Source organism: Pristiophorus japonicus, chromosome 8 (assembly GCF_044704955.1).
Source record: "Pristiophorus japonicus isolate sPriJap1 chromosome 8, sPriJap1.hap1, whole genome shotgun sequence".
NCBI lineage: Eukaryota > Metazoa > Chordata > Chondrichthyes > Pristiophoridae > Pristiophorus > Pristiophorus japonicus.
The window spans coordinates 22,403,957-22,548,135 of NC_091984.1; the positions used below are offsets into that span (position 1 = coordinate 22,403,957).

General features: G+C 45.5%; 1 protein-coding gene across 5 annotated transcripts; it reads right to left on the reverse strand.

The window, feature by feature from the left end:
• Positions 1–4,951: 4,951 nt before the first annotated feature.
• Positions 4,952–102,809, reverse strand: LOC139268430 (kynurenine--oxoglutarate transaminase 3-like). Of its 5 annotated transcripts, none has more exons than XM_070886558.1 (15): positions 102,689–102,809; positions 83,630–83,702; positions 81,441–81,529; positions 79,348–79,406; positions 74,525–74,675; positions 66,416–66,565; positions 61,356–61,442; positions 50,356–50,487; positions 47,648–47,768; positions 45,538–45,614; positions 39,742–39,831; positions 30,637–30,823; positions 29,508–29,581; positions 8,403–8,489; positions 4,952–8,241 (listed from the first exon to the last, which is right to left on the reverse strand). In XM_070886558.1, the coding sequence occupies exons 3-15, from the start codon at positions 81,525–81,527 to the stop codon at positions 8,191–8,193; spliced, it is 1,353 nt and encodes a 450-aa protein (XP_070742659.1). In that variant the 5' UTR covers positions 81,528–81,529; positions 83,630–83,702; positions 102,689–102,809; the 3' UTR covers positions 4,952–8,190. The 5 variants fall into 5 exon arrangements, with proteins under 5 accessions (XP_070742659.1, XP_070742658.1, XP_070742657.1 ...); XM_070886557.1 differs by lacking the exon at positions 83,630–83,702 and adding an exon at positions 95,385–95,535; XM_070886556.1 differs by lacking the exon at positions 83,630–83,702.
• Between the last annotated feature and the right edge of the window lie 41,370 nt (positions 102,810–144,179).

Consider the following 144,179-nt stretch of genomic DNA (forward strand, 5'->3'; position numbering starts at 1 on the left):
ACGCTTAAAAAAAAATCTTGCCCCAACGCTTTTCACCCTTGAAAAAAATAAAATTAGAAGCACAAGATAGAAATGGCAGCTTCAACGCAGGTGGGAGCTTTGCCTGGGACTTGTTCTGTGGGTGTGAGAGGAGCTATATACAATTACCCAGCTGATATGACTCTTAACCTTTTGACTGGTATCATCCTTACCGAGTGTTCCTTCATCTGTTCGGTTAATGGTTAAAAATTGCAAGCCCTGCACAACAGCACCATCTGCAGCCTGAACAGATAACCACTGAGGTATCATTCACTTCCGTTCCCTTCCCTCTGTTGTACAACAACAACAACGTGCTAACTTGCCTTTATGTAGCACCTTTAACGTAGTAAAATGTCCTAAGGCACAGCACAGGAGCATTATCAAACAACATTTGAGCCACATAAGGAGATATTAGTACAGGTGACTAAAAGCCTGTTCAAAGGAGGTAGGTTTTAAGGAACACCTTAATGGAGGAGAGGTACCAGGCAGATGGGGTTTAGGGAGGGAATTCCAGAGCTTAGAGCCAAGGCATGGCCACCAATGAATGATGAAAATCAGGGATGGGCAAGAGGCCACAATTGGAGGAGAGCACATATCTCGGAGGGTTGTAGGGCTGGAGGAGGTTAGAGATAGATACGGGTGAGGCTGTGGCGGGATTTGAAAACAAGGATGATTTTAGTTATGGATCATTGTGCTACACTAACTAAAATTAAGTTTCTGTAAAAATTGAACTATACAGAAAGAGGTCAGATTCCCATAGCAGTTCCAATCTATGTGCCTGCAAAACAAGGACACTAGGTGATGTAGCGAACGCCAGCAAGATTGTAACAAGGACAATGCTGACAGAAAAGGTAAAATTCTGATACATAGAGAGTGAACTGTCACCTATAAGTTGTGCATACGGGAGCAAAGGTTGCACTGATATGGCAAACTGCTGAAGAATAATAAGGGACTGCTGACAAGCCAAGAGAACTTAAGGATGGTTCAAAAAGAAGATAAGGCAGAATAACTGGATGTCAGATGTCTGACCTTATAGCCCAAGTGTACAGACCTCCAAACAATAGTAGTGATGTTGGGGAGGACATCAAACAGGAAATTAGGGGTGCATGCAATAAAGGTGCAGCAGTTATAATGGGTGACTTTAATATGCACATAGATTGGGCTAGCCAAACTGGAAGCAATACGGTGGAGGAGGATTTCCTAGAGTGCATATGGGATGGTTTTCTAGACCAATATGTCGAGGAACCAACTAGGGGGGAGGCCATCTTAGACTGGGTGTTGTGTAATGAGAGAGGATTAATTAGCAATCTCATTGTGCGAGGCCCCTTGGGGAAGAGTGGCCATAATATGGTGGAATTCTGCATTAGGATGGAGAATGAAACAGTTAATTCAGAGACCATGGTCCAGAACTTAAAGAAGGGTAACTTTGAAGGTATGAGGCATGAATTGGCTAGGATAGATTGGCGAATGATACTTAAGGGGTTGATTGTGGATGGGCAATGGCAGACATTTAGAGACCGCATGGATGAATTACAACAATTGTACATTCCTGTCTGGCGTAAAAATAAAAAAGGGAAGGTGGCTCAACCGTGGCTATCTAGGGAAATCAGGGATAGTATTAAAACCAAGGAAGTGGCATACAAATTGGCCAGAAATAGCAGCGAACCCAGGAACTGGGAGAAATTTAGAACTCAGCAGAGGAGGACAAAGGGTTTGATTAGGGCAGGGAAAATGGAGTACGAGAAGAAGCTTGCAGGGAACATTAAGGCGGATTGCAAAAGTTTCTATAGGTATGTAAAGAGAAAAAGGTTAGTAAAGACAAACGTAGGTCCCCTGCAGTCAGAATCAGGGGAAGTCATAATGGGGAACAAAGAAATGGCAGACCAATTGAACAAGTAATTTGGTTCAGTATTCACTAAGGAGGACACAAACAACCTTCCAGATATAAAAGGGGTCAGAGGGTCTAGTAAGGAGGAGGAACTGAGGGAAATCTTTATTAGTCGGGAAATTGTGTTGGGGAAATTGATGGAATTGAAGGCCGATAAATCCCCAGGGCCTGATGGACTGCATCCCAGAGTACTTAAGGAGGTGGCCTTGGAAATAGCGGATGCATTGACAGTCATTTTCCAACATTCCATTGACTCTGGATCAGTTCCTATCGAGTGGAGGGTAGCCAATGTAACCCCACTTTTTAAAAAAGGAGGGAGAGAGAAAACAGGGAATTATAGACCGGTCAGCCTGACCTCAGTAGTGGGTAAAATGATGGAATCAATTATTAAGGATGTCATAGCAGCACATTTGGAAAATGGTGACATGATAGGTCCAAGTCAGCATGGATTTGTGAAAGGGAAATCATGCTTGACAAATCTTCTGGAATTTTTTGAGGATGTTTCCAGTAAAGTGGACAAAGGAGAACCAGTTGATGTGGTATATTTGGACTTTCAGAAGGCTTTCGACAAGGTCCCACACAAGAGATTAATGTGCAAAGTTAAAGCAGATGGGATTGGGGGTAGTGTGCTAACGTGGATTGAGAACTGGTTGTCAGACAGGAAGCAAAGAGTAGGAGTAAATGGGTACTTTTCAGAATGGCAGGCAGTGACTAGTGGGGTACCGCAAGGTTCTGTGCTGGGGCCCCAGCTGTTTACATTGTACATTAATGATTTAGACGAGGGGATTAAATGTAGTATCTCCAAATTTGCGGATGACACTAAGTTGGGTGGCAGTGTGAGCTGCGAGGAGGATGCTATGAGGCTGCAGAGTGACTTGGATAGGTTAGGTGAGTGGGCAAATGAATGGCAGATGAAGTATAATGTGGATAAATGTGAGGTTATCCACTTTGGTGGTAAAAACAGAGAGACAGACTATTATCTGAATGGTGACAGATTAGGAAAAGGGAAGGTGCACCAAGACCTGGGTGTCATGGTACATTAGTCATTGAAGGTTGGCATGCAGGCGGTTAAGAAAGCAAATGGCATGTTGGCCTTCATAGCGAGGGGATTTGAGTACAGGGGCAGGGAGGTGTTGCTACAGTTGTACAGGGCCTTGGTGAGGCCACATCTGGAGTATTGTGTACAGTTTTGGTCTCCTAACTTGAGGAAGGACATTCTTGCTATTGAGGGAGTGCAGCGAAGATTCATCAGACTGATTCCCGGGATGGTGGGATTGACCTATCAAGAAAGACTGGATCAACTGGGCTTGTATTCACTGGAGTTCAGAAGAATGAGAGGGGACCTCATAGAAACGTTTAAAATTCTGACGGGTTTAGACAGGTTAGATGCAGGAAGAATGTTCCCAATGTTGGGGAAGTCCAGAACCAAGGGTCACAGTCTAAGGATAAGGGGTAAGCCATTTAGGACTGAGATGAGGAGAAACTTCTTCACCCAGAGAGTGGTGAACCTGTGGAATTCTCTACCACAGAAAGAAGTTGAGGCCAATTCACTAAATATATTCAAAAGGGAGTTAGATGAAGTCCTTACTATTCGGGGGATCAAGGGGTATGGCGAGAAAGCAGGAAGGGGGTACTGAAGTTTCATGTTCAGCCATGAACTCATTGAATGGCGGTGCAGGCTAGAAGGGCTGAATGGCCTGCTCCTGCACCTATTTTCTATGTTTCTATGTTTCTAAGTGCGATAAATAATCTGTGGGAAGTCTGTCCAAGCAAGTGGATTATAAAAAGCCTGAAGAGGATCGGTGCAATGGCTGCTATCAGACAAGAGATGCCAGTAGTACTGGAACAGAGCCCTCACCTCAGGCCTACGGACCCAGATCGCTTGGGATGACAGAGTGTCAAAGGTCACATAGGGATGTGTTATCAACGACAAATTGTCGAAACAATAAATAAACTAAGTAAAGAATTTCAAGAAAAAAAATCTGTCTCCTGACTCCCTCTGCTCCCTAGTCGAATAAAATTAGTGATCGCCAATATGAGTAATAGCTGCAGCTGCTTCTGTACAACAAAATATTGGGCGAAAGAGAAACCTAATACCTCCCCAAATTTTATGGGTATGTAAAAAAGTAATCGGAAACTATGGAACCTTGGATTTACAGCTGGTGTGTGGTGTAACGGGTGCAAGCTATGATTAAGACCAAAGTAACTAAAGGGTTAAAAAGTTCTAATGCCAGGCATAGCGGTTTGGTGGTGCGAAGTTTGAAAATGTTCCTAATGTATCAAGATTTCGGCATGTTAGACATAGCAAACAATGAAGCACAGTCTCCTGTTAATGAAGTCACTGCAAATCGATCACTTTGCATAGGTTTTCTAAGTATTATGAAAAGCACCAAATAATTGTTTGTCCACACCTCAGAAAGGAACCACAAACAGGGACACCAAGTCAACGATGGATACAACTGCAGTAGAAACATAGAAATTTACAGCGCAGAAGGAGGCCATTTTGGCCCATCGTGTCCGCGCCGGCCAACACAGAGCCGCACGGCCCTTGGTCAGCAGCCCTAAAGGTCACAATGAAGGAAAGGCAAAGAGCACCCAGCCCAACCAGTCCGCCCCACACAACTATAACACCCCTTATACTAAAAACATCTACACTCCACCCCAACCGGAGCTATGTGATCTCCTGGGAGAGGCAAAAACCAGATAAAAAACCCAGGGTCGAACTTGTTTCGGTTTCTCTCTCCATAGATGCTGCCTGACATGCTGAGTATTTTCCAACATTTCTAAACTTCTCAGATTTCCATCATTCGCAGTATTTTCCTTTTGCTCTCAATCATCCAGCGGAAAACTCGGGTCCGGGGGCCTGGGTGTGCTCCCCCCATCTTATGTGTTGTGGGAGCCCATAAAACTCTCTCAACGTAGAGAACTAACAACCCTATAAGAAGGAATGTTCATGTTGTGGCCCGTCAGACTGTTCATCAGTCTGCAAATCCTTCCATTAATTCACAAGGATAGTGTGCGAAGATACAAAAAACTTGTAATACGGTGATGTGAATGTTCTGTTTAATGTTACTAAGGCACAACATACAAGTCATGTGACAAGAACAGTACATCATATATGCACAACATTATCTTTGGTCCCCGCCACAAACTGCATTCCCTAACCACTGACTCCATCCCTCTCCCTAGCATCAATCTGAGGGTGATCATCATAGGCAGTTCCTCGGAATCGAGGAAGACTTGCTTCCACTCCTGAAGTAAGTTCTTTGGTGGCTGAACAGTCCAATACGAGAGCCACAGACTCTGTCACAGGTGGGACAGATAGTCGTTTAGGGAAGGGGTGGGTGGGACTGGTTTGCCGCACGCTCTTTCCGCTGTCTGCGCTTGATTTGCGGATGACACTAAGTTGGGTGGCAGTGTGAGCTGCGAGGAGGATGCTCAGCGCCCTCTCGAATGCACTTCCTCTACTTAGGGCGGTCTTGGGCCAGGGACTCCCAGGTGTCAGTGGGAATATTGCACTTTATCAGGGAGGCTTTGAGGATGTCCTTGTAGCGTTTCCGCTGCCCACCTTTGGCTCGTTTGCCATGAAGGAGCTCCGAGCACTTGCTTTGGAGTCTCGTGTCTGACATGCGGACTATGTGGCCTGCCCAGCGGAGCTGATCGAGTGTGGTCAGTGCTTCAATGCTGGGGATGTTAGCCTGAGTGAGGACACTGATGTTGGTACGCCTGTCCTCCCAGGGGATTTGTAGGATCTTGCGGAGACGTCGTTGGTGATATTTCTCCGGCAACTTGAGGCATCTACTGTACGTGGTCCATGTCTCTGAGCCATACAAGAGGGCAGGTATTACTACAGCCCTGTAGACCATTTGCTTGGTGGCAGTTTGGAGGGCCTGGTCTTCAAACACTCTTTTCCTCAGGCGACCGAAGTCTGCACTGGAGGTGGTGCTGGATCTCGTCGTCTGCTCTTGTTGATAGGAGGCTCCCGAGATATGGGAAGTGGTCCACGGTGTCCAGGGCCGCGCTGTGGATCTTGATGACTGGAGGGCAGTGCTGTGCGGTGAGGACAGGCTGGTGGAGAACCTTTGTCTTATGGATGAACAAGACTGTTTGTAACCTAGGCATCATATTTCACCCTGAAGTGAGTTTCCAGCCACATATCCGTGGCATAACTAAAACTGCCTTTTTCCACCTCTAACATTGCCCGCCTCCACCGCTGCCTCAGCTCTTCTGCTGCTGAAACCCTCATCCATGCCTTTGTTACCTCTAGACTTGACTACTCCAACTCACTCCTGGTCGGCCTTCCACATTCCACACCATGTAAACTTGCAGTCATCCAAAACTCAGCAGCCCGTATACTAACCCGCACCAAGTCAAGATCACCCATTACCCCTGTGTTTTCTGACCTACATTGGCTCCCAGTTAAACAACCTCGATTTCAAAATTCTCATCCTTGTTTTCAAATGACTCCATGGCCTTGCTCCTCCCTATGTCTGTAATCGTTTTCAGCCTCACAGTTCCACAAGATATCTGCGCTCCTCAAATTCTGGCCTCTTGAAGATCCCTCATTATAACTCCTCAACCATGGTGGACGTGCCTTCAGCTGCCTAAGCTCTGGAACTCCCTCCCTGAACCTCTACGCCTCTCTACCTCTCTTTCCTCCTTTAAGACGCTCGTTAAAACCTACATTTTAAACAAGTTTTTGATTATCTGCCTTAATTTCTTCTGTGGCTCGGTGTCAAATGTATCTGTTTGTCTGTAACACTGTTGTGAAGCGCCTTGGGATGTTTTACTATGTTAAAGGCACTATATAAATACAAGTTATTGTTATTACAATACTCCATTTACTACTGAATGCACAGGATTATAATGTATGCCCAACTTGTACACAACAACAATACCTTGCGTTTATACAGTGCCTTTAACATAGGAAATCGCCTCAAGGTGCGTCATAGTACAAAAACAACTGGATGCTGAGGAGTGACCAAGAAAGATGGTCAAAGGGGTTTTCTTTTAAATTAAAAAGAGGATCTTAAAGGAGAAGCACGTGGAGAGGATGAGGATTTTAGGGAAGAAATTCCAGAGCAAGGAGACTAGGTGGACGAAGGCACGGCTGCCAGTGGTGGGGAAAAGGGGTTGAAAATGCGCAAAAGGGCCATGTCAAAGGAATGGAGAGTTCAGGGTGGGGGATGGTTGCAAGGCTGCGGAGGGATTTAAACAGAAGGGTGATCATTTTAAAGCTGAGGTACCGGGGCACAGGGAGTCAAGGTAGATCAGTGAGGATGGGGTTGGCAGCCGAGCAGGACATGGTGTTGCATAGGATACAGGCAACAGAGTTTTGGATGAACTAAAGTCGACAGAGGGTGGAGGAGGAGAGCAATGTAGTAATCGTGCCAACAACGTAATCAATCATAGTATGATCAAACAGAAACAGAAATTCACAGTAGACTTATGTCTATATTTAAAAGTACTGTACATCACAGATAACTGGATACAATGACCAAGGAACAAAAGTTATTTGTCAAAGCCCACCTTTCTCGTTCCCCATGTAGTGCACGTTACATATATTTTGAATACATTAGTCATTAGAACCCTACAAGCTGAGGTTTGCTTTTATTAAAAAGAAATATGCCAAAAGTTAACTTTTATAAATAAATATTTATAAAATAGCATTTAGAATCTTGAATTCTGGAGAACCATCGATTCTCACTGGTAACCAAAAATGGCACTATCTTGCCAAAAATGTTTGTAGCTGATGTGCCGTGAATACTTTCATCTTCGGCTCTACTGCTTCACTGAACTTTAAGGGAACGAGCTCCATGTGGATAAAAACAAACGCTATAGGGTAGATTTTCCAAGTCCTGGTCTGTGGCGAGTGGTACTGTCTCTGTTTGGACAGAAAGGTAAGATTTTGACAAAGCGTGTGAAGTACCTCACCCTGGGTTAGAATTCGGGAAATCTACTTAGATGTCAGCGCTTTCTACTATATAGAGGGAACTGGGATGATTACCAGTTATGTACTGTATGGATTTTAGTGCTGATACGTGTCATTATACTGAGGAACCACATCAATCTCAACCACTATCAGATGTAGTTTCAAAGCCTAAATGATATTTAGCAGGCTGCCAGTTCTTGACATTTTTGACCTATTCAATTCAGTGCTTTTAGGAAATAAAGAGATGAAGACTACTTGTTTTACTCAAAAAGAAATTTGAGGCCAATACAGGTTAATGCACACAATTCTGCTCATTAGTGACAGTAACTGGACTTCAGTGAAGCAATGACTTTCATTTCCAGTTCCTGAGAATCGTCTCTGCTGAATCCAATGTACTATCTTGCTGTTTTAAAAAAAAAAAGAGAAAAAAAAACACAATTTATACAACATTCTAATTAGAGATGTGCAGATACATGCTTTTAGTTTTGTGCTTTGTGAATTCTCAGCAGCAGGGTTGGTAAACAGACCCTACCACTACTTCAGCGTTTAAACCAGTAGACTGACCTTGATAAAGCAGAAGCGAATGTACTTCTCAAACTGGCTCTTGGCCTGGTCACTGACAAATGAGGTCACAGGTATAGCTGCCAGTCGCTGAAAGAAAATAAAGATTCTGAGATGTAAACTCTAGTCTAGTGTATCGGGACGAGCACAAGTCAAAGCTTAGTTTCAGGTGCAATTCCATGCATCTGTATTGTACACGATCACTACAGGTGATCAGCCAAAAAGCAACCTATTTCAAAGTAAGGGAAAAAAAATGTATAACATATTAAAAATCTTAAGTCTGTGTGTATTTCCTATCAACTTTTTTTTTCCATTATAAATTTCGATGTCCATATTACACAGAATCTACAACATAGAAACAGGCCCTTTGACCCAGCCGGTCTATGCCAGTAACACAAAAGCAAAATACTGCGGATGCTGGAATCAAAAATAAAAACAGAAAATGCTGGAAATCTCAGCGGGTCAGGCAGCATCTGTGGAGAGAATTACCTCCACAGATGCTGCCTGACCCGCTGAGATTTCCAGCATTTTCTTTTTTTGTGGTCTATACCAGTGTTTATACTCCACATGAGCCTGCCTGCATTCTAATGACCTTTTCCCACCCTTCCCCCATGATCTCCCTATTCCCTTCTCCTTTGTGCATGCATATTTATACAGAGTGACTATGTAAACTTGTCACACTGTAATTACAGCCTCCCACCAGTGGTGGTGCTGTAATGTCTCAGTTTTGCATCTCCCAGTTCCTCAGTCTGTGCTGCAGAGAAACTCTTGCATCCCAACCAACTCTGCAATATTTTTATTTAAACACAGGCGATTATCTTCCTGATTTAAGCAAAGTTGAACAAACTGCTTCAGTCTATAGCAAGGCAATTGCTTTGCAATAAGCAGCTTTTATGTGGATTCTTTTCTTGGGATGGTTAATAAATATGAGGCATTACTTTATAATACACAGTGTATAGTCACTGAACTCCAATGCTCAGTAATGTGTCTGGTATTTGACCCAGCTTTCTAATGCACCTGAGATCCTTCAGTCTACAAGGCCATGGACATCAGTCTTCAAACTTTTTCTCTGTATTCCTGGTCTACCTAGTTTCTTTCCTTCTTTTTCCAAGTACAAAACATCCTGAAGGTATAACTCAGTGTGTAACACAAGATGGGGACATGATTTCGCTCAGCCCAAAACCTAAAGCAGCCAAGATCGGCTCTAGAAAATACCATACACTCAGAAGATCTTGAGAGACAAACTGCATGTCCAATCTTGGGGTTTACGAGGCAAAGAGAGAGTAAAAGAGAAGATAAAAGGGAATGAGGAAAGGGGAAATAAATAACAAGGAAAAATTAGACAGATGGGTGGGGGGTGGGGAGAGAAGTGAGACAAAGAAAGAGGCAGAGTAAATACAGGATGGGAAAATGAAACTGGAAGAGAAGAGAATGAGAAAGAGATATTAAAGTGAGAAAGAAATCCAGATTTCAATTAAATAGTTGGAAACAAGAATATAATGTTGCATTTCAACATCTCTTGCCGAAACGAGTAACGGTGAGATACTGGTATCCAATATTTAATTATTGTGGCTGCTTGTCAGTACAAATTTGTTTCGTTGGCTGCTGCAATTCAAAAAGTGGGGCCATCCCTGATTTATGCGATCACATTCACACAAATATAGTGATTAAAAAACAGTTTTAAGTAAAAAGGCTGCATATAATGGCATCACAAGTACCGGCCACAAGGGCTGGAGATAATTGGTTAATTACCGCGCCAACCGCGCATAGGTATGCATGCACAGGGACATTGCCACGGAGTAGCTCAAAGAACAACAACAACTTCGGTAGCAGAATGGGGCTTCGAGCATGAGCAAGAGCTGTCCACAAAATCATTCATTCACTCAAGAGTTGTAAGGGAGACACCTATAACACATTTAATTAAGCGTCTGTAGCATACAATGCAAAACAGTTATCTGCACATGTGCCCGATACCGCCTGCTTCTCCAGGCCGCACATGGGAAATAAAAAACCAAAAAACCTGCTTGGGCCTCTTCTGGCCACGGCTCCTCTTCGCGCTAGTTTGGCCAAACGAGAACGCCACAATGGTGTCCCCGCAGAGGCCTCTGGTTAAAATAGCAGCTGGACCCCGATGACGCCATGGGAGCCCGATCTGCATATTCAGAGGAGGATCCCCGCTGGTTTTTGGCGAGTGTCTTTCCCACCTGCTCAGCAGAGTCCGAACCTGTGGGAGGGGAGTGGGACTTGAGCGGGTAAGCTCCACGGGTAATTTTAAGGGTCCACCTGGCCCGGTTTCTGCTGAGCAAGCAGGGTTAATATCGCCCCGAGAATGTTGTAAATAAAGCTCGTGTTGTGGACAGCCTGGTTTTGAGTTGTTGCTATGTTTGAACTTAGGAAGGAGTCTCCGCTGCAGAGTGTGATGCTCAGTTGGACGGGTGGTGGGGGAGGGAGGTCACTTGGCACTGTGCAGACATAGTTTGTGGATGCCCACAAACTTTGAAGGTTGCTTGGCATACTCTCAAACGACTGCATGAAATGTTTGCTAAGCTGCTATCAAACTACATGCCGGTGTGGTCTGAATTCCTCGGCTTAGCAGCTGAAAGAGCCCTTGAACGGACTCTGCAACCCGCAGGCTGCATTTCCAGCAATGCGACCTCCACCTGCTACTCCTCATTTGTTCTCACTGGTGCAGGGGGCTCGAGGGCTCCATTCTGTATTCCCAAAAGGTGAAGTGCCTGTGCTGTTGCTTGCCACATAGGAGTGAGTGGTACAGACTACAGTGAGGTGCTCAGCAGAGGATTGCGCCATCTCTCCTGTTTGGCACCGAGAGAATCACAGAACACACTTTAGAAACTCGAAAGACGTCCTTGAAACGTACCTTAAATAGTAAGATATTCTAGTGTGCTATGTGCGACGGGGTGAGTGAGGATAGAGAGATAATGAAGAACAAAGGACAGTGCTAGCTGTAAGCTCGGGGGAAGACGTCTGGCCTTTTCAGAGTTCCCTCTCCTTTCAAGGAGGCAAATATCTTAGATTAGTTAATCCCCACGCACAGTCTGCATGTACTGCCACCTGTTATGTGCTGCCTTCTCCTGCAAGTAGAAAAAAGGACAAATGCTGGATTGAGATGTGTGCGAAGTACCCAGCCCAACAGTAGCCTCGAGTCCCTGAATGTGAAGCAAGCAGGTTGGCAGTGCACCTGGTATTTGAAAGTTGCTGCATTTAAAGGACTGCGATATGTGTGCGCACTAGGTCCATGCAGCAGAGCTGGTCTCCAGTCGTCTTGGGTAATCCTTGCCACTGGACCAAAACCTAGCTCTGTCAAGCCCGTGTGGTGGCTGCAACGGCCACCACACGTTAAAAAAATCCATGCATAGGCATCTTCCACCCTTCAAGATGTAGTTCGGGACCTGGAATATTGAAACACCTGAGAACTCATCCCTTTTTGGCGTGGAAACAAGTCATCCTCATTTCGAGGGACTGTCTATGATGATGATGATGATTTAAAGGACCACAAACCAAGCCTGCTGGTAAAGCAGTGGTGTAATGTGCCCTGCAAAAAAATGGCCGCACCTTATGCCTTTGGTAAATAGGTGTACAGTTGCCAGAACACTGTGCATTCACCCTCTGATTCTCCACAAAGCTTGCACAGTGTTACCTTAGGTGTCTTGCTTAGAACTGCAAATTTGTCCCACACCTGCTCCGAGGATTGGTGCACAGGTTAGAAGGGATTCGCTCTTTCAGCCAGCTCCATACAGATGTTCTGATACATCACCTCTGCTCCAAAAAAGGGACAACCCTCACTACAGGACTTCTGAAGCTGCATTCTGAAACGGAGGGGTTTTACATCACTGTCCTGCTCCCAGTCATTTCTCTTCCGCAGTAGCAAGGTAGTTTTAAGGGTGACCAGCAACCTTTGCAGTGCGGCTGGTGCCAAATAAACAGCCCCTTGACCCCAGAGCACTATCAGCATGTTAGTAATTGTGCACTGGGAGCTGACCTCTCACTATAATGAAAGTCAACCCACAGCACTATAGGCATAGCACTCAAAGAGCAGTGATCCTCCCATCACTGCTGGGATTACATTATCAGCCGCTGATTCCAAAAACAAAAGAACTGCATTTGAAAATGTGTCTATAGCACTACAGCATAATGAACGTGTGGTAAGAAGACGTAAAAGATCAATTATTAGGTTGACAAATGGAAAACTGGGACCCTATATCTGTAACCTTCTCCAGCACTACAACACTCCCAAGATCTCTGCGCTCCTCTAATTCTGGAATCTTGAGCATCCCCCATTTCCTTCACTCCACCATCGGTAGCCGAGCCTTCAGCTGCCTGAGCCCCAAGCTCTGGAATTCCCTCCTTAAACCTCTCCCCATTTCTACCTCTCTCTCCTCCTTTAAAACATTCCTTAAAACTTACCTCTTTGACCAAGCTTCTGGTCACCTGCACTAATATCTCTTTATGTGGCTCGGTGTCAAATTTTGTTTGATAACGCTCCTATAAAGTGGCTTGGGCCATTTTACTATGTTAAAGGCGCTATTTAAATGCAAGTTGTAGTTGTTAGACACTGGTTCGAAGCTGACAGGGTGAAAATCTCCTCTATATGTTGGCTGTAAGGGTCCAGCTCCTCAATCCAGTTACTTATGCACAAAACTGGTGCTCTAAATTCACACTAAATTGGCAATCTCGTTCAGAGAGACCAGATAGATGGTATGGGAATTAGTAAAATGTCACATTATGCAATAGGTAGTCTTCTTTGGAGATTGGGACTAAGATATATTGTAAAAGGAGCTTTACCCTGCATCTGACGGTGATGTATTATCAGCCAGTGGCTCAGTGGCACTCTTGCCTCTGACTTAGAAGGTTGTGGGTTCATCCCACTCCAGAGACTTGAACACAAAAATCTAGGCCGACACTCCAGTGCAGTACTGGTGGAATGCTACACTGTCAAAGGTGCCATATTTCGGATGAGCCACTAAACCAAATCTGCTCGCTCAGGTGGATGTTAACGATCCCATGGCAATATTTCGAAGATAATGTGATCATGCCCCATAACCCTGCAAATGTTTCATTTTCAAGTTTCCTACATTACAACAGTGACTACACTTCCAAAAAGTACTTCATTGACTAACGCGGTTTGGGACATCTGGTGGTTGTGAAAGGTGCTATATAAATGCAAGTCTTTCTTTCTGTATCAGAGTGCCTGATGGAAATACACTCGATCTCTCGCATTCCTCAGCTCAAGGGACAATATCTGTGTTAAAAAATTTTTTTTGGCAAGATACTGATTCACTGTAGTTTCAGAAAATGTTATTTTAAGATGCAAATTTTGAAGAGGATACAGATGGACCTTCTCATACATGGAGTGGTTGCGCTTGTGAATAATGTTACACTTGAGTGAAAGTGTGAATTATGATTTGCTGCGTGTGAATAAACAAAGCGAAAGATGTGTTAAACACTTCTGGATGCAGATGTTGCCCTTTAACATAAAAGAACAAAAAAACCCACAAGTTACAACACAGCTACAACTTGCAATTATGTAGCGCCTTTAACATCGAAATAAATTTCCAACGTGCTTCTCAAAAAAAATGGGAGCCGAGCCAGAGAAGGAGCAACGAAGAGCTTGGTCAAAGTGCTGGGTTTTAAAGAGAGTCTGAAAAGGGGGGAGTGTGAGGTGGAGAGGAGAGGTTCAGGGAATTCCACATCATGGGTCCAAGGCGACCAAAGGTCCGGCCGTCAATGGTGGGGCGAGGGTATGGGAGGGAAGGCCAAAGGTAGAGGAATGGAGAATGTGGCGGATGAGGTGGTGGCAGGTCTAGGGGTGGTTACAGAGTCAAGGAAGAGGTGAGGCCACGAAGGGATTTAAACGCAAGCATTCGAATGTTTAATTTAAGGCATTGGGAGGACCAGGAGCCAATGTCGGTCAGTGTGGACAAAGGCGATGGGGGAGTGAGACCTGTAGTGGGATAGAAAATGTGTAGCAGGATGTTTTGGAGCACAAATATATTGCTATGGAAATAAATTTGGAGGGAGAAATCGCTCCTCGAACCGATCTAACTCTCATTAGATTTGAACTTGGATGGTTCAGCCTGTAACTGTTAACATATTTTTTTAAAGTCTCAAGTTAGACCAGGGTAAGCTTTAAAAAAGATTGAACAGCGACTCATTAGACAAGGAATGAGTACTCTCTGCCCGCAGTTCCAATATTTGATGACAGTTAATGTATGAATCCTTTATTAGATAAATAATGCCCATTTAAAACTGAGGCTTAGTAAATATAAATTATACCTGTGGGTGAGCTCAACCAACTCTGAACCAATCTTTTGATTCTTTACAATCATCATCACAGGCAGTCCGTCGAAATGGAGGAAGACTTGCTTCCACTCTAAAAGTGAGTTCCCAGGTGACTGTACAGTCCAATATGGGCATTACAGTCTCTGTCACAGGTAGGGCAGACAGTGGTTAAAGGAAAGGGTGGGTGGGGAGTCTGGTTTGCCGCACGCTCCTTCCACTGCCTGCGCTTGATTTCTGCACGCTCTCGGCGACGAGACTCGAGGTGCTCAGCGCCCTCCCGGATGCTCTTCCTCCACTTGGGGCGGTCTTGGGCCAGGGATTCCCAGGTGGGGATGTTGATCAATTGTTAGATCAAGTGAGGAGGTTACACTTTATCAATGAGGCTTTGAGGATGAAGCATTTCCTCTGCACACCTGGGGCTCGTTTGCCGTGTCGGAGTTCTGAGTAGAGCATTTGCTTAGGGTGTCTTGTGTTGGGCATGTGGACAATGTGGCCCATCTTCTTTACCAGTGCCATTGCCTTGCACCACATCATCCCTTTTGTCACTGAATCACTTGTGCCCTCCACCCGAACACAGACCTTCCCTTCCAGTCTGTCTTCCACCCCTCCACACAGCCCTCCCACTCCCTCTCCTAGCTCTCTATGTTGTGTATAGAAGAACTCCACGAGGCTGAGTACTGTGAGCTAAACTTAGTGTGACCTTAGTCTTCTTTATTCCAACTCCAGAGTGCCTTAACAACATGGCAGCCAACCTTTTATACTGGCCCTGCACGTGTGTTTAGGTGACCATTAGGACTCCAACAGTCATGCCCTCTGGTGGCAAGTATTACATAGTTACATGCATAACATCACTCCCACCAAAAGTCTTCGGTACAAGTTGTTTACAAGTTGAAGCGATCCGGAGCCCTTCGCTCCCTGGTTGATCGTCTAAGTTCAAACCCTGGCGTGTGTGAGTTGGTTGGACCATAGCTGCACTGCACCGCGGCTGGTCTGACCGGACTGTCAGGAACGGTGGGTTCATCCTCGTGATTGACAGCAGGGTCGATTGCTAGTTGTGTGTGTGTTGGTGGATCGTCGATGATGATGTCCCCTTCAAGTCATTCCTGGTTGTCAGTAAATTGCAATTTGGTCTGATCTAAATACTTTCTGCACGTTTGGTCATTTAACAGTTTGATTATAAACACCCTATTCCCTTCCTTGGCCAAAACAGTGCCAGCAACCCACTTGGGACCACGACGTAATTCAGGACAAATACAGGGTCATTAACATCAATGTCACGTGAAACAGCCACGCGATCATGGTACATGTTCTGCCGGTGTCGCCGGGTTTCCATGTGATCATTAAGATCCGGGTGGACTAAGGAGAGCCTGGTTTTGAGGGCTCTCTTCATTAACAATTCTGCCGGGGGAACCCCGGTGAGCATGTGGGGTCGCGACCGGTAACTGAGCAGAATGCGAGACAAGTGGGTCTGCAGGGAGCCATCCGTCACACATTTCATGCTCTGCTTGATTGTTTGAACTGCCCGCTCCGTTTGACCGTTAGAAGCGGGCTTAAACAGAATAGACATGACATGCTTCAAGCCATTGCGGGTCATAAACGTGTTAAATTCCGAGCTGGTGAAATACGGTCCATTGTCGCTGACAAGGACGTCGGGCAAGCCATGGGTGGTGATCATAGCCCGGAGGCTTTCAATAGCGGCTGTGGACATGCTGGATGACATGATTACACATTCAATCCATTTGGAGTAAGTGTCCACTACTACTAAAAACATCTTTCCAAGAAAGGGGCCAGAAAAATCTATGCGGCTCCTGGACCAGGTTTGGAGGGCCATGACCACAGACTCAGTGGAGCCTCCCTTGGTGCATTGCTCAGTTGCGAGCAAGTGTTGCACTGATGCACGCACGACTCCAAGTCCAAGTCAATGCTGGGCCACCAAACATGCGACCTGGCAATTGCCTTCATCATGACAATGCCTTCGTGGGTACTGTGTAGGTCACGTATAAACATTTTCCTGCCTTTTTTTGGCAGGTCCTGATCTGGCGAGCCGTGACGGGTGATCCCTCGCTCTCAAAAGCATCAGTGGCCAGTAGCAAGTCTGTGGCTGCGCCATTTCAACCCCGGTGGTGGGTATTGGTAGTCGGCTGAGAGCATCGGCACAGTTTTCAATGGATAACATAAGCGGATAATGTTAGTGCCCATTTTTGAATGCGGGACGAAGCATTGGTGTTTATACCTTTGCTCTCTGAAAACAGCGAAATGAGTGGCTTGTGGTCAGTTTCAAGCTCAAACCGAAGTTCAAATAGGTATTGGTACATTTTCTTAACCCCATATACACATGCTAACGCCTCTTTCTCGACCATACTATAAGCTTCTCAGCCTTAGACAGACTTCTAGACACGTATGCAACCGGTTGGAGGTTGCCCAATACATTGGCTTGCTGTAACACACAGCCGACCCCGTACGATGAGGCATCACAAGCTAGCACTAAATGTTTACATGGGTCATAGTGTACAAGTAACTTATTTCAACATAGCAGGTTCCTGGCCTTCTCAAAGGCTGTGTCTTGAGATTTGCCCCAAACCCAGTCGTCACCCTTACATAGCAACATGTGCAAAGGCTTAACCTGGGTAGAAAGTTACCAAAATAGTTGAGGAGTCCCAGGAACGAACGCAGCTCCGTCACATTCTGTGGTCTGGGTGCATTCTTGATGGCCTCTGTCTTTGAGTCCGTGGGCCTGATGCCGTCTGCTGCAATTTTTCTACCCAAAAATTCGACTTCTGGTGCCAGGAAAACACACTTGGAATGTTTCAGCCTGAGTCCCACTCTGTCTAGGCGGCTTAGAATCTCTTTCAGGCTATGTAGATGTTCGATGGTGTCACGACAGGTGATCAGGATGTCGTCTTGAAACACAACGGTGCGTGGAACAGATCTCAGCAAACTCTTCATGTTTCTCTGGAAAATGGCTGCAGCCGAGCGAATCCCGAAAGGGCACCTGTGGTATATAAACAGTCCTTTGTGTGTGTTGATGCACTTTTCGAAGATTCAGCCAGCTCCTGTGTCATGTAGGCGGAGGTTAGGTCCAACTTGGTGAACGACTTGCGAACAGGTCATCTGCCTTGGGCAGCGGGTACTGGTCCTGTAGTGAGACTCGGTTAATCCTTGTAGCCTCCGCAGATTCTGACCGCGCCATCGCTTTTCAACACCAGAACAATGAACTGGCCCACTCGTTGAACTCGACTGGCGATATGATTCCTTCGCATTGGAGTCTGTCCAGTCGATCTCGACTTTCTCCCTCACCATGTACGGAACCGCCCGAGCCTTGTGATGGACGGGCCGTGCATCGGGGCCTAGATGGATCTGTACCTTGGCGCCTGCGAAGTTACTGATGCCTGGTTTGAATAGCGAGGGAAACTTGCTCAGCACTTGAGCACACGAGGCGTCATCCACTGAAGATAGTGCTTTGATGTCATTCCAATTCCTTCTAATCTTTTCCAGTCAGCTTCTGCTGAACAGCGTTGGGCCATTACCTGGAACAATCCACAATGATAGCTCCATCATACGATACCTTCACTGCCGCACTTCCAATGACTGGTATGAGCTCTTTGGTGTAGGTACGCAGCATTTCATTAATCGGGCTCAGTTTGGGCCTTTGTGCTTTATTGCCCCACAGTTTCTCGAAAGCCTTCTGGCTCATTATTGACTGACTCACACCTGTGTCCAACTCCATGGATACCCGAACTCCATTTAATTTGACTTTCAGCATTAAAGGAGGGCTCTTGATGGAGAAGGTATATACCCCATACACTTCTTCCTCGGGTTGAGTTACCTGTGCTGTGTGATCCGCGACAGATTGATCATCCTGTGCCACGTGGTATGTCGCAGCGCGTTTGCATTCACTGGAGGTGCCCCAGCGTTGCACAGTCTTTGCACACATAGTGCTTGAATCGAGATTGATGGGCCCGATGATTAGCCCCACAGTGCCAACATAGTGCTAATGGATTTACATTCACCCCCTGATGGTGGACTCTGAGTCATCACAGGTCTTGCAGCCACAGGCGTATAGGCCCTGCCATATGCAGTTCGGCCAGCTAGCGACATAATTTTATACACGGTACTTGCCGCTGAGCTTCGATGTTGAGAAGATATCTGTTTGGTGTTATCATCCGTGGCCATGCATGTCTGGGCGATCGTGATGGCCCTGCTCAGGTCTAGGGTTTCAACAGCCAGCAGCTTTCGACGAATGACCTCGTGGCTGATGCCCAGCACGAAAAAGTCCTGCAGCGAATGCCCAAACGCAGCTCCAAATCGCAAGGTCCCGCGAGGCATCTCAGATCACCGACATAATCCGCCACGTCCTGGAGCGATGGTGCCTGTAAAAACGTTTTCTGGCCATGAGGATACTCTCCTTCGGCTTGAGGTGGTCCCGAACCAGCGTGCACAACTCTGTATATTCCTTCTCTATTGGTTTTGTCGGTGCAAGCAGATTCTTGATGAGGCCGTATATTTTAGGCCCACAGATGGTGAGGAGAACCGCCCTGAGCTTGGCCACATTAATGACTCCTTCCTGCTCGTTGGCCATGAAGTACTGGCTGAGAGGCTCGACGAAGGCTTCCCAATCATCGAATCTCTCTAATATTCCAACGGCAGCCATGGTTGCGTGAAGGTTCGTATTCTGTTACTCATCGCCAGTTGTTGTGTACAGAAGAACTCCACGAGGCTGAGTACTGTGAGCTAAACTTAGTGTGACCTTAGTCTTCTTTATTACAACTCCAGAGTGCCTAAACAATATGGCAGCCAACCTTTTATACTGGCCCTGCACGTGTGTGCAGGTGACTATTAGGACTCCAACAGTCGCGCCCTCTGGTGGCAAGTATTACAAAGTTACATTCATAACACTCTACTTGCTCAAAAGCTGTTCATCTCCAACATCTTCCATTTGATGAAAGATCATCGATCTGAAACATTAACTCTGTTTCTCCCTCCACAGAGGCCGCCTGACCCGCTGAGTGTTTCCAGTATTTTCTGTTTTTATTTCAGATTTCCAGTACCCGCAGTATTTTTCTTTTCTTTGCTCCTTGCTCAGCTGAGTAATGTTATTACAAACCACATGCAGTCAACCCAATATTTGGAAAGCTGGGCAGCAGCTGCTTGCTTGATCTGCAGGTTCTGGCTGACAGAAACTTGCAGCAGTACACGAATGTGATCGAAAAAATTCATCCGCTTCTTTAAGTATGTACAAAATGTGAAAAAGCGGAAATGCTGTATTTATGGATTAGCAAGGGAGGCAGAAGTTGCAACAGAGGCTTCCTGCAAAATTACACTGTCATCTCCTGAAAAGAAGATGTTCTTCTCAGAAACCTCGGGTCCAGTATGCGGTTTCTGTCATCAGCCCCAAATACCTTGCTGAACGCAGATAGAAGTGAACTATATCAGTAAACCATCTTCCAATATAACCACAATGGGCCAGAATTTGCGGCAGGTAATGATGAACAGTGTTCGCTGTTATTAGCCCTTTGAAACTGACCGCAGCTTCAGGATTCAGCATATGTGCATCCTAACACGGAAATCCTGAAGTTGCGGTCTGTCATTCACCACTCCGACAACCCCCGCTATAACCAGCAATTAGTGTAATGAGATAAATCAAGAAACTGATGAAAACTTGGGATTTACCTTGTTATCATCATCATCATCATCATCACAGGCAATCCCATGGAATTGGGAAAGACTTGCTTCCACTCTTAGAATTAGTCCTTAGGTGGAACAGTCCAATACAAGAGCAATAGTCCCTGCCACAGTTGGGACAGACAGTCATTGAGAGGAAGAGAGGGTGGGACAGGTTTGCCACGCGTTCCTTCCGCTGCCTGCGCTTGTTTTCTGCATGCTCTCGGCAAGGAGACTCGAGGCGCTCAGCGCCCTCCCGGATGCACTTCCTCCATTCAGGCGGTCTTTGGCCAGGGACTCTCAGCTGTTGGTGGGGATGCCGCACTTTATCAGGGAGGCTTTGAGGGTGTCCCTGTAACGTTTCTGCTGCCCACCTTTGGCTCGTTTGCCATGAAGGAGTTCCGTGTAGAGCGCTTGCTTTGGGAGTCTCGTGTCTGGCATGCAGACAATGTGGCCTGCCCAGCGGAGCTGATCAAGTGTAGTCAGTGCTTCAATGCTGGGGATGTTGGACTGGTCGAGGACGCTAATGTTGGTGCGTCTGTCCTCCCAGGGGATTTGTAGGATCTTGCGACGGCATCGTTGGTGGTATTTCTCCAGCGACTTGAGGTGTCTACTGTACATCGTCCGTGCCTCTGAGCCATACAGGAGGGCGGATATTACTACAGCCCTGCAGACCATGAGCTTGGTGGTAGATTTGAGGGCCTGGGGATTTACCATGTTAATATCGCTGTTAAATACCCCATTAAATTTTAAGCCTAGTTGGATTAGGCGTAACTGGGGTTTTAACAGTGTATTGACTGCTAAACAAATGATATGGCCCTGAAAAACTAATTTTAATTTTGTGGAGTGCCAAATTTATCCATTAGAATAAAAATTAAAATTTTTAAGAAACTTTAAAAATGATTTTAAAATTTTTAAAAACAGTTTCATAACTTTATTTCAGATTTACCTCTTTCCCCGTGTGAGAGCCCCAATCTCTATTTTGCTCTCTCTAACATTTTTAAAAGGTTAGACCAAAAGGAGCTTCTTCACTTCCTGGTTCCCGGTCTGTGAGAATTTTGCATTGTGATTGGCCGCTTAGACAGCTTGTTGACATCACAACAGCTAGCGTTTGGGATTCCCCATAAACTTACACCGTTTGCAACTGAATGATAGAAAAAACAAACTTCTCGCCGCAGAGAGCATGAGTAACATTGTGGGAAGCTTGCTTCAGGTCCAGCCTTTGATCCGCTAAACCATCTTCCAATATAACCACAATGGGCCAGAATTTGCGACGGGTAATAACGAACAGCATTTGCTGTTGTTACCCCTTTGAAACTGACCGCAGCTTCCGGATTTAACTAAGGCGCATCCCAACATGGAACTCCTGAAGTTGTGAACGCCTTTGCTCCACCGCTAACTGCAAATTGCAGACCAATAAGTTTATCGGTTTGTTTGCCCTTTGTACGTGTCATGTATGTACTTTTGGGATCACTAGCCACTAGATGGCATCACTGTTGGAGCCCAAGTATAAAAGGCCAGCCATTTTGTATATTAGTCACTTTGGGCCTTAATAAAGCAGAGCCAAGGTCATACTCTTGGAGTTAAACAGTATTCAGTCAAACAGTTATTGCATACACAACATTTGGCGACGAGGCAACAAGAACCTTTGCATTCAAAAATTAGCACAATTGGATTGTTGGAGTGATTTGTGGAAGAAGATTGGGAAGACTTTGTGAGCCGTTTGAGCCAGTTCTTCGTGGCCAACAAAATGGAGGAGATCAGCAACGCAGATCGGCGCCGGGCAGTGTTCCATACAGTTTGCGGTCCAAAAATTTATGGTCTGATAAAGAATCTACTCCTGCCTGTGAGTCCAACAGAGAAGACCCGTGATATCTAGTGGACCGTGTAAGTTCGGGGCTGTGTTAGCAGGAATGCTGCGGGATTTCTTTGTAATCGGCATCAACCACAAGGTGATCCTGCGTAAACTATTGGCGGTGGAGATGCTGGACTTGAACAGGGCCATCACGATCGCTCAGTCATGCACGACAACGGATAGAAGTCTAAACATAAAAATATAGAAAATAGGTGTAGGAGTAGGCCATTCGGCCCTTCGAGCCTGCCCCACCATTCAATAAGATCATGGCTGATCATTGACCTCAGTACCCCTCTCCTGCTTTCTCTCCATACCCCTTGATCACTTTAGCCATAAGGGCCATATCTAACTCCCTCTTGAATATATCCAATGAACTGGCATCGACAACTCTCTGCGGTAGGGAATTCCACAGGCTAACAACTCTGAGTGAAAAAGCTTCTCCTCATCTCAGTCCTAAATGGCTTACCCCTTATCCTTAGACTGTATCCCCTGGTTCTGGACTTCCCCAACATCAGGAACATTCTTCCTGCATCTAACCTGTCCAGTCCCATCAGAATTTTATATGTTTCTATGAGATCCCCTCTCATCATTCTAAACTTCAGTGAATAAAGGCCCAGTCGATCCACTCTCTCCTCATATGTCAGTCCTGCCATTCTGGGAATCAGTCTGGTGAACCTTCGCTGCACTCTCTCAATAGCAAGTACGTCCTTCCTCAGATTATCGAAACTCGGCAAGTACTGTAAATATGATTGATTTGGTGTTTTGCAGAGCGGCACATGGCAGGGCCTACCTGACTGCGTACGCGAAACCTGTGGCTGCCCAAAGTCTGCCAGCGGGAATGCATTCGATTTCTCCGTGTTGGCGTTGTGGGGGAAATCACCTGCACCAGCAGTGTCGATTTAAGCAATATAGTTGCAAAGACTGTCTGAGAGTGGGGCATCTCCAGCACAAGTGTCCACTGATAAGCAAGCGTGCTGCAACACACCATGTGGTGGATGATGGTCAGACTAGCGCAGATCCGGATACGCAATCCGAGATACCAGAGGAGGAAGTGTATGGACTGTACTCGTTCCTAACTAAGAGCAAACCGATAAAGATCATCGTGAAATTTAATGGAGTGCTGGTATCGATGGAACTGGATACGGGGGCGAGTCAATTGATAGAGCCAGAGGGCATTTGACAAGCTGTGGGCTACTAAGGCTGTGAGGCCCAGGCTGAGTCCAGTCAATGCTAAGTTGCGCACGTACACCAAAGAACAGTGATTGGCAGTGCCACAATTAAAGTGTCGTATGACGGTACGGTTCACGAGTTACCGCTATGGATTGTCCCAGGCAATGGCCCAACGCTGTTCGGCAGGAACTGGCTTGAAAAAGTCAGATGCGATTGGAACAACATCAAGGCATTGTCGTCAGAGAAATATACATGTGCCCAAGTACTGAGCAAGTTCCCCTCACTGTTCGAACCAGGCATCGACAACTTCACGGGAGCCAAGGTACAGATCCACGTAGACTCGGATGCAAGACCCGTCCATCATAAAGCTTGGGCAGTTCCGTATATGATGAGGGAGAAGGTCAAAATCGAACTGGACAGACTCCAGTGTAAAGGGATCATATCACCAGTTGAATTTAATGAATGGGCCAGCCCCATTGTTCCTGTGCTGAAAAGTGATGGCATAGTCAGAATCTATGGAGACTACAAGGCTACGATCAACGGGGTTTCGAAACAGGATCAGTACCTGTTACCGAAGGCTGATGACTTGTTTGCAATGCTAGCCGAGGGGAAGTTGTTCACCAAACTACCACCTAGAAGGACAAGGGCAGCAGGAGCATGGAAACACCACCACCTGCAAATTCTTGTCCAAGTTACATAACATCCGACTTGGAAATATAGCACTGTCCCTTCATCGCCGCTGGGTTAAAATCCCGGAACTCCCTCCCTAACAGCACTGTGGGCGTACCTTCACCACACGGACTGTAGCGGTTCAGGAAGATGGCTCAACACCACCTTCTCAAGAGCAATTAGCGATGGGCAATAAATGCTGGCATTGCCAGTGACACCCACATCCCAGGAACGAATGAAAACAAAATGATCTACCTGTTCATGACTCAGGCAGTGAATGAGAAGCAATAATCAGGTCAAAAATGTTCATCTCATTCCTATGGCTTGAATTTCCAAAGCTGAAGCTGATCAGAAGAATTTATATAGCATCTTTATGCCCTTAGGATATTCCAAAGTGTTTCATGGTCATTTAAGTACAGTTGAAATGGAGTCACTCATGACAGCTGTCATGTATGTACGTTCTGTTTGTAGCCACCAGATGGCGTCATTGTTGGAGGCCACTAAGCAGCACGCACATGGTGATGCTCAGGTATAAAAGGCCAACCATTTTGAGAGTCAGGCACTTTGAGCCTAAATAAAGCAGAGCGATGGTTGTACCTTGCTTAGTTAAACAGTACTCAGTTTGAATCTTTATTGCATACATAACATTTAGCGACGAAAATACAAGAACCTTTGTTTGCAAAATGAGCACGATTGGATTTTTAGAGCGATTTATGGAGGGAGAAGATTGGGCAGACTTTGTGAGCCGTTTGAACCAGTACTTCGTGGCCTATAAAATGAAGGGGGTCGACGATGCAGATTGGCACCAGGCCGTGTTCCTCACTGTGTACGGTTCAAAGATCTACGGTCTGATAAAGAATCTACTCTGCCTAGTGATCCAACAGAGAAAATGTAAGAGGAGTTGTGTACATTGGTACGGGAGCACCTCATCATCTTGAGATACAGGTTTTATACACACGTTCGATCGGAGGGCCAGAGCGCGGCGGAATTCGTTGTCGACCTGAGACGTCTAGCGGGACCGTGCAAGTTCGGGACGGTGTTGGCAGACATGCTGCGGGACTTCTTTGTTATCGGTATCAACCACGAGGTGATCCTGCGCAAACTTCTGGCGGTGGGGGAGTTGGAATAAAAAAGGGCCATCCAGATCGCTCAATCATGTATGACGACAGACAGGAGTCTAAAGCAAATAGCGGTGAAGAACCGAACCCTGGCAAGTAATGTAAATGCGATTGATTCGGCACATGGCAGGGCCTATCCGGCTGCGTTCGTGATATCTGTGACTGCCCAAAGTTCGCCAGCGGGAATGTATCCGACTTCTCCGTGTGGCGTTGTGGGGGAAATCATCAGCACCAGCAGTGCTGATTTAAGCAATATAGTTGCAAAGGCTGTCTGAGAGTGGGGCATCTCCAGCGCAAGTGTCCGCAGATGAGCAAACGAGCTGCAACACACCACGTAGAGGATGAGAGTCAGACTAGCGTGGATCCGGGTACACAATCCGAGATGCCAGAGGAGGAAGTGTATGGACTGTACTCTTTCATAACCAAGAGTAAACCAATTTTGATTAATGTGAAGTTTAACGGGATACCGATATCGATGGAACTGGACACGGGGGCGAGTCAATCGATCATGAGCGAGAGGGCATTTAATAAGCTGTGGGATACTAAGACTGTGAGGCCCAGGCTGAGCCCTGTTAACGCCAAGCTGTGCACACACACTAAAGAACTGATAAAGGTGATTGGCAGTGTACAAATGAATGTGTCATATAACGGTGCGGTTCACGAGTTACTGCTGTGGATTGTTCCAGGCAATGACCCACGCTGCTCGGCAGGAGCTGGTTGGAGAAAATCAGATGTGGCTGGAACAACATAAAGGTGTTGTCATCAGAGGAAGATACATGTGCCCAAGTATTGAGCAAGTTTCCCTCGCTGTTCGAACCGGGCATCGGCAACTTCACGGGAGCCAAGATGCAGATCCACGTGGACTCAGATGCAACACCCATCCATCATAAAGCTCGGGCAGTGCCGTAGATGAAGGAGAAGGTCGAAATTGAACTGTACAGACTCCAGCTTGATGGTATCATATCACCGGTCAAATTTAATGTATGGGCCAGCCCCATTGTTCCTCTGCTGAAAAGTGATGGCAGTCAGAATCTGTGGAGACTACAAGGCTACGATCAACAGGGTTTCGAAACAAGATCAGTACCCGTTACCGAAGGCTGATTACTTGTTTGTGATGCTAACCGGAGGGAAGTCGTTCACAAAACTGGACTTGACGTCGGCCTATATGACACAGGAGTTGGTCGAGACGTCGAAGAGACTTACGTGCATTAACATGCACAAAGGACTGTTTATTTACCACAGGTGCCCTTTCGAAATTCGCTCGGCTGCAGCAATATTCCAGAGGAATATGGAAAGTCTACTGAAGTCCGTTCCCAGAACCCTCGTGTTCCAAAATGACATCCTGATCACTGGTCATGACCTCAAGGAACATCTGAACAACCTGGAAGAGATTCTACTGCGTTTGGATAGAGTGGGACACAGACTTAAACGCTCAAAGTGCGTCTTCATGGCACCGGAGGTCGAATTCCTCGGGAGGAAAATCGCCGCTGATGGCATCAAACCTACTGGCGTGAAAACCAAGGCCATCAAGTCGCAGAATGTGACGGAGCTGCGTTCGTTCCTGGGTCTACTCAACTACTTTGGAAACTTCCTACCTAAATTGAGCACCTTACTAGAACCACTGCACATGCTATTGAGAAAAGACGATAACTGGGTGTGAGGCGCATCGCAAGACAGCTTTCGAGAAAGCCACCAATCTGCTTTGCTCGAACAAGCTGCCGGTACATTATGACCCATGTAAATGTTTAGTTTTGGGCTGTGACGCATCGTCATATGGAATTGGTTGCGTACTCCAACAAGCCAATGAGTTGAGGAAATTTCAACCTGTCGTGTATGCACCCAAAATTTGTCTAAAGCAGAATGAGCCGACAGTATGGTAGAAAAAGAAGCTTTAGCGTGTGTGTACAGTGTTAAAAAGATGCGTCAATACCAGTTCGGTCTGAGAGATGGATCACAAGCCCTTCATTTCATTGTTTTCCGAGAGCAAAGGTATCAATACCAACGCTTCATCCCGCTTTCAAAGGTGGGCGCTGACATTATCTGCCTATGATTATGTCATTCGCCACAGACCTGGCACAGAGAATTGTGCCGGTGCTTTGAGCCGATTGCCGTTGCCCACACCAGAGGTGGAAACATCACAACCAGCGGATCTAATGTTAATCATGGATGCTTTTGACAGTGAAGGAACCCTTGTCACGGCTCAACAAGTTAAGACCTGGACCAGCCAGGACCTGATCTTATCAGTGGTAAAGGGTTGCATCCTCAAAGGAGATTGTCTGCCATACCTAAGCAAATGTGCGAGGAGGCCAAACTGTACATTCATCGCAAGGACGAACTGTTTATTCAAGCAGATTGCATATTGTGGGGCAATTGCGTTGTAATGCCCAAGAAAGGGAGAGAGTAGGTCGTGCGTGAGTTACACAGCACACATCCTGGTATAGTGATGATGAAGGCCATTGCCAGGTCCCATGTATGGTGGCCAGGAATTGATTCTGAGCTAGAAGCATGCGTGCAACAGTGCAACACTTGCATGCAGCTCAGCAAAGCACGAGTGGAATCACCGCTGAGTCTGTGGTCATGGCCATCCCAACCTTGGTCCAGGATCCATGTAAATTTTGCATGTCCCCTCCTGGGCAAGATGTTTTTAATGGTGGTGGACGCTTATTTGAAGTGGATAGAATGTATAATCATGTCATCCAGCACGTCCACGGCAACCATAGAGAATCTCAATGTCATGTTCGCGACACATGGTCTGCCTGACATAGTGGTGAGCGACAGGTCAGGAGTTTGTGAAACTTAATGGCATAAAACATGTAAGGTCAGCACCGTTCAAGCCTGCGTCCAACAGGCAAGCTGAACGTGCAGTACAAATTATCAAGCAAAGCATGAGGAGAGTAACCCAAGGGTCACTGCAGACCCGCTTGTCCTGCATACTGCTGAGTTACAGGGCAGGACCCCACACACTCACAGGGGTCTGTTGAACTCATGATGAAGACCAAGCTATCGCTGGTACACCCGGATTTAACTAATCATGTTGAATACAGAAGACAAAGTCAACAAGGGTACCACGATCGCACAACTGTGTCACGTGAGATTTCTGTTAATGATCCTGTATATGTGTTGAACTATGGTCAGGGTTATAAATGGATCGCTGGTACGGTCATGGCCAAGGAGGGCAACAGAGTATTAGTTATTAAGCTCAAGAATGGGCAAACTTGCAGGAAACACATGGATCAGACAAAGCTGAGGTACACAGACGAGCCAGAACAGTCAGACGAAGAAACCATCGATGACCAACCAACCTACCAGCAGTCTTCAGAGCACTCAAGGGTCATCAGTGAACCCGGAATTTCCATCACGGATCCATTCAATAAAAATGGACTTGTAATTCCTGATATGGCCACTGCCACCCCCAACAAGTCAGTCAATCTTTCCAATTCTTTGTCAAATCACAAACGCCAGAGGTCACCTTGCACACATCAAGGATCACTCTGCGCCAATGCTCTTAGCCAAAAGGCCGAGAGCCACTGCACCGTTCCTGGAAGTACTGCAATACCAGGTTCGTGCCATGGAGGTGGATGGGTCAGGCCTCCTACACACCTCCGTGGAGGTGGATGGGTCAATCCACCCCACCCACCTCAGTCATCCAGCCATCAGCCACAACAGACCCCACACACTCACCCAAGGCTGGAATCGAACTGAGACAGTCAACCCGGGAGCGCAAAGTACCTGACCGTCTCAACCTGTGAAAGACTGGGATAAGATCTCGGAGGGGGGTATTGTTATGTATGTACATTCTGTTCATAGCCACCAGATGGTGTCATTGTTGGAGGCCACTGAGCAGCACGCACATGGTGCTGCTCAGGTATAAAAGGCCAGCCATTTTGAGAGTCAGGCACTTTGGGCCTAAATAAAGCAGTTTGAATCTTTATTGCATACATAACAACAGCCAACTTGTGCACTGCAAGATTTCACAAACAGCATTGACAAAATGACCAAATAATCTATTTTAGTGGTGCTGAGGGAGAAACATTGGCCAGGACAAAGGAGAATACCTCTGTTCTTCCTTTGAATAATACAGTGGGCTCTTTTACATTCATCTGAGAGGGCTGATAGGGGCTAGCTTTAATATCTTATCACAAAAGATGGCACCTCCAACAGTTGAGTGCTCCCTCAGTAAAGCACACTGGAGTGTCAGTCTGGATTTTGTGCTCAAGTCTCTGGAGTTGGGTTTGAACTCACAACCTTCTGACTCAGAACCATGGTCCACATTGACAACAATCAAGATTAAATAGTTTTAATAGCATGATATAAAATAAATTAAGTTATCTGTACCTTGCTTTTAATCATCCATTTCACAAATTTGTTATCATAAGGCTCATCCCCTTCCACCTTAGAGAGATCCACATCTAGAGGGAATGTTATGCAGAGGATTAGATGAAATCGTTCATTGCATTATCTAGATTAGCTAACTTAAGGATCGGGTATGAAACCCAAGACTTTTTTGATCTTTCTGACTCAGGACAATGCACCCATCGACTGAACAATCCAGGGCCTCCCAACAGCTTGCACTCTTTAAATACAAAGATTGACTCTGTACCAAAAATAAACCTTTTCCTTCCTTCCTTTACTCTCCACCGCTGAAGGTGGCCACTTAAACTGTAACACAGGCTCCACATGCCTTAAGGGCTCGCCCTTCTGCTTGTTCCGCAAGTGTGAAAGTTGGCAACAAGGTAGGTTATTCAACCACGCGGGGCATCACCACCGAGCCGGATACTGTCATCCATGAGCCCATCTTGCAGCGCGGTAAAGTGACAAGCAGCAGGGGCAGGAACCATGACCTTTGCCCCTTGCTTAAGAGATGAAAGGGTCATCCAACCACTGCCCCCAGGCAGAATCTGCCAAGCCTGCCCGCCCCAGGGATCCGACAATGATCTTACCGGTGTGTACGGGCGAGCGCACCGTGTGTGATGCTTGACTGGAACACTAGTAGTCTGGCTGTTTGTGTTCGACTGTCTCACAGCACTTGGCAACAGGCCCAGCAGAAAGATGTGGGTATTTCTTCACCACGCTCACGACCAATTTTGATCGGCCCAATGGTGAAGTGAAGCAGCTGGCATCTGCCTGCTGACAAACTGTCAGCAGCACGCACCCTTGGACCACTTTCAAATCAGAACTGTGGGCCCATTTATCCAGCTCCGAGTCTTCAGTTTGTTGAGTCTGAAGTCAGATTTGAATATACGGTGGGACTAATCCAATTTTCCATTCCTAACAAAACTCCTCTGTTACTTTCATGCATCATTCAAGAAAGGGAAGGAAAGGTTTCCAACCCAGCGACGTGTCCCTGCTAGCAGCAGCACCAAGGACCCGAGCAGAGCTCCACAATGATGCCGGGTGAATAGATGTCCCGCGCTTATCGCCGCTACGAGTGGGGGAGGGGAGGGAGAGGAGGAAAACCACTTACTGAGAACAGAAATATTGACAATCATGAAGTATCCGCCTTCAGGGATGACGGGCCGCATTCCGGCAGCGAGCAGAAACTTGGCCATGCGATTCCGCTTGTCTTCCAGCTCGCGTGGCAGCGACGAGAAGTAGCAGTCCTCTTCCATCAGGCGGCCATGCTCCTTGCGAATACCTCGGGCAACAGCTTCCTGTGCAGAAGAGGAGGATGGACATGTTCAGTTGGCGTCCTACGCAGCTTTCCAACTAGGCCCAGGTTTACAGATATTAGCTCAAAGACATAAGGTGCAAAAAGTACATTGAATTTACAGCACAGAAACAGGCCATCAGCCCAAATGCTCCACACGAGCCTCCTCCCACCCCTCTTTATCTCACCCTATCCTAGCAACATAACCTTCTATTCCTTTCTCCTTTATGTGTTTATCTCGCTTCCCCTTAAATGCATCTATATTATTCGCTTCAACCACTCCTTGCGATAGCGAGTTCCACATTCTCACCACTCTTTGGATAAAGAGGTTTCCTCTGAATTCCCTATTTATTAATGACTATCTTGTATTTATATCAAAAATGTTTAAGCCGATTGCACATCGAGACAAACAACATAAAGTGGGCAAAAATTATTTTAATGTTTTGCCGTAGGACTACGACAGACCGTTCCAGTGGGCCAACGGTTCACTGGACTGCTGCATTATGTCCCAGGTTAAAACATGGCCTGCGCCAAATTAGCTAACCCCATCCAAAGAGGCAGCAGTAGCACAACAGCCTGGGAGCCATAGTTTCCCTTTCCCCATCACTCGCCAACACCCTCCCATCGTGTGTGGCAAGGACAGGAGCAAACCGATGGTCAAACGGTCTGCCCTCGGTTCCACCTCTCACTGGGACTAGGCAGCAGAGGGCTGCCGACACAGGTGGAACCGATCCCCAGCCTAAGCCAACTTCGTCAAGGAAGGAGGGTTGAAAGAGATGGACGCAAAACTGAACAGACTGTAAAGATCATCAGAATTAGGAGCAGGAGTGGGCCATTCGGCCCCTCGAGCCTGCTCTGCCATTCACTGAGATCATGGCTGATCTTCTACCTCAACTCCACTTTCCTGCACCATCACCATATCCCTCGATTCCCTTAATATCCAAAAATCTACCGATATCTGTCTTGAATATTCGCAAAGACTGAGCCTCCACAGCCCTCTAGGGTAGAGAATTCCAGAGATTCACCACCCTCTGAGTGAAGACGTTTCTCCTCATCTCAATCCCCCCATCCCAGGAATCAGTCTGGTGAATCTTTGTTGCACTCTCTTTATGGCAAGTATATCCTTCCTTAGGTAAGGAGACCAAAACTGTACACAATACTCCAGGTGCGGTCTCACCAGGGCCCTATATAATTGCAGTAAGACGTCTTTACTCTTATACTCAAATCTTCTTGTAATAACATGCCTTTTGCTTTCTTAATTGCTTGCTGTACCTGCATGTTAACTTTCAGTGATATGTGTACAGGATACGCAGGTCCCACTGAACACCAACATTTCCCAATCTCTCACCATTTAAAAAATACTCTGCTTTTCTAATCTTCCGACCAAAGTGGATAACTTCATATTCTTGCCCACTCACTTAGCCTGTCTATATCCCCTTGAAGCCTCTTTGCATCATCCTCACAACTTACATTCCCACCTAGCTTTGTATCATCAGCAAACTTGGATATATTACGTTTGGTCCCCTCATCCAAATCATTGATATAGATTGTGAATAGTTAGGGCCCAAGCACTGATCCTTGTGGCACCCACTAGTTACAGCCTGCCAATAACCCGTTTATTCCTACTCTGTTTTCTGTCCGTTAACCAATCTTCAATCCATGCTAGTATATTACCCCCAATCCCATGTTGGGGGGGTAATAACCTCTTGTGTGGCACCTTATTGAATGCCTTCTGAAAATCCAAATGCACCACATCCACTGGTTCCCCCTTATATATTCTGCTAGTTACAACTTCAAAAAACTCTAACTGATTTGTCAAACATGATTTCCCTTTCATAAATCCGTGTTGATTCTGCCCAATCCTATTATTATTTTCTACGTGCCCTGTTACCACGTCCTTAAGAATAGATTCTAGCATTTTCCCTACTACTGATGTCAGGCTAGCTGGTCTGTAGTTCCCCGTTTTCTCTCTCCCTCCTTTCTCAAATAGTGGGGTTACATTTGCTACCTCCCAATCTGCAGGAACCGTTCTAGAATCTATGGAATTTTGAAAGGTGCCAACAATGCATCCACTATCTCTATAACTACCTCTTTCAAAACCCGAGGATGTAAATATTCTCTATTTACACCAACTTTTATTCAACTAATTGTGTTACATTGCTGTCAGTTCATTCACAATCCATAGAATCCACCACTGATTAACTTTAAGACTGCATTTGTGTTGTGCATGACAACCAAAGCAAGATCCTCCGATAAAGAATCTCCCTTGGTGTCAGTGACAGTTAGACCCAGAATGTGATGGCCCCGATTTTGTGTAGCGGGCGGGCGGGAGTTAGCAGCTTACCCGCTGTGGTGTATGCAGCACACAAATCACTGACTCCACACGGTCTGGTGTAAATCTAACTGCTGTGACCTTCGTCCTTTATTGTTCAGCTCCAGAGTGCCTCCCAGGTGTGGTGGTCAGCCTTATATAGTCCTTGTTGCAGGTACTACCAGGGTTTCCTACCACAGCGCCCTCTGTGGTGTGGCATGGTGCTTACATTACATTTAAGGTACTGGGACGATACACCCATCATTACATAACACCCGCTGTTGTAGAAAATCAGCCTGGGCCTCACTCAAGGCCTGCTGGCCGACTGCCGCCCATTGTGGGCAGGAACCAGAGGAGAATTCCCCGGCTCGGAGACCAGCCGGCACAAGGCAGGTAGCAGGATCAGGTTCAAATTTAAATTTAAATTCAAAGAAAAGGTATACACTGATGCAGCTTTGCACAGGGTGATCTCAGTGTAGCACAGGATGTTTGAATTCCTGCTGATTTCTAAAACTGGAAGTTGGACCAATCAGAGATACTTCTGGTGCACAGCAATCGATTAATGTGCACTAGAAGCAGCTCTGATTGTTCTAGAAATCAGCGGGCGTATTCAGGCGCATACAATTTTAAACAGTTTTAATTAAGGCACTATACTACAATTTAAAAGAGTGAGAGTTTCAGTTATGAGAACAAGAGCTTTTGCTGGAGAGAGAACAACAGCAACACAGCTGGGAAGAAGAGCGACACAAACTGCAGGGGGAGAAGCAACAATGTGAGCTCGATGCCGCAAAGAAGGACAAATGTTGCCAGTCTGAGGCTGAGGAGAAAGAGAATTAACTTCAACTGGTAGAGAAATTAATCAATAGCAAGTCCAGAAGGTGAGGTAATGGGGCACTTGGCCCATAATTTTGTTAAATTGAATTGATTCCAAATTTTAAAGGAGCAGATTCTATTGATGGTTCTATTTGGAGTTTTGAATTGCTGGCTTGTGAAAATAAATGGGACAAAAATAAGTGGGCAAGTTCATAATTACTGGGTGATAAAGATATTCAGGGTGGTTTCTTGTGTCACTGCAGCAGGCAGTATGAACTATTGTTGTAAAGCATACACTCTTAATGCGTATTACTTAACAACTGAAACTTACAGGCAAAAATTTAAGTATTTAAGGATGAATCAATTTAGTATGTAGAGAGAATTGATTATTGAAATAGAATACAATCGGAAGCGTTGGCTAGAGCGCAAAAATGTAACAGGATTGCAGAAGTCTTTGTCATAGAATCATAGCTCATGTGTATTGCACACAGGAAGTCAAGACCAGTGTAGTCTTTGGGTGAAGTGGAATTAGAGGGCAATAGAAATTGGACCAGATTGCGTTGACAAAATGCAGACTCCATTTTAGAGTCATACATTCTGTCTTTATTCTCAACACAACTAGCAAGAAGGGGAGGTGCAATGAGACCTGGGTGTCATGGTACATCAGTCATTGAAGGTTGGCATGCAGGTGCAGCAGGCGGTTAAGAAAGCAAATGGCATGCTGGCCTTCATATTGAGGGGATTTGAGTACAGGGGCAGGGAGGTGTTACTACAGTTGTACAGGGCCTTGGTGAGGCCACACCTGGAGAATTGTGTACAGTTTTGGTCTCCTAACTTGAGGAAGGACATTCTTGCTATTGAGGGAGTGCAGCGAAGGTTCACCAGACTGATTCCCGGGATGGCGGGACTGACATATCAAGAAAGACTAGATCAACTGGGCTTGTATTCACTAGAGTTCAGAAGAATGAGAAGGGATCTCATAGAAACGTTTAAAATTCTGACGGGTTTAGACAGGTTAGATGCAGGAAGAATGTTCCCGATGTTGGGGAAGTCCAGAACCAGGGGTCACAGTCTAAGGATAAGGGGTAAGCCATTTAGGACCGAGATGAGGAGAAACTTCTTCACCCAGAGAGTGGTGAACCTGTGGAATTCTCTACCACAGAAAGTTGTTGAGGCCAATTCACTAAATATATTCAAAAAGGGAGTTAGATGTAGTCCTTACTACTCGGGGGATCAAGGGGTATGGCGAGAAAGCAGGAATGGGGTACTGAAGTTGCATGTTCAGCCATGAACTCAGGCTCGAAGGGCCGAATGGCCTACTCCTGCACCTATTTTCTATGTTTCTATGTTCCGGAGCAGGGGAGGCCCGAAGATCAGTCCCGCTCCTCCTGGCCCCACAAAAAGGAAAGAAACACACATTTTCCGGGCTCATCTGGGGCCGATCCCCCTCTGTCCCAGGTTGGTCTGCTGGGAAAGCTGCAGCCACTCTCAGAATCGCAGTTGGGTCCCAATGATGTCCTCGGGATCCGAGGTGTATCTGCAAAGATGGACCCCGACAACTCAAAAATCACTGGTGGCTCCAGGGCGGGTAAGTAACTCATCGCACTTCACCAGGGATGAAAATCATCCCGGACTTCTTCTATACAGGTTGAGAAGGGTTACAGCACTTTTGAAACGAGTAAGGATAATGAATGTTGTTTTAACTTTCTCCACCCCTCCTCCCCCACTCTAGCCACAGAAGCTGGGCGGGTGCAGGGGTTTGGGGAGGGTAAGATACAACTGTTCTTTCATTGATCCCCGGAGAGCATCTCAGTGGGGAGCGGAGGTGGGCTCTGCTCAGGGGCACTTCTCCTCAGTGTCAGCTGTGGCTCAGTGGGTAGCACTCACGCAGCTGAGCCAGCAGGTTGTGGGTTCAAGTCCCACTTCAGAGCACAAAAATCTAGGCCGACGCACAAATGGAACACAGAGGGACCACGGAGGTGTCGTGGTTCAGATGGGACGTTAAACCGAGGCAGCTTGGTTTGCTCTCTCAAGTGGACGTAAATGATTCCACGGCACTATATCGAAGAGCAGGGGAGTTTTCCCCAGTGTCCTGGCCAATATTTATCCCTCAATCAACATCACTAAAACAGATTATCTGGTCATTACCACATTGCTGTTTGTGGGAGCTTGCTGTGCGCAAAGGGTGGCTGCTGCGTTTCCCTCATTACAACAGTGACTACACTCCAAAAGTACTTCATTTGCTGTAAAATGATTTGGGATGTCTGGTGCTGTATAAATGCAAGTCTTTCTTTCCCATTGAGGTTTCAATCCCTCAAAAAGGGGGGGGGGGGGGGGGGAAGAGACCTGGGACCCAGCCAGTCCTGCTCCATGGGGATGGGGGAATGGCCAGAGGCAACATTACTGATGCAGAAAACTTTAAGTGACGTTTCCCAGTGTCTACATGCTCCATCAGGTGCTTCTGAATACTCGCTTCACTCAGGTAGAAATGCCAGTGTTATCGATGGCCTTCTGGAGATGATGCCGGCTACTGCAGGGTCAGGGCGGGGGAGGGACTGAGGACACAGTGGTGGGCAGGATAATGGAACTTGTTGCGTTGGGGATGGGGGAGGAGTTGCAGGGAATCTGGAGTCAAGTTCGTAGGTGGTGAGTAACTGTCAAGATGCAGGGATAAGAATGACTTAAGAAAATGTTTTGAACCACTATAACGCTTTAAACAATTAGTTCATGGAAACTGGCCTCAAAGTAGAATTCCAGGCCCCAGCACAGAGGAAGAGATCACAGGTTGTGCCACGGCACCACTCAGTGGTCAACAACTGCAATTGCAGCCAGGCTAAAAGCAGTAGATTTTTTGTCATTTCACCATATATACTCACTTTAGAAATTAAATGTCAAGAGTTGGGGAGTCATGTGATCTTGGTTCACAAATAGAAGATTTAATTGCGTTGGTGATCTTCATTACAGCCCCACCTACTGCCGTAACAGGCACTGCAGGGAAATGCTGGTGTTTTTATAATAAATCTTGCCACAGAACCTGACACAGGTGTTTTCAATGCATTTTGTAAGGGAATGTTGCACCTCACTGAGCATTTTAATGTATGGTAGATAGATAACTCAGGCAGTGCTGTGAACTAAGGACTATTTTACAGTGTTTGCAACACAAGACTCCCAAAGCAAGTGCTCTACTCGGAACTCCTACACGACAGGCGGTCCCCCAGGTGGGCAGAGGAAACGTTTCAATGACACCGTCAAAGCCTCCTTGATTAAGTGCAACATCCCCACCGACACCTGGGAATTCCTGGGCAAAGACCGAAGTGGAAGAAGAGCATCCGGGAGGGCGCTGAGCACGTCGCTGAGAGCATGCAGAAACCAAACGCAGGCAGCAGAAGGAGCGTGCGGCAAACCAGACTCCCCACCCACCCTGTCCTTCAACCACTGTCTGTCCCACCTGTGACAGAGACTGTAATTCCCATGTTGGGCTGTACAGCCACCTGACAACTCACTTTGAGAGTGGAAGCACGTCTTCCTCGATTTCGAGGGACTGCCTATGATGATGATTTTACAGTGTCCTGGCCAACACTTACCAACACTAAAAAAAAAACCTCCAGAGTATCTGGTCATCTGTCCCTTTGCTGTTTGTGCGACCATTTGCATTTTCTGCTGCGTTTCCCTACGAGACAACAGTAATGACACTTCAAAAGGTATTTCATTGGCTGTGAAGCGCTTTGGATCATTGCGAGGTAGTGAAAAGAGGTATAAAAGAAAATTCTTATTTTCACTCTTCTTCATGTCCAGTTCATGCTTTCAGCACCAACCCCAGCTCTCCGCCCACCCCCCATTCCGGAATAGTTGATATTTGTACGCTCACCTCTCCCCTCACTGCTATCTTTCAATATACAACCCCCACCCCTGCATGGTTCATGTTCGTGATGTTCACCTCTCCCCCTTTCCTCAGCTGATTTTGTTAACTTCACTCCCCTCTCTTCATACTGGCAGTAATCATCCCCACGCTCCCCCCCCCCGCCCCTGCACCCCCTCAGCGCCATCTTCTCCTCCAACCCTGACGTCCCGCTGCTCGCAGGGATGAAATGCTGATCTGGTTGGAGATTTTTTTGCAACTAGTCGTTCCAAAAAGAATCACGAGGAGCCCAAGGCATCGTTTCATCCCTCTGTTCGGTAGGTGGCAGGAATGGGAGACCAGGCCTATGTTTCCTAGAGTTTAGAAGAATGAGAGGTGATCTCATTGAAACATATCAAATTCTTACAGGGCTTGACAGAGTAGATGCAGGGAGGATGGTTACTCTGGCTGGGGAGTCTAGAACCAGGGGGTCACAGTCTCAGAATAAGGGGTCGGCCATTTAGGACTGAGATGAGGAGAAATTTCTTCACTCAGAGGGTGGTGAATCTTTGGAATTCTCTACCCCAGAGGGCTGTGGAGGCTCAGTCGTTGAGCATATTTAAGGCAGAGATCGCTAGATTTTTGGATATTAAGGGAATCAAGGGATATGGGGATGGTGCAGGAAAGTGGAGTTGAGGTAGAAGATCAGCCGTGATCTTACTGAATGGCGGAGCAGGCTCGAGGGGCCGAATGGCCTACTCCTGCTCCTAATTCTTATGTTGTCACGTTCTTAATGGGACTGGCACGGAGGGAACAGAACAGGAAGCTCTTTTTTTTTTTAAACATAGTGCACGCAAGCATATGTCTGGTTGTGCCTGTTGTACACTCAGGAAGGGCACAGATCGGTTTAGACAAGAAGGTCATAGAAACATAGAAACATAGAAAATAGGTGCAGGAGTAGGCCATTCGGCCCTTCTAGCCTGCACCGCCATTCAATGAGTTCATGGCTGAACATTCAACTTCAGTACCCCATTCCTGCTTTCTCGCCATACCCCTTGATCCCCCTAGCAGTAAGGACCTCATCTAACTCCTTTTTGAATATATTTAGTGAATTGGCCTCAACAACTTTCTGTGGTAGAGAATTCCACAGGTCTCCATGTAGATAGCTACCGATTGCTGCTCAGTTCTGCAATCATACAATCAGAATGATCACTTTTGTTAAAAAAAAGAGAAGTGTGGATAATTGAGGATCCCGCAGTACACTCACGCCATGTTTGTTCGCCTGTACAAGCTGGGCTCGAACCCATCTGAACTAAGAGATGAGACCTGCCCAACTTCTGCTGGCTCCGAGTGCCCTTTGTGAAATGATTCTGGGCAGAGACTTAACCCAACCCAGATCCTAGATAGAAAGGGAAGCAGTTTTACTCACAGAACCTACAAGGACAACTAGTGAGGGAGGAAGGAAAATCCACATTTCAACCAAGAGCGTCCTTCACTGCAATATCGGTTTTTGGAGGCCCTTCGCTTGAATACAATTCACAAAAAATGTAATTAAAAAAATCTGTGATTGCCTTTTGAAAGCTGCAAATGTCAGCGAATTAACAGCAACAGAGCATGATCAAAATAAGGAACTTAAAATACTGGGGTCAGCTGCATCTGGAGTCAGTTCAAAATGTCAAGTGCCGATATTGCTGCATTGGTACAAACTTAATTCAAAAAAACATTTAATTCATGAATTATCATCTTCTAAATAGCAACAAGCTGTGCAGCCCAACAACACTGGGCAGTGAAAAAGCAGGAGATTGCTTCACAATCGGGGCTCCTGTCCATGATTCCCCCAAAGCGAAAGCTCTTCAACTCAGCAAGACTGTCATAGGGAGGAGGCTCGAGTGGGGCATAAACACAGGCATGGACTGGTTGGGCCGAATGGCCTGTGCCGTATATCTGATGTAATTCCTACCTGAACAGGAGTGCAGCAAGTATAAATGGTGTTCTGTTGAACAGTCTGAAGATGTTTTATCAGGTGCTCTGGACCAATAGACCAACCAAGCTGCCAGAGAGAAAAAAAGGCACGCTATAAATGACTATTCGATTGCATTCTGTACAAACTGAATATCTTTTTAGTGACTGTCTACATACACCTGCTGAAAGCATTTCAGAAAGAGTTTTTACATGGAACGTTACATAATGAGCCACTTGTTATGTCTTGAATAAAGAATCTCACCAGATACTGTGAGCTCAAAGAAAGGTGTTACCGTAATCCTTTATTACAGGTCTCCAGAGAGCCTCTTCAGCCTGTGAGGCCTCCTTATGTACAGGTGCGTCTAAGGGATTGTGGGATCCCTTGGAACTCCAGGGGATGAGCCCTCTGGTGGTTAAACAAGGTATTTACAGGTTTCCATATATAACAACACCCCCCCCCCCCCCCCCCCCCCCCCAAATCAATAGTGTAACTATTTACAATGTGAGTCGATCTGGGGCCTTCCTTTTCCGTCTCGTTGAAAATGCTGGTTTTGGTGATTTGTTTGTTGGGCCCTCGCTGGGCTGCTATGCAGCTGGCCTTGCTGGGCTGCTGGGCGTGGTGAGTCCTGCTGGGCTGCTGCAGGTGATGGGTTCTGCTTCGTGGTCAACCGCTGGGTCAGTTGCCACTTGTGCGTGTGTTGGGGGGTCGAAAAAGGTAGGGTCTAACGTGGGTTGTTCTGGATAGTCCATGAATCTGAGTTTGGTTTTGTCCAAGTGTTTCCTGCAGGTGAGACCATTGGCAAATTTGACAAGAAAAACCCTACTCCCCTCTTTGGCCAAAGCAGTGCCAGGAAGCCACTTGGGACCTTGTCCATAGTTCAACACAAATACAGGATCATTTATCTCGATTTCGCTTGACACATTTGCCCGATCATGATATGTATTCTGTTGAAGCCGCCTGCTCTCTACCTGTTCGTGTAGATCAGGGTGGACTAACGAGGGCCCCAGCTGTTTACATTGTACATTAATGATTTAGACGAGGGGATTAAATGTAGTATCTCCAAATTTGCGGATGACACTAAGTTGGATGGCAGTGTGAGCTGCGAGGAGGATGCTATGAGGCTGCAGAGTGACTTGGATAGGTTAGGTGAGTGGGCAAATGCATGGCAGATGAAGTATAATGTGGATAAATGTGAGGTTATCCACTTTGGTGGTAAAAACAGAGAGACAGACTATTATCTGAATGGTGACAGATTAGGAAAAGGGAAGGTGCAACGAGACCTGGGTGTCATGGAACATCAGTCATTGAAGGTTGGCATGCAGGTACAGCAGGCGGTTAAGAAAGCAAATGGCATGTTGGCCTTCATAGTGAGGGGATTTGAGTACAGGGGCAGGGAGGTGTTGCTACAGTTGTACAGGGCCTTGGTGAGGCCACACCTGGAGTATTGTGTACAGTTTTGGTCTCCTAACTTGAGGAAGGACATTCTTGCTATTGAGGGAGTGCAGCGAAGATTCACCAGACTGATTCCCGGGATGGTGGGACTGACCTATCAAGAAAGACTGGATCAACTGGGCTTGTATTCACTGGAGTTCAGAAGAATGAGAGGGGACCTCATAGAAACGTTTAAAATTCTGACGGGTTCAGACAGGTTAGATGCAGGAAGAATGTTCCCAATGTTGGGGAAGTCCAGAACCAGGGGTCACAGTCGAAGGATAAGGGGTAAGACATTTAGGACCGAGATGAGGAGAAACTTCTTCACCCAGAGAGTGGTGAACCTGTGGAATTCTCTACCACAGAAAGTAGTTGAGGCCAATTCACTAAATATATTCAAAAGGGAGTTAGATGAAGTCCTTACTACTCGGAGGATCAAGGGGTATGGCGAGAAAGCAGGAAGGGGGTACTGAAGTTGCATGTTCAGCCATGAACTCATTGAATGGCGGTGCAGGCTAGAAGGGCTGAATGGCCTACTCCTGCACCTATTTTCTATGTTTCTATGTTTCTATGTTAATTGCCCTTTTCATGAACAGTTCAGCAGGTGGAACCCCTGTGAGCGAGTGGGGTCTTGTGCGGTAACTAAGCAGGACTCGGGATAGGTGAGTCTGCAGTGAGCCTTCAGTTACCCTCTTCAAGTTCTGCTTGATTGTTTTCACTGCTCGCTCTGCCTGACCATTGGACGCTGGTTTAAACAGGGCAGATTTGACATGTTTGATCCCATTGCAGGTCATGAACTCTTTGAACTCAGCACTGGTGAAACACGGCCCATTGTCACTCACAAGGACGTCAGACAGGCCGTGTGTGGCAAACATGGCCTGCAGGCTTTCAATGGTGGCAGCAGACGTGCTTGCCGACATTATCACACATTCAATCCATTTGGAGTATGCATTTACAACCACTAGGAAAATTTTTCCCAAAAATGGGCCTGCATAGTCGACATAGACTTTGGACCACGGTTTGGAGGACCAGGACCACAAACTTAGTGGTGCCTCCCTGGGTACATTGCTTAACTGTGAGCATGTGTTACATTTGTGCATGCAGGACTCTAAGTCTGCATCGATACCAGGCCACCACACGTGGGATCTGGCTATCGCTTTCACCAATACAATGCCTGGGTGGGTACTGTGGAGATCACTAATGAAAGTGTCCCTACCCTTTTTTGGTACCACTACCCGATTACCCCATAGGAGGCAGTCTGCCTGTATAGACATTTCATCTTTGCGCCGCTGGTACAGCTTTATTTCTTCCTGCATCTCTAATGTGACACTAGACCAACTTCTGTGAAGCACGCAGTTTTTTTTACTAAGGACAGTAAGGGGTTCTGGCTCGTCCAGGTTCTAATCTGTCGGGCGGTAACAGATGATTGCTCACTCTCGAATGCTTCCATTACCATAACTAAATCTGTGAGCTGTGCCATCTCCACCCCTGTGGTGGGCAATGGCAGCCTACTGAGAGCATCGGCACAGTTTTCTGTGCCTGGCCTGTGGCGGATGGCGTAGTTGTATGCGGACAACGTGAGCGCCCATCTCTGGATGCGGGCCGATGCATTGGTATTTATCCCCTTACTTTCAGAAAAGAGGGATATCAGCGGCTTATGGTCGGTTTCCAGTTCAAATTTGAGCCCAAACAGATATTGATGCATTTTCTTTACCCCACAAACACACGCTGACGCTTCTTTCTCAATCATGCTGTAGGCCCTCTCAGCCTTAGACAGACTTCTGGATGCTTAAGCAACCGGTTGCAATTTTCCAGATTCATTAGCTTGTTGCAATACTCACCGACACCGTATGATGATGCATCATATGCTAGTACCAAATGCTTACATGGATCATACAACACACGCAATTTGTTTGAGCATAACAGCTTCCTAGCTTTTTCAAAGGCATTTTTTTGGCTTTTACCCCATACCCATTCATCTCCTTACGCAGTAAAGAGTGCAGTGGTTTTAACAGTGTGCTGAGACCCGGTAAGAAGTTACCAAAGTAGTTCAGGAGTCCTAGAAACGACCGTAGCTCCATCACGTACTGTGGCCTCGGTGTGTTCTTGAATGCCTCTGTCTTCGAATTGGTGGGCCTGATGTCGTCCACTGCGATTCTTCTCCCCAGAAACTCCACTTCAGGTGCCAGGAAAACGCACTTCGAGCGTTCTAACCTGAGCCCCAAATGATTAAGCCGACTAAGAACCTCCTCCAGGTTCTGCAGGTGCTCGACGGTGTCCCGAACTGTAACCAAGATGTCGTCCTGGAAGACCACGGTGCGCAGGACAGACTTCAGCAAGCTTTCCATGTTCCTCTGGAATATCGCCGCGGCTGATCGAATCCCAAGCGGGCATCCGTTATAAATGAAGAGACCTTTGTGCATGTTGATGCAGGTGAGGCCCTTTGATGATTCCTCCAGCTCCTGCGTCATGTAGGCAGAGGTCAAGTCCAGCTTCGTGAACGTTTTTCCTCCTGCCAGCATCGCAAATAGGTCGTCTGCCTTTGGTAGCAGGTATTGATCCTGTAGGAAGAAACAATTGATAGTTACTTTGGAATCACCACAGATTCTGACGGTACCGTCTTCCTTGAGGACTGGAACAATTGGACTCTCGTTGAATTCGATCGGCGAAATGATGCCCTCTCGTTACAGCTGGTCCAGCTCGATCTCCATCCTCTCTCATGTACGGTGATGAATGGGTCGCGCCCTTGGAATCAAGTGGATCTGCACTTTTGCTCCTTGGAACTTCCCGATGCCCGGTTCAAACAGCGAGGGGAACTTGTTTATGACCTGGGCACATGAAGTGTCGTCGACGGATGAGAGTGCTCAGACGTCATCCCAGTTCCAGCGTATCTTTCCCAGCCAGTTCCTGCCGAACAGTATGGGGCCATTGCTCGGTACCATCCAGAGTGGTAAATTGTGCACCGCTCTATCGTAGGAGGCCTTTACAGTAGCACTGCCGATTACAGGAATCAGTTCTTTGTGCAAGTTCTTAGTTTAGTACGAATGGGAGTCAGGACTGGTCTTGAGGCCTTGCTGCACCACAATTTATCGAAAGTCTTTTTGTTCATTATGGGCTGGCTCGCGCCCGTGTCCAGCTCCATTGACACCGAGAGTCCATTTAATTCAACTTTCAGCATTATCGGGGTAAATGCGTGCACCCCATAAATCTCTTCCTCCTCAGTCTGAGGCTTTGGTTCGTCGTGATCCACCGTGGATCTGTCCTCCTCTGCAACATTGTGGTTTGCAGGATTAGCAGGGTTTGCAGCTCACCTGCACATACGTTGGAGGTGTCCCCTTGTTCCACAGCCCTTGCAAACGTATCCTTTGAAGCGGCATGAATGGAAACGATGATCACCCCCACAGCGCCAACAAGGTGTTAATGGCCTTGAATTCACCACCCTTGATGGTGGACTCTGAGACATCTGCGAATGTGCAGTTGCAGGCAAGTGAGTCCTACCTTGTACATTATGATTCGAAACCAACATTACTTTGTTCACAGTACTTGCAGCAGCACTCGTGTGCTGAGAAATTTGTTTGGTATTGTCACTGGTGGCGATGAATGACTGGGCTATCGCTATGGCTTTACACAAGGTTGGTGTCTCTACAGTCAAAAGTTTTCGAAATATTACTTCATAACCAATGCCAAGTACAAAGAAGTCCCTGAGCATGTGCTCCAAGTGTCCTTCAAATTCGTAATGTCCAGCAAGGAGTCTTAGCTTGGCGACGTGGCTCACCAATTCCTGACCTTCAGACCTCTTGTACATGTAGAACCTGTACCTCGCCATCAGAATGCTTTCCTTCGGGATTAGATGCTCCCAGACCAGTGTGCACAAATCATCATTCGACTTCTCTGTGGGTTTTGCTGGAGCGAGCAGATTTTTCATGAGGCCATACGTTAGTGCCCCGCAAACAGTGAGGAGGATCACCCTTCGTTTGGCAGTGTTCGCTTCTCCTTCCAGCTCGTTGGCCACGAAGTATTGGTCGAGTCACTCCACAAAGGTTTCCCAATCATCTCCCTGTGAAAATTTCTCCAGGATGCCCACTGTTCTCTGCATCGTTGCGGTGGGGTTCGTCATCTGTATCTCGTCGCCAGTTGTTGTGTCTTGAATAAAGAATCTGATCAGATACTGTGAGCTCAAAATAAGGTGTGACCGTAGTCCTTTATTACAGGTCTCCAGCCTGTGAGGCCTCCTTATGTACAGGTGCTCCCAAGGGATTGTGGGATCCCTTGGGACTCCAGGAGGTGAGCCCTCTGATGGTTAAACAAGGTATTTACAGGTTTACATATTACACCACTCAAATAAATTCTTGAAACACTCACCTTCCAGCCAGTCACACTAAAGGTTTTGCCTGCACTTCCTATGGTAATAGTCCTCTCCCACATTCCCGGCAAAGTAGCTATGGAGGTAAAGGCAAGACAATATCGGAGATGAAAGCAATTGGCCACACAACACTATTTATGTTAAAGAGCGAAGCAACACAAGGGAGAACGCAGCAACATAGTGGAAACACATGGGACTCGATACCACGCAGGTTAAGGCAGAGTATGGTTGAACGACAGGAATTGGCTGGTGTTCCTGCTCCTGCTAGCCAGTCACCTGCGTTTGAATGTTGGCCAAGGATCAGGCTTGGTGCAATAGCCCCCCAACAGATTTTCAACCCCTAGCTCACCCGCAAATCAGGTGGCCAGGATCCTGCCGACCTCCCACCCAGGAAAATAGGCCAGGGTCATGGTGGTGGGCGGAAGGCCTGCCCCTACATTGTAAGGACTGGAAGAGGGAAATCCAGGCCTTGCTCTCTGGCCTCAGTCGTGATACCCCAGCAATGTAACCCAGCAAGGAATCAAAAGCTTCTAGAAGACAGCTGGAAGGGAAGAACAAAGGAGGAGGCCCACTCAAGGAAATGGTTTAAACCCTTTATTGTTGCATGTGATATAGGAAAAGGCCAGCAGAAGGGAACAAGGTTATCAATATCTTTGGTGAGGGCAGTAGGTTTGGTCTAACTTAGTTACACAACTGCCAATGTTATAAGATGCAGATAAAGTAACGCTGGGCATGTTTTTCCATATCTCTCCACCAATGTATTTGATTTAAAGTTCATCCATTTTATATACTATTCACTGAGCTGGTACTGACTACACTGCCACCTATAAAGGTTAGATAACGCTCCGTCTCATTCCCAATGTCATCCAACGCTGCAAAAAAAAAAAGGAACTCAAAACCTTCCACAGAATCCACATCAATCTTGCCCCAAAGAATAATCCCAGGGTATTCTTGTAAATCTAGCTGTCAAAATCAGGGCAGAACTGTGAAAGCCTAACATCGGGTCACGGATCCTCCCTCTCATAGTTAGTTTTGACCGAGGCAAAAACAAAGTATTTCATACCCGTAATGGAAAAAAAAACACAGCCTAGCAGAAACTCACGTCAATAGGTTGGCCAAATGTAAAAGATCCATTCGGATGACATAACTACACAATTACCATTCAGTATTAAAGTGGGGACTGGCAGCCTTGCTGGTCTTAGCTGGAGACAGTGGCTCAACGGCAGCCAGAGCGTTATCTATCATCCGCCTTCTTCAGCTGCAGACCCAAGTGGCGAGTCTCGAGCAAGCTTTAAAACATTTCCAACATCTTTTTGGGTGAGGCATTTTAGATGAAAACACTTCATCAACTCTCCGGAGTATCCTATACCTCACCGTTACTTCTGCAGGTTTAATGATACTACTTTTTATATGATTCTTAAAAGGTGTGAATTTCTGTCCTCTCTCTTGCTGCAAGCCTCCTGAAAAGAACTTGCATTTATATGGCGCCTTTAACGTAGGAAAACATCCCAAGACACAAGCAGATGAAACTATCATCGAGCCAAATGAGATGTTCGGACAGGTGACTAAAATCTTGGTTAAAGAGGTAGGTATTAAGGAGCACGTTGAAAGGAGGAGAGAGAGATGGAGAGGTTTAGGGAGAGAAACATAGAAAATAGGTGCAGGAGTAGGCCATTCGGCCCTTCGAGCCTACACCACCATTCAATGAGTTCATGGCTGATCATTCACCTCAGTACCCCTTTCCTGCTTTCTCTCCATACCCCTTGATCCCTTTAGCCGCAAGGGCCATATCGAACTCCTTCTTGAATATATCTAATGAACTGGCCTCAACAACTCTCAAAGATAGCACCTCCAACAGTGCAGTGCTCCCTCAGCACTGCACTGGGAATGTCAGCCGAGATTTATGTGCTCAAGTCCCTGGAGCGGGACTTGAACCCACAACTTTCCGGCTCAGTGGCGAGAGTGCTACCCACTGAGCCACAGCTGATACTGAAGTCTGGAGCTCAGGGCCCAGACAGTTGACTGAAGTATTGCTTCAGGATGTGTACACACCAGTACATAGCATCCTCTCTGACGACCTTTTCAATAAGTCGCCATGTTCGGTATTACCTATTTTTGTGTGCTTATGTCCACTGTACACGAGCCACTCATACACCTCATCACTGATGCAGAGAACATCGTGCTTAATGCACAGGTCTGCGATTACCTTCAGTTCTTCCATTTTAAATATCTGAAAGCAGAAACCATAGTGCATTACAATGTGAAAAAAAGGTCTCTGGCCAAAGCAGTATCTTGGTCATTTTCTTAAGGTTAGATTACTTAAAATAAAAACAAAATCCCTTCATTAAAGATTGTTGCAAGGGCCAAGCTCAAAAAGAGCATGGTCAACTTCAGCATCGCAGGACAGCAGAGTTCAGGCCTTCAAACAAGTAGCACATCCTCAGTTCCACTGCAAGCAGATAAGAGAGATGTTCGCACACGTAATTCAGGAGCCTGAATGGAGAGCATCAGCGGGATGACACCCTGATGTCCCACGCAAGTGTGCTTCCAGTGGGAGATTCTGCCCGGGAACCAGGAATGGGAACCTTTGCCGATTGTTTCCCACCTGCCCTACAGGTGATAAACAGCTACCCCTGACCTCAGCAGAAATCGTCTAATCCCACACAGCCTGGAGACCAATGCTGGTTCAAGTTCAAACTTTTATCATTTACAGGAATTTCTGTAGCAGGTATCACCACAAACTTTACAGTAACTTCCAAAAGGGAATTGGATAAATACTTGAAGGCGAAAAATGTGCAGGGCAATGGGGAAACAGGTCGAATTAGTTAGCTCTTTGAACGACCTGGCATCACAGGCACGATGGGCCGAATGGCCTCCTTCTGTGCTGTATCATTCTATTCTACGATTCGATGATGAACAAAAGGCACCTCCTATCACGTGCGAAGGCTGCACATGTTGGCCTAAGTTTCCAATCACAATGCTCATGTTAACCTCTTAAAACAAATAGGTTACTGACAGCGTTATGAATGGGTTACTGACAGCATTACAAATCGGAAATTCTGCACCAACTTGTTCAATTGATAAATCCTTTGGCCTTGCATCGTCAGGATTTTTTATTTTTAGGGGCAGTAACACGCACACACAAAAAACCTCTTCCCTTTATTTGATTTGGAAAAAAAGCAGCAACACTTACACATCCAGGATTTAGAGGATCAGAAAAAAAAACTACTCAAGCCTTGCATTCGTCCATGATCCCGGATGTCAACTGAATGATTAGTTGTGTGTAATCGCCAGTGAAATATTCCGAGCTATCGGTTAATTCTCTGTCTAACTGAAATATATAATCTAATAATAATTTACTTCCTATGATTAAACCATTTCCCTTAAGTGCATGAGGGCATCTTCAGTTCTCCAAATGTAAATGGAGTTCAGCTGGCCACTAATCAGCATTGTTGCATTTAATTTTAAATTCAAGGGTCTTGGTTGTGGTACAGATCTTGTGAGCCGACACAAAGGTGGATTCCCTTTACCTCATCATGAGGTGGACAGCCTTATGTGTGAGAAGAGAATTTTTGAGATCTTTGCCTGTTTTCAGACCATAGATCATGTATGTTTTGTAATGGAGTATGCTCCTGGTGGGGATTTGATGATGCACATTCATGCCGATGTTTTCTCTGAACCCAGGGCTGTGTAAGTACTAACTCCTACTTTTACCACATGGTTGATGTAAGCAGCAATGCCGGTCTTTGCAGGATACCCGGCGCCCTCTGGCTGTCAATTATATTTCTTTTAACTTCTGAGCACTGAAGGCAGGAGAAGTTTAATGATTAAATTATAGATGTTTAACGTAAATCCTTCCTTCAACATTGTACATCTGTTGTTTATCTTGCTGCTAATGTGCAACAGTGAAAACACAAATAATCACATGAAAATAACCCAGTCAGTGCTGCATGTACTATGGCTGTTACAAATCTTTCCCCACAAATCTTGTTAGAACATGAGCGGGGTTTCCTTGCCAACTTTCGTCCCTTAATCACCACTGAAAATAGGTTAACTGGTCATTTATTTTGTTGCCGTTTGTGGGACTTTACTGTATGCAAAATGTCTGCCATGTTTTCCTACACAAGTGTACATCAGAATAATTCATGGTAGCTACAGGATTATTACAAATAATCTCTCCTACAAATAATAATACAAATAGCGGCAGGCCAGGGCCATAAAAGGATTGGTGAGCGGCGGCCTGGGAGCAGTGTGGAGGCATGCTACTTCAGGGAGTAGTGCGAGCTGGTGCAGGAGGGCGACGGCAGCGAAGAGTGACGTCAGCAAGGTCCAGGTCGGTGATTGGAGCGTGGGCAGATACAGGAGTGGTGAGAGACTGTGGAGGGATGTGATCAGGGCCCAGGAGAGGCGTGAGTTCGGGGCCAGGGGCCCAGGGGCAGCACGGGCCTGTCCACACTGCGATATGTGTGCGCACTAGGTCCATGCAGCAGAGCAGGTCTCCAGTCGTCTTGGGTAATCCCTGCCACTGGACCAAGACCTAGCTCTGTCAAGCCCGTGTGGTGGCTGGTGTGTAACGACCACCACACATTAAAAAAATCCACGCACAGGCATCTTCCACCCTTCAAGATGTAGTTCGGGACCTGGAATATTAAGTCCTTCATTGAAACACCTGTGAACTCATCCTTTTTTGGCGTGGAAGCAAGTCATCCTCGTTTTGAGGGACTGCCTATGATGATGGGTTCCCTTTTCACATTGGATACATTGGTATCTGAAGCCGAAATTTTCAACAAGTAAAAGATTAGATTTTGAAGCCTTACCTTGCCCAATGGATTATTGGGTGTATTAATGATTATTGCTTTTGTCCGAGAATTAAATTTACTGGCAAGTTCGCCTTCATCGAGGACCCAATCACCACTGTCGCTCACGCCCTGCTCAGCTTCTTCTTTCAGCTTAACAAAAAACAAACAGCATGTTTGAGCTTCCCACCAGAAATATTTAGCTCGAGAGAAAATGACCAGGAGCAAGGCAAGGCATGTTCCAAGCAATTAAATAGAAATGACCCTTACAGTAATCTTTTTTTCTAAAAAAAAGAGAGGGAGGGTGATACACTCATAATAAAGGATGAAACAGATCACTATGAACAATGAGCAAGCGTGACCTTAGCTCCTTTAATAAGACTCCAGAGTGCAGGTACCTTGTGGGTGGCCTGCTTATATACAGTACTCCCAAGGGATACTGGGATCCCTTGGGACTCCAACAGATAGGCCCTCTGGTGGCAGTGTGATACAGGTCGCAAGGGGCTAAATACATAACATCACTCCCTCGTAAAGTTAATAACACACTTATTTACAAGGTGAGGCTTTTCGCTCCCTTGTCAATCGTCTCGGTACAAATGCGGGTGTGGGTGAGTTGGTCAGTTCTTCACTGGGCTGCTGGGCAGCCGGCCTTGCCGGGCTGCTGGGGATGTTGAGTTCAGCTTAGTGGTCAACCATGATGTCGGTTGCCACTTGTGTGTGTGTTGGAGGGTCAAAGATGGTGGTGTCTTCTTCGGTTTGTTCGTAGCTGTTGGTGAATCACAATTTGATTTGGTCCAACTGTTTTCTGCACGTTAGTCCATTGGCCAGTTTGACCTGAAACACCCTACTCCCCTCTTTGGCTATGACCGTGCCAGCGAGCCATTTGGGACCATGTCCATAATTGAGTACAAACACAGGGTCCTTGACCTCAATATCGCGTGACAAATTTGCACGGTCATGATACACACTTTCTTGATGCCGCCTGCCCTCCACGTGATCATGGAGATCAGGGTGGACAAGAGAGAGCCTTGTTTTGAGTGCCCTTTTTATGAGCAGCTCGGCTGGGGGAACCCTGGTGAGCGAGTGGGGTCTGGTGCGGTAGCTGAGCAGCACTCGGGACAGTCGGGTCTGCAGGGAGCCTTCCGACATGCGTTTGAAGAGTTTAATTGCTCTTCTGGTTGCTGATCACAAGCCTGGCTTTCTCTATTTTTAAATTGAAAGGTTGTTAATGTACTCAGAAGTCAGACCTTGTGACACATGTTCTTTGTACAGTTTAAAACTGTTAAATGAATAATGATTGTGTCAAGTAATTTTATTCACTTAACTGTTTTATTCTTTTATCCAAAAATTACCAATTTTTGGAGGAAGCTAACAAACGAATGAAAATTGGATTGCACTTACAGTACTATAAAAAGTCACAGTTGTTATGGATAACAAAGTGAATTTGTCATCTGCTTCATTACAATACACACATTACAATGCAGCACACTAAATCTTAAAAAAATACTTTAAAAAAAAAAGGAGCTTTTAAAAACGTTTCTGCCACAGTTTGTTGCCAATGGGTTTGTGTCGTGAAGTTTCTCCAAATAAAACCCTTTTTCTCATTCACCAGTACCAGTGGAACCAGCTATAGCGTCAGGTCGTATGGTCTAAGAGCATTGGGGCAGCCACAGAGGGCTAATGTTGAAGGAGGGAGCGAGGAAGGGATAGAGGACCTGGTTGTATTGACGGAGCAGCGAGGAGAACGTGGCCTGAACTCTCCTGGGCCCTTTAGCTACTGTTGTTGGTGCCAGTGAGACCCTAAGTTCCCAGCTATGAGCCAAGTAAGTTTACATTTTATCTCTGGCCATCAACTGGCTTCTCTTCCCCCATTGGCAGTGAATATGCTGGGATGCTCACCCAAACTTTCACTAGTCACGGCCTGGAAAGGAGGGAAAATCAAATTAAGGCTCATTGTTCACAGGCCTCCAGCATTCTGGAGTTGGGAGGAAAAGAGATCATGAACGAATAATGAGCTAGAGGTAAATAGAATGTTATTCCTATATTACAACAGTGACTACATTTCAAAAGTACACAATTGGCTGTAAAACACTTTGGGAGTCTTGGGACAGCCTGAGGTTGTGAAAGGCGCTATAGAAATGCAAGTCTTTATTTTTTTTAACCAATAAATTTGGTTAAAAACATGTTAAACACGACGGGAAAACATAAGAAAATAAAAAGGACTTGTATTTATATAGCACATTCTACGAACTCAGGATGTCTCAAAGTGCTTTACAATCAATGAATCGTCTACCTCAATTCCACTTTCCTGCACTATCTCCATATCCCTTGATAATATGCAAAAATCTATCGATTTTTGTCTTGAATATACTCAATGGCTGAGCCTCCACAGCCCTCTGGGGTAGAGAATTCCAAAGATTCACCACCCTCTGAGTGAAGAGGTTTCTCCTCATCTCAGTCCTAAATGGCCTAGCCCTTATTCTGAGACTGTGACCCATGGTTCTAGACTCCCGAGCCAGGGGAACCATCCTCCCTGTCAAGCCCTGTAAGAATTTTGTATGTTTCAATGAGATCACCTCTCATTCTTCTAAACTCTAGAGAATTTAGGCCATGGGAATATAGGATTGGCTATCGAAAGCGTGCTGAAGAGCACAATGTTATTTTAAATCTTGGTGTGACTGTTCCCATTCAACACAGAAACACATTTTGTCTGTGCTGGGCACTTTCTTTTTGGTAAACAGTACTCAATGCGTACAAAGACCTTTCCCTTGACTAATTGCCCCCAGGTGCGGTATTGCTGACAGCAGATAAACAAAACATGGGAGGAAGTTATACCCAATAATGCGAGAACAGACTGGGGACATCTAGTACTGTGTAATGAGACAGGATTAATAAATGATCTCGTAGTAAAAGATCCTCTCGGAATGAGTGACCATAATATGGTTGAATTTCAAATTCAGTTGGAGGGTGAGAAAGTTGGTTCTCAAACCAGTGTCCTAAGCTTAAATAAAGGAGACTACAAAGGTATGAGGACAGAGTTGGCTAAAATGGACTGGGAAAATAGATTAAAGTATGGGATGGTTGATGAGCAGTGGCAGACATTTAAGGAGATATTTCATAACTCGCAACAAAAATATATCCCAATGAGAAGGAAAGACTAAGAGAAGGGTTAACCATCTGTGGCTAACTAAGAAAATAAGGAAGGTTATCAAACGGAAAGCAAAGGCATACAATGTGGCCAAGACTAGTGGGAGGCCAGAGGATTGGGAAATTTTTAAAAAGCCAGCAGAGAACGACTAATAAAATGATAAAGAGAGGGAAGAAAGATTATGAAAGTAAACTAGCACAAAATATAAAAACAGATAAGAGTTTTTACAGGTACATAAAAAGGAAAAGAGTGGCTCAAGTCCCCTGCAGGGTGAAACTGGGGAATTAATAATGGCGAACAGGAAAATAGCAGAGACGTTGAACAAATATTTTGTATCAGTCTTCACGGTAGAAGACACTAAGAACATCCCAATAGTGGATAATCAAGGGGCAATAGGTAGGGAGGCACTTAATACAATCACTATCATTAATGAAGTACTACTAGGCAAACTAATGGGACTAAAAGCAGACAAGTCCCCTGGACCTGATGGCTTACATCCTAGGGTCTTAAGAGAAGTGGTTGTAGAGATAGTGGATGCATTGATTGTAATCTACCAAAATTCTCTATATTCTGGGGCAGTCCCAGCAGATTGGAAAACCGCAAATGTAACACCCCTATTTAAAAAAGGAGGCAGAGAAAAAGCAGGAAACTATAGACCAGTTAGCCCAACATCTGTCGTTAGAAAAATGCTGGAGTCCATTATTAAGGAAGCAGTAGCGGGACATTTGAATCAGTCTGACTCAGCATGGTTTTCTGAAAGGGAAATCATGTTTAACAAATTTGCTGGCGTTCTTTGAGAATGTAGCGAGCAGGGTGGATAAGCGGGAACCAGTGGACGTGGTGTATTTGGATTTCCCGAAGGGATTTGATAAGGTGCCATATAAGAGGTTACTGCACAAGATAAAAGCTCATGGGGTTGGGGGTAATATATTAGTTAACCAATCCTCTATTCATGCTAACAGAAAAGAGAGTTGGGATAAATGGGTCATTTTCCGGTTGGCAAACAGTGACTAGTGGGGTGCTGCAGGGATCGGTGCTGCATCCTCAACTATTTACAATCTATATTAATGACTTGGATGAAGGGACCCAGTGTAATGTAGCCAAATTTGCTGATGATACAAAGATGGGTGGGAAAGCAAATTGTGAGGTGGACACAAAAAATCTGCAAAGTAAGTGGCCAAAAATTTGGCAGATATGGGCTCAAGTTTCGGCCTAAGTTGCTCCTTTTTTTTGGAGCAACTAGTTTAAAATGGAACATCTTAGAAATTGCAATTCTCGACATTTAGTTTGCTCCAGTTCTAGTGAGTTAGAATAGTTTCATTGTCGAACAAATTTTTTTTCCAAAAGAGGGCGTGTCCAGCCACTTACGCCTGTTTTGCAAGTTTACGCAGCGAAAACTTACTCCAAACTAACTTAGAATGGAGTAAGTGCAGATTTTTGTACACTTAGAAAAACCTTGCCGACACTTATAAATCAGGCACAGAGAACGAGAGATGAGGGGGGGGTTTACAAACATTAAACACTTCACTTTTACAAATAAAGAGCCATCATCAAGAATAAATGATAAATAAATCAATAAATCAACCAATAAAATCAAAAAGCATTAAAAAAATTTAAAAAATAATTTAAAAAATCAATAAATAAAATATTAAGTTTCTACTCACCGACTGCAGCACCGGGAGTCCTCCAACAGCGTGCTGGAATGGGCCCCGCCACCCCAGTGTCTCTCTCTGTCAGTGTCCCTCTCTCTCTGTCAGTGTCTCTCTGTATTTCTGACAGCGAGGGGAGGGAGAGGAGGAGGGGAAGAGGAGGAAGGGAGAGGAGGAGGAAGGCGGGAGGGAGTGAGAGGAGGAAGGCGGGAGGGAGTGAGAGGAGGAAGGAGGGAGGGAGTGAGAGGAGGAAGGAGGGAGGGAGTGAGAGGAGGGGGAGGAATAGGGCGAGAGAGCGGGGGGAGGGAGCGAGAGAGCGGGGGGAGGGGAGGGAGGGAGAGAGAGGGATGGGAGGGAGAGAGGAGGATGGGAGGGAGAGAGGGGGATGGGAGAAAGGGGGAGGGAGAGGGAGAGAGAGAGCAGGGTGGAAGAGGGGGGAGGAGGAGGAGGTGAGAAGGTGAGGAAGGGAAGGGAGGGGGGGGAGGGAGGCTGAACGGGCCCCGCCGAGGATGTAGAAGCCGGGCCACTGAAGACTTCGAGCGGGGCCCGCCCCCAGCAAGATGCCGGGCGGGCCCCGCTGCCAACGATGTGGAGGGGGGTGGGTGGGGGGGGAGCGGGAGCTAAACGGGAGGGAGGGGGGGGAAGCGGGTGCTAAACGGGAGGGAGGGGAGGAGGCCCAAGTCTGATCTTCGCCCTGGCAGCCCAGTCGGCCAGGGCTAGGAACGGCGTGCTTAGGGCCCCTCCCACACAGCTCGGGGGCCTGGAGCTACTGCACATGTCCCAGCACTGTTTTCAGCGCCGGGACCTGACTCCGCCCTCCACGCGTTCTGCTGCACTGCGCCAAGGGTCTGGATCGACCAGACGGAGGGGAGAATACCAAGATAAATAATAGGCGCATTTCTGTTATAAAAGGTCGGCGCACCACACGGAGATGCGCTGTTCTAACCTGGGGGGAAATTTGGGCCCATTATGTGGGAAAATGTGAGGTTATCCACTTTGGCAGAAATAATAGAACAGCAAATTATAATTTAAATGGAGAAAAATTGCAAAGTGCTGCAGTACAGAGAGACCAGGGAGTCCTCGTGCATGAAATAAAAAAGTTAGTATGCAGGTACAGCAAGTAATCAGGAAGGCAAATGGAATGTTGTAAGGGGGATAGAGTATAAAAGGAGAGAAGTCCTGCTACAACTGTAAAGGATATTGGTGAGGCCACACCTAGAGTACTGCGTACAGTTTTGGTCTCTGTATTTAAGGAAGGATATACTTGCATTAGAGGCTGTTCAGAGAAGGTTCACTAGGTTGATTCCGGCTTGACTTATGAAGATAGTGAGTAGGTTGGGCCTATACACATTGCAGTTCAGAAGAATGAGAGGTGATCATATTGAAACATATAAGATAATGAGGGGGCTAGACAAGGTGGATGCAGAGAGGATATTTCCACTCATAAGGGAAACTAAAACTCGAGGACAGAGTCTCAGAATAAGGGGCCGCCCATTTAAAACTGAGAGGAGGAGAAATTTCTTCTCTCTAAGGGTTGTAATTCTATGGAATTCTCTGCCCCAGAAAGCTGTGGAGGCTGGGTCACTGAATATATTTAAGGTGGAGATAGATTTTTGAGCGATAAAGGAGTAAAGGATCATGGACACGGGCAGGGAAGTGGAGCTGAATCCATGATCAGATCAGCCATGATCTTATTGAATGGCAGAGCAGGCTCGAGGGGCTGTATGGCCTACTCCTGCTATTTTTTATGTCTTATTCCAGCTGAAAATTCTTAAAATGGCAAGGGGAAGAAAACGAGTTAGCACACTTGCCTATTCAGTATTGGGGCTTTTGAGTTTGAATCTATCCCAGGCTGATGGGATAAAATTATTCTCCCAGCTGGCTTTAATGGTACTACGCAATTAACTTGAGTTTTAATCCTGTTCTTGGTGAATACAGGAAAACAGTCAAAAGCAGGCGATTTCATTCCGAGAAGTTACAAGAATGGCTGGAGTGAGAGGTTAAATGAAACACCAGTATCGGAGGGAATGCTCTCTGAGACTCTATGGGCATTGTTGGGTTAGAGTAAAGGGAGAATTACTCTGTACTTGGAAAAACAAAGTCTTGCATTTATATAGCATCCTTTACATCCACAGACATTCCAAAATGCTACAGAGCCAATGAAAAATGTTTTAAAGTGCAGTCACTATTGTTATATGGACAAACATGGCAGCTATTTTGCACACAGCAAGATCCCAAAACAACAACTAGTGATTATTTGTCCTAACTCTCGCTTCTGCACATGCGCCAGGAGATGCATGCGCAGAAGTAAGAGTTAGGACAAATAGTCACCGACTCCGTCCCCCCACCCCAGCACAATTTCCACTAACCCTTTTCTGCGCATGCGTCCTCCCTCTTCCCCCCCCCCCTCCGATGCATTCACTGCCTCCGATCCATCAGCAGCCCTGAGACCCCAAGCCTCCGTGTGGGTGGCAGTTTGTGTGAAGAGAACGGGCGGCGGGCAGAGTGAGAAGCAGAGAGAGAGAGAGAGAGAGAGAGAGAGCGAGCAAACGAGCTTGGGGGGGGAGGGCGTGGAGAGAGAGAGAGCGCGAGCTGAGGGGAGGATTGGAAGAGAGAGACACAGATGGGGGGGGGTGGGGGGAGGAGAAATCGGAGGGGAAAGCGGGAACTCAGAAGATGGATTATGTTCTTCCAAACCTCTGGTGCGTGCAACCTCGGTGCGTGTTACAAGGGACATCGTTGGAGTGGATGAAATCCAGAAGTCACGACACTGTCACTATTCACTTCATACCCAATAAACCTGTTAACAAACCGCGCACAATGCCCCATCTATGGGGGGGTGGGTTAAGGTCTTGCGCTGCGGTAAAGGATTTCGGCTGGAGCTTGGTGGCTTTTGGGGAGATCTATCCTCTGTGGCTTCTGAAGTCAAAATGGATCGAATTACAAATTGGAAAGTCACTCAGAACTTGGGCTGGGCGGTTCCAGTTAAACATTCGAGAGGAACCTCCGGGTGCGGCTTATCCTCCAAGGGGACCAATCAGCAATAGGTCATGTGAAAATGGAGAGCCAATCAGAGAAATGGCTGCCTTTCAGTTAGTACAAATAGACGCATCCATAAGATAAATGACTAGTTAGTTTTTTATTTGTGGTGATGTTGGTTGAATATTGGCCAGGACACCAAGAGAACTTCCCCTGCTCTTTGAATACATTATAACAGTGACTACACTTTAAAAAGTACATCAGTGGCTGTAAAGCACTTTGAGACATCTGGTGGCTGTGAAAGGCGCTCTTTATTTCTTTCATTTTTCTTTCTTACTGCAATGGGATCCGGTATGTCTACCTCAATGGGACGGGACCTCGGTTTAATGGCTCATCCAAAAGATGGCACATCTGACACTGTAGCACTCCTTCCATGCGGCCATGAAATATCGGCCTAGGTTACGTGCTCTAATCCATAGTGGGGCTTGAATCTAAACATGCTGAATCTGAGACAAGTGTGCTACCACCAAGTCAAGCTGGCATTTGGCCATTCTATTTCCAACCACAAAGTACTGAAGCCAGAACCTAAAAGTTATGCTGTGCAATATTAGCTCACAAACACTTAATGTATTAACCTGGAATCATTTGTCCATTTAATGAAGATGTTAACCCTGGCTGATACCTCTGTTAAAATGGCTGACAATATAATGCCATAGGAATGTGTTAAACATGGATATGCTAATATAACACATTGTTATTCCAAACGGTCAGCTGTGACTCAGTGAGTAGCACCCTCACCTCGGAGTCAGAAGGTTGTGGGTTCAAGTCCCACTCCAGGGACTTGAGCACAACAAAATCTAGGCTGACACTCAGTGCAGCACTCCCTCAGTATTGCACTGGTCAGAGGTGGCGTCTCTCGGAGGAGACAATAAGCCGAGGCCCCGTCTGCTCTCTTAGGTGGACGTAAAAGATCCCATGGCACCATTTCGAAGAAGGACAGTGGAGTTAGCTCCGGTGTCCTGGCCAATATTTATCCCTCAATCAACATAACAAAAAACAGATTATCTGGTCATTATCACATTGCTGTTTGTGGGAGCTTGCTGTGCACAAATTGGCTGCTGCATTTCCTACATTTCAACAGTGACTACACTCCAAAAGTACTTCATTATCTGTAAAGCGCTTTGGGACGTCCAGTGGTCGCGAAAGATGCTCTATAAATCCAAGTCTTTCTTTCATAGGTTTTGACATCCAATGTAGATAAATGTGTTCACTTCCCTGCTACCAAATTCTTTCACCTGTGTAAAAACAAAAATAGAGCTAATGCTGCCTTCTCCCTTGTTCAACGCTGCAGTTGAAGGCAAATCAGAACTCTTCGCTGTCCCCTGAGGTGACCTAGCAAGCCACACAGCTGTATCAAAACCACTTTCAACTGGAAGATCCAGCAGCGCTTTCTCAGGGCAACTAAAGATGGGCACTAAATGTCAGCGTTGTCAGGGACATCCATATTCCAAGAATGAACAATACATTTTTTTTAAATTGCTGTTTAGAGGTTACAGCGCCACCTTTAGAGCAAGAATGAATAACAGGCGATTGTGTTTCTCCGGCCATCTGCTGCCCTTCCCCCACTGCTGCTGTTCTCTGCTAAGCTCGGTGGCCCGTTCTATTGGGTTTCCAGCTTTGCTGGTTGCTAGCGAGTGGTTTACATTTCTCCACCGCTTTTGATCTACGGTGACCTCCAACCTCACGTCAAGTTTGCAATCATCTTTTTGCACTGCAATCGATTCTGCACATTTTCTCATTTCCACGGCAATAACTGACATCCTCCAATGTGCCTTCAGCTGCCTAGCCCCTACATTCTGAAACTCCATCCCCAAGTCTCTCCACCTCTCTACCTCTCACTCTTTCTTTAAGACGCTCCTTAAAACCTACCTTTTCAACACCTGCCCTAATTTCTCCTTATGTGGCTTGGTATCAATTTTTTTTTGTCTTATAGTACTCCTGTGAAACACCTTGGGACATTTTACTACATTAAAGGCGCTATATAAATACAAGTTGTTGTTGTTGGAGATTGTAGTGCCACCTTTGGAAAAAGCAAGAATAACAGGCATTCTTTCTTTCTGTGAGGTTACAGCGCCTCATCTGGAGCAAGTATGAATATGCATTACCATTATAGCTACCCATTGACTTCAATGTATGGAGTATGTGACAATAGAAATGATTAAAATACAAATCATGAGTTCAAAAGGATTGTTCTTTCCATGAAAATGCAACATCCACTGTCGAACTTTAAAAGAAAGCAGTATCCTGGAGTTTCCGTTCTGTTGCATTGTTTTATTTGGCACAATTTGCCCAAATCGACGTAACCGGCGCAAAAGATCACATAATCTAAGGTCAAATTACATTCAGTGCAACTTAACTTTCCAGACTAGTTTAAAAACCATCTCACTAGAAGCGGGGCCCGCCCACAAAACTTGCCAGGCCCCGTCCACAAAACTAGACAGGCCCCACCCACAAAACAAGACAGGCCCCACCCACAAAACGAGACAGGCCCCACCCACAAAACGAGACAGGCCCCACCCACAAAACGAGACAGGCCCCACTCACAAAACAAGACAGGCCCCACCCACAAAACTAGACAGGCCCCACCCACAAAACTAGACAGGCCCTCGATCGAGTCAATCACCAGTGGGAGGGTCTGTTAATTGCGCTCGTCTGTAGGCCTTTGAGGAGGCTTCAAAAATTAAGCTGGATATTTTGGGTGCAAGGGCACTAATAAGAACGAATAAGAATATATTTGTTTCAAATTTACTGAGAAACTGACCACTGTACCCCAATATAACTAGCAAACGGTGCAGTATAATTTTTAAAAAGTCATTTTCAGTCACTTAAAATTGGGTTACTCACAGGTGCTGGATTGACACGGTGATTAAAAATGCTTATTTGTTGTGATAAACCCATTTTCAGTTGTATTAATCAAACTGCACCAAGTTTACCGCTCTTAAATATATCAAGGCATATTTTTTGAAGTAAAAGCTTAAAAAAAGATACGCTGGCTCATGACAGATTTTGCGTTTGCAATATGCAAATGAGTGAGCAGAAACTCGAGGGAAAAAAAACACTATTTAAAACTTGCAGTATTTTGGGCACAATTTGCGCCTGTTTTGTCAATTGTGTCCAAAGTGAAAACTCTACCTCACAGTAAGTTTTATTGAGTGTTAAATTGTTCTGTTTAATTAAATACTCACAGGTCTTAATGAGATGAAGACTGGGACTCCTCCAGCCATTTTAACCATTGGCTCATAACAGTCAAAGAATGGCTCAATGATTATCACCTGAAATTCAAAAATACATTTTATTAATTATATGCATTCAAAATGGGTTAAGTAGCTAGAACTAATTTTTAGTTGTATACAGAGTGATAATCTGCACAAACATTTTTGTGTCCTGCGCATCCGCGCTGGCACCGAGGGCCAATACCCCCACAATGCAGTGCAGCGTGGGACACACTTTGCTCAGCTCTGTAGAACAAGGAGCGTCACTAGATCCGTGGGGAGAAGAGAGGATCAAAAGGGGGGGGGGGGAAGGGAGAGAGAGATATATATAAGAATGTGATGAGAGAGAGAGAGAGAGAGAGAGAGAGAGAGAGAGAGAGAGAGAGAGAGAGAGAGAGCGCGAGAAAGAGAGACAGGGAGAGATAAGAAAGGGAGAGAGATAAGAATGATATATATATATATGAAAGAGATAAAGAGAGAGAGAGAAAGAATGAGAGAGAGAGAGAGAGAGGAGATAAAGTGGGGGGGATCGGAGGGAGAGAGTGGGGGGGGATTGGAGGGGGAAATCGAGGAGGGGGAGGAAGAGGGGGGCTCGGACATGGGGGGGGGGTAGAGAGGTCAGGAATTTGGTAGGGAGTTAAAGAGATGATCGGGGGGGGGGGGTCGGAGAAGAGTTGGGGGATCAGACCGGGAAAGGTGGGGGGGGGGGGAGAAGAAGAGAGGAGGTATGGAGAGCACAGTGGGGATGGCGGAAGAACGTGATCCGGGTCTAAAGAGGTATCTTGAGAAGGTGATTCAGCTGGTAAGACTGGACAAAATCTGGAAGTCACTATTCACTTCATACTCAATAAACCTGTTAACAATCTGTAACCCACAAACAATGCCCCAACTATGGCGGGGGGGGGGGCGCGGTCAGAACATGTTCGGTGGGGGGGGCGCGGAGAAGGTCATGAATCCGTGGTGGAGGAACTTGGGCAGGGGGAGGTGGGAGGGAAGCCGAGGTGGGAGGGAGGAGGTCAGGAACTTAGCCGGGGGCGGGGGGGCGAGGAGGAGTTCGTCAGGAATTTGGGCGGGGGAGGGGGGTGGAATAGGTCATGAACTTTGGCCGGGGGGTGGTGGGTGCGAGTCTGAACCCATGAGGATGAGGCATGTCTGTTCCAAGTGAGTCTTGTCTGTCTGGAGTTGGCAGTCAGAATGGCTCGAATTACACTTTGCAAAGTCACTGATTATGTAGGCAGGTAGGATCCAATTACACATTCCAAAGAAACTGCTGGGTGTGTCTTGTCCTCTCAGGAGACCATTCAGCAGTCAGGTCTGGTCATCCAAGGGGAGCAATCAGAGCTTTAGGTGTTGCAAATCAACACATCCATTTATTTCATACATTTCACGACCTCAGGACAATCCAAGGCTTTCCACAGCCAATGAATTATTAATGAAGTGTAATGTAGGCAAACACAGCAACCAACTTGGACACAGCAAGGTCCCACAAACAGCCAATGAGATAAGGTGATGTAGTTTGAGGGAGACTGTTGACCAGGACTTCGGGCGAACTCCCCGCTTTTGGTCACATAATTCATTGGGTCTTTAATGTCCACCTGAGAGGGCAGACGGGACCACAGCTTAATGTCTGATCCAAAAAACAGCAGTCCAACTGCTGCAAATGGCCTCAACACCCTTGGTTTGGGGAGAGAGAGAGAGAAGCAAAATATTTACTGCAACGACCCTAGAGGCAAAAGAGGCCAATTGTAGCAGCCCACCTCCACTCCAGGTGGAAGAGATCAGTACAGAGCAGGCACCAAACCTGGGACTCCCCTTGTTTTTTACCACCGAGATATCTTTACTGCTATCCTCCAACAGCCTTTGCACCGAGCGACCTCATCCTCGGTGATTTCAACATCCAACTCGATTCATCATTCCCTCTCTCCTCGGAGTTCAATACCCTCCTATCCTCTCTTAATTTCTCCCTCCATGTAAACAATCCATATTCATGGCCACCCCCTTGACCTTGCCATCTCTTGTGTCCTTGCTACTCCAATCGTGTCAATCACAGATAATGTCATCTTTGACCACTTTCTCGTATCGCTCTCCACCCCCCCTCACCACCACCGCGCCCCCCCCGTCTCAACCGTACTTCCTTCTGTGTGCCCCCCCAGAAAAAACTCTCTCTTACAACGGCACTTATGAAATTCCAACTGTCCAGCCTTTGGCTCTCCATTAACCACATCATTTCTGCGGCTACCAATCTGCTTAACCACACCCTCACCACCATCCTTGATGCTCGAGTCCCCTATTAAAACAATTACACTCTCACCTTGGCCATTCCCCCTGGTACAGTCCTCATCTTTGCTCCCTTAATCCAAGTGACGCAGACTTGAACAGATAGGGAGGACAACTGGTTTAGCCATTCATGGTCAGATCTGACCGGACCACATAAAGCACTATTGGGCCTGCTCTCATCTGCCCAAACTGCTCCATTCCAGAATTATTCTGGAATACAAAGATAAACCCACATTTCTATTCTCTACTGCTAACTGTCTTCTTAAAGCCCTCTCCCCCGTCTCCTCCACCCTCAACTCCATCAAGTATGAGGTCTCCAAGATTGAGACCATCCATTTAGTTGCCTCTGCCACTTCCCTTCCTTCCCCTAGCCCACCTGGCCAAACTTCCTCCAAGGTTCCACCCTGCCCTAGCCCTGAACTCGTATGTTTCTCCAGTTTCTCTCCGATCTTCCCTCATGAACTCTTCGCTCTCATCTTGTCCAGGAGACCGACTTCCTGCTCCCTCGATCCTATTCCCACCAAAATGCTGACCACCCATCTTCCTTTTCTGGCTCTCATGTTAGCCCGCCTCAGGTACTGTCCCCCTCTCCCTCGAATCTGCTGTCATCATCCCTCCCCTAAAAAAAAACTCTTGACCCCTCCGTCCTTGCAAACTACCGCCCCATCTCCAACCTCCCTTTCCTCTCCAAAGTCCTTGAACGTGTTGTCACCTCCCAAATCAGTGCCCATCTTTCCTGCAGCTCCATGTTTGAATCCTCCCCAGTCAGGTTTCCAACCCTGCCACAGTACTGAATGGTATCTTTTGTGACTTTGACAAAGGTAAACTATCCCTCCTCGTCCTTCTCGATTTGTCTGCAGCCTTTGACACGGTTGACCACTCCATCCTTCTCCAACGCCTCTCCACCGTCGTCCAGCTGGGTGGGACTGCACTCGTCGGGTTCCATTCTTACCTATCTAATCGTAGACAGAGAATCACCTGCAATGGTTTTTCCTCCCGCCCCCGCATTGTTACCTCTGGTGTCCCCCAAGGATCTATCCTTGCCCCCTTCCTAATTCTCATTTATATGCTGCCCCTCGGTGACATCATCCGAAAACATGCATCACTTTGCACATGTATGTTGACAACACCCAGCTCTACCTCACTACCACTTCTCTTGACCCCACCAGGGTCTCTGAATTGTCAGACTGCTTGTCTGACATCCATAGAATTATAGAAATTTACAGCACGGAAGGGGGCCATTTTGGCCCATCTTGTCCGCGCCGGCCAACCAAGAGCTATCCAGCCTAACCCCACTTTCCAGCTCGTGGTCCGTAACCCTGTAGGTTACGGCACTTCAAATGCACATCCAAGTATCTTTTAAATGTGGTGAGGGTTTCTGCCTCTACCACCCTTTCAGGCAGTGAGTTCCAGGCCCCCACCACCCTCTGGGTAAAGAAATTTCCCCTCATATCTCCTCTATACCTCCCCCCAAATACCTTAAATCTGTGCCCCCTCCCCCCTCTGCCAAGGGAAACAGGTCCTTCCTATCCAGGCCCCTCATAATTTATATACACCTCAATCAGGTTTCTCCTCAGCCTCCTCTATTCCAAAGAAAACAGACCCAGTTTCTCCAATCTTTCCTCATAGCCAAAATTCTCATAGCCAGAATTCCATTTGTCACTGTTCTGCCCACCTGACCAGTACATTGATATCTTCCTGCAGTCCGCAGGTACTGGATGAGCAAGAATTTTATCCAATTAAATATTGGGAAGCCCAAAGCCATTGATTTTGGTTCCCGCCACAAATTCTGTTCCCTAGCCACCGACTCCATACCTCCCCTAACATCTGTCTGAGGATGAACTAGACTGTTTGCAACCTTGGTGTCATATTTGACCCCGAGATGAGCTTTCGACCACATATCCACGCCATCACATAGACGCCTATTTCCATTTCCGTAACCTCGCCTGTCTCCTCCCCTGCCTCAGCTCATCCGCTGCTGAAACCCTCAGCCAAGCCTGTTACCTCTAGATTTGACTATTCCAATGAACTAATGGCTGGCCTCTCACGGTCATCCAAAACTCAGCTGCCCATGTCCTAACTTGCACCAAATCCCATTCACCCATCACCCCTGTGTTCGCTGACCTACACTGGCTTCCGGTTAAGCAATGCCTCAATTTCAAAATTCTCATCCTTGTCTCATAATACCCTTGTGAAGCACCTTGGGACATTTCACTACTTTGAAGGTGTTATACAAATACAAGTTGTTAGTTTCAAATCCCTCCATGGCCTCACCCCTCCCTAACTCTGTAATCTCCTCCAGCCCCATAAACCCCCACACCCACCCGAGATGTCTGCGTTTCTCTAAATCTGCCCCAGAGTTTCCCTGATTATAATCGCTCAACCCTTGGTGGCCGTGCCTTCAGTTGCCTTGTCCACAAGCTCTGGAACTCCCTGTCTAAACCTCTCCGTCTCTCTATCTCTATTTCCTCCTTTCAGATGACCCTTAAAACATACTTCTTTGATCAAGCTTTTGGTCATCTGTGCTAATTTCTCCTTATGTGGCTCAGTGTCAAATTTTTGTCTTATAATACTCCTGTGAAGCACCTTGGGATGTTGTACTACATTAAAGGTGCTATCGAAATACAAGTTGTTGTTTTGCTGTTGTCATAAGGCTCAGTCACTCACAGAGCGATTGAGAGAACCACAGCACTATGACCTTTTTATATTAATTAGCACAGATTAACACACAAAAATTATATTTATCTGCATTTTACCTCATCTCCTGCATCCACAAGTCCTTGTATAGAGTTGGAGAGAGAACCGTACCCTCCAACGGTTACCACAATCTCTTTGTTCGGATCAATGGAACGTCCGCATACACTTCCATACAGTTCAGCAAGTGCTCCCACTAATGGAGGGTGACCCTTGTGTGAAAAGACCACATATAACAGCAAATGAGTGATACCAAAACCTTATTCATTCAGCATCATGTATTTTCTGCGAAGGCAGCTTTATTTTTGGTTTGTCACAGAATCATAGAATGGTTACAGCACGGAAGGTGGCCATTCAGCCCATCGAGCTCGTGCCAGCTCTCTGCAAGAGCACCTCAGCTCGTCCCACACCCCACCCCACCCTTTCCCCGTAGCCCTGCAAATGTTTTTCTTATCCAACTCCCTTTTGAAAGCCATATTGAGTTGGCCTCCACCGACCTTTAAGACCAATCCAGATCCTAACCACTTGCTGTGTAAAAAAGGTTTTTTCTTACATTGCATTTGGTTCTTTTGCCAATCACCTTAAATCTGTATCCTCTGGTTCTCGACTCTTCTGCCAATGGGAACAGTTTCTCTCTATCTACTCTGTCCAGACCCCTCATGATTTTGAACACCTCTATCAAATCTCCTCTCAATCTCTGCTCTAAGGAGAACAACCCCAGCTTCTCCAGTCTATCGACGTCACTGAAGTCTCTCATTCTTGGAATCATTCTTGTAAATCTTTTCTGCACCCTCTCTAAGGCCTTCACATCCTTCCTAAAGCGCAGTGCCCAGAATTGGACACAATACTCCAGTTGAGGCCGAACACCAGTGTTTTATACAGGTTCATCATAATATTCCCGCTTTAGTACTCTTTTCCTCTACTCATGAAGCCCAGAATCCTGTAAGCCTTTTTTTAAACTGCTTTCTCAACCTGTCCTGCCACCTTCAATAATTTGTGCACATATACCTCTCGGTTCATGAACCCCCTTTTAGGATTGTACCCTTTAGTTTTCATTTCCTCTCCTCATTCTTTCTACCAAAATGTATCACGTCACACTTTTCTGCATTAAATTTCAGCTGCCGCATGTCGGCCCATTTCACCAGCCTGTCTATGTTCTCTTGAAGTCTATCACTATCGTCCTCACTGTTCACTATACTTCCAAGTTTTGTGTTATCTGCAAATTTTGAAATTGTGCTCTGTGCACACATGCCCAATTCATTAATATATATCAAGAAGAGCAGTGGTCCCAGCACCGATCCCTGGGGAACAGCACTGCATTCCTTCCTCTAGTCTGAAAAACAACCGTTCACCACTAATCTCTGTTTCCTGTCACTTAGCCAATTTTGTATCCATTTTATTCCATGAGCTTCAATTTTGTTGGCAAGCCTCTTACGTGGTACTTTGTCCAACGTCTTTTGGAAATCCATGTACACGTCAACCGCATTGCCCTCATCAACCCTCTGTTACCTCATCAAAAAACCTGATCAAGTTGGTTAAACACGATTTGCCTTTAATAAATCCGTGCTGTGTTTCCTTAATTAATTCACGCTTGCCCAAGTGTTAATTTTGTCCTTGATTATTGTTTCTAAAATATTTCCCACTACCGAGGTTAAACTGACTGGCCTGTAGTTGCTGGGCTTATCTTCACACCCTTTTTTGAACAAGGGTGTAATATTTGCAATTCTCCAGTCCTCTGGCACCACCCCCATTTCTAAGGAGGATTGGAAGATGATAGCCAGTACCTCTGCAATTTCTTCCTTCACTTTCTAGGCTGCATCCCATCTGATCCTGGTGACTTATCTACTTTAAGTGCTGCCAGCCTTTCTAGTACCTCGTCTTTATCAACTCTTATCTCATCCAGTGTCTCCTCTACCTCCTCCTTTACTATGCCCATGGCAGAATCTTCTTCCTTGAAGTCAGATGCAAAGTAGTCATTTATTACTTCAGCCACACCCTCTGCCTCCATGGGTAGTTCTGCTTTTTGGTTCCTAATCGACCCCACCCTTACTCCTCTTACTACCCGTTTACTATGTATATGCCTATAGAAGACTTCTGGATTACCTTTTATGTTGGCTGCCATTCTATTCTCATAGCCTCTCTTTGTCCCTCTTACTTTCCTTTTCACTTCTCCTCTGAACTTTCTATATTCAGCCTGATTCTCAGTTGTATTCTCAACCTGACATCTGTCATACTCGCTCTTTTTTTGCTTCATCTTACTCTCTCTCTCTTTCGTCATCCAGGGAGCTCTGCCTTTAGTTTCCCTACCTTTCCCCTGAGTGGGAATGTACCTCGACTGTACCCGAACTATTTCCTCTTTAAAGGCAGCCCATTACAGTTTTGCCTGCCAATCTTTGTTCCCAATTTACCCGTGCCAGATCTGTTAGGTTTAGAATAACTCCACAAGACTGTATATCTTAAGTTCAAACTGTTGTGACCTTGGTCTCTTTATTGTAACTCCAGAGTAAGGAGGCAGCATGGTAGGCTGCCTTTTATACCTGCTTGCCCAGGGTCTGCAGGTGACCCTTGGGTCTCCCATAGGTGTGCCCGCTGGTGGCAAGTCTTACATATTGGTAATGTTTATATACATAACATCATACCCCCCAAAATCTTAATGTACAAGTTATTTACAAGTTGAGGCGATCCAGGGCTCTGTGTTCCCGGGTTGATCGCCTGAGTTGAAGTCCTGGCATGGGTGAGTCGGTCGGATCATTGCTGCACTGTGGTGTGGCTGGACTGTCGGGCATGGTGGGTTCATCCTCATGGTTGACCGTGAGGTCAATTGCTGGTTGGGTGTGTAGATTGGTCAATGATGGTAATGTCCTCTTCAAACTGTTCTTGGTTGTCAGTGCACCGCAGTTTGGTCTGATCCAAGTGCTTTCTGCACGTTTGTCCGTTCAAAAGTTTGACAACAAACACTCTATTCCCTTCCTTGGCTAACACAGTGCCAGCAACCCATTTGGGACCATGAACATAATTCAGAACAAACACAGGTCATTAACTTCAATGTCGCGTGATACAGCCGCACAATCGTGGTACGTTATGCCAGTGATGCCGGGATTCTACATGATCATTGAGATCCGGGTGGACTAAGGAGAGCCTGGTTTTGAGTGCTCTCTTCATTAGCAATTTTGCAGGGGGAACCCCGGTAAGCGAGTGGGGTCGTGTACGGTAGCTGAGCAGAATCCAAGATAACCGGGTCTGCAGGGAACCGTCTGTCACGCGTTTCAAGCTCTGCTTGATGGTTTGGACTGCCCGTTCCGCTTGACAATTGAATGCTGGCTTAAACAGGGCAGACCTGACATGCTTGATACCATTGCGGGTCATGAACTCGTTGAATTCTAAGCTGGTGAAGCATGGTCCATTGTCACTAACAAGGACGTCGGTCAAACTATGGGTGGCGAACATGGCCCGGAGGCTTTCAATGGTGGCAGTAGACATACATGACGACATTATTATACATTCAATCCATTTAGAGTAAGCGTCCACTGCTACTAGGAACATCTTTCCTAGAAAGGGGCCAGCGAAATCAACGTGGACCCTTGACCATGGTTTGGAGGGCCATGACCACAGAGTCAGTGGGGCCTCCCTTGGTGCATTGCTCAACTGTGAACAAGTGTTGCATTGGTGTACACATGACTCCAATTCCGAGTCAATGCCGGGCCACCAAACGTGCGACCTGGCGATAGCCTTCATCATGACTACGCCTGGGTGGGTACTGTGAAGGTCACGTATAAACATTTCCCTGTCTTCTTTTGGCAAAACTACATGATTTCCCCATAGGAGGCAGTCCGAATGGATGGACATTTTGTTCTTGCTTCGGTGGAACAGCTTAATTTCGTCTTGCATTTCCCCTGGGACCGCTGACCAACTCCAGTTGAGGACGCAGATTTTTACTCGTGATAGCACCGGGTCCTGGCTAGTGGGCATCTGCACTAGCTGAGGGCATCTGCACAGTTCTCAGTGGCTGGTCTGTGGCGGATTACATAATCATACGCAGATAACGTTCGTGCCCATCTTTGGATGCAGGATGAAGCATTAGTGTTAATACCTTTGCTTTCGAACAACGAAATGAGTGGCTTGTGGTCGATTTCGAGCTCGAACCGGAGCCCAAATAGGTATTGGTGCATTTTCTTAACCCTGTATACGCCATGCTAATGCTTCTTTCTCAACCATACTGTAGGCTCTTTCAGCCTTAGATAAACTTCTGGACGCATATGCAACTGGTTGCCTGACCCATTGGCTTGCTGTAACACACAACTGACTCCGTACGAGATGCATCACAAGCTAGTACTAAACGTTTACACGGGTCTTACAATACAAGTAACTTGTTAGAACATAGCAGGTTTCTGGCCTTGTTAAAGGCTGTGTCTTGACCTTTACCCCAAACCCAGTCGTCACCCTTGCGTAGAAATAAACGCAATGGTTGTATAATGAAGTATAATGTGGATAAATGTGAGGTTATCCACTTTGGTGGTAAAAACAGAGAGACAGACTATTATCTGAATGGTGACAGATTAGGAAAAGGGGAGGTGCAAAGAGACCTGGGTGTCATGGTACATCAGTCATTGAAGGTTGGCATGCAGGTGCAGCAGGCGGTTAAGAAAGCAAATGGCATGTTGGCCTTCATAGCAAGGGGATTTGAGTACAGGGGCAGGGAGGTGTTGCTATAGTTGTACAGGGCATTGGTGAGGCCACACCTGGAGTATTGTGTACAGTTTTGGTCTCCTAACCTGAGGAAGGACATTCTTGCTATTGAGGGAGTGCAGCGAAGGTTCACCAGACTGATTCCCGGGATGGCGGGACTGACCTATCAAGAAAGACTGGATCAACTGGGCTTGTATTCACTGGAGTTCAGAAGAATGAGAGGGGACCTCATAGAAACATATAAAATTCTGACGGGGTTAGACAGGTTAGATGCAGGAAGAATGTTCCCAATGTTGGGGAAGTCCAGAACCAGGGGTCACAGTCTAAGGATAAGGGGTAAGCCATTTAGGACCGAGATGCGGAGGAACTTCTTCACCCAGAGAGTGGTGAACCTGTGGAATTCTCTACCACAGAAAGTTGTTGAGGCCAATTCACTAAATATATTCAAAAAGGAGTTAGATGAGGTCCTTACTGCTAGGGGGATCAAGGGGTATGGCGAGAAAGCAGGAATGGGGTACTGAAGTTGAATGTTCAGCCATGAACTCATTGAATGGCGGTGCAGGCTAGAAGGGCCGAATGGCCTACTCCTGCACCTATTTTCTATGTTTCTATGTTTCTATGGTTCCAGCAAAGTGCTCAACCCCGGCAGCAAGTTACCAAAATAGTTGAGGAGTCCCAGGAATGAACGCAGCTCCGTCACATTCTGTGGTCTGGGTGCATTCTTGATGGCCTCCATCTTGGAGTCCGTGGGTCTGATGTCATCCGCCGCGATCTTTCTCCCCAGAAATTCGTCCTCTGGCACCAGGAAAACACACTTGGAGCGTTTCAACCTGAGTCCCACTCTGTCCAGTCGCTTGAGAACCTCTTCCAGGTTGTGCAAGTGTTCGGTGGTGTAGCGACCAGTGATCAAGATGTTGTCTTGGAATACCACGGTGTGCGGAACCGATTTCAGCAGACTCTCCATGTTCCTCTGGAAGATGGCCGTCGCCGAGCAAATCCCAAAGGGGCATCTGTCGTATATGAAGAGTGTTCGGTGTGTGTTGATGCACGTCAATATTTTCGAAGGTTCAGCCAGCTCCTGTGTCATGTAAGCTGAGGTTAGATCCAGCTTGGTGAACGACTCCCCCCCTGCTAGCCTTGAAAACAGGTCATCCGCTTTGGGTAGTGGTCCTGTTGATCGTTACCTTGTAGTCCCCGCAGTTTCTGACCGTCCCATCGCTCTTCAACACCGGAACAATTGGACTGGCCCACTCATTGAACTCGACTGACGATATGATCCCCGCTCGTTGAAGTCTGTCCAGCTCGATCTCGACTTTCTCTCGCATCATGTATGGAACCGCTTGGGCCTTGTGATGAACAGGTCGTGCATCAGGGACTAGATGGATCTGCACTTTGGTGCCTGTGAAGTTGCCGATGCCTGGCTCGAATAACAACGGGAATTTGTTTAGCACTTGGGCTCACGAGGCGTCATCCTCCGAAGACAGTGTTTGATGTCGTCCCAGTTCCATCGGATTTTTCCTAGCCAGCTTCTGCCGAACAGCGTTGGACCATCGCCTGGTACAATCCATAGTGGTAAATCATGCACAGCTCCATCGTACGATACCTTCACTGCCACACTGCCAATATCTGGTATGAGCTCTTTGGTGTAAGTGCGCAGCTTGGTATGGATCGGACTTAGTTTTGGCTTTTGTGTCTTGTTGCCTCACAGTTTCTCAAAAGCCTTCTGGCTCATAATTGACTAACTCGCCCCTGTGTCCAATTCCATGGAAACTGGAATGCCGTTTAATTTGACTTAACATTATCGGAGGGCTTTTGGTGGTGAAGGTGTGTACCCCATACACTTCCTCTTCAGCCTCGGGTTGAGTTGCCTCTCTTACTCGTTCAGCGTGATCCGCGCCAGATCGGTCATCTTCTGCCGACTCTGCCACGTGGTGAGTCGTAGCACGTCTGCACATTCGCTGGAAGTGCCCATTTATTCCACAGCCCTTGTAGTGCTTGAATCGACATTGATGGGCTCGATGATTACCCCCGCAGCCAATATGCTGCGAATGGATCTGTATTCACGCCCCAAGGCGGATTCCGAGTCATCCTAGGTCTGGCCTCTGCAGGTGTGTGGGCCCTGCCATGTACAGTTTTGCCTGCTGAAGGCGTTATTTTATGCACAGTACTTGCCGGTGAGTTCCGATGCTGCAATGATATCTGTTTAGTGTTATCGTTCGTGGACATAAAAGCCTGGGTTATCGTGATGCCCTTGCTCAGATCTAGGGATTCAGCAGACAGCAGTTTGCGAAGAATGACCTCGTGGCCAATTCCAAGCACGAAAAAGTCCCGCAACACTTCCCCCAAAAATCCAGCAAATACGCACGGTCCCGCAAGGCGTCTTAGGTCAGCAACATAGCTCGCCACGTCCTGGCCCTCGGAGCGGCGGTGCGTACAAAAGCGATACCTGGCCAACAAGAGGCTCTCCTTCGGCTTTAAGTCTTCCGGAACTAGCGAGCAAAGCTCTTCATATGTCTTGTCCATTGGTTTCATCGGTGCTAGCAGATTTTTGATGAGACCATATATCGTGGACCCACAAACGGACCCACAAGCCTTGCGCTTGACCGCGGTTTCTTCCTTTTCCAGCTCGTTGGACACGAAGTACTGGTCAAGACGCTCAATGAAGGCTTTCCAATCATCACCCTCAACAAATTTCTCAAGAATACTAACGGCAGCCATAACCGCGTGAAAGTTCGTGATCTGTTACTCGTCGTCAATTGTTACGTTTAGAATAGCTCCAAGACTGTATATCTTAAGCTCAAACTGTTGTGACCTTGGTCTCTTTATTGTAACTCCAGAGTGAGGAGGCAGCATGGTAGTCTGCCTTTTATACCTGCTTGCCCAGGGTGTGCAGGTGACCCTTGGGTCTCCCACAGATGCGCCCCCTGGTGGCAAGTCTTACACATTGGTAATGTTTACATGCATAACAAGATCCATTCGCATCGCACTGAAATTGGCTTCCCCCAGTTAAACATTTTTACTCTAGCCTGCTCCCTGTCTTTTTCCATAGCTAGTCTAAACCTTGATACTATGATCGCTGTTTCCTAAATGTTCCACTGCTGACACATGCTCCACTTGACCTACATCATTCCCCAAAACCAGATCCAGCAATGCCTCCTTTTTCACTGGGCTGGAAACATACTGATCAAGAAAGCTCTCCTGAACACACCTCAGAAATTCTTCCCCTTCTCTGCCCTTTACACTATTACTGACCCAGTCTCTATTAGGATAGCTGAAGTCCCCCCACTGACCTCAGACCACTTTAAATACTATGGCATTGGTGAGATTGCATCAGAGGTTACACTGAGATTCGGCAGCCTTTCATGCTGGAGTCATGAATGAATAATAAAAACTTTCTAAACATGCTATAAAGCATCATTCCAGTCCTCAACACTATACATTTGAAACCAGCTACGGTACAGTAAAGAGTCATGAGTAGAACTTACAAATCCTCTTGTATACTGGTTCAGCATGAAATTTTCACTAATTGCAGCGTCAGCTAAGGCTTCTCTTACATAAGCTGGAGGAGGCAGGTCTGGGAAGCCCTGACCGAGATTGATCACCCCCGGCTCAGCAGCTAGTTTGGTAAATTCAACCCTACAAAACAACGCACACTTTAATAAACAAGGAAAGTGGTGGAAATGCATAATAGGTTAAGACATTCTGGGTGTGAATCCTGCATTGGGACCGGGAATAAATGGATGGAAAATCGGGAGTGCTGTGTCAGATCTTCCTCCGTGTGCTCAGTACAGGTGATTATTTAATGTCCGGTCGTAAAAACAGGAAATCTGCCCCGTTACCAAGGATTTACATTCTTTTCAAAAGCAAGGTAAATGGATTTTTTTGATCAGTCCCTATTTGTAGTCCTAGGGCTCCATAGTATGTACCTCTGTGACTCACAAAGACACTAACCTTGGAAACCCTGGTACAGATCATATGAAAACTATTCCATCCTTTTAATATTGTTTTTTGTGCAAAAGGCACCTTAGTGCAATCAGGGTTTACTGCCAATATTCAAATTACACAGATCATACTGCTTCCAAAACTTTAGTTAAGTGATAGTATTGCACAGAAGACATTTTTTGCAATAAATCAGATTTTTTTAAACTCTGAATTTCAATGATAAATACAAGAGAGAAGCTAAGCTGCAACTGCAATGACTGTAGTATAATCTAGAAATGTTGATGTCAACTGCAGCTTCTGTATCCATTTAAAAAAAACGAGGGAAGGTGAAAAAAATTGGGTGAAATTAAACCGGGCCACATTAGCTAATATTGCACAGTACCATTTCATCCTCAAGTTCAAAAAAATATCTATTGAAATGGCAGCGGGGCAGCCCCAAACATTGGAGTTGCAGGACCGTGCCACACAGAGCCAAGGGCAGGTTGGCACTCGATCGGTTGAGTTTACATGTTGGCCAAGCAAGCAGAGAGACCTGCTAGGCGATCCCCACTCTGGGAGACTACTGGCAGTCACCCTGGGCCCGCCCTCGTTCACCTCCCAGTGGCCAGGGAGAGAACAGCCATGCTATCCCTCCGCGGCAGGGGACGATGATTTTTATGTAGAGGCGGAAAAGAGCGGGCGTGGAAAGTGGTAAAAATTGATTGGAAAGAATGAGTCATTTCTGCGTTTATAAATGTGGCGGCTGCTCACTCACTATTTCAATTGGTAATAACACCGATGACTGGCTTTAATGAGTGAACAGCAGTCATGGTTACAAGAATCACACATTACAGTTGCATTGCTAAGTCCATCAGTTAACTGTTTAAAAAGCACATAATCCAGCTACCGGATGGAAATGTAATCAGGAACAACATAAAGTGCTCAAGTTGCTGAATTCTGGGACTCCAACAAGGTTCCGACTGTAAACATCAAAGTCCTTCCCCATAAGACTAAAGTATGTTGGTAGGAAGGTCCTGTTAGAATGGCCCAGTAGTGACTTTAGAAAGTACAGCAATTACCTGGTGCCACCTTGTAAACAGGGTCCACACATTCCACTATATGCACGTAGCATTCGTAACAAAACAGATGAGTTGACGGCACAAATAGATACAAATGAATATGATCTGATAGCCATTACAAGGTGACCAGGACTGGGAACTAAATATTCAGGGATTTTTGACAATTCGGAAGGACAGACAGAAAGGAAAAGGAGGTGGGGTAGCTCTGTTAATAAAGGATGAGATCAATGCATCAGTGAGAAACGATATTGGCTCAGAAGATCAAGATATTGAATCAGTTTGGGTGGAGATAAGGAATAATAAGGGGAAAAAGTCACTGGTGGGCATAGTCTATAGGCCCCCTAATAGTAGCTGCACTGTTGGATGTTGGACGGAGTATAAATCAAGAAATAATGGAGGCTTGTTATAAAGGAACGACAATAATCATGGGCGATTTTAACCTTCATATTGATTGGACAAAGCAAATTGGTCAGAGTAGCCTTGAGGAAGAGTTCATCGAATGTACCCAGAATAGTTTCCTTGAGCAGTACGTTGTGCAACCAACCAGGGAGCAGGCCATCTTAGATCTGGTACTGTGTAATGAGACAGGATTAATAAATGATCTCATAGTCAAGGATCCTCTAGGAATGAGTTACCATAACATGGTTGAATTTCAAATTCAGTTGGAGGATAAGAAAGTTGGTTCTCAAACCAGTGTCCAAAGCTTAAATAAAGACGGCTACAAAGGTATGAGGGCAGAGTTGGCTGAAGTGGACTGGGAAAGTAGATTAAAGTATGGGAAGGTTGATGAGCAGTGGCAGACATTTAAGGAGATATTTCATAACTTGCAACAAAAATATATCCCAATGAAAAGGAAAAACTGTAAGAGAAGGGATAACCATCCGTGGCTAACTAAGGAAATATTGGATGCTATCAATGTGGCCAAGACTAGTGGGAGGCCAGAAGATTGGGAAACTTTTAAAAGCCAGCAAAGAACGACTAAAAAATGATAAAGAGAAGGAAGAAAGGTTATGAAAGTAAACTAGCACGAAATATAAAAACAGATAGTAAGAGTTTCTACAGGTACATAAAAAGGAAAAGAGTGGCTAAAGTAAATGTTGGTCCCTTAGAGGAAGAGACTGGGGAGTTAATAGTGGAGAACAGCGAAATGGCAGAGTCGTTGAACAAATATTTTGTATTAGTCTTCACGGTAAAAGACACTAAAACATCCCAATAGTGGATAATCAAGGGGAGGGAGGAACTTAATACAATCACTATCACTAATGAAGTAGTACTCGGCAAAATAATGGAACTAAAGGCGGACAAGTCCCCTGGACCTGATGGCTTACATCCTAGGGTCTTAAAAGAAGTGGCTGTAGAGATAGTCGATGCATTGGTTGTAATCTACCAAAATTCCCTGGATTCTGGGGCAGTCCCAGCAGATTGGAAAACCGCAAATCTAACACCCCTATTTAAATAAGGAGGCAGACAAAAAGCAGGAAACTATAGACCAGTTAGCCTAACATCTGTCGTTGGGAAAAAGCTGGAGTCCATTATTAAGGAAGCAGTAGCAGAACATTTGGAAAAGCATAATTCAATCAAGCAGAGTCAGCATGGTTTTATGAAAGGGAAATCATGTTTAACAAATTTGCTGGAGTACTTTGAGGATGTAACGAGTAGGGTGGATCGGGGGAACCAGTGGATGTGGTGTATTCAGATTTCCAGAAGGCATTCAATAAGGTGCCACATAAAAGGTTACTGTACAAGATGAAAGTTCACAGGGCTGGGGGCAATACATTAGCATGGATAGAGAATTGGCTAACTAACAGAAAACAGAGAGTCGGGATAAATGGGTCATTTTCCAAATGGCAAACAGTGACTAATGGGGCGCCGCAGGGATCGGTGTTGTGTCCTCAACTATTTACAATCTATATTAATGACTTGGATGAGGGGACCGAGTGTAATGTAGCCAAGTTTGCTGATGATACAAAGATGGGTGGGAAAGCAAATTGTGAGGACACAAAAAAATCTGCAAAGGGATATAGACAGGCTAAGTGAGTGGGCAAAAATTTGGCAGATGGATTATAATGTGGGAAAATGTGAGGTTATCTACTTTGGCAGAAAAAATAGAAAAGCAAATTATAATTTAAATGGAGAAAAGTTGCAAAGTGCTGCAGTACAGAGGGACCTGGGGGTCCTTGTGTATGAAAAACAAAAAGTTAGTATGCAGGTACAGCAAGTAATCAGGAAGGCAAATGGAATGTTGGCCTTTATTACAAGGGGGAAATAATATAATAGCAGAGAAGTCCTGCTACAACTGTACAGAGTATTGGTGAGGCCACACCTAGAGTACTGCGTGCAGTTTTGGTCTCCGTATTTAAGGAAGGATATACTTGCATCGGAGGCTGTTCAGAGAGGTTCACTCGGTTGATTCCGGAGATGAGGGGGTTGACTTATGAAGATAGGTTGAGTAGGTTGGGCCTATACACATGGGAGTTCAGAAGAATGAGAGGTGATCATATCAAAACAAATGATAATGAGGGGGCTCGACAAGGTGGATGCAGAGAGGATATTTCCACTCATAGGGGAAACTAAAATTAGGGCACATAGTCTCAGAATAAGGGCCGCCCATTTAAAACTGAGATGAGGAGGAATTTCTTCTCTGAGGGTTGTAAATCCATAGAATTCTCTGCTCCAGAGAGCTGTGCAGGCTGGGCCATTGAATATATTTAAGGCAGATATAGACAGATTTTTGAGCGATAAGGGAATAAAGGGAGCGGGCAGGGAAGTGGAGTTGAGTTTATGATCAGATCAGCAATGATCTTATGAAATGGCAGAGCAGGCTTGCGGGGTCAGGTGGCCCACTCCTGCTCCTATTTCTTATGTTCTTATAACTCGTTGGGGTCTGGAATCCTCCATATTCTTCCTACCAGAAGGAAGAGGATGAGGATGAGGGTCATGTATTGACTCACTTTGTTTGGAGTTAAAGACAAGAAAGTAGTTGAGGCGAATAGCATAGAGGCCTTGAAGGACAAAGCTAGATAATCATATGAGGGTGAAAGGGTTAGAAGGATAAAGTTCAATGATGTATGGTGGGAGAAGGCTCGTGTGGAGCATAAACACCAGCACACAGTTGGGTGGCATAACCTGGTTCTGTGAATCTATGTAGACACACTCAATTGGACTACAATCCAAACAGCATTCACAAGAATCCTAAAACTCATTAAGTCTGCGTTCACTCAACTCGGAGCCTGATGAAAACAACAGTTGCTAACAGTGAAAATCTTCAAAATCGAATGCAGGCTGCGAGTTTTAATGTTACTGCTTACCATACATTCTGATCCAGGCCTTCAATCCTTTTTGCATTTTTGTGTCTGAATAAAGGCATCTACAAGTTGAAACAAACAAAATTATTTCATACATCTTTATGTAATGCACAGGTCTTTATAAATGCCCAGTCAACTAACACACAAGAAAAGGTCCCAACATGTGCATTTTAAAAGGTTGCAAGAACCTTTGGTTTACGAGGTAGCATTTCCACCAGGTGAAAAGAGCAAGCATATAGCTACGCTTTTAAAACTGGTATTTAATTTCAATAACCCACCCCGCGTACGCACATATACAAATTGTCTTTTTACACAGATTTTGTTTCAAATCCATAATATTGCTATTCTACCAACGCCGGACAAAAAGATCCTCGAGTTGTCTAGTTTAGTGAAACAATTCAGTCTCTTTCAGCAGCCTGATAGATATTTTGCAACTTCTCCATAGATTTCGCTCTTCTTCATTCTGTGGTCATCTTCTTTCACCAAAATCCAGAAAATATGACAGATTTTTTGTTTACGCGTTTCCTGTAACTTCCTTGTACTTCCACTTCACCGAACCTTCAGATTTCGAACTCAGAGGTGGTCAGGGCTGTTAAAGCTGAAAAGAAAAACTGTATACTGACAAAGAGCCATGTTGTCAGCTGACTGATATTCCCACTGTAACTCAAGCATCCTGCAGGTCATTTTGAAGATCATCCGAAGTGACTTTTGACATGCTTTTAATTGTATCTTCTCATGCCCATCTCATTTCTCCACTGTCTTATTTCCTCATCCCTCATTCCCTCTCTCCTTACATTACTCTGTCTCTCACAATCCCACTCTCATTCCCTCTTTTGACTTTCACTAACTCAATTCCCTATTTAATTCTCCTGCTATTTCTTGAGCTTACTTTTATGGAGGGTGGAAGATGGAATGCTGGCTCGTAAACCATTGCAATAAAGGAGTCTGGAGGTACAAATGTGTTGTAGAGAATGCAACAATTCCAGTTAATTTCATCTATTCAAATTCCTTAACCATCCACTTTCAGTTGTCAAATTAGTACAAGTGCATATTACTGCTGAGAGCTGTGCCAAGCTTTTGAAAATCTACAATGTTAGCCACCAAGACAAGGGAAAACAAAAGCCTCTGTGCCTTTGGTTGCATCATTTACTCATGGTGTAACATTCAGTACTGTCTCACACTTTTGCAACAATATCACTTTTGTATCTTACTACTGAGAAACAGGTGAAGGATGAAAGGCCCACAGGGCAAGGCTCTACCACTACACTGCAAGGGGAACGGACATGGTCAGCACCAAAAACGTCTGATTTGCAGGTCGTGGACAAACGTATGATGCAATCGCCAGCGAAAAATCAGATGGGGTTGGATTGAATGATGAGTGGATGAGATCATTGATATAGAGAAAAGACAGGGTAGCAGAATGGACAGGGGTTTGGGGAAACCTGGAGTTCAGAGAGTCAGGGATGAAGAATTAAATGCAGCATAGATAAACGATTACAACCTTGGCATCAAGACGTGAAGTGGTACCCAATTTAGCAATTTAGCTAAAGCTTGGATTTATATATTGCCTTTAACGTCCTTGGGAAATCAGAAAGTGCTCCCCAACCAATGAAGTACTTGTGTAGACGCTGTTACGTCGATAAACGCAGCAGCCAACGTGCGCACAGCAAATGAAATAACTGACAAGTGAACCTGTTTTCAGGGTTTTGCATTGAGAGATGAAATATTGGCCAACAAACAGGAAGAAATCTCTGTTCTTCTTTGAAAAGTGCCATGGGATCTTGAACGCCAACCTGAACAGGTGAAAGAGCCCCGATTTACTATCTCATCCCAGCGCATGTCACCCCGGCGCAAGAGCCATGCTGAAATGTCAGCCTCGAGTCCCTGCTCAAGTCCCAGAGCCGAGTTGAAACTCAGCATCTACGGAATCAAAGCCAATGTGACACTGGTGTCCCAGATGTGATTACGGTGCGAGATCCCCCGGAGGAGGAATCGGTTTGACATTCCATAAAGAAGTAAATTGTAACCAGCCTGCAGAATACCTACAATAGATAGGCGATGGGACAACAGTTGTCTAAAAACAAAAGATGGCTTACCACTGAGGTGGAAAACTTCGGGACGCTTGCAGCACGAAGAATATTCTGTGTGGTTTTGATACGTTTCAGCAAACAAATGAGATGCATGCCTGCAACATGGAATGGAAAAAAACACAACGCAACAGTAACTGCACTTCAATAAAGTAATTTGTTGGCTGCAAAGCGCTTTGGGAAGCGCGGAGGATGTCAACATAGAAAATAGGTGCAGGAGTAGGCCATTCGGCTCTTCGAGCCTGCACCACCATTCAATAAGATCATGGCTGATCATTCATCTCAGTACTCCTTTCCTGCTTTCTCTCCATACCCCTTGATCCCTTTAGCTGTAAGGGCCATATCTAACTCCCTCTTGAATATATCCAATGAACTGGCATCAACAACTCTCTGCGGCAGGGAATTCTACAGGTTAACAACTTCCTGAGTGAAGAAGTTTCTCCTCATCTCAGTCCTAAATGGCTTACCCCTTATCCTTAGACTGTGTCCCCTGGTTCTGGACTTCCCCAACATCGGGAACATTCCTCCTGCATCTAACCTGTCCAATCCCGTCAGAACTTTATATATTTCTATGAGGACCCCTCTCATCCTTCTAAACTCCAGTGAATAGAGGCCCAGTCGATCCACTCTCTCCTCATATGTCAGTCCATCCCGGGAATTAGTCTGGTGAACCTTCGCTGCATTCCCTCAATAGCAAGAATGTCCTTCCTCAGATTAGGAGACCAAAACTGAACACAATATTCCAGGTGAGGTCTCACTAAGGCCCTGTACAACTGCAGTATGACCTCCCTGCTCCTATACTCAAATCCCCGAGCTATGAAGGCCAACATACTATTTGCCTTCTTCATCACCTGTTGTACCTGCATGCCAACTTTCAATGACTGATGTACCATGACACCCAGGTCTCGTTGCATCCCCCCTTTTCCTAATCATTCAGATAATATTCTGCCTTCGTGTTTTTGCCACCAAAGTGGATAACCTCACATTTATCCACATTATACTGCATCTGCCATACACTTCCCCACTCACGTAACCTGTCCAAGTCACCCTGCAACCTCTTAGCATCTTCCTCACAGCTCACACCGCCACCCAGTTTAGTGTCATCTGCAAACTTGGAGATATTACACTCAATTCCTTCATTTAAATCATTGATGTATATTGTAAATAGCTGGGGTCCCAGCACTGAGCCCTGCGGCACCCCACTAGTCACTGCTTGCCATTCTGAAAAGGACCCGTTTATCCAGACTCTCTGCTTCCTGTCTGCCAACCAGTTCTCTATCCAAGTCAGTACATTACCCCCAATACCATGTGCTTTAATTTTGCACACCAATCTCTTGTGTGGGACCTTGTCAAAAGCCTTTTGAAACTCCAAATACACCACATCCACTGGTTCTCTCTTGTCCACTCTACTAGTTGCATCCTCAAAAAATTCTAGAAGATTTGTCAAGCATGATTTCCCTTTCATAAATCCATGCTGACTTGGACCGATGCTGTCACTGCTTTCCAAATGCGCTGCTATTTCATCTTTAATAATTGATTCCAACATTTTCTCCACTACTGATGTCAGGCTAACCAGTCTATAATTCCCCGTTTTCTCTCTCCCTCCTTTTTTAAAAAGTGGTGTTACATTAACTACCCTCCAGTCCATAGGAACTGATCCAGAGTCATGTTGGAAAATGATCACCAATGCATCCACTATTTCTAGGGCCACTTCCTTAAGTTCTCTGGGATGCAGACTATCAGGCTCTGGGGATTTATCGGCCTTCAATCCCATCAATTTCCCTAACACAATTTCCCGCCTAATAAGGATTTCCTTCAGTTCCTCCTTCTCTGTAGGCCCTTGGTCCCTTAGTATTTCCGGAAGGTTATTTGTGTCTTCCTTCATGAAGACAGAACCAATGTATTTGTTTAACTGGTCTGCCATTTCTTTGTTCCCCATTATAAATTCACCTGAATCTGACTGCAAGGGACCTACGTTTGTCTTCACTAATCTTTCTCTCTTCACCTATAGAGCTTTTGCAGTCATTTTTTATGTTCCCAGCAAGCTTCCTCTCATATTCTATTTTCCCCCTCCTAATTAAACCTTTTGTCCTCCTCTGCTGAATTCTAAATTTCTCCCAATCCTCAGGTTTGCTGCTTTTTCTGGCCAATTTATATGCCTCTTGCTCCAGGGAGGCTATGCCAATGCAAATTCATACCTTCTTTTCAATGCATCCCCGACATTCCATAAATATGCTGCATTCTGACTTGGCTTAAAGTGCTGCAAAACATCTAATTTTGAGAGTGCAGTTAAAATTTGGCCCAGATATGAAAAAAGTAATTTTAAAAATCCAGAACAAAATTATAATTCATGAAATATCACAAGACTTGAAAAGTAAAGAAGTGGAATGTGTCAGGGCTTCTATTCTCACTGCACATACAACATGGTGGGTGTGGAAGTGTATTTTTATTTAAGCTGATACCACACGGTATTGTTGTGCCCTTTTTAATATAAAACAAAATGGAGTGCTGGTCCTTCCAGGAATTTCGGCACCAAGCAGTTGGTTTGCATAAACAGCTAAACCTGGCTTGAAATGGCTGATAGCTGGGAGGCAAGTCCTGCTGAGACAGGTCCCCCCATCCCCCCCTCCCCCATGGTGCTCTCCTATTGTCTATACGACACCAGTTCCACCCCACCCCACCCTTTTCGAAATACTCAAACCACCAGCCATTATCTCTTGTACAGACCTCATCCATTTGATGCAAAAAGATAACTGACCAGGAAACTGGACAATCCTGACACAATGCAATGCAGGTAATAGCTCATTACCACACTCTCATCGAGTGATGGTCGGCTGGTCAACTAATAACCCTGACAACGGGAAATATCTGGAAACCATGTCAGGACAAGGATGTAGTAATTAACTCTTTATCTGTATTCACTGACTGCGAGACAGAGCCAATACACAGGGAGAGGCCATAACTTGGGTTTTACTGTATAAATATCTCGTGAAACTGTACCATTTCAAAGGTGTTCACTTAGCCATTGACTGAGTGTGACTTTTCCCTTGCTAGCAAGTAAATTAAAAAAACTTCCGCCGGAACTGAAGGTGTCTGAGTCGTTTATCGGAGGTCGAGATTTCGACAGTTACTTTTTGGAGGTTCCACCGAGATGCATACTCTCTGCCCTGTGAGTAAAACGGATATAGGCATAGTGCCTCTCCAGTGAAAGGCTTCAGTGGCCAAAACAAGGTGAGCCTTTTGCTCACAAGAGGTTTCTTCACTGTTGAATCGCATATGTAATCTGTTGTCCACAGGGGAGGTACTGCAACCTACGAGACTCGACATTTAAAAGCTAAAGTTATTTTTTTATGATAATTTCTTTCTCAGCTTGAAGGCAGAAGAGATCTGGTTCTGGAAATATCTTGAAACAGCCCGGGGAAGGTTTCAGTAGGAAAAGGTAAAAAGAGCGCAATCGAAGGTTCTTATGTGATAAGATTAGAAAAAAAAAAGTGCTAATCGATCGAAGGTTCTTATGTGATAAGAGTTAAAGTAATGGGACCATAAGTTTTATAAGTTTTATTAGGATAAGTTAAGGACTCGGTCTGTAGAGGCGTTCAACGCAGACTGAGAAGTGATTATTTGTTTAGATAGAGTTTAAGATTATGATTTGTATACTCGTGTGAATGTTATTTTTCCTAGCTGTCCTTATTATACTGTTGTGTGCAATACCTTTGTGCGACATTGCAATTAGAGAAACGGGAAGAGTCACTAGGGAAAATTGTGATTCGGAAAAACAAGGATTGATTAAGAAAAGAAACAGTAACTGATTGATCAACTACGGTTGATTTGTGCCAACATATCTCACACACCCAGACTGAGCCCGAATTAAGAGCCTTTTCAGGCCACGTAATGGCCAGAAGTGGGCGTAGAGAACTCGGTTGTCCGAAAGGATTGTGAGATCAGAAACTGTGAAAAATCTTAATCATCCAGAATGGATGCCGGAGCAAGTTAAAACACCACAAAAGACACACCAGCCGATGTCATGCTCCAGAATTGTGGTCAGTCTTTAATTGACTAAAAAAAAAATGGGTAAAGTGGACTAAGGGTGAAAACAGGCCATTTCCACCCAATGGTTCATTTAATTTAGAGAGAACAACATGTCTAGAGGAGTGTCTTATAAACAGAGATCCAGGTAGAAGAGGTAAAGAAAAAAAAAGGAAAATAATAGAAAAGGCCTGGGTTCCGATTCTTCAAGCCCATGTAAAATTAACAGAGAAAGTAAATAAATATGTAAAAAAAAAGAGAACCTGATCGTGACTTACGGATTCAAAAAAAAAATAAAGCTGGCCAACAGAAAAAAAGCTTTATTGAATGAAGAGACACTTTTGTGAATGTCTGTCTTTGAATGAGAGTGCTTCTGTGTTTTTTTTCCACTCGTGTCTGGAAACCTGTTTGGAAAGGTGGTGAAACTGCCTGTTTGTTTTAGCTCCACCCACTTTCTCAAACAGAGTGAAGTTTTTTTTTTAACCCTTCATAGCGTTGTCCTGTATGTGGGAAGTTTAAAACATTTTAAGTTAGAAACGCAGGTGTGGATTTATTCGGATGAGAAGCTACGGAGCTAGGAAATGCACAAAGGATAGGTTTGTTGAGACATGGTCCCGGTGGTTAAAAAAAAAGAGAATGTATTTGACACGCTCACTTACTTGTCGAAAGAAGACACGCAATCATTGATTATATTGGTATGTAAGACATAAATTTAGTTTAGGAGTAAGATAAAGAACGGGGAAGGGAAGTTGTAATGCCTTGGGAAGTTGTAATGCCTTTTTAAAAAAAAATGCCTTTGTGGGTCTCTCGAGGCTGCAGGCTGGGGGAGTACACTCCCATTGTCCTTGGTGTAAAATCTTGACGCGAAAGCTTCTAAGCTCAGTAAGAGGATTTGTTTTTTTAGATAAAGAGTGGCAGTACAATATTTGAATTGGGATTTTGAGATATTTCAGGTGATCTCCTTGATCAACATTTTGGGTGTATTGGAAAAATCTTGGGTTTGGAAGCCTTTTAATAAAATTATAAAACAAATACTTTACATTCTGTGATCTGTGAATCACTACAAGCATAAATGAGAAGTCTGTGTAACACACCGATTCTTCCAGTTCAGAAGCCCAATAGTGACAAATGGAGGTTTGTCCAAGACCTACGAGCTGTGAATGAATCTACTATATTCTCACAATGCTTAAAGAAGGATTTGGAATGAAGTATCCTGGAATGCTTTCCAGAATCTTAAGCAGTCCCTCACTTCAGCACCAGCTTTGGGATTACCAGATTACACTAAGCCATTCAACTTATTTGTTCATCACAAGTTGGGTTTTGCACAATCTGTTTTGACTCAGTTACATGGGGACAGGCAGCGACCGGTAGCGTATTTCAGTACCCAACTAGACCCAGTGGCACGGGGACTACCAGGATGTCTTCCTTTGTTGGCAGCAGCTTATTATGTTATACAACAGGCTCAGACAATAACTCTAAATCATCATACCATTCTATACATCCCACACTCTGTCGAGATTTTACTTACTAAAAGTGCCACCCCACACCTAACTTCTGCAAGAACCACTAAGTATGAAGTCGAACTGTTATCAAATCCGAACCTTATTATTAAAAGATGGACTACCTTAAATTCAGCCACTCTACTCTCCACGGAAGAAGATGGCGAACCCCATTCATGTGAAATGGTAACCGAATTAGTGACTAAACCACGTATCAATTTAACAGATGTACCAATGTGTAACCCTGATCTAGTGTACGATGTTGACGGATCAGCCCTACGAAATGATAGGGCCCAACCTAGAGCGGCTTATGCAATTGTAACCCAGTTTAATGTTTTCGAAACAGCCTCTCTTCCAGACTCCTTTTCAGCCCAACAAGTCGAATTGTTTGCGTTAACTCGAGCCTGTATTCTGGCTGAAGGACAAACAGTTAATATCTACACTGACTCCAGGTATGCTTTTGGGGTATCACGTGACTATGGACAAATTTGGAAGATTCGCGGGTACCTGACTTCTTCAGGAACCACTATCAAAAATGCAGAACAAGTGGAAAATCTCCCGCGAGCCATTCAATGCCCCTTGAAACTTGCCATTATCAAATGCCATGCACATACAGGCCAGTCGAATGAGGTGGCACTTGGGAACGCCAGAGCTGATAATGCAGCTAAGTCAGCAGCTCTGTCAAAAGTGGGGATGCAGGTGTCATTGTTCCCACTGAGGAAAAATAATTGCTCAGACCCGTCACCCACTATTAATGACATGCTGGCCTTTCAGACACAGGCCAGTACAGAGGAGGTGGTGACCTGGACGAAGGATCAATGTTATAAAAATCCAGAAGGAATATGGGTTCACCACGACAGCCGCGTGGTGGCGCCCAGATCCTTACTTCCATGGATTGCCCGATGTGTTCATACATTCACACATGCAGGCAAAGGGGGATTGGCAGATTATATTTTGGCAACTTGGTATGCACCAGGTATTTCGGCAATTGCAAAACAAATCTGTGAAAATTGTGTTACCTGTCGGACAATGAATCCGGGTAAGACGGAAAAAGTAGAATCTGCCTCCTACCCAAATCCAGTGGGGCCTTTTGTACATTTACAAATGGATTTTATTGAATTACCTGTGTGTATGGGATTCAAGTATGTATTAGTTATTGTAGATGTGTTCTCTAGTTGGATTGAAGCCTTTCCATGTAAAAAGGCCGATGCCACTATTGTTGCTAAATGTTTGTTAAAAGAAATCGTACCGCGCTTCGGAATCCCTGCTAAGCTTTCTCGTGATAACGGGTCACATTTCACGGGAACTGTTATAAGAGAAATGTGTAAAGCTTTACAAATTAATCAATGTTTTCATTGCCGTTATCATCCACAATCAGCTGGACTTGTTGAAAGATATAATGGAACGCTTAAAAATAAGCTGGCAAAATTATGTAATGACGCTGGACTGAAATGGACAGAACTGCTGCCCTTAGCTTTGATGGTAATGTGATCTGCAACCAACAGAACAGGCCTGTCACCGCATGAGATAGTTATGGGATGTCCCCAACGACTACCTTTTACAGCACCATTTACTGCAAAACAAATGGACATCCACAAAATGGAGGAAAATATGTTGAATTATTGTATCGCACTAACCAAATGTATTTCCAGCTTTCATTCACAGGTAAAGGAAGCTCAAGTCAAGCCTGCGGAAGGGAAGTGTCATAACCTGGAGCTTGGGGAATTCGTTTACATCAAAACCTTTAAAAGAAAAAGCAATCTACAGCCAAGATTTGAAGGACCATACCAGGTCTTGCTGGCGACTAATACTGCAATCAAGGTAAAGGAAAGACCAACATGGATCCATGCATCCCATTGCAAAAGGGCACCCGACCAGGAGGAAGGGAAGAAGGAACCAGAGGAACAGAAAAAGGAAGACTGAATAAGGAACTGTACTGATTATGGGGACTGATGGTGCTGGGCTTGACAGGGTTTTACTTTGCCTTATTGATTATACCAGGGGTACAGACACGCCACTGAAGGGAACTGCAAGTAAACGTATTTATGGCACTGAGTCATAAGTATGCTGAAGAAAGAAACTTGTCAAGTTGTTGGATATGTTCCCATGTACCTGTCCACTCCGAAGGTCTGTCCCCTTTAACAAATCAGAAATGGTAGAATGGTTGATAGTGCAAAATAGGACAAACCTAACCAAGGTGTCAGAAACGAAGGAGCAAATAGAATGGAGGTCAGCAGGGTATAAACTTACAACCTTCCAGCGATGGTACCAGCCAAATTATAATTATAACTATAACCGTCAGCCTCCCTTCCTAAGCATTACTCCCAGAATAGGAAATCCTGAGGGTATAATATGCCTAGTGAGTAATGAGACTAAAGGACCAGAAATGGGACGTAGCAAGTGTTCCCAAATGACTAAATGGCAAGCCACAACTAATCCCACTGATGGGAGAAAGATAGCAACCGTTGGCTGGTCCATAACAAAGCCCCAGGTGAAGAGTGGGAAGGTGAGACCACTCGAGTATGGATGGTGCAAAAGGACCAGGAGCTGACGTCCTATAATTGCACCTACTTTATTTGTGGCCATAAAGCCTACCCATGGTTACCAGCCAACTGGACAAGGTCCTGTTACTTAGGATATGTGGTACCCTTTATCAGATCAATAAAGACTCTTAAGGAAGTTATAGAGTTAAACGGGATTTGACATGGCTAAATGGAATATTCAAGGTAATGGTGCCACCCTATGGAATAGCATCAACCGAATGGCAGTTACGGGAACTGGCTAACTTAGTCGAATCAGTAGCCAACGCAACTTCCCAAGCCTTTGAAGGGATAAATAATGAAATGGTAGCTATTCGAACAGTGGCTCTCAAATCGTATGGCCTTAGATTATCTCCTACCAAGGAAGGAGGGACATGCGCATTAATAGGTGGAGAATGCTGTACGTATATCCCGGATAAATCAGAAGAAATCGGCAGTCTAGCTGAATACATTAGGGTAAAGGTAATAGAGTATAAACAGACTGTTGGTCAGGATGATATCACCTTGTGGGGTTGGGCAACGGGATGGTTGAGATCCCTAGGGAAATCTGTGGTACAGCGTTTGATCATATTCCTGCTGATAGTCTTCGCCCTCTATCTATTACTTGTCTTGGTTAAGTGTTGCTGTGCCAGGGTGGGAAAAACCATGTTACCTACTGAGACCACGGCCAGAGTTATGGTAGCAACAACTACTGAAAGCTCTTGTGTGGAAATGGAAATAGAGAGACTGTACAAGATCAGAATGGATTAAGTTGTCCTTATGAAGGACAAAATGGGGGAATGTGGAAATGTATTTTTATCTAAGCTGATACCACACGGTATTTTTGTGCCCTTTTTAATATAAAACAAAATGGAGTCCTGGTCCTTCCAGGAATTTCGGCAACAAGCAGTCGATTTGCATAAACAGCTAAACCTGGCTTGAAATGGCTGATAGCCACCAGACAGCTGGGAGGCAAGTCCTGCTGAGACTCCCCCCTCCCCCCATGGTGCTCTCCTATTGTCTATACGACACCAGTTCCACTCCACCCCACCCTTTTCGAAGTACTCAAACCACCAGCCATTATCTCTTGTACAGACCTCATCCATTTGATGCAAAAAGATAACTGATCAGGAAACTGGACAATCCTGACACAATGCAATGCAGGTAATAGCTCATTACCACCCACTCATCGAGTGATGGCCGGCTGGCCAACTAATAACCCTGACAAAAGGAAATATCTGGAAACCATGTCAGGACAAGGATGTAGTAATTAACTCTTTATCTGTATTCACTGACTGCGAGACAGAGCCAATACACAGGGAGAGGCCATAACTTGGGTTTTACTGTATAAATATCTCGTGAAACTGTACCATTTCGAAGGTGTTCACTTAGCCATTGACTGAGTGTGACCTTTCCCTTGCTAGCAAGTAAATTAAAGAAACTTCTGCCGGAGCTGAAGGTGTCTGAGTCGTTTATCGGAGGTCGAGATTTCGACATGGGGTATGAGGAAAGATTGGATAGGCTGGGGTTGTTTTCTTTGGAACAGAGGAGGTGGCGAAGAAACCCAATTGAGGTGTATAAAATTATGAAGGGCCTAGATAGAGTGGATACGAAGGACCTATTTACTTTAGTAGAGGGGTCAACAACCAGGGGGCATAGATTTAAAGTAATTGCTAGGAGGTTTAGAGGGGCTTTGAGGGGTAGTGGGGGTCTGGAACTCACTGCCTGAAAGGGTGGTAGAGGCAGAAACCCTCACCACATTTAAAAAGTACTTGGGTTTGCACTTGAAATGCCGTAACCTATACAAGGCTACAGACCAAGAGCTGGAAAGTGGGAATAGGTGGGATAGCTCTTGGTCGGCCGGCACGGACATGATAGGCTGAATGGCTTCCTTTCATCCTGTAAATTTCTACGATTCTCTGGAAAGAGACTGTTCGGAGAAGGGTTTCGCCCAAAACCTTGAGCTCAGCAGTAGCACTCTTTGCTCTTGAGCCAGAGAGTTATGAGTTCATATCCAACTACCGGACCTGAGCATGTAACCTAGGCTCATACCCAAGCCCAGTACGAAGAGAATGCTGTATTACTAAAGACTGTCTTTTGAATGAGGTGTTAAATCACTAGCCACTCTGTTTGTTTAGGAGGATATAAAAGATCCCATACCACTAAACAAGAGCAGGGGAGTTCTCCCAGTGTCCAGGCTAGCATTTATAGAAAACATAGAAGCATAGAAATTTACAGCGCAGAAGGTCACCTCGGCCTATCGTGTCCGCGCTGGCCGACAAAGAGCTGCTCGGCCCTTGGTCAGCAGCCCTGAGGGTTACACATAAACCTATGAACAATGACAGAAAGGCAAAGAGCACCCAGCCCAAACAGTCCGCCCCACGCAACTGCGACACCCCTTACACTAAAACATTCTACACTCCACCCCAACTGGTATTTATTATCGCATTGCCACTTGTGGGACTGTGCAGTGTGCAAAATGACTGTTGTGTTTCTCTACATAACTGTGACTACACTTCAAAAAGTAAAAGCACTTTGGGCCATACAATGGACGTGAATGCTGATATATAATTTGAGGGTGTTCTTGTAACGTTTCCGCTGCCCACCTTTGGCTCGTTTGCCGTGAAGGAGCTCCGCATAGAGCATTTGCTTTGGGAGTCTCATGTCTGCTATGCGAAATATGTGGCCTGCCCAGCGATGCTGATAGAGTGTGGTCAGCGCTTCAATGCTGGGGATGTTAGCCTGGACGAGGACACTGACACTTGGGGGTCCTTGGCCAAAGACCACCCGAAGTGGAGAGAGTGCATCCGGGAGGGTGCTGAGCACTTCGAGTCTCAATGCCGAGAACGTGCAGAGGTCAAGCGCAGGCAGCAAAAGGAGCGTGCAGCAAACCTGTCCCACCCACCCCTTCCCTCAACGACTATCTGTCCCACCTGTGACAGGGTCTGTGGCTCTCAAATTGGACTGTTCAGCCACCAAAGAACTCACTTCAGGAGTGAAAGCAAGTCTTCCTCGATTCCGAGGGACTGCCCATGATGATGATATATAACTGCAAGTTCATATTCAAAACCTCAACTTGTCTTTTCTCTTTATGGATGCCGACTGATCTTGTAGCTCTTTCCAGCATTTGCAGTATTTTTTCTTTTTACAACAGAAGAGCGCACTGATCAAGGAAGTGCCATTGACATGTGTTTGTATATTTTCAAATGCACTCACCACGTGGAGTGAATGATTCAGGGCTGGGAGGAGGGGGCGGAACTTGACGGATGCCGCATGGGGGCGGGACTTGACAGAATTGCCTTAGGGCGGGGCTTGACAGACATGTCGATCAAAAAAAGTGCAGGTCAAATAGTTACATCGTTTTCAAATGGGGCTTGATCAGGTGGCTAGTAGCCTCGTTGATAAAATTAAAACACGTTATATTAGAACTGTTATGTCCTTAGATGCTCTGATAATGACTCCACGAGGCAATGTGTTGTACTTGAACTGTAGTGACCTTAGTCCTTTATTGATAACTCCAGAGTGAGGATCACACATGGTGGCCTGCCTTTTATACTAGGCCAGGCACACCTGTACAGGTAACTTGCAAGTCTCCCACTGCTGTGCCCTCTGGTGGTACAACATGTTGTTGGAGCGGATTTTTGGACATATATTTGATTGTATACGGGACCAAACATTTGTTTTATTTTCCCCTTTAAATGATGCATTATGAACACTGGAGAGTTAAGTGTTAGGTATGTTTGTTTATACCGGTGTCAAAAGCCTGCACTTGTTTATACTGCCCTGTCACAATGCAGGATGGGTTATATCAAAAGCTTAGCCTTCGATAGATAGTCAAAGCTTTGTAGTGCTAAAGCATGTGTTGCAAAGTGACGTAATTTGTAAGATAAAAGGACTTCACTGCAGATACCAATTTGAGAAGATGGTTCAAAGACAGGGGTCTTTAACACTTCTCCCAAAGCTTTGTCTCCGATTTTAATAAACCTCTCTTTATATATATATATATATATATATATTACACAGTCTCGGAAATATTTTTCCACAACAAAATGGCGTCACGAACAGGATGCTGTCTGATCAGACGTGATCACTTAAGACAGCATCTGGAATCTGGTGTTAGAGACTGAAAAGAGAGGTGTACGGGCACGACGGGATAGTGTATAAGATACGAGTAAAGAGATAGTGGGAAGAGGCTGACTAACCAGTTTGAGTTGTCCCTTTAGTAAATAAGGTCGGTGCGGAAGGGAACTGATCACTCCAACCAAGAGCCGAAAACTCCGGTGGTAAGGAAACACGCTAGCTTTGTTGCGAAGACAAAGGGTCTCCACAGAGTAGTCGTGGCCGTGAGTATTACAGAAACAAAGGGAAACGTCTGAGACTGGCGAACATGGAAGGTAAGGAAGGGAATGTAAAACGCGGGCTGCCCGGGTCATTAATTAATTCCTATCATTAATTGTAACTTGCGTAATTACGTAATGCCATAAAAAAAGCTGATAGTGATTATCTTAAGTGACATATGGATCCAGACATAAGCTTTGTTGAATGAAGAGAGACTTTTGTGAGTGTCTATTTTGAATGAAGAGAGTACTCGAGTAATTTTGACTGTGGAATGAATGAAAGCCTGTTTGGGAAGGTGTGGAGTTGCCTGCCTGTTTTAGCTCCACCAACTCTTTCCAGAGTGAAATGTTTTTTTTAAACCCTTCGTAGTGTTGTCCTGTATGTGGGAAGTTTAAGAAACTGTGAGCCTTATGGTATTACATTTTAAGTTAGAAACAAAGGTGTAGGTATATTCAGATGATAAGTTACAGAGCTAGGAAATGCACAAAGGATAGGTTTGTTGAGTAAAAGATAAAAATACATGGTCTCGGTAGTAAAAAAAAAGAATTTGACACGCTCACTTACTTGTCGAAAGAAAACATGCAATTGGGTTGAAAGACATAAATTTAGTCCAGGAATGAGATAAAGAATGCCTTTTAAAACGCTCCCATTTTCCTTTGTGTAAAACCTTGACACGAAAGCTTCTAGCTCAGTAAAAAAAAAAGTTTTAAATTTAGAAATACCTTCAGGGATTAGGTCAAACTCCTGGGCGAGTGGTGAGCTATCGGTGAAGGTGTAAAAGGGACTTTTGAAAAAGGCTAAAACAGTAAGCTTTAGCAGTTTAGAAAAGAAAAAGATAAAGCAGGAAAAGGTCTCTGCCACGGGAACAGGAGGAGGGCAGAAAAGGGGGACTTGCCACAATACCCTTTAAGACCTGAAGCTAGAACAGCGGTTGTAGAAATAGTAAAAGGGCTAGTGGAAAAGGGTATCTTAAAAGAAACAGTTAGCACCACTAACTCCCCAAAAAGGCCCAGGTAGGGAAATCCCAGGTCCTGTACCTAGGGTACTGCCTCTCAAGGGGCTGAAAGAAATGCCCTCGGATAGGAAAAAGGCTGTCAAGGACATGCCTAGACCAGTAACGGTAAGGGGGGTGAGGAAAGTACTGGGCCTCTTTAATTACAGCCGGAACTTTATCCCTGATAAAAGGAGACCTATAGCCTATTACTCTACCACCGAAAGCTCGGTGGTGACTGGGTTATCCAGATGTATAGCCACGCTAGATTGCGCAGCTTGGGTGGTAAAAAATTAAGCGAGCCTGTGGTGATGACTGGAAACATTATTCTCCACACTAAACACACATTGGTAGAAATGTTAAACACAGGAAAACTGAGAACCGTATCTAATATGAGACGGGCAAAGTGGGAAGCAGTCCTCTTAACACCCAACAAAGCGGTAACCATAATTAGGGATGTAGGAAACAACCCTGCAGAAGGTATGATGGGTGAAGGGGAACCCCACTTTTGCGAAGAGATATGTGAGGATATGGAAGAGGATAGAATAAAAGACGCCCCCCTTCAAACTGCAGAACAAACCTTGTTTGTGGACGGCTCACGAAAATACGTAGAGGGACTACCTCGTACCGGATGGGCCGTAGTTAACCAGGATCTAGAGACAGTTGAATCAGGGCGAATTAATGGGGGGTCGTCAGCTCAAGTGGCAGAACTGGTAGCACTCACCCGGGCACTGGAATTATCGGAAAATAAGATTGTTAATATCTATACGGACAGTAGATATGCATTCGGGGTAGTACACGATTATAGGACAGCATGGGGGAGAAGGGGTGTTTGCTATGGATAAAGACATAACTTACTAAATTGAAAAAAAAAGAATTTGAAGGAAAAAAAACACTCTGCATTGATAATGATTTTAAATTATTAAAATTAAGTCAATGCCGCTGGGGCCCGAGATGAACAGATAAGTATTGAGAAACTACACCAGGACACTTCTGAGGAGGAAATAGGTATGTGGACAAAGCAGGGCGCAACGCAAGGGAAGGATAACGTTTAGAGACGAAACGACAAGGTAATGGCGCCTGAATGCATACAGAATACCTTATTGGAGTTGCATCATGGTCTGTCTCATTCAGGACGAGAGGCCATGACCGGGAGTCTTGGGAGAGATTGGTGGTGGAAGGGGATGGGGAGAGATATTGATAAATAATCCAGGCATGCCCATTAAAATGGGACACCAGCCCCGTCCATGGGGGCCATGGGAACACGTACAAATATTGCCTAGTGATTATAGATCAATTTACCCGGTGGGTGGAAGCTTTCCCCACACCTGATTGCACTGCCTCAACAGTGGCAAGGATATTCTGACCAAGGCACCCACTTCATGGAAAAAAAAATTGTAAAAACAATATGCCAGTTGATGGGCATAAAACAAAAAGTCCACATCCCCTACCACCCGCAGAGTTCTGGGATCGTAGAGCGCATGAACCGTACCCTTAAGAACGCCCTGGCAAAGGCCATGCAAACGTCAGGAAAAACGTGGACAGAAGTATTACCCATTATATTACCAGAGAACATCATAACAGGGGGGGCCGATGTAGGCCCATTAAAAGACAAAATAAAACGGTATGTTTTGGAACTAAGTACTCAATTAAAAGGGATGCGTAAATTAGTTAGGGACAATCAGGAAGAAAGAGACGCGGAAGCAGAGCTTACAAAGCTCCCTGAAGTCCCGTTGGCGGGAAGTCGCATTATGGTAAGGGTCCTCCCGGGAAAACCAGGGTTTGCCCCAAAAAGGACCGTATGAGGTTATAATCAGCAGGGACACTTGTGCCTGCATCGATGTTAAAGGGAACGGAAAATGGAAGCATTGGACCCAGCTTAAGGTTTTTGAACCAGCCGTTTAGCACACGTATTAGTTGTTGTTTGTCTATTTACAGATTGACAGCGAGAGATTCTTCAAGCAAGCCATACGGCCATTTTGCCTTTGACTATTTGTTAATTATAGAGTAATAAGATGAAACTATATATTGCGATCGGTGCGATTATCATAGTTCGTGTTAGGTCCGGCCTGCTAGCTAGACCGAAACGAGAGTTACATGTAAATACCTTTTTGTACATGTCTTATGTTTATGCGCAAAATGAGAATTTTTCCAGTTGCTGGGTATGTTCGCACATCCCCACACGTAGCAAAGGAGGCATCCCCTTGAGGTCAATCTCCCTTAACATTTCGGAAGTAGCGGAGTGGGTAAGGCGACAAAACGATACAGGGGAAGTAAATGATACTTGGAACCAGAGTGGGTAATAAAGAAACGTGGAGATCGGGGGGGGTTACCTTTTGGATGCATTTGACAGATGATACCAGCCGGAATACAATAGGTCGGTACGACCCCCGTTCCTGGTTTTGACCAACACCTCAGGAGTTGGAAGGCCCACCGCTGACATTTGTTTCACTAAAGACCTGACTGGTGAGGAAACAGGTTTTGTAGCAGGATACTTTAACCTCACCAGGTGGAACATAATAGCCAGCGAAACAACAAACCAGGGGTTCTTTGAAATAGAGGGTTTGAAGAATCAGACATGTAGCCAGGACTGGGACCCTAAGATTAGGTGGCAATGGGGGCTGAGAGATTGGGATCAAATCTAACAGCATACAATGGCACTTATTTTGTGTGTGGGCATAAGGCCTACCCCTGGTTGCCTCAGAACTGGAGGGGGTCCTGTTATTTGGGATATGTGGTCGCTTTTTGTCAGACGGGTATGTACTTTAGCAGAAGTACAGACACCAGGTCGACTAAGACGAGATCTTACCCCGGTAGAGAGGCTATTTGGGGTCATGATGCTCCCATTAGGGATAGGACGTACCATGGATGAATTACGTAACCTAGAGAGGGTACTGGAACAGATAGTTAATGACACTGCTGAAGCAATGGAGGGCATAACGGCTGAAATGGTAGCCATACGCACATGTGCCTTAATTGGAGCTGAATGTTGCACTTATATTCCCGATAATTCAGAAAACATAACCAAACTCGCTGATCACATAAGAAGGGAGGTAAAGAAGTTATCCAAGACAGCAGGAGGATCTGGCTGATTTGACTGGCTGTTAGGGGGATCCTGGGGGTCCTAACTTATGCATGGAGTAATTATTCTGGTTGTAATAATAATTACTTGCTGTCTGATTATCGGGTGTTTTAATATCTGCTGTAAAGTTATGATGGCTCAACTGATGCCAGTAGCCAGTGTAATCGCCAAAGAAGAAGCACGCCTGATGGAAATACCTGAAGACACCAAGGATGAAGAAACAGACGACAATGACACCGACCACTATCTTTGAAGGGTAGCCTAGAGCTACAGGCAAGGTGGACATACGGAACATCAGGGAAGTAACATGCCCCAAAGGACGAATATATGCCACTATCATTGTGGTCATCTGGATTTCGTAAACATCCTCCAGGACCAAAAGGGGGAATATTGTTGGAGCGGATTTTTGGACATATATTTGATTGTATACGGGACCAAACATTTGTTTTATTTTCCCCTTTAAATGAATTTTGTAAGGGACAATACTGATGCATTATGAACACTGGAGAGTTAAGTGCTAGGTATGTTTGTTTATACCGGTGTCAAAAGCTTGCACTTGTTTATACTGCCCTGTCACAATGCAGGATGGGTTATATCAAAAGCTTAGCCTTCGATAGATAGTCAAAGCTTTGTAGTGCTAAATCATGTGTTGTAAAGTGACGTAATTTGTAAGATAAAAGGACTTCACTGCAGATACCAATTTGAGAAGATGGTTCAAAGACAGGGGTCTTTAACACTTCTCCCAAAGCTTTGTCTCCGATTTTAATAAACCTCTCATATATATATATTATACAGTCTCGGAAATATTTTTCCACAACAATGTAATGGTGCCAGCAGTAAACATGTAGGATACATGACATCACTCTCCCCCAAGACCTTAGTGCAAATCGCCTTCTTGCATTGACTGTGCTCTGGGCTTAGCTCTATCTGGTTGACCCTTGGAGGGTTGTTTCTAACTTTGGTGAGTGGGTGGTGTTTCGTTGGCAGTAGAGATGCTGGTGGTTTCTGTTTGTGCATCCATGACCACTCCATTCTCTCTCTCCCACCCCTCCCCCCCACCCCACCTACAGATTGTGTCGGGGGCTCATTACATTCAAATGCAAAAAGTAAGATTTGCATTTGCAGCATCACATTCGTGGTGCCATTGTGAGGCAAGTACCTTTGACTGGTGAGGTACATACTTGATATACACTTGGAGTCGGAGCTGTTGTCAGGACAAACTAGTGCCAGAACTGCTGGATGGTGTCCAGGTAGTCTGGTGGTGGTGTGGTGCCCAGTGCTGGCAGTGGGAACCCGGTTGGCTCAAGTTGCCTGCTCTCGGGGCTTTTGCCGGTGCTCCTAGCATCGGGCAGGTTCGCAGATGCTTGTGACCTCTCTGTCCTCTCCTTGCGCCCCGGGTCACTGCTGCTCCGAGGAGCAGTCGTCAAGCAGTGCACAGGGAACTGATGACTCGCTTGCCTGGGCGTTATTTGGTTTGGGATCCTGGCTGGTCCTAGTGCCATTTGGGAGAACCATTGCGTGTGACCCTTCGTTCCCGGGTATGGTCTTGGAGCGATAGGTCTGGGGGCTGCGCCTTAGCGCAGTTTGCTCTTTCAGGCTCATGGTGGTTGGTGCCATTGGGTGCCTGAGAGGTGGAGCTGATCAGGGGCAGGTTATCGATACCGGTGCCGTTGCCCTCCCGAGATCGCTTGCTCTGCAGCTCGTATGTATTGACTGCTTGTGGCCACCCTCCATGGTGCATTACTCTGGTCCCAGGGACGCAGGCTACTACACTGAGTAGCTCACTGGACCTGTGTGCTCCCGATGGGTGTCTGCCCGCTGCATTGACTGAATGCAGTTTAAATCCTACAGTGCACAACGTTTCATTACTCATAGTAAATAACCTGTAGCTCCAATTGCGATTGCGCGACTTTTCTTTGCTTATTGCATGTACACAACTCTGATCATCAATTAACCATTTTTCATCTAACTCATAGTTGCTCTTACATTGATTGAGAGTGTGGAACTGTCCCTTTAAGTGTGGTGGGTTGCAGGCCTCCTTTAAAAGGGCCTTGCTATCTTTACCCCAATCCTCATCTCCGTTTGGTGCCACATGTAACTCCATCAGCGCTGCACCTCATGGTCTGGCCGCCGCCATCTTTTCCTTCAGCGCATCACCTCGTGGTTTGGGCGGCATCTTTCCTCCATCCGCGATGTCGACTGCGGTGATCCTCTTCTCACCGGGTTCTGCCACCGGAGCCGGGAAGTCGCCTTTGGAACCGATTTTCTTCCTCCGGAGTCCTGCTACTGGAGCCTGGAAGGTGTGTTCGGGTCGTCTCAGCTGGATCATCTCCATGCAGTCGTGCTGAGCGGTCTGTGCCTCGGGTGCTGTGCTGGTCTGCTCTCTGGTGCCGGATCCACCCTCAGGTGAGGGCTTGCTTTGCCTCTGAGCGCGGAGGATGTCGATCGCTGGAGGGAGGAAATCTTCCCACTTCCAATGGATCTTCTCCATCCACCTTCTTCCGAGAAGCATTGGTCCACCACCTGCAACAATCCACAGTGGTAACTTGTGCACCGCGCCATCATGGAGTACCATTACATCCGCACTCCCAACGACTGGGATAAGTTCATTGGTGTAGGTGCATAGCTTTTCCTGAACCGGGACCAACTTGGGTCGTTCAGCTTGATTGTCCCATAGCCTCTCAAAGGCTTCTTGATTCATTCCTGACTGGCTCACCCCAGTATCCACTTCCATGAAGACTGGAACGTCATTTATCTTGACTTCCATCCTCAACAGAGAACACTCGGTGGTGCAGGTAAACATGCTATATACCTCATTGTGGGGCTGAGCTGCCTTTTTGACTATTGTTTCATAATCCGCGCTAGATTCATGGCCATCTGTAGACTCTTCATCAACATAGTGAGTCATATTTCTTTTACACATTCGCTGGAGGTAGCCCTTTGTGCTGCAGACTTTACACACATAGTCTTTAAAACGACACTGGTGAGCCCTATGATTCCCTCCGCAACGCCAGCATGTAGCTACTTGGTTAGCCCCCCTCGGCGGACTCTGAGTGAAGGGACTTGGGGGCCTGTTCTCTCTTCCGTGAGAAGATTCACATTCTACAGTCCAGCCTCTAAAAGGCACCATTCTGTGTACAGTACTTGCCGGGTTTGAGTCCTTAGGATGAGTCATCCGCCTAGAGCCGCAGGTCGCGGTCATGAATGCTTGGCCTTCTGCAGTGTGACTGTGGTATCCGCAGACGGTAGCTTATGAAGAAGGCCCTCATGGCCAATTCCAATGACAAAGATGTCCCGCAGCGCTTCAGTGAGGTGGTCGCCGAAATCATACGGTGCTGCCAGCCTCCTGAGGTCTGCAGCATATTTTGCAATTTCCTGGCCTTTGGGCCATCAGTGTGTATAAAACCGGTGTCTGGCTGTGACGATGCTCTCTTTGGGCTTGAGTTGTTCTTAGATCAGCGTTACAAGCTCCTCGCACATCTTGGTCATTGTCTTCGCAGGTGCCAGCAAGTCCCTGACGAGGCCATAGTCAGTGGGCCCACAACTGGTTAGCAGGATAGCTCTGGACTTATCAGCCAATGTGGCCGGATTGTCGCTTGCCAGGTCGCTTGCTGTGAAGAAATAGTCGAGCATCTCCACAAAGGCGTCCCAATCATCACCACTGGCGAACTGCTGCAATGTACCAAGGTTAGCCATTTTCGCGTTAAGGTCCATTATCTCGTCGCCAATTGTTATGTCTTTAGATGCTCTGATAATGACTCCATGAGGCAATGTGTTGTACTTGAACTGTAGTGACCTTAGTCCTTTATTGACAACTTCAGGATCACACATGGTGGCCTGTCTTTTATACTAGGCCAGGCATACCTGTACAGGTAACTTACTAGTCTCCCACTGCAGAGCCTTCTAGTGGTACATCATGTAATGGTACCAGCAGTAAACATGTAGGATACATAACAAGAATTACTTGCATTTATATTGATTCTTTAACATAGTAAAATGTCTCAAGGCGCCTCACAGGAGGGTAATCGGGCAAAGGTTCACACCGACCCAAAGAAGGAAACGTTAGGGCAGCTGTCCAAAAGCTGGGTTAAATAGGTAGTATTATGTTCAGAATAACTCCACAAGACTGTGTTGTAAGCTCAAACCATTGTGTCCTTGGTCTCTTTAGTGTAACTCCAAAGTGAGGAAGCTGCATGGTGGATTGCTTTTTATACCTGCTTGCCCAGGGTGCACAGGTGACCCTTAGGTCTCCCACAGGTTTGCCCCCTGGTGGCAAGTCTTACTCATTGGTGAGGTTTGCAAACCTCACCAGATAGGCTTATAGGAGGGTCTTAAAAGGAGAGAGAGGTTGAAGGAGGTAATTCCGGAGCTTAGAGCCTAGGCAGCTGAAGGCATAGCCGCCAATGGAAGGGCGAAGGAAATGGGGAATGGACAAGAGGCCAGAGCTGGAGATCAAGACGATGAAGAGTTTTAATAAGTTAAATCGGTGGGGGAGGGGTAGAAACTTATTTCCACCGATTGGTAGGTCAGTAACTAGAGGTCAAAATTTAAGGTCACTGCCAGAAGAACAAAGCGTGAGGTTATAAGATTATTTTTCAGGCAGAGAGTGGTTAGGATATATAATGCCCTACCAAAAACAGTCATCATCATAGACAGTCCCTCGAAATCGAGGAAGACTTGCTTCCACTCTAAAAGTGGTGGAAGCAGAATTCACAATAGATGATAGAAGGGAAGAAACATGCTGAAAGGGTTTAGAGAGAAAGGGCAGGGGATTTGGGACTAAGTCTGGAGCAACCACCTACCTTATGACTAAATGCCCCAATGACGATCTGGACTGCCGGTGACACACTAGAGAATCATTCACTGCAGATTAACACAGGTCAGGCAGTCCTTGCACAGGAAGAAACAGACACGGCAAATGGCTGGACTTTTTATTACCAGCTGACACGTACAGACTACGTAACTGGCGGCAACTTCCGCAACAGTACTGCTACCGCCAGTAACACAGGGAGCGGGCAGGGCTGCCCGGCTTCAGGCTTCACTTTACCGGCTTTATTTCAAGTACGTTGCCCATTCACAGCCGGGCCGGCCCGGTGCAATAACTGACCAAGCTGCTCCGACACCAAGCATTTCGCTCCCCCAACTTACCCCGCCCGTCTCTCTGGGACACGCGATTGTCAGCCCACAGCTCTGCTCTCCCCCGCTCCGCCTCACCGTCACAGTTCGACTCTGCTTTTGGGGGGTTGGGAGAATTCTACCCTTGGTGAAGCACATTCACTCACTCTCACTCAGTCACTCACTCTCAGTCGCTCACTCACTTTCAGTCACTCACTCACTCAATCACTCATTCTCACACTCGCTGTCAGTCATTCACTTGCTCAGTCACTCATTCTCACTCGCTCACCTCACTCAGTCAGTCACTCACCCTCACTCAGTCATTCACTCTCTCTCACTCAGTCACTCTTACTCTCAGTCACTCTCACTCAGTCACTCAGTCACTTTCAGTCTCTCACTCTCTCTCACTCTCTCTCACTCTCAGTCACTTGCTCTCACTCTCAGTCACTCACTCAGTCACTTGCTCACTCACTCACTCAGTCACTCACTCTCACTCATTCTCACACTCAGTCACTCACACTCACTTGCTCATCTCACTCAGTCACTCACTCACTCTCACTCATTTAGTCACTCGCTCACTCAGTCACTCACTCGCTCACAGTCACTCACTCGCTCAGTCACTCACTCTCGCTCAGTCACTCACTCTCAGTCACGCTCAGTCACTCACTCACTCAGTCACTTGCTCACTCATTCTCACTCAGTCACTCGCTCGCTCGCTCACTCTCACTCACTCACTCAATCACTCATTCTCACTCACTCTCAGTCACTCACATGCTCAGTCACTCTCACTCAGTCACTCACTCACTCAGTCACTCGCTCAGTCACTCACTTGCTCAGTCACTCACTCTCACTCAGTCACTCACTTTCACTCAGTAACTCACTCTCACTCAGTTACTCACTCTCACTCAGTCACTCTCGCTCAGTCACTCACTCGCTCAGTCTCACTCACTCTCACTCACTCACTCTCACTCATAAGAACATAAGAAATAGGAACAGGAGTAGGCCATATGGCCCCTCGAGCCTGCTCCACCATTCAATAAGATCATGGCTGATCTGATCATGGACTCAGCTCCACTTCCCTGCCCGCTCCCCATAACTCCTTATCCCCTTATCGTTTAAGAAATTGTCTATTTCTGACTTACATTTATTCAATGTCCCAGCTTCCACAGATTTACAACCCTCTGAGAGAAGAAATTTCTCCTCATCTCTGTTTTAAATGGGCGGCCCCTTATTCTAAGATCATGTCCTCTAGTACTAGTCTCCCCCATCAGTGGAAACATCCTCTCTGCATCCACCTTGTCAAGCTCCCTCATAATCTTATACGTTTCGATAAGATCACCTCTCATTCTTCTGAATGCCAATGAGTCGAGGCCCAACCTACTCAATCTTTCCTCATAAGTCAACCCCCTCATCCCCGGAATCAACCTAGTGAACCTTCTCTGAACTGCCTCCAAATCAAGTATATCCTCATTCTCACTCACACTCACTCACACTCACTCACTCATTTACTCCCACTCACTCTCACTTTCACTCACTCACTCGCGCACTCACACACTCACTCAGTCTTTCACTCACACTCACTCTCTCATTCACTCACACTCACTCATTCACTCACTCTCTCTCACTTATGCAATCACACTTGCTCACACTCACTCACTCTCACTCAGTCTCTCACTCATGCACTCCCACTTGCTCACACTCACTCTCACTCTCACTCACTCTCATTCACACACTCTCACTTACTCTCACTTACACTCACTCTCACTCTCACTCACTCTCATTCACGCACTCTCACTCTCACTTATTCTCACTTTCTCTCATTCACTCACTGTTATTCAGTTTCTCTCATTCACTCACTCTCACTTACACTCACTCACTCACTCACTCTCGCTCTCACACTCACTCACTCACCCACTCACACTCGCTCACATTCACTCACACTCTAGTCCTTCTTTAGTCACTGTTGTAATGTGAGGAAACACACAGCACAGCAAGGTCCCACAAACAGCAATGAGAAAATGATGAAACAATCTGTTTTAGTGATGTTGGTTGAGGGATCACTGTTGGGTTGGTCACGGGGAGATCTTTTATATCACTTGAAAGGGCAGACGGGGCCTCGATTTAACATCTCCTCTGAAAGACGACACCTCCTACCGTGCAGCACTCCCTCAGTACTGCACTCAAGTCTCAGCATAAATTACACGCTCAAATCTCTGAAGTGGAGCTTGTACTCACAACTTTTCAGCACTTGGTGGTGTGCCTTCTGTTGCCGAGGTCCCAAGCTCTGGAACTCCCTGCCTAAACATCTCTGTCCCTCTACCTCTTTCCTCCTTCAAGACGCTCCTTAAAACATACCTCGTTGATCAAGCTTTTGGTCACCTGCGCTAATTTCTACATATCCAGCTCGGTGTCAAATTTTTATCGCATAATACTCCTGTGAAGCGCCTTGGAACGTTTCACTATGTTAAAGGTGCTATATAAATATAAGTTTTGTTGTTGATGCCTTTTCCCTGTTGCTATATGTTTCCAGCATCTTCAGCTTTTATTAAAATCTACTTTGTTCCTGTCTAGAAAGCTTAAAAACATAGAAATTTACAGCGCAGAAGGAGGCCATTCCGGCCTATCGTGTCCGCCCAGCCGACAAAGAGCCGCACGGCCCTTGGTCAGCAGCCCTAGAGGTTACATATAAACCTATGAACAATGACGGAAAGGCAAAGAGCACCCAGCCCAACCAATCCTCACCACAACTGCGACACCCCTTATACTAAAACATTCTACACTCCACCCCGACCGGAGCCATGTGATGTCCTGGGAGAGGCAAAGACCAGATAAAAATCCAGACCAATTTAGGGAGAAAAAATTTCGAAAAATTCCTCTCCGACCCATCCAGGCGATCGAAACTAGCCCAGGAGATCATATTCTATTCCCTGCTCCGTCCAATGAAAGGTCATCCAGTCTAATCCCAATTACCAGCTCTAGGTCCGTAACCCTGCAGCTTACTGCACTTTAAGTGCCCATCCAACCATTTCTTAAAAGTGGTGAGGTTTTCTGCATCCACCACTCTTCCAGGCAGCGAGTTCCAGATCCCCACAACCCTCTGCGTAAAGAAGCACCCCCTCAAAACCCCTCTAAACCTTTCACCAACCACCTTAAAACTATGCCTCCTCATAATAGACCCCTCCAGCAAAGGAAAAAGACCCTTATTATCCACTTTGTCCAGGCCCCCCAGTATTTTGTACACCTCAATGAGGTCTCCTCTCAACCTCCTCTGTTCCAATGAGAACAACCCCAGCCTATCCAATCTGTCCTCATAACTAAGATTCTCCATTCCAGGCAGCATCCCAATAAATCTCCTCTGCACCCTCGCTAGTGCAATCACGTCCTTCCTATAATACGGCGACCAGAACTGCATGCCATACTTCAGTTGTGGCCTAACCAAAGTATCATACAATTTAAGCATAACCTCCCTGCTCTTATATTCTATGCCTCAGCCAATAAAGGCAAGCATTCCGTATACCTTCTTAACCACCTTATTCAACTGGCCTGCTACTTTCAGGATCTGTGGACAAGCACTCCAATGCCCCTTTGTTCATCTACACTAGTAAGTGCCCTATCGCATAACGTGTATACCCTTTCCTAATTAGCCCTCCCAAAGTGCATCACCTCACACTTCTCTGAATTAAATTCCATTTGCTACTGCTCTGCCCACCTGACCAGTAGATTGACCTGCAGCCCATGACTTTCCTCTTCATTATCAACCAAACAGCCAATTTTAGTGTCGTCTGCAAACTTCTTAAGCATACTCCCTATATTCAAATCTAAATAGTTGATATATACCACAAAAAGCAAGGGACCCAGTACTGAGTCCTGCGGAACCCCACTGGAAACATCCTTCCAGTCACAAAAACATCCATCAATCATTACCCTTTGCTTCCTCCCTCCAAGCCAATTTTGGATCCAACTTGACACTTTGCCCTGTATCCCATGGGCTTTAACCTTCATGACCAGTCTACCATGTGGACCTTATCAAAAGCTTTGCTAAAGTCCATATATACTACATCGTACGCACTACCCTCATCGACCCTCTTGGTTACCTCCTCAAAAATTCAATCAGGTTAGTCAGACACGATCTTCCCTTAACAAATCCTTGCTGACTGTCCCTAATTAATCCTTACCTTTCCAACTGCAGATTTATCCGTCTTTCAGGATTTTTTCCAATAATTGTCCCACCACTGAGGTTAGGCTGACAGGCATGTAATTACTCAGTCTATCCCTTTCTCCCTTCTTAAACAAGGGTACTACATTAGCAGTCCTCCAATCCTCTGGCACCATGCCGAGATCCAAAGAGGACTGGAAAATGATGGTCAAGGCCTCTGCTATTTCCTCTTTTACTTCGCTCAACAGCCTGGGATGCATTTCATCTGGGCCTGAGGACTTATCTACTTTCAAAGCTGCTAAACCCCTTAATTCTTCCTCTCTCACTATATTTATTTCATCCAGAATATCACATTCCTCCACGATAGCAGTGTCTGTATTGCCCCTTTCCTTTGTGAAAATAGATGCAAAGTATTCGGTAAGAACCCTTCCAACATCTTCTGCCTCCACACAAAGGTTACCCTAATATCTCTAATAGGCCCTATCCTTTCTTTAGTTACCCTCTTACTCTTAATATATTTATAGAACATCTTAGGGTTTTCCTTAATTTTACTGGCCAAGAATTTCTCATGCTCTCTCTTAGCATTCCTAATATCTTTTTAAATTTTGCCTCTTAACTTTCTATATTCTTCTAAAGATTCTATAGTATTTAGCTGTTGATACATGACATAAGCATCCCTTTTTTTCTTAATCCTGCCCTGTAAGTCCCGAGACATCCAGGGGGCTCTAGAATAATTTTTCCCAGCCTTTTTCTTTAAGGGCACATGTTTGGCCTGAGCCTTCTGGATCTCCTCCTTGAATGCTTCCTACTGTTCCGACACTGATTTACCCACAAGTAGCTGTTTGCAGTCCACCATGGCCAAATTACTCCTTAACTTAGCAAAATTAGCTTTCCCCCAATTTGGAACTTTTATTCCAGGCCTATTCTTGTCCTTGTCCATAACCAACTTGAGCCAACTAGTTGGGAGCAGCAGCGGAAGCGGGCGGACCTGTGAGGGAAGCGACGGCAGTGGAGCGCGGCAATAAAGCCCAAGGCTCGAGGCCCAGTCCGAGCTAGTCGGGAGCAGTAGCAGGAGCGGGCAGATCTGTGAGGGAAGTGGCGGCAGCAGGGTCAAAAGTAAGAGAGGAGTAAAAATTAATCGAAGTGTGACATCACAGCCAAGAGGGTAAGAGATTGGCTGGTTGAGTGGTGAGTAGTTTTCTTTTTCTTTAACTTTTTTCTTGTTCTTAGCAGTAAGAAACCTTTGGCATTGTTGCCAAATTAAGTAATTTAAGGGTTAAGTCATGGCAGGAGAGCCCAGAACCATGTCATGCTCCTCCTGTGCTATGTGGGAACTCAGGGATGCTTCCAGTGTCCCTGATGACTACATGTGCAGGAAGTGTATCCTGCTGCAGCTCCTGCCAGACCGCATTGTGGCACTGGAGCTGCAAATGGACTCACTCTGGAGCATCCGCGATGCTGAGGATGTCGTGAATAGCATGTTCAGTGAGTTGGTCACACCGCAGGTAAAGGTTGCACAGACAGATAGGTAATGGGTGACCATCAGGAAGAGCAGTGGAAGGAAGATAGTGCAGGTGTCCCTGGCGGTCACCTCCCTCCAAAACAGATACACCGTTTTGGGTACTGTTGGGGGAGATGACTCATCAGGGGAAGGCAGCAGCAGCCAAGTTCATGGCACCATGGGTGGCTCTGCTGCATAGGAGGGAAGGAAAAAGAGTGGGAGAGCTATAGTGATAGGGGATTCTATTGTAAGGGGAATAGATAGGCGTTTCTGCGGCCGCAATTGAAACTCCAGGATGGTATGTTATCTCCCTGGTGCAAGGGTCAAGGATGTCTTGGAGTGGTTGCAGCGCATTCTGCAGGGGGAGGGTGAACAGCCAGCTGTTGTGGTACATATAGGTACCAACAATAGAGGTGAAAAACAGGATGAAGTCCTACAAGCTGAGTTTAGGGAGCTAGGAGTTAAATTAAAAAGTAGGACCTCAAAGGTAGTAATCTCAGGATTGCTACCAGTGCCACATGCTAGTCACAGTAGGAATCGCAGGATAGTGCAGATGAATACGTGGCTTGAAGAGTGGTGCAGGAGGGAGGGATTCAAATTCCTGGGACATTGGAACCGGTTCTGGGGGAGGTGGGACCAGTACAAACCGGACGGTCTGCACCTGGGCAGGACCGGAACCAATGTCCTATGGGGAGTATTTTCTAGTGCTGTTGGGGAGGGATTATACTAATATGGCAGGGGGATGGGAACCTATGCAGGGAGACAGAGGGAAGTAGAATGGGGGCACAAGCAAAAGATAGAAAGAAGAAAAGTAAAAGTGGAGGGCAGAGAAACCCAAGGCAAAAATCAAAAAGGGCCACATTACAGCAAAATTCTAAAGGGACAAATGTGTTAAAAAGACAAGCCTGAAGGCTCTGTGCCTCAATGCAAGGAGTATTCAGAATAAGGTGGACGAATTATATGCGTAGGCAGCTATTAACGAATATGATATAATTGGGATTACGGAGACATGGCTCCAGGGTGACCAAGGCTGGGAACTCAACATTCAAGTGTATTCAACATTCAGGAAGGATAGACAGAAAGGAAAAGGAGGTGGGGTAGCGTTGCTGGTTAAAGAGGAAATTAATGAAATAATAAGGAAGGACATTAGCTTGGTTGATGTGGAATCTGTATAGGTAGAGCTGCGGAATACCAAGGGGCAGAAAACGCAAGTGGGAGTTGTGTACAGATCACCAAACAGTAATAGTGAGGTTGGGGACAGCATCAAACAAGACATTAGGGATGCATGCAATAAAGATACAGCAGTTATCATGGACGACTTTAATCTAAATATAGATTGGGCTAATCAAACTGGTAGCAATACGGTGGAGGAGGATTTCCTGGATTGTATTAGGGATGGTTTTCTCGACCAATATGTCAAGGAACCAACTAGGTGGCCATCTTAGACTGGGTGATGTGTAATGAGAAGGGACTAATTAGCAATCTTGTTGTGCGAGAACCCTTGGGGAAGAGTGACCATAATATGGTAGAATTCTTTATTAAGATGGAGAGTGACACAGTTAATTCAGAGACTATGGTCCTGAACTTAAGGAAAGGCAACTTCGATGATATGAGACGTGAATTGGCTAGCATAGACTGGTGAATGATACTTAAAGGGTTGGCGGTGGATAGGCAATGGCAAACATTTAAAGATCACATGAATGAACTTCAACAATTGTACATCCCTGTCTGGAGTAAAAATAAAACGGGGAAGGTGGCTCAACCATGGCTAACAAGGTAAATTAGGGATAGTGTTAAATCCAAGGAAGAGGCATATAAATTGGCCAGAAAAAGCAGAAAACGTGTGGATTGGGAGAAATTTAGAATTCAGCAGAGGAGGACAAAGGGTTTAATTAGGAGGGGGAAAATAGAGTATGAGAGGAAGCTTGCTGGGAACATAAAAACTGACTGCAAAAGCTTCTATAGATATGTGAAGAGAAAAAGATTAGTGAAGACAAACATTGCAGTCAGAATCAGATGAATTTATAATGGGGAACAAAGAAATGGCAGACCAATTGAACAAATACTTTGGTTCTGTCGTCATGAAGGAAGACACATATAACCTTCCAGAAATACTAGGGGACCGAGGGTCTGGCGAGAAGGAGAAACTGAAGGAAATCCTTATTAGTCAGGAAATTGTGTTAGGGAAATTGATGGGATTGAAGGCTGATAAATCCCCAGGGCCTGATAGTTTGCATCCCAGAGTACTTAAGGAAATGGCCCCAGAAATAGTGGATGCATTGGTGATCATTTTCCAACAGTCTATCGACCCTGGATCAGTTCCTATGGACTGGAGGGTAACTAATGTAACACCACTTTTTAAAAAAGAAGGGAGAGAGAAAACAGGGATTTATAGACCGGTTAGCCTGACATCAGTAGTAGGGAAAATGTTGGAATCAATTATTAAAGATGAAATAGCAGCGCATTTGGAAAGCAGTGACAGGATCGGTCCAAGTCAGCATGGATTTATGAAAGGGAAATCATGCTTGACAAATCTTCGAGAATTTTTTGAGGATGTAACAAGTAGAGTGGACAAGGGAGAACCAGTGGATGTGGTGTATTTGGACTTTAAAAGGGCTTTTGACAAGGTCCCACACAAGAGATTGGTGTGCAAAATTAAAGCACATGATATTGTGGGTGATGTATTGATGTGGATAGAGAACTGGTCGGCAGAGAGTAGGGATAAACGGTTCCTTCTCAGAATGGCAGGCAGTGACTAGTGGGGTGCTGCAGGGCTCAGCGCTGGGATCCCTGCTCTTTACAGTATACATCAATGATTTAGATGAAGGAATTGAGTGTAATATCTCCAAGTTTGCTGATGACACTAAGCTGGGTTGCAGTGTGAGCTGTGAGGAGAAATCCTCGAGGCTGCAGGGTGACTTGGACAGGTTAGGTGAGTGGGCAAATGCATGCAGTATTATGTGGATAAATGTGAAGTTATCCACTTTTGTGACAAAACCATGAAGGCAGAATATTATCTGAATGGCGGCAGTTTAGGAAAAGGGGAGTTGCAACGAGACCTAGGTATCATGGTACAACAGTCATTGAAAGTTGACATGCAGGTACAGCAGGCAAATGGTAGGTTGGCCTTCATAGCTAGGGGATTTGAATATAGGAGCAGAGAGGTCTTACTGCAGTTGTACAGGGCCTTAGTGAGGCCTCATCTGGAATATTGTGTTCAGTTTTGGTCTCCTAATCTGAGGAAGCACATTCTTGCTTTTGAGGGAGTGCAGCTAAGGTTCACCAGACTGATTCCTGGGATGATAGGACTGACATATGAGGAGAGACTGGATCGACTGGGCTTGTATTCACTGGAGTTTAGAAGAATGAGAGGGGATCTCATGGAAACATATAACATTCTGATGGGACTGGACAGGTTAGATGCATCAAGATTGTTCCTGATGTTGGGGAAGTCCAGAACCAGGGGACACAGTCTAAGGATAAGGGGTAAGACATTTAGGACTGAGATGAGGAGAAACTTCTTCACTCAGAGAGGTGGAATTCTCTACTGCAGAGAGTTGTTGATGCCAGTTCATTAGATATATTCAAGAGGGAGTTAGATATGGCCCTGATGGCTAAAGGGATCAAGGGATATGGAGAGAAAGCAGGAAAGGGGTACTGAGGTGAATGATGAGCCATGATCTAATTGAATGGTGGTGCAGGCTCGAAGGACCAAATGACCTACTTCTGCACCTATTTTCGATGTTTCTATGTCGACTCACTGACCTCATGGCCTTACTGACTCGCTGACCTCCCGACTCGCCGATCTCGGGGCCTTACCAACTCGCTGACCTCCCAACTCGCTGACCTCCCGACTCGCTGACGTCCCGACTCACCGACCTCCCGACTTGCCGACCTCAGGGCCTTACCGACTCACTGACTTCCTGACTCACCTTACACCAGATATATGTGTGCTTTCTCTGGGATAGAAACATAGAAAATAGGTGCAGGAGTAGGCCATTCGGCCCTTCGAGCTTGCACCGCCATTCAATGAGTTCATGGCTGAACATGCAACTTCAGTACCCCATTCCTGCTTTCTCGCCATACCCCTTGATCCCCCTAATAGTAAGGACTACATCTAACTCCTTTTTGGATATATTTAGTGAATTGGCCTGAACAACTTTCTGTGGTAGAGAATTCCACAGGTTCACCACTCTCTGGGTGAAGAAGTTTCTCCTCATCTCGGTCCTAAATGGCTTACCCCTTATCCTTAGATTGTGACCCCTGGTTCTGGTCTTTCCCAACATTGGGAACATTCTTCCTGCATCTAACCTGTCTAAACCCGTCAGAATTTTAAACGTTTCTATGAGATCCCCTCTCATTCTTCTGAACTCCAGTGAATAAAAGTCCAGTTTATCCAGTCTTTCTTGATATGTCAGTCCCGCCATCCCAGGAATCAGTCTGGTGAACCTTCGCTGCACTCCCTCAATAGCAAGAATGTCCTTCCTCAAGTTAGGAGACCAAAACTGTACACAATACTCCAGGTGTGGCCTCACCAAGGCCCTGTACAACTGTAGTAACACCTCCCTGCCCCGTACTCAAATCCCCTCGCTATGAAGGCCATTTGCTTTCTTAACCGCCTGCATGCCAACCTTCAATGACTGATGTACCATGACACCCAGGTCTCGGTGCACTTCCCCTTTTCCTAATCTGTCACCATTCAGATAATAGTCTGTCTCTCTGTTTTTACCACCAAAGTGGATAACCTCACATTTATCCACATTATACTTCATCTGTCATGCATTTGCCCAGACACCTAACCTATCCAAGTCACTCTGCAGCCTCATAGCATCCTCCTCGCAGCTCACACTGCCACCCAACTTAATGTCATCCGCAAATTTGGAAATACTACATTTAATCCCCTCGTCTAAATCATTGATGTACAATGTAAACAGCTGGGGCCCCAGCACAGAACCTTGCGGTACCCCACTAGTCACTGCCTACCATTCTGAAAAGTCCCCATTTACTCCTACTCTTTGCTTCCTGTCTGCCAACCAGTTCTCAGTCCACGTCACCACACTACCCCCAATCCCATGTGCTTTAACTTTGCACATTAATCTCTTGTGTGGGACCTTGTCGAAAGCCTTCTGAAAGTCCAAATATACCACATCAATTGGTTCCCCCTTGTCCACTCTACTGGAAACATTCTCAAAAAATTCCAGAAGATTTGTCAAGCATGATTTCCCTTTCATAAATCCATGCTGACTTGGACCTATCATGTCACCTCTTTCTAAATGCGCTGCTATGACATCCTTAATAATTGATTCCATCATTTTACCCACTACTGAGGTCAGGCTGACCGGTCTATAATTCCCTGTTTTCTCTCTTCCTCCTATTTCAAAAAGTGGGGTTACATTGGCTACCCTCCACTCCATAGGAACTGATCCAGAGTCTATGGAATGTTGGAAAATGACTGTCAATGCATCCGCTATTTCCAAGGCCACCTCCTTAAGTAATCTGGGATGCAGTCCATCAGGGCCTGGGGATTTATCGGCCTTCAATCCCATCAATTTCCCCAACACAATTTCCCGACTAATAAGGATTTCTCTCAGTTCCTCCTTCTTACTAGACCCTCTGACCCCTTTTATATCCGGAAGGTTATTTGTGTCCTCCTTAGTGAATACCGAACCAAAGTACTTGTTCAATTGGTCTGCCATTTCTTTGTTCCCAGTTATGACTTCCCCTGATTCTGACTGCAGGGGACTTACATGTGTCTTTACTAACCTTTTTCTCTTTACATATCTATTGAAGCTTTTGAAGTCTGTCTTAATGTTCCCTGCAAGCTTCCTCTCGTACTCCATTTTCCCTGCCCTAATCAAACCCTTTGTCCTCCTCTGCTGAGTTCTAAATTTCTCCCAGTCCCCGGGTTCGCTGCTATTTCTGGCCAATTTGTATGTCACTTCCTTGGCTTTAATACTATCCCTGATTTCCCTTGATTGCCACGATTGAGCCACCTTCCCTTTTTTATTTTTACGCCAGACAGGGATGTCTGCCATTGCCCATCCATTGTCAACCGCTTAAGTATCATTCGCCAATCTATCCTAGACAATTCGCGCCTCATACCTTCAAAGTTACCCTTCTTTATGTTCTGGACCATGGTCTCTGAATTAACTGTTTCATTCTCCATCCTAATGTAGAATTCCACCATATTATGGTCACTCTTCCCCAAGGGAAGACGAGATTGCTAATTAATCCTCTCTCATTACACAACATCCAGTCTAAGATGGCCTCCCCCCTAGTTGGTTCCTCGACATATTGGTCTAGAAAAACATCCCTTATGCACTCCAGGAAATCCTCCTGCACCGTATTGTTTCCAGTTTGGTTAGCCCAATCGATATGCATATTAAAGTCACCCATGATAACTGCTGCACCTTTATTGTATGCACCCCTAATTTCCTGTTTGATGCCCTCCCCAACATCACTACTACTGTTTGGAGGTCTGTACACAACTCCCACTAGCGTTTTCTGCCCCTTGGTATTCCGTAGCTCCACCCATATCGATTCCACATCATCCAAGCTAATGTCTTTCCTTACAATTGCATTAATTTCCTCTTTAACCAGCAACGTCACCCCGCCTCCTTTTCCTTTCTGTTTATCCTTCCTAAATGTTGAATACCCTTGGATGTTGAGTTCCCAGCCCTGATCATCCTGGAGCCATGTCTCCGTGATGCCAACCACATCGTATCTGTTAACTGCTATCTGCACAGTTAATTCATCCACCTTATTCCGAATACTCCTCGCATTGAGGCACAGAGCCTTCAGGGTTGCCTTTTTAACATACTTAGACCCTTTAGAATTTTGCTGCAAAGTGGCTCTTTTTGTTTTTTGCCTTGGGTTTTTCTGCCCTCCACTTTTACTCATCTCCTTTCTGTCTTTGGCTTCTGTCTCCATTTTGTTTCCCTCTGTCTCCCTGCATTGGTTTCCATCCCCCTGCCATATTAACTTCTCCCAAACAGCACTAGCAAACACTCTTCCTAGGACATTGGTTCAGGTCCTGCCTAGGTGCAGACCATCCGGTTTGTACTGGCCCCACCTCCATCAGAACCGGTTCCAATGCCCCAGGAATTTGAATCCCTCCCTGCTGCACCACTGCTCAAGCCACGTATTCATCTGAGCTATCCTGCGATTCCTACTCTGACTAGCACGTGGCACTGGTAGCAATCCCGAGATTACTACTTTTGAGGTCCTACTTTTTAATTTAGCTCCTAGCTCCTTAAATTCGTCTCGTAGGACCTCATCCCATTTTTTACCTATATCGTTGGTACCAATGTGCACCACAACAACTGGCTGTTCACCCTCCCTTTTCAGAATGTTCTGCACATGCTCCGAGACATCCTTGACCCTTACACCAGGGAGGCAACATACCATCCTGGAGTCTCGGTTGCGGCCACAGAAACGCCTATATATTCCCCTTACGATTGAATCCCCTATCACTATCGCTCTCGCACTCTTTTTCCTGCCCTCCTGTGCAGCAGAGCCAGCCACGGTGCCATGAACTTGGCTGCTGCTGCTTCCCCCTGATGAGTCATCCCCCTCAACAGTACTCAAAGTGGTGTATCTGTTTTGCAGGGGGATGACCGCAGGGGACCCCTGCACTACCTTCCTGCACTGCTCTTCCTGTTGGTCTTCCATTCCCTATCTGGCTGTGGAACCTTTACCTACGGTAAGACCAACTCACTAAATGTGCTATTCACATCATTCTCAGCATCGTGGATGTTCCAGCGTGAATGCACCTTCAGCTCTAATTCCGTAACGTGGTCCGTCAGGAGCTGGAGGTGGATACACTTCCCGCACACGTAGTCGTCTGGGACACCGGAGGCGTCCCTGATTTCCCACATAGTACAGGAGGAGCATATCACATGTCCGAGCTCTCCTGACATGACTTAACCCTTAGATTAACTTAAATTGGCAACAACAATGCTACAAGTTACTCCCTGATATAGAAGAGGAAAAAAAATAGGATTTAGAAGAGCTTATCTCAGTTATTAGCATTCTCACCTCTGGGTAAGATAAGATTTTAGGAGTTAGAATTTATAGAGGATTTTTTAAATGTTTTTTATTGCTTTTAAAACATTGTGTTTGAAGGAAAACAACAAACTATTTTGTAGAAAGTTTCAGGCGTGGCTCAGTTGGTAGCACCCTTGCCTTTGAGTCAGAAGGTTCTGGGTTCAAGTCCCACTCCAGAGGCTTGAGCACGAAAATCTAGGCTGACACTTCAATGCAGTACTGAGGGAGTGCTGCAATGTCGGAGGTGCTGACTTCAGATGAGACATTAAACTGAGGCCCCGTCTGCCCTCTCAGGTGGACGTAAAAGATCCTATGGCACTATTTAGAAGAAGAACATGGGAGTTATCCATGGTGTCCTGGCCAATATTTATCCCTCAATCAACGTAACTAAAACAGATTATCTGGTCATTATCATCTTGCTGTCTGTGGGACCTTGCTGTGCGCAAATTGGCTGCTGCAATTCCTACATTACAACAGTAACAATACTCCAAAAAAAGGGATATGGAGAAAAGGCCACAAATCAGCCATGACCTCATTGAATATCGGAATAGGCTTGAGGGGTTAAATGGCCTACTCCTGATCCTATGTTCCTATTAGGACCTAGAAAAACAGTGAGGGCAAAATCCCAACAGTATTGAGGGGTCTCCCACCCCCACAGAAAGTGGAGGATCCTAGCTCCAGCTGTCCACAGTAAGGACCACTTAATAATTGATGGGCAGAAATAACCCTACCTTCAGGAGTCCAGACTCTGACCCCAGCCTGGACCCTCAGGTGGACCCAACCTCCACCTGATAATATCAGGCAAAGTTACTCCTGGACCCGACCGAGAATCTAGGTGTTGGAACACTTGACAGGGAATCCCTTACCCCCAGCCCCACCCCGTTACAGAAATGGTCTTTTAGGGACAGGCAGAGGCTCCAACGTCCCTCATCCTCGCCCCTCCCCTCTCCAAAGAATTCTGTACATATCTTACAACAGGAGTCCGCCAGATGTTCAGAGGTTATGAGTTGAAGTACTGGTGCAGGGTTTGAAAACACAACCTTCTGACCTAGCGAGGGGAATGTAACTAACCAATTTTACACATTTAAAAAAAAATCCCCAAATAGCAAAGAGGGAATTGGAACCCAGTCTATTATTAGGGGAATCTAACAAAAACGAACAGAATTCAATAGTTTTTAATGATCCATCACTCTCTGTTTTAAGGTCATTGCCATGGAGCTATCAGTTCGAACATAGGAACAGGAGTAGCCTATTCGGTCCTCTAGAAGATTGATTTAGTCAATCCCAAAGCAGTTGACACAATTGTTATCTGTAAAGTATCGAACAAACCATAAATGGTCATAAAGTGAGATTTTAACAAATGCTACGCTGCTTAGACAACTCAAGTTCAAACCACGGTCATTCCTTTAAACCAAACAATATACTGGAACTGTGAACTCATGCCAGAAATATTTACATTTTCAAACCCAAATAAGGCGATGCATTAATTCCGACTATTGTTTTAAGAGTCACAGCAACTTACAATTGTTGCAATATGATAGCAACCTACGTCGATGTCCATGAACTGCTTCATACCTCACACCCGAAACTGGTTCTACACTTCAGTACTGATGTGCACACACACTCTCTGCAGCGGCCCCATGTCTGTCAGCAAGCCTCAGCTTGCAAGTCTCCCTGTGTGAATCACTACATCCTGGACATGTCGACACATGTACTTTTAATAAATTCTTTACTGACCAGATTTCAGCTTTTCAGGTTAGTAGAATGTTTTTCTTACACAAAGAGTTGTTAGACATGGAATGCCCTGGCAGAAACACATTCTGTAATAGCTTTTACAAGGGAAGTGGAAAAAAGAGCAGGGGGTTGGGACTGTGGCTAGTTTGTTCAGAGAGCTCGTGCAGGTGTGACTGGCTGAATGAACAGCCCCCTTCTGTGCTCTAAAATTCTACCACTCATTGGTCCCTATTTCAAAGCAGATGATTTGTCAAGAAGATTGTTTATTTTAATTTTTGTTTGGTCAATTTTTGCCAATATCCATCCAGGTTGTTAAAATAATTCCATCATTTTTCACTGATTTTCACCCAAGGAAGAAAGACTTTGTCAACAAATAGCCCACCGCTTAGAAAAGGTCACATTTGAATGCTTAATGTGATTGTACTACATTCCTATGTGCGTTATTTTTATATTGGCAGGGTCAATCATAGAAACATATGGCACAGAAGGAGGTCATTCAGCCCATCGTGCCTGAGCTGACTCTTTGAAAGAGCTGTCCATTTCATCCCACCCTCTGCTCTTTCGCCATAGCCCTGCCAATATTTCCTTTTCCAGTATATATCCAATTCTCTTTTGAAAGGGACATCTATCATTTTTAATGCCTAAGAATGTTTGCAAGGATATAGTATGAATGTTTTAAGTATCCGTACGTAAATTTCAATGTATCCTGAGAATTTTTAGAACCAGAAAAAGGCCTTCAGGCTTTTGACTTCTGAGCGATGGGGACAACAGCCCACGATGCTTGGACGTTGAAGGTGTCTCGGCAGTTCACTGCAACTCCTGGGAACATCATAAACTTATTTTTTAATCTTCTTAACATTAAGAGAACTAGAGATACCTGTTTGCTCTCTCTTAACAATTAAAACTTAGGGCTGGATTTTCCGGTCCTTTGCGCTCCAGGTTTTGCCCCGGAGCGGCGTGAAAGGCGGCAGTGAGTTCTCCTGCGCACCGCTGGGAAGAGCTGCGCTGGGTGTGCAACGCCCCCTGGTTGCGACACCGCTGTGAGTTTGAGCTCCTGCCTGACCCGCCCGCCCGGGAGTGCGCCCACAATGACCGCCTGAGGAATCAGAGTGGTCCAACGATCCCGTCGACAGGGAGGAAGAGAATGGACTCCACATAAGTGCGAGTGTTTTCTATTATGTCTTTAGATGCTCTGATAATGACTCCACGAGGCAATGTGTTGTACTTGAACTGTAGTGACCTTAATTCTTTATTTGATAACTCCAGAGTGAGGATCACACCTGGTGGCCTGCCTTTTATACTAGGCCAGGCACAGCTGTACAGGTAACCTGCAAGTCTCCCGCTGCGGTGCCCTCTGGTGGCATACCTTGTAATAGTACAAGCAGTAACCATGTAGGATACATGACATTTTCTGTTTACATTTTTTGCACGATTTGTGTTGCAGTGGCATGGGCAATGTTTGGGAATGTTTTTGTGGGTTTTTGTTCAGGTTTCCGCCCCCCCCCCAGGCCTCTCTCGGAGTGCTCCCTGGCTGGCTGTTTAGTTAGGGAGTTTCCCATCCGAGCACTACGAGAGGTGTACAACGCCTCCCTTAGCTCTGTGCCCCCTGATGCAGGACCCAGATGCCCAAACTTAAATACTAAAGTGCAAACTATTCCAGGCCACTAACTTTCCCGCCCCGTCATCATTATCGCTCCGAAAACAGAAAAGCCTAAAATTCAGCCCCTAGCCCCTTGGGGGTCGGGGGGACGGGGGGGTGGTGGGGGAGGAGGGGGCGCATAAAAGCAAAGGGGAACCCCTTTGACAATAAGTTCAACAGCAGTATCTCTTGGGTCTTGTGACTGGGAAACACAATCCACAGGTACTCATCTGAGGCTGCTAACTACACCATAACTACAGCTTCAGAGGACAAGTTGGCAAAAGCTGTTTTTGCGGAGTCTTTTTTTGCTGATGCTGAACTTGTTTCCAAGCTGCCTCTCCATGAATTGAATGGTTCTTTTTGTTTGAAAAATTCCCGGGAAATAAACAACAACAAAAATCAAATCAAAAGGAACCCCGTAACTCAATGAATTTCTAACCGGCATGCTCACCACTGCTAGCTGTCTGACAGATTGATCTGTGCCAAGTCTCAGCGAGAGCTTGACAAACAACAACAGGTTCAACCGATCTATTGGGAGAGGGAGCTATGGTAAACAGTAGTCCCAGTGCAGCTCCGCAAGGAAAACTACACGGCATCATTGCCTCCCTTTACTCGGAATTCTTACTTGGTTCCAAAGTAGCTAAATTAATTGTTTTATGGATAGTTGCATATCAATGATTAAAAACACAAATCAACACACAATGCCAATAAGACCTGGGTGGGGAGGAATTTGGGAGTGCCCCGTTTGGGCCGTTAACTTTTAAAAGTTGAGAAAATTAGCGCCAGGCGCTAATAATTTTCAACTTTTAAAAGATTCGGTGTTTGCGCTACAGGGAGGAAATGGAGCGTTAAATCAAACGTTCCACTTCCTTCATGGGGCGCAGGCGGGGCGGTACTACCCTGGGCCATGCAGCACTGCCGCATTCGGAGGCTCCTTCCCTCCCTTAAAGGACTCTGCATTGGAAACACTTAGCTGGTCCCCGAGGGTAGCCGCGATCCAGCCTGATCAGCCCGATGCACTGTAGCATGGTGCCGGGCTGATTGATCGTGACCCAAGAGGAAGCTAAAAAAATGAGAAAGACCATTTTGGGAAATGTTTTTACTTACCTCGGCCACCTCGCCTTTAAGTTTCACCCCCCGAAGCGCCAGGCCCCCCCCCCAATCAACGCCTCCTGCAGCTGCCGGTATTTTTGCCCGGCAATGCTGAAGGGGGCGGAATCAAAGTTCGGCTACGGCGCGATGCGCACAGGAATGACGTCACGATCTCGGGCGAAGGAGATCAAGGCACAATGTCCTATGGCCGCCGCTAAACTCCCCTGAAGTTAGCGGGAGTCGTTCATCTCGCCACGCCCCAGAGGCGATAACGGGAGGTGCTAAGGAAGCCAATTTCTAGGCCCAAGTTTCTTGAAGGTGCACCGTCCCTGAGCAGAACCACAAGGCATACTACTACTTTACTTGGCTGGCCAATTAGCGAGGCCGTGCACACAAAAGCAATCCCCTTTCATGGGAGGACATTTAAAGAACGAGGATCTGTCAAGATTAAATTTTATGGTTTAGCAACAGGATAAGTGATAATATTAAGGTTAACAAAACATCTGCTGTAGTGTTGATGGAAAGCCTCCAGTGTGACACGTCTGTGCCACTTTATCTGACCTCCCTGGGGGAGTGAAAAATGTGCAAGTGTCCTCCGCACCTCTGGATAAAGAAGGAAATCAGTCAGCTCTCCCACCCCAATCACTCTCCAGGGTCCTCTGCTGGGAAATGTCCTTGCATACGCCTCTGATGGAGATAAGATCAGGCTCAATTATAAAGGTCATGAACGTGCTAATAGGAGTGATTATGTGCTCCTTCATTTCTAGAGGAGAGCTGCATTTGCAGAAGATTGAGCTACAACAATCTTCCCTCTTGTCTCGCCTCAAACATGGTGTAAAAGCAGTGGAAGAAACGGATTGTCTAATGTGCCGTTAGACATGGAAGAAAGGAAGAAGAAAATGACCTCTGAGAGTGCACAGATAATAAAAACGGCAGAGAAAGGGTTAACGTAAAGGAGGGAATTCCTGGCAGGACTTTAGCTTTATTCAAGTTGGGAGGAGAGCTCTCAATAAACCTTTTGAATTTGAGTATGTTATACAAGCAGGTACGGATTAACCATGGGGCGGATGGGCTGCAGCACCTGGCCCACCAAATAAATATAGGAAAAAAAATATGAGGTCTCCCAAATAGGCTGAATAGAATGGACAATAAGAGGAAAAACAAGACCGAGGAAAATATTGTTTATTGGCCTAACGTGTACATACCTATTTTAGCAGAGACAAGAGGCCAAAATTCACCGTCCCTGAAGGGACGGCTACCATGGGATTTGGGCGGCCGATCGATCGGGTGTTTTTCCCTCCCCGAGCCATAGTCAGCTCGGGGGATTTGAACGGTGCGCACTTCTGCCGGAAACAGCGCGGTGAAGCTGTGGTAAAGGAAGGTTTGCAGCGGTGACCTCAGCAGCGTGCGGGCCGTTGAATAGCAGCAAGGCGAGCGAAATTCAGGGAAAAAAATGTAGGATTTTTCCTGCCAGTGCCCCTGCGAGGTTTTCCAGTGGGTGCACAAATGCGACACCGTTGCAGTTTTGCCGCGATCGGGTCCGTTTGTCTTTTGAAGGAGTGAGACCCAGATTTTTGTTATGTGAGAGACTGCGCTTGAGGGCCGTGTGTGTCATACTACAGTGAGGGGGAAAGTTACAAAGTTCTCTTTATCAATGACTAAGCTGTGAACAATACAGTTATATCACAAAATGTTGCAGTACAGGATTATTGCGACAGTACAGAATGCTAGCATATTCACTTTGTTAAAGCCACTCTGCTACATAAATAGCAGTATTTGCGATGAAATATGACTGCAGAAGATCCCTCACAAATGATTAGCCTAACAATTGGGTATCATCATCATAAGCAGTCCCTCGGAATCGAGGAAGACTTGCTTAACTAATTTACTGGAATTCTTTGAGGATATAACGAGCATGGTGGATAGAGGTGTATCGATGGATGTGGTGTATTTAGATTTCCAAAAGGCAATCGATAAGGTGCCACACAAAAGGTTACTACAGAAGATAAAGGTACGCGGAGTCAGAGGAAATGTATTAGCATGGATAGAGAATTGGCTGGCTAACAGAAAGCAGAGAGTCGGGATAAATGGGTCCTTTTCGGGTTGGAAGTCGGTGGTTAGTGGTGTGCCACAGGGATCGGTGCTGGGATCTCAACTGTTTACAATATACATAGATGACCTGGAAGAGGGGACAGAGTGTAGTGTAACAAAATTTGCAGATGACACAAAGATTAGTGGGAAAGCGGGTTGTGTAGAGGACAGAGAGAGGCTGCAAAGAGATTTAGATAGATTAAGCGAATGGGCTAAGATTTGGCAGATACAATGTCGGAAAATGTGAGGTCATCCACCTTGGGGAAAAAAAACAGTAAAAGGGAATATTATTTGAATGGGGAGAAATTACAACATGCTGTGGTGCAGAGGGACCTGGGGGTCCTTGTGCATGAAACTCTTTTAGAGTTTATCTGTAAAACAAAACATTAAACCGTGCCACCTGAACTGGGTGACACACCAGACATTTACAAGGCCCTTTTTTTCCTTTTTGTGTTTTTCTTTTTTTTGGTTTTTTTTTTGGGCACTAAAATCACAATTTTTCCCCAGTGCCCCCTATAAAAGGGAAGGGGGACACTAAAAGCACCGGCAATTAAAACAAATTAAACTTTAAAACGTAAAATCAAATTAAAATTTGGTTGCCGGGCGTGATGATGCACTCCAGTCCCTCCGGTGCCCACCTCTCGTCCTTGTGCATGAATCCCAAAAAAAAAGTTAGTTTGCAGGTGCAGCAGGTAATCAGGAAGGCGAATGGAATGTTGGCCTTCATTGCGAGAGGGATGGAGTACAAAAGCAGAGAGGTCCTGCTGCAACTGTACAGGGTATTGGTGAGGCCGCACCTGGAGTACTGCGTGCAGTTTTGGTCACCTTACTTAAGGAAGAATATACTAGCTTTGGAGGGGGTACAGAGACGATTCACTCGGCTGATTCTGGAGATGAGGGGGTTACCTTATGATGATAGATTGAGTAGACTGGGTCTTTACTCGTTGGAGTTCAGAAGTATGAGGGGTGATCTTATAGAAACATTTAAAATAATGAAAGGGATAGACAAGATAGAGGCAGAGAGGTTGTTTCCACTGGTAGGGGAGACTAGAACTAGGGGGCACAGCCTCAAAATACGGGGGAGCCAATTTAAAACTGAGTTGAGAAGGAATTTCTTCTCCCAGTGACTTGTGAATCTGTGGAATTCTCTGCCCAAGGAAGCAGTTGAGGCTAGCTCATTGAATGTATTCAAATCACAGATAGATAGATTTTTAACCAATAAGGGAATTAAGGGTTATGGGGAGCGGGCGGGTAAGTGGAGCTGAGTCCACGACCAGATCAGCCATGATCTTGTTGAGTGGCGGAGCAGGCTCGAGGGGCTAGATGGCCTACTCCTGTTCCTAATTCTTATGTTCTTATGTTCTTATGTTCCACTCTTAAAATGAATCCTTAGGTGGCTGAACAGTCCAATACGAGAACCACAGTCCCTGTCACAGGTGGGCAGTTGGGACAGATAGTCGTTGAGGGTAAGGGAGGGTGGGACTGGTTTGCAGCACGCTCATTCCGCTGCCTGCACTTGATTTCTGCACGCTCTCGGCGATGAGACTCGAGATGCTCAGCGCCCTCCCGGATGCACTTCCTCCACTTAGGGCGGTCTTTGGCCAGGGACTCCCAGGTGTCGGTGAGGATGTTGCACTTTATCAGGGAGGCTTTGAGGGTGTCCTTGTAACGTTTCCTCTGCCCACCTTTGGCTCGTTTGCCGTGAAGGAGTTCCGTGTAGAGCGCTTGCTTTGCAAGCCTCGTGTCTGGCATGCGGACATTGTGGCCAGCCCAGCGGAGCTGATCAAGTGTGGTCAGTGCTTCAATGCTGGGGATGTTGGCCTAGTCGAGGACGCTAATGTTGGTGCGTCTGTCCTCCCAGGGGGTTTGTAGGATCTTGCCGAGACCTCGTTGGTGGTATTTCTCCAGCGACTTGAGGTGTCTACTGTACATGGTCCATGTCTCTGAGCCATACAGGAGGGTGGGTATTACTACAGCCCTGTAGACCATGAGCTTGGTGGCAGATTTGTGGGCCTGGTTTTCGAACACTCTTTTCCTCAGGCGGCCGAAGGCTGCACTGGCGATGATGAATCTCATTGTTGATAAGAGGCTCCTGAGGTATGGGAAATGGTCCACGTTGTCCAGGGCCGCGCTGTGGATCTTGATGACCGGGGGGCAGTGCTGTGCGGCGAGGACAGGCTGGTGGAGGACCTTTGTCTTATGGATCCTTAAGAACAACAAGGCTACGGGAGCAGATGGAATCCCTGCTGAGGTACTGAAGTATGGCGGAAAGGCCCTGTTGGCGCAGATACAGGACCTCATCTCTCTCATCTGGAGGGAGGCGAGCATGTCGGGAGATCTCAGAGATGCAGTGATTGTGACCATCTTTAAAAAAGGAGACAAGTCCGACTGCGGCAACTACAGAGGAATCTTCCTGCTATCAGCCACTGACAAAGTTGTCGCTAGAGTCCTCCTCAACCGTCTTCTCCCTGTGGCCGAGGAGCTCCTCCCAGAGTCACAGTGCGGATTTTGTCCCCTACGGGACACAATGGACATGATTTTTGCAGCGCGACAGCTGCAGGAAAAATGCATGGAGCAGCACCAGCCCTTATACATGGCCTTCTTCGACCTTACAAAGGCCTTTGAGATTGTCAACCGCGAGGATCTATGGAGTGTCCTCCGTTTAGTATGCCCCCAAAAGTTCGTCAACAATTGGGTATACATTTTCTGTTAAAGCACTCATGCTACTCACATATTGCTAATGGTTGCATTTAATGCTCTGGTGTGTAGATCATTCTTGCTCATTTTGCAGCTGGGGTGTTTTGGGGTGAAATTTGAGTATAGCATCGGCAAGATGAGAACACTGAGAAAGCCATGTATCTCTATGGACTGCAGATCCATTGAAATGGAAGTATGATGATGCAATTCTGCCTAGCTGCAACTGTGAAAGAAATGTTTCTGGCCGTGTAATTTGTGACCAAGTTTGTGTTCCTCTCAGAATTCTAGGCACATAATACTCCTGCCCACAAATGGGAAGGCATATTATGATACCTTGCAAAGGAGGATGGTAATATGTCACATGACATATTTCCCTCCATTTGCACCCGAGCAATGCTGGACACAAGGGATGCCTCTGAGGCCCTGGCATATAACATTACTAAGGCCCTGGGAGGGAAGAATTTAAAATATCTAGCAAGCTCTGTTATGTATGCATGCCTACAATGTTATGATGTACTGTAATACTGAATGTACCTTCGCCCTGAACACACCTTATCTGTACACCAGAGGGTGCTGCTGCTGGAGACCTAAGGGTCACCTGCACACTGCAGGTAACCCAGTATAAAAGGGAGCTCACCTCTTGTTGTCCTCTCTCTAGGAGTTGCAATAAAGGACTACAGTCTTCACAGTTTAAGTACCATACCCCTGCCTCGTGGAGTCATTAACAGAGTGCCCACATATACAATAAGCTCGGTCTTGAAAATGTCAATTGACCCAGCATCCATAGCCTCTTCTTAGAAACATAGAAACATAGAAAAATAGGTGCAGGAGTAGGCTATTCGGCCCTTCGAGCCTGCACCGCCATTCAATAAGATCATGGCTGATCATTCCTTCAGTACCGCTTTCCTGCTTTCTCTCCATACCCCTTGATCCCCTTAACCGTAAGAGCCATATCTAACTCCCTCTTGAATATATCCAGTGAACTGGCATCAACAATGCTCTGCGGCAGGGAATTCCACAGGTTAACAACTCTCTGAGTGAAGAAGTTTCTCCTCATCTCAGTCCTAAATGGCCTACCCCTTATCCTAAGACTATGTTCCCTGGTTCTGGACTTCCCCAACATCAGGAACATTCTTCCCGCATCTAACCTGTCCAGTCCCATCAGAATCTTATATGTTTCTATGAGATCCCCTCTCATCCTTCTAAACTCCAGTGAATAAAGGCCCAGTTGATCCAGTCTCTCCTCATATGACAGCCCAGCCATCCCTGGAATCAGTCTGGCGAACCTTCGCTGCACTCCCTTAATAGCAAGAACGTCCTTCCTCAGACTAGGAGACCAAAACTGAACACAATATTCCAGGTGAGGGCTCACTAAGGCCCTGTACAACTGCAGTAAGACCTCCCTGCTTCTATATTCAAATCCCCTAGCTATGAAGGCCTTCTTTATCACCTGCTGTACCTGCGTACCCACTTTCAGTGACTGATGAACCATGACACCCAGGTCTCGTTGCACCTTACCTTTTCCTAGTCTGCCGCCATTCAGATAATATTCTGCCTTCGTGTTTTTGCCCCCAAAATGGATAACCTTACATTTATCCACATTATACTACATCTGCTATGCATTTGCCCACTCACCTAACCTGTCCAAGTCATCCTGCAGCCTCTTAGCGTCCTCCTCACAGCTCACTCCGGCACCCAGTTTAGTGTCATCTGCAAACTTGGAGATATTACACTCTATTCCTTCATCCAAATCGTTAATGTATATTGTAAAGAGCTGGGGTCCCAGCACTGAGCCCTGCGGCACCCCACTAGTCACTGCCTACCATTCTGAAAAGGACCCATTTATCCAGACTCTCAGTTTCCTGTCTGCCAACCAGTTCCCTATCCATGTCAGTATATTACCCCCAATACCATGTGCTTTGATTTTGCATACCAATTTCTTGTGCGGGACCTTGTCAAAAGCCTTCTGAAAGTCCAAATACACCACATCCACTGGTTCTCCCTTGTCCACTCTGCTAGTTACATCCTCAAAAAATTCCAGAAGATTCGTCAAGCATGATTTCCCTTTCATAAATCCATGCTGACTTGATCCGATCCTGTCACCGCTTTCCAAATGCGCTGCAAGTTCATCCTTCATGATCGATTCCAACATTTTCCCCACTACTGATATCAGGCTGTCCTCCACACTGTCCATCAGTGTCTCCAGCTCCATATCAGTGAATCTGTTGGCTCTCCTAGCATCTCTTACACCAGCCATCCTACCAGCCATCCTTCCAAACTCCTTCCCCCCTCAGGGCCTTGCTACACACCCTGGCCTTTAAAAAAGCCAGGGAGCAACTGGCTCGTTGGAAACCCTTACCTGCATGCTGAATTACTCAGTGGTGATAACACTCAAATTAAGATAGCCACACTGCTGAAACATGCACTTTGGAAGGGTTCTTTAGGGCTGCAATTCATTTGTTCACTTTTGGAGCTGAATATGGGGTAGCGCAGTCACGAAAGATTTTCGGCGCTAATGGTCCCAAAAAGGTGGGGCGAGCACCAGCTTTCCAGCGGTACTGAATTTTGGGTCCAAGATCTTTACTATTTATCTATGTTATTATTTAACTGTGTTATTATTGAGAAATTAGTTAGATGAAGTCCTTACTACTAGGGGGATCAAGGGGTATGGCGAGAAAGCAGGAATGGGGTACTGAAGTTGCATGTTCATGTGAGTTCATGTTCAGCCATGAACTCATTGAATGGCGGTGCAGGCTAGAAGGGCCGAATGGCCTACTCCTGCACCTATTTTCTATGTTTCTATGTTTCTAATTCGCATACAGGAAGTCTCGCAATGTTATCTTGTAAAGTATCTACAGGATATATATATACTTGCTTATCATACAGGTAGATTCACTTGTTTATACCTATATACAGAAGTACCTATATACACTAATATACAGAACAGAATATGTACTAGCTTGTTTTATTTCACATGTTAGAGAGAAATTTGCATATATGTATAGAAATCTAGTATTGCAATGTTACCAGAACTAGAATATATGCCTAATTGATACAGAATATAAGCTTTCATTGAAGAATACACTGGCCTATGTTTTCATACTCAGAATCAGAATCATATACGTAATGTAATGAACATAAACAAACATAACTATAGGCCAATTTGGATCAGTTTGCCCCAGGCCCATCAGACCTTTTATCCGGTCCTGTATACGAGCAGAACTTTGCTTTAGTAAACCTATGTTCTAGTAAACAGATATTTGGCGAAGAAGAAAATATGCAACTTAATTTAATATTTTTTGTAAGTTTCATAATTTTAGCTCTTTGCTATAAAAAAAGCCACCTCTAACCTGATGGAACTGTTTGCTTATTCACTGATGTAAAAAGAAAAAGAAGGACTTGCATTTCTATAGCGCCTTTCACCAACCACAGGGCACCCCAAAGGCAACCCCCTTTCATGGGAGGGCATTTAATGGCAGTGTTGACCTGACCTCAGTGAAACTACCTTTGTGGTTGAATAAAAGTAATAATTTTAGCCACATTTGGCTGACTCTCATTTCTAATTGTAACGGGAACAACAGGGACAGAGGCTCATATAATAAAATAAGGAAACGTAATCAAGGTGCAGAAAAACAATGCAGACTATCCATGTGGAAATGCACTGTTTCATAGTACACATAGAAATACCTTCTCCTGTGCCACAGAGAAAAATCTTTGACTTTGATTTTTTTTGAAATGGTGTCATATCTACTTTCAAAATACTATAGCTGAATCAGCTTAAATCCCCTGTGGATATTTGTCAGTCTCTATAAAACAAACAATCTGATTAAACTTTTTATAATTGATTTGTTCTCAGAATATGGACAGCATTGGTATACATTGGCTGTCCTTAGAAGCCCTGAGAAGGTGGGAGTGGACCTTCTAACAATTGTTTTTATGATTGAGGGGTTTGCTTGGCCACTTCAGAGGGCATGAAGAGTCAACCACAGAGTGTGGTACTGGAGTCATGTGAAAGCTAGGCCAGTAGGGGTGGCAAATGCCCTTCTTTGAGAGACAGTTGTGAACCATTTGGGCTTCTCATGGTTATTTATTTCTGGTGGCAGCCCACAAATGACCAGATTTATTAAATTCAATTTCACAATGTGCCTTGTTGGGTTTTTAATTCATGATCCCTGGGTTGGTAATTCAGTATTATAACCATTACATGACTGCACCACCACTTCTTTCCTCTGTCTGCAATCTAGATTAAAATTACACTGCTCTACTAGTCTGAGATTGGCAGCAACGGAGATTGAAGCACAGCCAGCAAGACTTGAATTATACTACAGGCTGCACGTTCCGATGTGCCTGCCAGGAGAGCCTACAAGCATCTGAAGATCTCCTTTACCCCAGAGCTATTTATTTTTTGTGTTCTCAATGGCAAGTTTTTAAATGTACAAGTCCAATGGATCACCTTAGCACTTTTAAAAACTTGGCTTCGTAATGGACTGGAGTTATACTCCACATGGTGGAGACTTGCATCGCTTGGTTTTAATGTGGTACAGAGTGAGGTCGGCACCTGACTGTGGGGTTGCATTGCCATTTTCCATCGTTATGAACCCACAAGCACTTTGCATAAACACAAAAATGATCCCCTGAACGGGGGGAGGGGGCAGGGGGCCTGCTGTGAGCAGATCCCAGGGAGCCAGCGAGGCCAATAGATGTGTTCATCTGTTATCAGAACTTTTGCATTTTTCTATTTTTGTTGACACATAGCACATCATTAAAATGCGGTCTCAGTTCCTGAACATAGAAACAGGAGGAGGCCATTCAATCGCTCGAGCCTGTTTCACCATTCAATTAGATCATGGCTGATTTGCACCTCAACTCCATTTACCCGCCTTGGCTCTGTAACTCTTAATATACTTGCCAAACAAAAATATATCAGTCTGAAAAGACAGAAAATACTAAGTAAGCTAATAAATCAGATTAGTGTCCTTGTGCATGAAACACAGAAAGCTAGCATGCAGGTACTGCAAGTAATTAGGAAGACAAATGGCATGTTGGCCTTTATTGCAAGGGGGTTGGAGTATAAGAGTAAGGAAGTCTTGCTACAATTGTACAGGGCCTTGAGGAGGCCACATCTGGAGTACTGTGCACAGTTTTGTTCTCCTTATCTAAGGAAGGATATACTTGCAACAAAGATTCACTAGATTGATTCCTGGGATGAGAGGGCTGTCTTATGATGAGAGATTGTGTAGAATGGACCTATACTGTCTGGAGTTTAGAAGAATGAGAGGTAATATTGAAACAAATAAGATTCTGAAGGGGATTGACAGGGTAGATGCTGAGAGGTTGTTTCCCCTGGCTGGGGCATCTAGAACTAGGGGTCACAGTCTCAGGATAAGGGGTCGGCTATTTAAGACAGAGGTGAGGAGGATTTTCTTCACTGAGTGTTGTGAATCTTTGGAATTCTCTGTCCCAGAGGACTGTGGATGCCAAGTCTCTGAATATATTCATGGCTGAGATCGATAGATTTTGGAGTCTAGGGCAATCAAGGGATATGGAGAGCGTGTGGGAAAGTGTAGTTGAGGTCGATGATCAGCCATGACCTTATTGAATGGCGGAGCAGGCTCGATGGGCTGTAGGGCCTACTCCTGCTCCTATTTCTTATGTTCTTAGTATACAGGCTTAACCAAAGATTACTAACTGAATCAGAGTTTTATTTCATAGTGTTTGCCTTTTGGAGCAATGTATTGTCTTAAAAAGAATTCTCCTCAGAGCATAGATTTTCAAACTGAGCTCCCTCGACTTTAGGGGGTTTCTGAGGAGATCCCAGGGGTTCTGTGGGATTTTAGATTTTGGTTTAATCAGATTTTAGTACTTTCCTGTGTTTATTGACTTACAACTCATAACTTCCATTGTCATCTACTGATACAATATACTTTCTGCAATAATAGCACTGCTTTCCTTTGGGTGGGTGACACATTTTCTGGGAAATTAGGACAGGCTATCGATATAGGGCTCCAGATTGCAGTGGACAATGTATCAATCACTGCCTTAGAAGATGTTGAAGTATTGATAGATTCAAACAGGTGAAGGACAGTATGCTTTGTCGATAAAGTGCATTGTTAAAAAACCTGTGCGCTGTTTAATCAAGGCCAGTAGGCATTTCACAAGGAGGTGATTTACACTAGTGAATCTCTGTAGTATATCTAGATAATGTAGTAGGGTGTAGTGAAAGAAAATGTAGCTATTCTGGAAATGGACTCATTTTGCTAATTGTTATTTATTTTGAACTTTACTGATGTGCTTCTTACGATTCTATCAGTGCCACTTTTGATCCAACTTCCAGAGAATATGTGAGAGCGATCGGAGGTAAGTCCCTCTTCGATTTTTGCCCTCCATGTAAAATAACCATCAGCCTTCACTCAGCACTGCAGCACCAAGCCATTTGATCTAGGGGACTGGCATATCAGCTGAAATGATTTTCTGCACGAGACAGTTTGGATCAGAAAATATGTAGTGGGTTTTCAGTTCTAAGTTGCAGACCCATTTTTAATTAAAAATATACATGATTTTTATTGCTCCTATTTTCTTCTCTTTCATTCTTTTCTATCTCTTACCCATTGGTACATTTTCTAGGTTGAAAGGATGGGCTAGTAACTTGTTTGCAGCTCTCTATTAACACCACTTATCATAGCCTGATAATTATAGATCAGCATTTCTACATAAATCGACCCCAAAGATTGTTGAATGAGATGTATTGGGAAGAAAAGGTGTCACGTTAATTCATTCAGAGCACCAGTTTCTGCCTCGTACAGATCAAAGAATTGCATAGGACATATGCAACACTCAGATACCTAATTATAGATAATTGTTGGATATGTGGACTGGGCAAGGCACAATCTCGTGCCTATGTGTTGGGGATGTCCAAGTCTGGGAGAACTCTAATTCAAAATAGGATCACAAAGATGGTGAAAGTACCACATCATTCTGGGCAATATGAGGGTAGGAGGATCGAAGTGAGGATATTAACAAAATGCTTCTTATTGGATCACTGATAATAAAATGGTTTCCAGATGTCGGAATGTGAGCCAGTAAAGTTCCGTACATTGTTGGAATGATGTTCAATCGTGGGCGTGGTAAGCCTAGAAAAAGTCTGCAGCAGAAGAGGTGGTCAACCCAGAGTCAGAGTGTATACATCTTTCTGAGCTCTCTCCTCAGTCAAAGGATAGACTACAGAAAGGAGAGTAAGGCAACAAAATCAGAAAAAGGAAGATATCCAATATGGAGTAAGATACCAGCAAAACTAGAGGAATTGAATCTATGGGAGATTTTTGGATAATGCTATTTCATTGTTTGCAGTGTATGATGTAGCTGTAAATATCACATGTTTTTCTATGATGATTTGACAACAAAACCTTTAAAAAAAATCAAAGATTAAGTTTGGTATGAACTACATGCACTAGGTGACCGAGAGACATATCTGAAGTTTAATTGACGTGTCTAATTTAAATTGATTTTTGTTTTGTTTTCATGTTTGATCTTTCTGATAATGCCAGAATACTGCACTTTTATCAGTAAGGCCATGTTATGGAAAGTCTGTTTGAAGCGGTTACAGTTATATTGCATCATGGAGCTGGATTCCAGAACTATTCATTTGGCATATATCCTTAGAGATGTAGTTGCAGAATTTGCAGGAATTTGATCCAATGGGAAAGCAGTCCAAGTCCCTGCACTTGAACAAATTAAACCAAAATCAGGCAGCAATTAATAACCTACATCTTCTGTACACTTACACTGATTAGATCAATTTGTTTATTACAAAGATGATGTAGGTTTTGTTTCTCTCAGGTGATGATGTGGTGATGTTGTGGTTATATTGGACTATCAGCCTAGAAATCATGAGTTCAAATTCCACTATGGCCAGTTGTGAAACTGAATTCAATAAATCTTGTAATGTGTGGACTGGCACCAGATACATGATTATGAAAGCTGCTAGATTGCTCTAAAAACTCAACTGTTCACTAATGTTCACCAGGGAAGAGAACCATGCACCACTACCTAATCTGGCCTACACGTGACTCCAGTCCCATGCTATATGGTTGACTGCTGATGCCCTCAGAGCACCTATGGATGACCAATCCTGGTAATTTTCTCTTCCTTATCCCAGGCCATTGAGGCCAATTGTAACAGCATTATCAACAGTTTTAAAGCATAGAATGTGGTAACGGGGAAATTGAAACACGGAACCATGTACAAATATCACGGCAGACTTTTCTGTTATTGTGCTTTAAATGAATGGAAAATTGGGGCAACTCTATTACAATCATAGATCCTCCCCACCCGGAATTTCCTCTATGGGCGCCATCCCTTAATGTTGAGCTAAACAACAGGCGAATCTGCACCATCACCTTTTTAATATATAGAAACAAGCGGCAATATGACAGAATGCACGTGCTGGTAAATCTGCCATCTCAGGCGGATGTAAAAGATCCCACAAAAGATCCCTATTTTGAAGAAGAACAGGGTGTCCAGGACAATTTTTATCCCTCAACCAACAGCACTTAAAAAATAAATGTTTATCTGTTCATTGCTGTTTGTGGGAGCTTGCTGTGTGCAAATTGGCTGCCGTATTTCCTACATTACCACAGTGACTACACTTCAAAAGTACTTCGTTTGGCTATAAAGGATCCTGAGATCGTGAAAGGTGCTATATAGAAACATAGAAAATAGGTGCAGGAGCAGGCCATTCAGCCCTTCTAGCCTGCACCGCCATTCAATGAGTTCATGGCTGAACATGAAACTTCAGTACCCCCTTCCTGCTTTCACGCCATACCCCTTGATCCCCCGAGTAGTAAGGACTTCATCTAACTCCCTTTTGAATATATTTAGTGAATTGGCCTCAACTACTTTCTGTGGTAGAGAATTCCACAGGTTCACCACTCTCTGGGTGAAGAAGTTTCTCCTCATCTCGGTCCTAAATGGCTTACCCCTTATCCTTAGACTGTGACCCCTGGTTCTGGACTTCCACCACATTGGGAACATTCTTCCTGCATCCAACCTGTCCAAACCCGTCAGAATTTTAAACGTTTCTATGAGGTCCCCTCTCACTCTTCTGAACTCCAGTGAATACAAGCCCAGTTGATCCAGTCTTTCTTGATAGGTCAGTCCCACCATCCCGGGAATCAGTCTGGTGAATCTTCGCTGCACTCCCTCAATAGCAAGAATGTCCTTCCTCAAGTTAGGAGACCAAAACTGTACACAATACTCCAGGTGTGGCCTCACCAAGGCCCTATACAACTGTAGCAACACCTCCCTGCCCCTGTACTCAAATCCCCTCGCTATGAAGGCCAACATGCCATTTGCTTTCTTAACCGCCTGCTGTACCTGCATGCCAACCTTCAATGACTGATGTACCATGACACCCAGGTCTCGTTGCACCTTCCCTTTTCCTAATCTGTCACCATTCAGATAATAGTCTGTCTCTCTGTTTTTACCACCAAAGTGGATAACCTCACATTTATCCACATTATACTTCATCTGTCATGCATTTGCCCAGACACCTAACCTATCCAAGTCACTCTGCAGCCTCACAGCATCCTCCTCGCAGCTCACACTGCCACCCAACTTAGTGTCATCCGCAAATTTGGAGATACTACATTTAATCCCCTCGTCTAAATCATTAATGTACAATGTAAACAGCTGGGGCCCCAGCACAGAACCTTGCGGTACCCCACTAGTCACTGCCTGCCATTCTGAAAAGTACCCATTTACTCCTACTCTTTGCTTCCTGTCTGACAACCAGTTCTCAATCCACATCAGCACACTACCCCCAATCCCATGTGCTTTAACTTTGCACATTAATCTCCTGTGTGGGACCTTGTCGAAAGCCTTCTGAAAGTCCAAATATACCACATCAACTGGTTCTCCTTTGTCCACTTTACTGGAAACATCCTCAAAAAATTCCAGAAGATTTGTCAAGCATGATCTCCCTTTCACAAATCCATGCTGACTTGGACCTACCATGTCACCATTTTCCAAATGCGCTGCTATGACATCCTTAATAATCGATTCCATCATTTTACCCACTACTGAGGTCAGGCTGACCGGTCTATAATTCCCTGCTTTCTCTCTCCCTCCTTTTTTAAAAAGTGGGGTTACATTGGCTACCCTCCACTCGATAGGAACTGATCCAGAGTCAATGGAATGTTGGAAAATGACTGTCAATGCATCCGCTATTTCCAAGGCCACCTCCTTAAGTACTCTGGGATGCAGTCCATCAGGCCCTGGGGATTTATCGGCCTTCAATCCCATCAATTTCCCCAACACAATTTCCCGACTAATAAAGATTTCCCTCAGTTCCTCCTTCTTACTAGACCGTCTGACCCCTTTTATATCCGGAAGGTTGTTTGTGTCCTCCTTAGTGAATACTGAACCAAAGTACTTGTTCAATTGGTCTGCCATTTCTTTGTTCCCCGTTATGACTTCCCCTGATTCTGACTGCAGGGGACCTACGTTTGTCTTTACTAACCTTTTTCTCTTTACATACCTATAGAAACTTTTGCTATCCGCCTTAATGTTCCCTGCAAGCTTCTTCTCGTACTCCAATTTCCCTGCCCTAATCAAACCCTTTGTCCTCCTCTGCTGAGTTCAAAATTTCTCCCAGTCCCCGGGTTCGCTGCTATTTCTGGCCAATTTGTATGCCACTTCCTTGGCTTTAATACTATCCCTGATTTCCCTAGATATAAATGCAAGTCTTGCTTATACTAAATAGTATGAGTTTTTTGTGTATTTATTGCATCTGAAAGTTATTTTTTACACCTAAAAAAGACAATGTCTTGGAAGATGAAATTCTCCTCATTTATCTCGTCTCAAGGGAAAAGTTGGAGACCTTTCCCATCTGCAGTAGATTTTTTGTTTTTTGGAGAGGTGGAATAGTTCCAGTTTTACATCTAATGGGATAGAAATTCCATTGCGCCCCACTTGGAGCGATAACTTTTGAAATGTGAGAAACGTATCGCCAGGCGATAATCCATTTTTAATCACGGGGAACTTCAGCTTTAGCACTCCAAGAGGTAAGTGGAGCTTCAAATCAAGCGCTAAACACTTCTCCGAGGGGGCTAAAGTGTGTGAGAGGGGCGGTAGCAGCAGAGCGCTTCCGGCATCAGAGGCTCCTTCCCTCGCTTAAAGGGCAGAGCCAATGATGGTTTGCAACATTCTTCTTCATAGTTCTGTGGGGCCGGGGGGTCTACACGGCTGCCATTACAGCCCCAGTCACTCTCAGAGAGTGGAGAGCTTAGGCACCGTGCAGCAATGAGGCTTCCAAAATTTTCAACAGGCACCAGACTGGTGCGAAGAATAAAGTTTGGCCTATCTGAGCACCACTGCCTTTAATTATCGCTCCCCAAGCGGCCAGCCGAGGTGACAATGCCTCCTGTTGCTGCCGTTGTTGATGCCCGGTGATGCAGCAGGGAGCGGGAGCGAATTTCACATCCGGGGCGGTAACAGGACGCTGCGCACTTGATGATGTCACGATCTACGAGGCGCTAGAGACCGAGATGGCAAGTGTTAGCGCCAGCGCAAAACAACCATGGAAGTTCGCGGGCTTCGCTGAATTTGCTGCGCCTGGTCGGTAATCCCTTAGCATCCCGTTAACACCCCCCGCAGGTTCTAATGGGAGGCGCAAAGCAGACAAATTTCTCCCCCAATACATCTGCAGAATGCCTTCAGTATACATTACCATCTCCCTTTGCTTTGTACAATCGCACCTTTTGTCATTTAATCACTCCTGCCTTCCACCCTATCACAAACCACCTCTTTTGTTCTTTCTTCCCCTCCCCACTTTCCCTGCCCTGCACTTGCTTAAAATCTGTTCCATCTCTAACTTTTTCCAGTTCTGACCAAGGATCATTGACCTGAAACGTTAGCTCCGCTTCTCTCTCCACAGACTTGCTGAGCATTTCCACTATTTTCTGTTTTTATTTCAGATTTTCAGCATCTGCAGTATTTTGCTTTGGAACTAGTGGCTTCAGTATGCAAAATATTACATGCCTCCATGTTTTTATCGTTGCACGTATGGAACATAAACAATTTCAAACCTCTCTCCTTGCCTGAGCAAAACTGACCTGTTGTCCCAACCATTATGTGATATATTGTTATGACATCACTAACCAACACACCCCCACAAGATGACTCGTCATAGAAAACTGCCATCATGTGACCTTGCCACATGATCCTTTATTATTTACATCAGTAGTTGCATTACCATAGTACTTCACTAGGTGGAGCAGTAGTCCACTGGGGGGAGCTCTATTACTCATTGCTAACCTCTGGTCATCCCTTCTGGCACCATTACACCCCAAACTGCTCCTGTACACATTAGTTTCGGCAGTGACATTCTCTGCATGTGTCTTTAATGGGGTGAGCGCTCTGATTTTTGGCTTGTCATGAGATTGAGCTTTCATTATGGGATAGCTTAGTTCTCTGCCAGTGGAGCTTATTCTCTGTGGATGAAATATCGGATGGATAAACAATCTGGTAAAATTGGTCCAAAAGGACTTTTCCCTCCACCCCCCCCCCCTACCTGGAGAGTGATTTCCAATATGTGAGTCCAGTGGCCTGGTGGTTATAGTACTGGACTCATAATCCAGAGGTCTTAAGTTCAAATCGCAACACAGCAAGTTGTAAAATTGAATTAAATAAATCTGGTTATCTGTGGGCTAGCATCATAAAAGCTGCTGGATTGTTATAGAAATCCAACTGCTTCCTTAATACACTTCAGGAAAATAAACTGCCACTGCTACCTGGTTCGATCTACATGTGGCTCCAGTCCTACACTATTTGATTGACACTTAATGATGTCAGGATTTGTGAAAGGGAAATCATGCTTGACAAATCTTCTGGAATTTTTTAAGGATGTTTCCAGTAGAGTGGACAAGGGAGAACCAGTTGATGTGGTGTATTTGGACTTTCAGAAGGCTTTCGACAAGGTCGCACACAAGAGATTAATGTGCAAAGTTAAAGCACATGGGATTGGGGGTAGTGTGCTGACGTGGATTGAGAACTGGTTGTCAGACAGGAAGCAAAGAGTAGGAGTAAATGGGTACTTTTCAGAATGGCAGGCAGTGACTAGTGGGGTACCGCAAGGTTCTGTTCTGGAGCCCCAGCTGTTTACATTGTACATTAATGATTTAGACGAGGGGATTAAATGTAGAATCTCCAAATTTGCGGATGACATTAAGTTGGGTGGCAGTTTGAGCTACGAGGAGGCTGCAGAGTGACTTGGATAGGTTAGGTGAGTGGGTAAATGCATGGCAGATGAAGTATAATGTGGATAAATGTGAGGTTATCCACTTTGGTGGTAAAAACAGAGAGACAGACTATTATCTGAATGGTGACAGATTAGGAAAAGGGGAGGTGCAACGAGACCTGGGTGTCAGGGTTCATCAGTCATTGAAGGTTGGCATGCAGGTACAGCAGGCGGTTAAGAAAGCAAATGGCATGTTGGCCTTCATAGCGAGGGGATTTGAGTACAGGGGTAGAGAGGTGTTACTACAGTTGTACAGGGCCTTGGTGAGGCCACACCTGGAGTTTTTGTACAGTTTTGGTCTCCTAACTTGAGGAAGGACATTCTTGCTATTGAAAGAGTGCAGCGAAGGTTCACCAGACCGATTCCCGGGATGGCCGGACTGACATATCAAGAAAGATTGGATCAACTGGGCTTGTATTCACTGGAGTTCAGAAGAATGAGAGGGGATCTCATAGAAACGTTTAAAATTCTGACGGGTCACAGTCTAAGGATAAGTGTAAGCCATTTAGGACCGAGATGAGGAGAAACTTCTTCACCCAGAGAGTGGTGAACCTGTGGAATTATCTACCACAGGAAGTTGTTGAGGCCAATTCACTAAATATATTCAAAAAGGAGTTAGATGTAGTCCTTGCTACTAGGGGGATCAAGGGTATGGCGAGGAAGCAGGAATGGGGTACTGAAGTTGCATGTTCAGCCATGAACTCATTGAATGGCAGTGCAGGCTCGAAGGGCCGAATGGCCTACTCCTGCACCTATTTTCTCTGTTTCTATGTTTCTAGGACAACTAGGCACGGGCAGTAATTTGCCAGCATTGTCCACATCTCAAAAACAAATCGAAAAAGAAAACTAATGAAAATGATTAGAAGTAATCCCTCACTATATGAGAGTGCGGGTTATAGAATTTGCCGTGTTATGTTATAGCTCTTGATCGCATCTTCTTCTTGGGCAGTCCCTTGGAGTCGAGGATGACTTGCTTCCACACTAATGAGTTCTCAGGTGACTGATGAGTACAATGTGGAACCTACATTCTCTGTCACAGGTGGGCCAGAGGTGGTTGAAGGGACGGGTGGGTGGGGTGCTTGGGTTGCCGTGCGCTCCTTCCGCTGTTTGTGCTTGGCTTCTGCTTGCTCCCGATGAAGAGACTTGAAGTGTTCAGTGCCTTCTTCGATGCATCTCCTCCACTTTGAGCGGTCTTGGGCCAGGGATTCCCAGGTGTTGGTGGGCATGTTGCACTTTTTCAAGGAGGATTTGAGGGTGTCCTTGAAGCATTTTCTCTGTCCACCTGGGGCTGGCTTGCCGTGTCGGAGCTCGGAGTAGAGCGCTTGTTTCAGGAGTCTAGCATCGGGCATGTGGACAATGTGGCCCATCCATCAGAGCTGGTCGAGCGTGGTCAATGCTTCGATGCTGGGGACGTTGGTGTGCCTATCATATCCCATCAGTGAGCATATACTTCACTGAATTTACCCACTATTAGATGATTAGTTTTTACAACACTCATGCAGCAGATGGCAGCACCAGTTACTATCTGAAAAGAAGCACTGTTACTACTGCAAGGATTTGTGTGAGGCATTATGGTGGGTTTAAAAGATCATATTTACTCATTCATTTGTAGTTGGCAATATGATTACAATTCCATGTTAGCTTGGGGTGCAAAGACACTTTAGTTCAGCCATGAACTCATTGAATGGCGGTGCAGGCTCGAAGGGCCGAATGGCCTACTCCTGCACCTATTTTCTGTGTTTCTAATAAGTTGAAAATTGGAACAGGTGTGAATCAATCGGTCGTGAGTAATCTCGCGATACAACGGCAAACTGCAGTATGTTCTGTGTATGTGACATTAGGAATAGAATTATAGAATCATAGAATAGTACAGCATAAATGAGACCATTCGGCCCATTGAATTTGCGCCAGCTCTTTCGGAGAGCAACCCAGTTAGTCCCACTCCCTCGTTCTTTCCTCATATCCTTACAATTTTTTTCTCCTTCAAGTATTTTGGTGTCATAGTAAATTGTTCGATTACGTCCTGGTATTAAATGAACCTCAGTAGTCTCTGCGTCTCTTACCCCTTATGGTGCAGGTTTATTCCCTTGCGTGGAATCTAGCTGATTGTGAGAATTAGTATTGAAAAATATTCACTTGAATGCCATAGGCACTGAAGGCTTTACCATTCATTATTGATTTCATACTCAAAAATCCTCTTGTTGAGTTTGCCTTCAGAGTTCAGGTGTCATCAGTAATGTCTGTTGCCTAGCAATTCTATAGTTAAACCTCTGACCCAATGGCCCATGATTTGCGGTCAGCCGTGAAGCAAAGGCGAAAGATGCACACGAAGATCTCACCATCTCTGTGGTGAAAAGTTCGTCTTTTCCGACGTTCACGTGAGATCAGTGTAAGTTCCTGGGAATCCTGAACCCACGCTGCTGTGACATCAACAAGTTGTCTCAGCAGCCAATCACAATGCAGAATTCTGACAAACAGGTAACCAGGAAATGAAGAAGCTCCTTTTATTCTGACTTTTTAAAAAAGTTCTGGAGAATAAGCCAGAGATTGGGGCCATAACCTTTGTTTAGCAGTCAATACGCTGCTAAAACCCTAGTTACACCTAATCTAACTTTTAATGCGATATTACCGCAGAAAAGCCCAAGTTTGCGTCAGTTTCACTGATTTCCTCGATTACACTGATTGCCGACTTGAGGGGGCGGGGATGCACAGCACAGCTAGTATCAGACGACTAACCGCAACCTCAGGATTTCCACGTTAGGATGCGCATGCGCTACTTCCTGAAGTTGCAGTCAGTTTCAAAGGGGCAATAACACTGAACGCTATTTATTATTAGCTGCTGCAAATTCCGGGCCATTGTCTTGTTGCACAGTGTATTTTATCACTAAGATCAGAAATAGACATGGAAAGATTCAGCCTGGTTAACACATCTTGTTAAGTATGGAAGAACTCCACAAGACTGAGTACCGTGAGCTAAAACTGATGTGACCTTAGTCTCTTTAACACAACTCCAGAGTGCGTAAGCAGCATGGCAGACAACCTTTTATACTCCCTTGCACGAAGTGTGCAGGTGACCCTTGGACTTCCAACAGTTGCGCCCACTAGTGGCAAGTCTTACACAATTACAATGTTTACATACATAAACACATCTTGGTAGAAATAGTGTTCCCATAAGTACCAGTATACAAGAACATGAAGTACACAATAAGGAGGGTTGATCTGTCCTCCACTGTCAATCGATCCACGTAGAATTTGCACTCACTCGAACGCACTTCAACCTACTTCATCTCCTGACAGAGATGAGTAACCACTTGGAAAACTAGGATATCTCCCCTTGACCCCAAGTGGAATCAGGTGGGAGAAACTGATGCCATGGAGTTGAATTGCAATTTTTGAAGAGGGATATAAAAGTTCCTGCCCCTTTTCCAACTCTTGCTTTTACATCTGCTCCGGCCTTCAACAACATAGATTCCACACTCGGGAATTACCTCCACAAACCCCTCTCCACCTCCCTTTCATCCTTTAATATGTTTATTAAAACTCACTCCTCCTATTCACCCTTTCTTTGACCAGTATTCAGTTTTTGATAACACCTCTAGAAGCATTTGGAACATTTTTTTTAAATAAAGGCACTATATAAATATAAGTTGTTATATTGGTAAGCTGGTAGAATGGGCAAAAATGTGGCAGATGCAAGTGTGAAATGGTACATTTTGGTTAAAAACAAGTTATCAGTATACTTTGAATGAGGAAAGGTTGATATATTTGTAGAATACTTTATTGTTCTTTTTAATACTTTGACATTCCCTCCTCATACTTCCTCCTTGCTTTCATAATCCTTTTCTTAACCTCTGTCCTTGTTCTCCTGTATTCTTATTTTTAATCATTCCTATAGGATCCATATGCCCTTTTCTTCAAATTTAGTTTGTTTCTTATCTCTATTTATCTCCAGCATTCTGAAACTTGAAGTCATTTCCTTTTAAAAAAAATGTGGTGTATGTTTATTCTGAAATTTTGCAATCTCCTTTTTTAAAAATATCCCATTGTTGTTGTTATGTCTTTAATACTCTTATGAATGACTCCACGAGGTCTAGTATTGTACTTGAGCTGTTGTGACCTTAGTCCCATTTATTATAACTCCAGAGTGAGGCACAAGCATGGTGAGCAGCCTTTTATACTGGGCCCTGCACACCTATGCAGGTGACCCTCAGGTCTCCCATCGCTGTGCCCTCTGGTGGCACACCTTATGTGACTATACAGTTAGTATACATGGTCTACATACATGACATCACTTCCCCTCAAGTCTTTAATGCAAACTGACTTGTACATTGACGGTGACCTGGGCTTTGCTCTTCCTGGTTGACCATTGGAGAGTCGCTTCTTGCTTGGGTGGGTTGGTGGTGAGATTTGTTGCCAGTGGAGGTCCCAGTGGTTTCTGGTTGTGAGTCCATGACTACTCCATTCTCCCCCCCCAGACAGAGATCATGCTAATGGCCCATTACATGTAAGTTGCATTCAAGTTCATCACACGGGTTTTACATTTACATCTTGGTACATTTGTTGGGTGGATTACAGTTGTGTTTCTTTGTGTGGTACATTTACATGATCAGTACAGGTATATCAGTACAGGTACACAAGGACAGTCTAGTTCCAGCATGGCCGGATGAGATCCGGGGTTTTCTGGTGGCGATGCAGCACCCCATGCTAGTGGGTCTGTGGGCGAGGTGAGCTCCCTTTGCAAGAATTGCCGGAGCTCAGGGCTCTTGCCGTTACGCCTAGTGTCGGGCAGGCCCAAGGACAGTTGATATGTCTGTGACCTCCCTGTCCTTTTCGTTTGCACAGTGTTGCTGCTGCTCCCTGAGCGAGTGAGCGTTTCGTCTAAGCAACGGTGGGGCTGCGTCGTCTTGTCTAGCAGTTCGCAGGGGACT

Coding starts and splice junctions, on each gene's coding strand:
- LOC139268430 (XM_070886556.1), bottom strand. CDS start 81,527: ATGCATCTCATTTGTTTGCTGAAACGTATCAAAACCACACAGAATATT. Junction 66,566..74,524: donor ACCAGTATACAAGAGGATTT/GTAAGTTCTACT, acceptor TTTTCACACAAG/GGTCACCCTCCATTAGTGGG. Junction 30,824..39,741: donor CTTGCTGCACTCCTGTTCAG/GTAGGAATTACA, acceptor TCTTCTGCACAG/GAAGCTGTTGCCCGAGGTAT.